The sequence below is a fragment of the Papio anubis genome, chromosome 18, assembly GCF_008728515.1.
Source record: "Papio anubis isolate 15944 chromosome 18, Panubis1.0, whole genome shotgun sequence".
NCBI classification, from domain to species: domain Eukaryota; kingdom Metazoa; phylum Chordata; class Mammalia; order Primates; family Cercopithecidae; genus Papio; species Papio anubis.
The window spans coordinates 32,001,409-32,119,959 of record NC_044993.1 but is presented as its reverse complement, the minus strand read 5'-3'; the positions used below and the strand labels follow the sequence as shown (position 1 = coordinate 32,119,959).

The following is a 118,551-nucleotide window of genomic DNA, read 5'->3' as shown; positions in this document are numbered from 1 at the left end:
GATTTAAAGAAAGACCAGCCAAGGGTAATGGCATGAGGAAATGGAGGCCCAGACAGGCCCAGCCACCTGCCCAACTAAGGTCACTTCATGGGCTGGGCTGAAACTAGGGCCAGGCCTCCCCAGGTTGCCCTCCTCGGTCCCTGAGTTTAAGGATTATCACCTGGTCCTTGGCTGGGCTTGGTGGCTCACACCTGTGGTCATAGCACTTTGGGAGGCCAAAGCAAGATTACTTGAGCCCAGGGGTTCAAGACCAGCTTGGGCAACACGATGAAACCCCATCTCTACTAAAATAAAAAAAAAAAAATTAGCCGGGCGTGGCAGCGTGTGCCTGTAGTCTCAGCTACTCGGGAGGCTGAGGCAGGAGAATTGCTTGAATCTGGGAGGCAGAGGTTGCAGTGAGCCAAGATTGCACCACTGCACTCCAGCCTGGCGACAGAGCAAGACTCCATCTCTTAAAAAACAAAACAAAACAAAACAAAAAACTTATCTAGGCATGGTAGCTCCTTGGAGGAGGAAGCAGGAAGACCACTCGAGCCCAGCAGTTCAGGACTGCAGTGAGCTATGATGACATAACTGCACTCCAGCCTGGATGACAAATTGAGACCATGTTTTTTAAAGAAAGGAGGAGGAGGAGGAGAAGGAAGGAGGAGGAGGAGGAGAGAAGAAGGAGGAGGAGAAAGAGGTGAAGGAGGAGGAGAGGAGAGGAGAAGAAGGAGGAGGGGAAGGAGGAGGAGGAGAGGAGAAGAAGGAGGAGGAGAGGAGAAGAAGGAGGAGGAGAAGGAGGTGAAGGAGGAGGAGAGGAGAGGAGAAGAAGGAGGAGGAGGAGGAGGAGAAGGAATAGAAAGAAGCAGGAGAAGGAGGAGGAGAGGAGAAGAAGGAGGAGGAGGGAAAAGGAGGAGGAGGGGGAGGAGGAGGAGGGGGAGGAGGAGGAGGGGGAGGAGGAGGAGAAAGAAGAAGAAGGAGGAGGAAGAAAAAAGAAGAATAACAATTATCACCTGGTCCCAATCCCCAGACTCAAGGGAAATTCTGGGTCGCAGAGTTTCCCAAACTGCTCAGTGAGATGTGGGACCAACAAGACCACAAGCCCCTGATGGCTGGGCTTCCTGGCTCAGATGGAGAGGGCAGTAAGGAGGTGTGACTAGCATTGGGGGCGCACTGCTTTTCTGGCTGGCTCTCCACCTGGGGCTAGGCAGGGGCCGAGGGGCTGGAGTTCCTCATCACCTGGGGTTCCTGCAAAAGCAGCTCCAAGTGCCAAGCTGAGCACCCATAAGGGCAAGGGGGCTATGGTGAAAATACACCCCAAAGCCCAGAGCGGATGGATGGAGTTCCTCCGTCATTGCACAGCAACAACAGCAACCTAGGAGATGGGCCGTCATCACAGGCGGGAGCACAGACCCTGACCTCAGTTCACCAGTTTCAAATCGGTCTTCGCAACTTCTCTTGGGCAAATTCTTCAACTACTGAGCCTGTAAAACAGAAATAGCAGCAGCTGCCCCACAGGGCTGATGAAGGAAATGAATAAATGCGACAGTGCCTGCAAGGACAGTGCCTGGCCTGCCTGGCCCAGGATGAGTGTGACGAAGTCAGAGCTTTGCCTTGGCCATCATCTCATCAGGTCCTGGGCACAGAGAGGGTCCCTTCTGCCATGGCTCCTGCCTGGTTCTCTGTTCTGCCCAAATCTCTTCATTCCTTGTCTTTTTTCAATACAGCATAGCAAATACACAGGAAACAAGAAGACTCTTTTGCTCTATGCTGTCAGATAGACAACACTAAAAGATATAAATCCTTCATCAATGAATGGATTCAATGCAATTACAATAAAGATCTTGGGGCAGGCACGGTGGCTCACATCTCTAATTTCAGCACTTCGGGAGGCTGAAGCAGGAGGATTGCTTGAGCCCAGGAGTTCCAGAACAGCCTGGGCAACATAGCGAGACCCTGTCTCTACAATAAAATAAAATAAAGGAAAAAAATAAATATTCTAATTGATTTTACTTTTTTGGATTCTCCGGAAACTTTTAAAATTGATATGGAGGCATATAGACCTCAAATAGTGAAGTCAATCTTAATGGAAGAGGGCATACAGGAGGCGGAGGTTGTAGTGAATAGAGATCGTGCCACTGCACTTTAGCCTGGGAGACAGACCTAGACCCTGTCTCAAAAAGGAAAAACAGAAAGAAGGCATAGAAGGAGGACTTAACGTCTAGACATAAAGATATTACAAGGCCAGTTTGGTAAATGTAACGTGGAGTCTGTGCAGGGATAGGAAAGAAGATCAGTGGAACAGCAAACAGTGCTCAGAGGCAGACCCACAGACACCTGGGGGATTTAATACATGACAAGGGTGGCATCGTCATTTTCAGAGGAGGAAATACCTAAAACTAACATATTAGTTCATGAAGACACATTTAAAATCATTAGTTATCAGAGAGCTGAGATTGAAATGACAATGAGACCTCATTGTATCCTTATTAAACTGATGAACTAGAAAGCTAGATAGTACCAACGGGAGGGATGATATGGGAGCCAGGGAGAGTCTAGACTGCTTCAGCTGCCTGGAGAAAAACATAGTGCTTCTACTGAGTCAGCAATCTTGCTACTGGTTGTTTATCTTAAAGAAACATTATTCCAGATCTAGACTCTTCTAGACCTGTGTAGCATTGTCTGTGATGGAAGGGAGTTGGCAGCAAATCTGAGTGGTCTGTCCAGTCCACCCAGCGTTTGCTGGGGAGTTCCCTCAATACTGCCCCAAACCGTCAAGAGATAGGGCCAGCTGGAATTCCAAAGAAATAAACACTAAAAGCAGGGGTGATCTGTATCCGTCCAAAGCATTGATTAGGGAAACGTACATAGGGAAGGCTGTGGTATTCTCATGATGGACAGCAAGAAGGGAGATGTGTCTGTTCATAACGAGCAGGTGGGTTTATGGAGTTTATATGAGGGTTTAAAGAATTTGGTTCAGGGCTGGGGCACGTTTAGCATTTGTTTGATCTTTCCATGTTTCCAGCAACAACCTAAACCACTATCAGTGCCTGGGGACGTTGAAAGCTCCCTCTAGAACACTTGGACACCGAATGCCCGTCACTGGAAGGACAAAGAGGTAATAAGTGTGGATCCACACAGTAACATGGAGAGATCTTAAAAACACAGCCCTTCATGAAAATATAAGAACCAGAAGGATATATTCATTCAGTCTTATATTAAACATATATTTAAAATACCAGCATGCAAAATAATACTCATTTTGGGAAAAAAAATACGCATCAGAACTCTTGCTTTATAGAGATGGGAAATGAAAGTGGGTATGGAGAGAAAAAGGAATGAATAAATATGTAAAAGGAATAAAATATTGCATGGGGTTGAAAAAAGAAAATGAAGCCTATGCTGCATCCCACCAGCATAACACATCACCTGTTTTCCTTTCTCCTCCCTCCTCACTTCCCTCCCTCAGCCCAGCCAGTTTCCCACAGAGGTAATTATGAGTTGCTTAGCACCAAGTCTGAAATCCACACACCCTCTGGTGAGCTCTCCACAGTGCAATTGATCCTTTACAGCTTATTTTTATGGCTGCATGATATTCAAACCGGGAGGGGGGAAATCATTCTCTATTCATGAGAACTGAGGCAATTCCTAAGTTTTTAGCAGTAACACTAACTGTGCAACCTTGTCAGCACAGTGACAGTCTGGATTCCCTCCTGGCAGCCCTATCCCCTGACCAAAAAAGGCCTGGGCACCCCTCCCTCCAAAAATAAAACAGTAAAGATTATATTTTAGGACTATATTAGTACAAACATAAATATAATTCAGGGCAGATTCATAGTTATATAGTCATTATTATTCTTATTTTTTTCTTCTGAATTTAAAAGAAATTAAACATTTTCACGAGCCACTAGCCTAATGGATAGGTTTTCCCCGTACTTCGAAGTAATGTTCTACACCAGAGCCCCGGCCTGGACTAGAACCCAGGACTCAGTCAAGGCAACGTGGCTCTGTCCACCACAGCTGGCAGCTACTCCAGGCCTCACACTGGTTTCTGTCCGTCTGGATCACGGCCACATTCGGCATGCCGTGTGGCAGGGGCTGCGGTGTGCTGGTAGATGTTTAACAACTGGCTTGCTCAGGGGAAAAACCCTGGTCTTGGCATTTGCTAATTTTTGTGGTGTAAATAACCCCATGGCCTTTTTTTTTTTTTTTTTTTTTTTTTTTAAAGAGAGGGTCTCACTATATATTGCCCTGGCTGATTTTGAACTCCTGGGCTCAAAGGATTCTCCTGCCTCGGCTTCCCAAAGTGCTGGGATTACAAGTGTGAGCCACCGTGCCCAGCCCTTTTAATTTTTAATAATGGCTGTGTTTCACAAACATTTTGAAAAGGTTAACAACTAGCACGCTGATGTCCCGCTATACCAGCGCACCGCTGGCCCAAGGACCCACGCAACCTGGGAAGACTACATTTCCCAGAAGCCTCCTCTCCAAGGACCGGCCTTCAGCGTCCCAGGCTGTTACCATGGAGACGGCTAACTGCTAGCGCAGGCTGTCCTCGGAGGGGTGAGGAGGGAGCAAGGGACTTGGGGTGGTTGGACCCTGTCTGACAGGGAGAGGGCAAGGGTGGTGGCCTCCTTCTGCCTGGGGGCCTCCAGCCCTGATCTTTCTGGGGAAGTTGTTGGGGTGTGTGTGTGTGTGTTTATGTGTGTTGGGAGGAGGAAGTTGCTGGTGGAAAGGGGGTACAGGAAAGGGCCTGTGGGTTGGGGCCCAATCTAGGGAACCTTGAGATAAGACTGCCTTCCCCACACTGGGCTATAGCTGAAGAGGCCACCTGTGTAGGGAATAAAGTGCTGTGGGTTCTTCTCCCCAGCTCTGCCTCTGATGGTGTTCTGGGACTGACACATTGGCTTTCTCTTCATCCTACTTCTTTCCTTGCCCACCACTCCCCCACCATCCCTTCTAGCACTTCCCCATCTCACATCTCTTCTAGCCTGAGATGCACAAGTTTCACAACCAGAAATACTTGGGCTCAAATCCCAGACCTGCTACTTACTAGCTGTGACCTTAAGCAGTGCACTCAACCTCTCTGGGCCCCAGTCTTCTCATCTGCAAAGTGGGTGTCCTAAGTGTCTGCCTCACAGAGTCAGTAGAGGATAAGTGAGATGATCTCCGTACAACCCTAAGCACAGGGCCTGGCACACAGTAGGCGTTCAGCAAACTGTAAGTGCCTTGTAATGGTGATGACTGCCCTCCCTGTGCTCATTCTCTCTGGGACCAAGAGGCCGATAAATGGATCTGATGACTGGGAAGTGCTGCTTGGCTAGAGGTTCTCCCCTGAGGATCTGGGGTCCTGAATGCTGTTGGCCCACCTGGGCTTGGGTGGGCTCCAGCCAGATGAGCATTCGTCCTCTCCTGAGTCCCAGAACACAGAATGTCAGAATTGGACAGAAAATATCTGCCCTCCCTTCCTATTGTAAAGAGAAACTGAGGCACAGAAAGGCGCAGACAGTGACCCAAGGGTCCAGCAGGAGCTATTGGCAAAGCCAGGGTTTCCCCAACCGGGCTCGGTCCTGGCTGGTGGCCAGTGACTCACCTCCCTAAGAGGCCGAGGCGGCCCGCGTGAGTGTGGCGTGGGGAATGGGGCCAGCCTTTATCTGCTGCTCCCTTCTGCCCTCTTGTTCCTGGCTTCACCCAGGAAAGTGGGGGATGATTACCAAGTCAAGGGGATTCTGCTTTTTTCTCCTCACTACTCGCGCCCTTTGTCCTGTGGGTTTCCTTTGTTTTCCTCCTCTCTGGACCCCTGTTTACTGTAAGGAAAACAGATGTTGGAGGAGAGAAATAGAAAGACCCCAGCTGGGAGGCTGCATCAGCTGGGGTGGCGTTGGGCGGTGTGGATCAGGGACCCCCATAGAGGCTGACATTTCTTATATAAGGAAAGGCTGGAGGTGGCACTCCAGTCCTCTGTGGCACCACAGCTCCCCGGTCTCTTGGCCCTGCCATCCTTAGCAGGCTACTTCAGCCCTCATGTATGGTCACCTCATGGTCTCACCTGGGCTGCCCCACCTCCCACTTTATCTCCACATTCCAGGTGGGAGGAGGAGAAGGGCAGAGGGCGCCCCGATAACTTCTGCCCACATCTCATTGGCCAGAACCAGGTCACATCACAGGGCCACCTCTAGCTACAAGAGGATCTGGGAAGCTGAGCAATTCAAACCAGGCACACTGCTGACCCCACACAACTGGGGTTCTGCCGTATAGAAGAGGAGACTGGATCTTTGGGTAGGTGACTAGCAGTACCCGCTCAGTGAGGCTCTGCTCTGTGGTCGCAGGACATATGGTGAGCACATGTGGCGTCTCTGCGTGGATCACAGAATGAAGCCTGTTCTCTGGGCGGACACAGGCCTTGGCCAAGAGAGAGCAGGCTCTGTTACCCCCACCCCCCACTTCCTGTTTGTGTGCCCTGGTGCAGGCACCTTCACTCTCTGTGCCTTGGTTGCCAATTTGGTCAGGTGAGATATCATTCACCTGCCGTCTTCATTTTTGGGTGGGTTGTAGTCCATATTACCTTACTGTTAGGATTTTCTTTAAACCAATTTATTTATTTATGTATTTATTTATTTATTATTTATTTGAGATGGAGTCTCACTCTGTTGCCCAGGCTAGAGTGCAGTGGTGTGATCTCGACTTACTGCAACCTCCGCCTCCCAGGTTCAAGTGATTCTTCTGCCTCAGACTCCTGAATAGCTGGGATTACAGGCGTGCACCACCATGCCTGGCTAATTTTTTGTATTTTTAGTAGAGACGGGGTTTCGCCATATTGGCCAGGCTGGTCTCGAACTCCTGACCTCAAGTGATCCACGTGCCTCAGCCTCCCAAAGTACTGGGACTACAGGCATGAGCCACCGCACACAGCCAATTCATTTATTTAAATAGGAAACGTGACAATACTATAGTAATCCCCACAGCATTAGCAGTACTTATCATTGATAACTGTCAGCTGGCACAATGGCTCATGCCTGTAATCCCAGCACTTTGGGAGGCCAAAGCAGGAAGATCACTTGAGGCCAGGAGTTTGAGCCTGGGCAACATAGCCAGACCCTGTCTGTACCAAAAAAAAAAAAAAAAAAATAGCCAGGTGTGGTGGTGCATGCCTGTAGTCTCAGCTACTGGGGAGGCTGAGGTGGGAGGATTGCTTGAGCCTGGGGGTTTGAAGCTGCAGTGAGCCATGTTTGCGCTACTGCACTCCAAACCTGGGTGACAGAGTGAGACCCTGTCTCAAAAAAATAAAAAATTTAAAAAAGGATAACTGTCAAATATACTAAAAGCAAATTGACATGTGTCCTGCCCTGTGCTGTCCTGATGATGGCTTCCAACCGGAGGCCTGCTTTGTCTTTGTTGTAAAGGAATATTTGCCAGGATTAGAAAGGTGTTACAGATGGGGTAGCACCAAACAGAGACCTTCTCCATGTTTGAAAGGAAGTCAAAGAGGGAATCACTGCCTTCCTATGTGCTCTACACCTCCCCAAAACCATCTCCCAGGCCTCCCAGGGATGCCCCGGTGGTGTTGGTGGCTCCTGCCTGGTCTGACAGTCAGCCATGGCGTATACTTCCCCTTCCCCACAGAGACATTCTGTCTCCAGACAGCCAGAGACGCTCCAGAATGGAGGTCCTGAGGGAGAAGGTGGAGGAGGAGGAGGAGGCAGAGCGGGAGGAGGCGGCCGAGCGGGCTGAATGGGCGAGGACCGAGAAAATGATGAGGCCAGTCGAGGTGCGGAAGGAGGAAACCACCTTGACACAGGAGATGCTCAGAGACCTGGAGAAGAAGCTGTCGGAGATCCAGATCCCCATCTCAGCGGAGCTCCCGTGAGTGTGGCAGGGTGGGGGCCCTGGCAAGGGCAGACCGGGGCTGGGCACAGGGAGACCCAGGCAGAGTGGTGGCGACTGGTCTGGCAGGGTGACCAGTTAAGAGTGAAGGCTTTCTGCTTTCAAATGGCCTGGGCCGAGTGTCCACGCTCCCCCCACTAGCTGTGTGACCTTGGGCAAGTCACTCAGCCTCTCGGTGCCTCAGTGCCTTTATCTGTCTAAAAGTGCAGGTGCTGGCCGGGCGCTGTGGCTCACATCTGTAGTCCCAGCACTTTAGAAGGAACAGGTGGGAGGATCGCTTGAGACCAGGAGTTCGAGACCAGCCCGGGCAACATAGCGAGACCCCCATCTATCTCGACAAAAAATACAAAAATTAGCCAGGCGTGGTGGTGCCTCTAGTCCCAGCTACTTGGGAGGCTGAGGTGGGAGGGTCACTTAAGCCCAGGAGTTCAAGGCTGCAGTGAGCTATGACTGTGCTACCGCACTCCAGCCTGGGCAACAGAGCAAGACCTGTCTCTTAAATATAAATAAATAAATAAATAAGTAAATAAATAAATAAATAAATAAGCAGATGTTAATGATACCTGCTTTCTCAGTAGCTGTGAGGATTAAATGAGGAAGGGATAGAGCCAATGGCAACTCAGTGGAACCAGGGCTCCTGAGTACCAGGCATGGCTTCCCTAATGCCATCCCTCTTGTGGCACAGGGCCTTTACCAAGGACACTATTGACATCTCCAAGCTGCCTGTTTCCTACAAAACCAACACACCCAAGGAGGAACACCTGCTGCAGGTGGCAGACAACTTTTCCCGCCAGTACAGCCATCTGTGCCCGGATCGCGTGCCCCTCTTCCTGCACCCCCTGAACGAGTGTGAAGTGCCTGTAAGGCTGGCATGTTGAGGGCAGGGCCAGGGAGCCTGGGGCTGGAGAGCAGAGGGCACAGGGAAGTGGGGTGGGTTCTCCAAGGGCACTGGGCCAAATCACAGACCTCCTGTGGACTGGAGTGCTTCTAGTCTGGGGGAAACATAAACTCCAATGCCAGCAGGCCTCAGCAGGCTCAGTGCAGAGTACCCTGGAGGGTGGTGGTGGCCTGGAGACCCCATGCCTCACCTAAAGAGGCAGCTGCTGATTGCTGCAGGGAAACTACAGGTGTGGGGCTACCTGATCAAGAGGAAACTGGGGATTTGTGTGGGAGTCTCTGATTTTTAAATGCTGGCAGCTGACATAAATGCTAAACATCGTCACATGGGCCAAATAAAGCGGGTCTGTGTGTCCCTGTCAGCCAATGGGCAGCTGTTTCCCACCCCCTGGATGAATCCCATGTCATTCCATCAACAGATGGAGAAACTGAGGCCCAGAAAGGCTCAGACACATGCTCTGGGTCAGAGGGCTGGAAGGAAGAAGGCAGAGCTTAGGTTCTTATGCCTGTTCTGGTCCAGTTTGTCTTATTTCTCTGTCCTTCGCTGGACAGGCTGACCTCTGAGGCTTCAGACTGTACTGGCCACCAGCTGGCCCCAGCCCAGAACCTCTGTAGGCCCCAGGGAGAGCATCGCTCTTGGGAGGAGAGCACAGCGCTCCCAGGAACCCCAGGAAACAGACCTGATCTTCTCATTCAGCCCTGACTTGCTGGGTCACCTCAGGCAGCTCTCAAGCCTGCTCTGGGCCTCAGGTGTCTCCATGATGCCCTAGGGGTTGAGGGCGGCAAAACTTCAAAGCTCTTCAAAGTCCAGATCCAGAATATGCTTGTGCTGTCTCCAGGTGCTGGCAACGTGATGGGGGGCCTCCTAGTCATTGCCACTGCGCCACTGATGGCTGCCATGCACCAGATCTGGGCGTCACCTTCCCAGCCAAGGGCTGCTCTGCCACCCCAGGGCATGTGGGCCTGGCCTCCTGCATTTGCTCGGGCCTCTAGGGTCCCCCTGTGGATTCGGAGAAGGCCCCAACACTGGATCTCAGAGGTTTTTACTGCCATGACCCCACTGGCACCATCTCTTTCCTTGCAGAAGTTCGTGAGCACAACCCTCCGGCCCACACTGATGCCCTACCCTGAGCTCTACAACTGGGACAGCTGTGCCCAGTTTGTCTCTGACTTCCTCACCATGGTGCCCCTGCCTGACCCCCTCAAGCCGGTAAGCGCCACTCACAGGCTGCATGCCTGAGCCCACTAGGACTAAGATGGTGTGAGAAAAAAACTCACCCATCCAAACCCAAAGAATGGAGTTAGAGGCCGGGCGCGGCAAGGTGGGTGGATCACAAGGTCAGGAGTTCGAGACCAGCCTGACCAACATGGTGAAACCTCGTCTCTATTACAAATACAAAAATTAGCGGGGTGTGGTGGCGTGTGCCTGTAATCCTAGCTACTGGGGAGGCTGAGGCAGGATAATCACTTGAACCTGGGAAGCGGAGGTTTCAGTGAGCCGAGATGGCGCCATTGCACTCCAGCCTGAGTGACAAGAGCAAAACTCCCATCTCAAAAAAAAAAAAAAAAAAAAAAATGGACATAGAGACCTGGAGAACAGTGAAAGTGAGACTTTGAATGATGGTCTCGCAAGATTGGGTGTCTGATAGGCAGACACACCCAGCACAGTTTTAACAAGCAATTTATCCCCTAGTGCGCAGGTCCCTCCCCTGGTTCTTCACAGGCTAAGTACTATGGGGCTACAATCTTCCCAGACATTGCCTATTGATTGTTAGGCAGGGGCTTTAGGTGTTTTTTCTAGGGTTGTTTTGCGGCATTTTGTTGCAACCCACAATGCATTGCAATCCTAGTTAGCTCAGGGGCTCTTTAAGTATTTGACTTACGACCTAGGTAACTGGGCAAGCTGATAAGAACAGCTACTCGGGAGGCTGAGGCAGGAGAATGGCGTAAACCCAGGAGGCGGAGCTTGCAGTGAGCTGAGATCCGGCCACTGCACTCCAGCCTGGGCGACAGAGCGAGACTCCGACAGAGTGAGACAAAGCCAGCTATTTAGCAGACTAGTAAACTTTTATCTTAGGCTAAACTTTTTTGGTTTGAGTGAGGGCAGCTAAGGCGGTAGGTAAGGCAGAGGAAGGAGGAGGCTGACAAACAGGCATTGGCTATTGAAGCAGGGGCCTAGTATATCCTGGGTTTTAATTTTTGGTAGTTTGCTGACCTAAGCAGATTCAAGGCACTTTTCCTTGGAAACTGATCACTGTGTACATTATTTCCTTCAATGGGATGCCAGGCATGGTCTGGGAAAAGGAAGTTCAGCCAGACTCAGGGCACAGCCTCTCAGGGCCCTAAGGGCAAACAGGTCCAGAGAGAGACAGCCACTTGCCTGAGGACACACAGCAAGCCTGGGCTTCTGGTTCCCACCTCTTTTCTCCTTTGTGTTCAGAGCTTCCCTGCCATGGCTTCAAGAGGTGCAGGAAAGAGAAGGGAGGCCCGGCTACCCATGACCCTAACCCCATCTTTGGGCTTCTGATCAACTCCATCAGCTTCTCCTTCAGAATAGAGGGAGGGAGGAAGAAAGGGCGAGGTCAACAGTGGAGAACTGATAAAGGGAGGAGGAGGAAAGGTAGGGATCAAAGGAAAGGGAAACATTGGAGTGAAACAGTAAACTTACCAATCAGAGGGCATTAGATCAGACACTTTTACAGTCCAAAAGGTTTTCTCTATCAGGAAGTCCATAGCCCCTTCAAATGACAGGCAAATGTGAATGGCATGGTGTCTGGTTTTCATTCCATTCTTAGCAGGCTCCCTGACCCCACAAGGGTTAGGGGCCCAAAGCAGGTCCAGCCTGTGCATTGGTCCTGGCTCCCCGCCCTGACAGGTGGTGGGCTGTGACCGGTGGGGAGGACAGGCTGGGGCAGTGGAGCCCCAGCTGTGCTGACCGTCCGTCCCACTATGACCAGCCCTCGCACCTGTACTCCTCGACCACTGTGCTCAACTACCAGAAGGGGAACTGCTTTGACTTCAGCACGCTGCTCTGCTCCATGCTCATTGGCTCTGGCTATGATGCTTACTGCGTCAACGGCTACGGCTCGCTGGACCTGTGCCACATGGACCTGACGCGGGAGGTGTGCCCACTCACTGTGAAGCCCAAGGAGGTATGGTCGGGCTCGAGCTGCCTGGGTTTCCCAAAGGATGCACATTCCCGGTGCTGTCGTGCCATTCTTAGAGACATCTGTCCCTGCCGCCTCATCCCTGCCCCTGGCCACGTGGACAGAGATCCCTCACCACCAGCCCTTCTGCTGCCCTGGAGTTCATATTTCAAACCACCAGTGATTTATGTCCTCAATGTCTTAACACATCCAGCCCAGTTTTCCAAGCTGGCTGTTCTTCTCTGTCTGTTGTAACTCAGTTTTCAGTTACTATGCTCCCTGCTTGGTAAATTTTATGAATGCCACATAGCTTATATCTTAAGTCAAATGATTCCAAATTTACCCTATGCATTTGATAAAAATCCAGCCAGCCATTTTTATATAAGAAAATAGGCCGGGTGTGGTGGCTCACGCCTGTAATCCCAGCACTTTGGGAGTCCGAGGCGAGTGAATCACTTGAGGTCAGGAGTTCGAGACCAGCCTGGCCAATATGGCGAAACCCCGTCTCTACCAAAAATACAAAAAATGTAGCCAGGCGTGGTGGCATGTGCCTGTAGTCCCAGTTACTCAGGAGGCTGAGACAGGAGAATCACTTGAACCTGGGAGGTAAAGGCTGCGGTAAACTGAGATTGTGTCACTGCATTCCAGCCTGGTGACAGAGCAAGACTCCATCTCAAATAATAAATAAAAAATAACAGACAAGTGGACAGACATTTGGTTCTCAGTCCCACACTCCCGAGGTAAAAAGCCCCCCACCACCCTGCTTTTTTTTTGAGATGGGGTCTCTCCTACTCTGTCACCCAAAGCTAGAGTGCAGTGGCATGATCTCAGACCACTGCAACCTCAGCCTCCCAAGTGGCTGAGACTACAGGCATGTACCACGATGGCCAGCTAATTTTGTTTGTTTTTTGTAGGTTCTCACTATGTTGTCCAGGCTTGTTGTGAACTCCTGGACTCAAGCAATCGTCCCGCCTCAGCCTTCCAAAGTGCTGGGATTATAGGCATGAGCCACGGTGCCTGGCCTTCAGGCCCCTTTTTAATAGCAAAAAGAAAAAAAAGAAAATCACCAACCCTTCAGTGGCTGGTGGCTCTGCTTTTAGATTTGCTCATTAAGAATTCCATAAGGACCAGAGGCTGCTACAGACACAAGAAACACTCTGAAATGAATATCAGAATCACAAATGCATCTCTTTACATTTAGACAACAGTCATACTACAGACAGAAAATGCTCTACATGAGGTGGATTAATTCCAGGACTCCGGGATCAGGATCAGGCTCCCGTGGGTGTCTGCAACTGGGGGATGGGGATCCAGGGGCCTGAGGCACCCAGCAGGATCACTGTGTAGCTGTGTTATACTTGGGTGAGCACCCAGGGACCCCAGGGTGGGTGCTCTGGTGGGAGAAGGGCGAGATAGAAGGGGAGGCACAAGAAGAGCCTTGCTCTCTGAGGCCCGCCTCCGCAAGAGAAGATGGAGCATGAGCTCCACCATGGCTTTTGGCTTCAAAAGCCTCGGGCTGGGCGCGGTGGCTCATACCTGTAATCTCAGCATTTTGGGAGGCTGAGGCAGGTGGACCACTTGAGCCCAGGAGTTCCAGACCAGCCTGGCCAACATGGCAAAACCCCATCTCTACTAAAATATAAAAATTAGCTGGGCATGGTGGTACATGCCTGTAAACCCAGCTACTCCGGATGCTGAGTCAGGAGAATCACTTGAACCTGGGAGGTGGAGGTTGCAGTGAGCTGAGATTGCACCATTACACTCCAGCCTGGGCAACAGAGGGATACTCTGGCTCCAAAAAAAAAAAAAAAAAAAGGAGCCTCTGAGCTCCCACCTGGGCATCTCAGCCCTCTCAGCTCAGCCAAAAGCTTAATGATTAACGTTATATCAATAACAAACAGATGCAGAGAATTTTGGGGTTTAAAATCCACTTTTATGTCCATTGCGCTCGTTGCTCCCCATGATGGCCCAGTGTGGTAGGTATTGTCACTTTTATTTTACAGATGAGTATGTTGATGAAATCAAAAGGTAACATAATGTGGCCAAAGTCACATAGCGGGAAAATGGAGGCTCAGGAACTGAAGCCCGGGTCAGGTGAACTTGAAACCCTGGAGATTCACTATTTCTCCTTCATAACTATCACAGGCCCACTTCTGCAGCCTCTGCAGTGCACTTTCCTGGGAACACTTCTTACCACCTAGCACGTATTTGTACACACGCAAGTGTACACGTGTACACACACACACACACACTCTCACACACACAGAGTTTATTCTCCTTCCTGGCCCAACAAATTCTTAAAGTCAACATATGAGGCCCTCTGATGACAAGATCTGAAAAATCCAACTCCTGACAATTCTCCCCACTTCTGGATCAGACCCAGGTCATGGCTAGGATGGGTGGTGAGGATTGAAGAGGAGAAAGCCACACCTCCTGAGCTCCTGGCCCTGATGGGTACCTCCCTCGCGTATTTTTTCTGTCTTCACTTCTCAGAAAGAGGCTGGGGAGAAAGTTCCTATTATTCTCACACCATGAACCTGAGATTCAGAGAGGTGAGAGGACCTCCCAAGGTCAGGGAGCTGGAGCTGGGGCTCCCTCTGCATTTAGGGCCAGAAAGGCCACAGGCTACAGGAGTAGCTGCCATCCCCTGGTCTGAGGGACTGGCTGGGCAAGTCTCACCTCTTGGAGTTGCATGTGTGAAGGGGGGATGCAGGGCCACTGACCCTTCCTCTTCTTTTGGGTGACAGACCGTCCAGAAGGAGGAAAAGGTTCTGCCTAAGAAATACACCATCAGACCCCCCAGGGACCTGTGCAGCAGGTTTGAGCAGGAGCAAGAGGTAAAGAAGCAGCAGGAGATCAGAGCCCAGGAGAAGAAGCAGCTGAGGGAGGAGGAGGAGCGCCTCATGGTGGGTCCTCAGCCTCAAACCCCTGGGCTCAGCTATCGAGAAATGACTGCTAGGGATGGGAAAAGACGTACAAGTCATGGAAGGGATATGTGTATGGACCCCCCCAACTAGGTCCACCTCACAATCACCCCCGACCTCTACCCGGCCCTGCAGGAATCTCCCACTGGTGGTCAGCCAGCTTCTCATGATGGACTCCTAACATCAGGGCACTGTACTGCCTGGGGTAGCCCATTCTATGCTAGGCAGCTCTGTTGTCCTCTTTGCTTTAGACTCTTACCGGGGATATACCTGCATACACTCTCCCATCTATTCATCCTCCTATCTCTCTTCCCATCCATCCTCCCATCCATCTTCCCATCTGCCCATCCATCCATCCATCCATCCTCCCATTCATCCTCTGATCTCTCCTCCCATCCATCCTCCCATCCATCCATCCATGTCCTTCCATTTCCTCCTCCATCTTCCTTCTCCATCCATCCTCATCCATCCTCCTCCATCCTTCCATCCATCCCTCCACCATCCTCCATCCCTCCATTCCATCCATCCATCCATCCTCCATCTATCCCTCCTACCCACCTATTCTCCCATCCATCCGTTGTCCCACTCCATCCTCCCATCCATTCTCCCATCCATCCTCATCCATTCCTCCATCCATCCTCCATTCATCCATCCTCCACCATCCATCTTCTCACCCATCCTTCCCATCCTTCCTCCACCCATCCTCCATCCACCCATCCTCCCACTCATCCATCCTCCCACCCATCCATCCTCCCAACCATCCGTCCTCCATCCATCCATCCTCCCATCCATCCTTCCATCCATTCATCCTCCCACCATCCTCCCATCCCTCTATCTTCCCATTTCTCCTGCCATCCATCCGTCCATCCATCCGTCCTCTCACCCATCCTTCCATCCTTCCATCCATCCATCCTCCCATCCACCCATCCTCCCATCCATCCATCCTCCCATTTCTCCCATTCATCCTCCCCTCCGTCCATCCTCCCATCCATCCATCCTCTCACCCATCCTCCCATCCATCCATCATCACCGTCATCCCGTCCGTCCGCCGTCTGTCCCGTCATCCCCGTCCGTCCGTCATCGTCTGTCCGTATTCCGTCCGGCCGTCATCCGTCCATCATCCCGTGCGTCATTCCGTCACTTGCGTCCGTCATCCGTCATCACGTCCGTCCGTCATCCGTTTCATCCCATCCGTCATCACCATCCGTCCGTCATCGTTTCTTCATCACGTCCGTCATGCAGTGCGTAAATGCGTCAGTGCATATCTCCGGCCCCGTCCGTCAGGTGTCGCTCACTTGATGTCATCACGTCCGTCAGTTAACACCTCCATCCATCCATCCATCCATCTCCACCATATTCCTTCCCTTCCTTCCATCCACCCTTCCTTCCTTCTTTCCTCCACTCTCCATCCTCCATCCACCATCTCCATCCATCATCCCATCCATCCATCATCCCATCCATCCATCATCCCATCCATCCATCCTCCTATCATCCATCCTCCCATCCATCCATCCTCCTATCCATCTATGCCACCATCAGTCACTCTCGTCCTACCAGCTGTCCTTCACCCATCTCCCACATCTGCTTCTTTCAACTCCCTTCTCCACTTCTCCATCTCACCCTCCCTTCTTTCTTTCCTTCCATAGAGTATTCCTTGAGCTTCTCTTCTGGTCCAGACCTATTTATACATAACAATGAACAGTCACAGTTCTCTCAGAGGGAGGCAGATAAGGAAGCTGCTTGGTCTCCCATTTCCTTTCTGTGGATGAAACCTCACCCAAAGTCACGACATATAAAGCCGGTAACCCCCAGATGCCCAGTGCCCCAAAGAGTCCAATTTGTAAACCACAGATCTAGTCAGACTCTCCCATTGTTTTGATTTTACAAATGGGCTCAGTGGTTGGGTGATGGGAGATGAGGTGGGCCGTCACACTCCAGTTGATGGTGCCGTCTGCATCAGAGCCCAGCCCAGGGAGATGTCTGGGCCCCTGACACTCCTCTTCCAGCCATCTGACTCATAGTCACCCACCTTTCATTGGCAGGAGGCGGAGAAGGCAAAGCCGGATGCCCTGCATGGCCTGCGGGTGCACTCCTGGGTCCTTGTGCTATCGGGGAAGCGCGAGGTGCCTGAGAACTTCTTCATTGACGCATTCACAGGACATAGCTACAGCACCCAGGACGAGCGCTTCCTGGGCATCGAAAGCCTCTGGAACCACAAGAACTACTGGATCAACATGCAGGATTGCTGGAACTGCTGCAAGGTGCCTGGGGAAGGGGAGCTGGGTGGGCGTGGCAGGCACAATGCAGGTGACAGGAATAGAGGGAAGCGATGGCAGCCAGACCTTGGGGAGAGCGGGACACCAGGCCATGAGGGCTTTGAACCTTCTCCATAGCTGAGTCTCCATGGCCCACTCCCTTGCCCATGAGTAACCATTCTGATACGATTATTGTCTCTCCTGATTTGTGTATCCTTCTAAAATGTGGATTGTTTGCATTTTTAAAAACCTCTATTTTGAAGTGTAACCTACATGCAGAAAAGTGCACTCATCCCACGCATACATACAGTTCAACGAAATTCCACAAATTGAACACACCTTGGTTTCCTACACCCAGATCAAGAAATAGAACATTGGCCGAACCCCAGAAAGTCCCTTTGTATAATTACTATCTTCCCCCAAATGTATTTTTAACTTACGTATGTGGCACTGGTACACACACGCACCTACAAGAGGATACAGAGGAGGTCACGATCCTAAATGTACATGTCATTGAATTATCACACACTGAACACACATATGTAGCCAGGACCAGCATAAGCCCCCTCATGTCCCCTCCTGGCCACCAACCCCGCCATCGTCCCCAGAGTTAAGCACTACCTTGACTTCTAACAACATCCATTAGTTTCATCTGTTTTGGGAGTTTACATCAGTTGAATCACACAGTGATTCAATACTCTTATGCCTGGATTCCTTCACTCATGGTTATGTTTATGAAATTCATTATGGTTTTTTGTGTGGTTTGTTCGTTTTCATTTTTTATTACTTTTCCATTATTTGAATACACCAGAACTTATTTGTCCTTTCTACAGTTGCACATTGAGACTGTGTCCAGTTTGGGACTATTTTGAATAGTGCCGCCATGAACATTTGTATACATGTATTTCAGTGAACACATATACACATTTCTGTTGGGTAACTACTGAGGGGTGGAATTGCTGGGTCACAGGGTGGGCACGTGCTCAATTTTAGTAGATACTGCCCGATTTCTCAAGTGATTGCATCCATTTACACTCCCACCAGCAATGTATGAGGGTTCTCGGAGCTCCATCCACATCCTTGCCAATACTGCATACTTTTTTTTCCATTTTAGCTGTTGTAGCGGACATGTAATGGTATTGCACTGTGGTTTTATTTAATGCAATTGATTTTTGGCTGGGTGCGGGGGCTCACACCTGTAATGCCAGCACTTTATGAAGCCGAGAAGGGTAGATCACTTGAAGTTAGGAGTTCGAGACCAGCCTGGCCAACATGGTAAAACCCTGTCTCTACTAAAAATAAAAAAAATAACCCAGTGTGGTGGTGGGCACCTGTAATCCCAGCTACTTGGGAGGCTGAGGCAGGAGAATTGTTTGAACCTGGGAAGCGGAGGTTGTAGTGAGCCTGTATCGCACCACTGCACTCCAGCCTGGGAGACAGAGTGAGACTCTGTCTCCCAGGCTGGAGTGCAGTGGCCAGATCTCAGCTCACTGCAAGCTCCGCCTCCCGGGTTCACGCCATTCTCCTGCCTCAGCCTCCCGAGTAGCTGGGACTACAGGCGCCCGCCATCTCGCCCGGCTAGTTTTTTGTATTTTTTAGTAGAGACGGGGTTTCACCGTGTTCGCCAGGATGGTCTTGATCTCCTGACCTCGTGATCCACCCGTCTCGGCCTCCCAAAGTGCTGGGATTACAGGCTTGAGCCACCGCGCCCGGCCATATCCAGTAAGTTTTAAACCTACTTATTCATTTTAAAATTTAATCTGTAAAGACTTTGGGATTTTCTGCATACACAATCAGTCCTACAGCTGAATGACGGCCGTTTTATTTCTTTATTTTTAATCCTTATACTTTTTCATTTCTTTTTCTTGTTTTATTTCTCTGGTTAGTACATCCAGTATAATGTCAAATTGAAGTGGGGATTCTGAATATCCTGTCTCAGTCCTGATTCACAAGTAAAGCCTTAGTATCATAACATTTCACTATTTTTATGATGTTTATCTTGACTGTACGGTTTTTATAGCTAGCTACCCTTTAACTAAGGGATTTCTTTCGGTTTGCTAGCAGTTTTTAATCAAACAAAATTTGTTTATATCATTTTTTTTCATCTATTAAATGATCATAATCTTTTCTTCTATTAACTGGTAAATTAGACTGTGTTCCCCCCCTTTTTTAAGTTGAGGCATAATTGACATAGCATAAATCTACTAAAGTGCACAAGTTAGTGGCTTTTGGTATATTTACAAGACCGTGCAACTATCACCACTATCTAATTCCAGAATTTTTTCATCACCCCAAAAGATTTTTATTTTTTGAGACAGGGTCTTCCTTTGTTGACCAGGCTGGAGTGCAGTGATGCGATCATGGCTCACTTCAACCTCAACCTGGGCTCAAGCAATTCTTCCACCTCAGCCTCCCAAGTAGGTGGGACTACAGGCATGTGCCACTATGCCCAGCTAATTTTTATATTTTTTATAGAGACAAAAAATGGGTTTTGCCATGTTGCCCAGGTTGGTCTCAAGCAATCCACCCATCTTGGCCTCCCAAAGTGCTGGGATCACACGTTTGAACCACCGTCCCATACTCTGAAAAGAAGATTGTGATTGAGATTATACTGGATCCATAGATCAATTGAGAGAGAACTGTTTTATCAACAATATTGAATTTTTCACCCATGAACATGGTATCTCTCTTCAGTTATTTAAGTCTTTTAAAATTTCTGTCAGCAACATTTTGTAGGTTTCAGTGTACAGTTCTTGCACATCTTTTGTCAGATTTATTCCTAAATATTTCACTTTTTGATGCTATGATTTTTTTTTAAATTTCAACTTCTGACTATTCTTTGCTAGTGAATAGAAATGCAATCGATTTTTACATACTGATTTTCTATCCTGAAATCTTCCCAAATTAACTTATTTGTCCTAATAGCCTTTGTGTGGATTCCATCAATTTTTATATAGATAATTATGTTATCTGAGAATAAAAACAGTTTTACTTCTTTTCCAATCTGGATGCTTTTCTTGCCTTATCACACTGGCTAGAATCACCAGTAAATATTAAATAGAAGTGATGAAAGCACACCTGTTTATTCCTAATCTTAGGGAGAGCATTTAGTCTCATACCATTAAGTATAGTATTAGCCACAGGTTTCTCTTATTGGTTCCCTTTGTGAAATAAAGGAAGTTTTTCTCTAGTCCTAGTTTGCTGAGACTTTTTCAGAAATAGGTGCTAGATTTTTGTCAAATACTTTTTCTGAATCTATTGATATTATTATGATTTTTCTTTTTTAGTCTATCTACATGGTAAGTTACTTGGATTGATTTTTGAATGTTAGACTAACCATGCATTCCTGGGATAAACCTCATTTCATTAGGATGGTTTAATCGTTTAAATATTACTGGTTTTGAACTGAAAATTTTGCTTAGAATTTCTGCATCTTTGTTGAAGAGAGATATTGTTCTGTAGTTTTCTTAGAGTATCTTTGCCAGGTTTCGGTATCACAGTAATGCTGGTCTCGTGGAATGAGTTGAGAAGTTTCCCTTTTCTTCAGTTTTCTGGATGAGTTTCTGTAGTATTGGCATGATTTCTTTTGTATGTTTGCTGGATTCTCAAGTGAAGCCATCTGTGGCTGGAATTTTCTTTGTGGAAGGGTTTTAAGGTACAAATTCAATAGGGATATTCAGGTTATTTCTTTTTGAATGAGCTTTGGTGTTTGTATCTCTCAAGAAATTTGTGCATTTGTTTTCAAATTTGTTGTTATAAAGTGTTCAAAATAGCTCCTTATTTTCCTTCTAATATGTTAGAGTCCTTAGTGACATTACCCCATTCATTCTTAATATTGGTAATGTGTGTGTCTCTCTTTTTCTCCTGTCAGTCTGGTTAGAGGTTTGTCAGTTTTGTCGGTCTTGACATAGGGGCAGGACTCAAAATCAGGGCTTTGCCAGTGAGGATTCGTGGCTTTTTCCAGGAAATAATTCAAGGGCAAGCTGGTGGTGTTACAGGCAATTTTTTTTGAAGTGGCAGCATACGGCAGCAGCAGACGGACTGCTCCTTATGGAGCAGGGCTACCTCATAGGCAGTGTGCCCAGATTGTAACCACCCAAGGGACTCACCTTGCCCGCTGCCTAGACAAAGCTGATTCAAGACTGGGGAATTGCAATAGAGAAAGAGTAATTCATGCAGAGCTGGCTGTGTGGGAGACCAGAGTTTTATTATTACTCAAATCAGTCTCCCATAGCATTCTTGCATTCAGGGAGCAGAGTTTTTAGGGACAACTTGGTGGGTTGGGGGAGGCCAGTGAACCAGGAGTGCTGATTGGTCAGAGATGAAACAATAGAAAATCAAAGCTGTCTTCTTGCACCAAATCCGTTCCTGGGTAGGGGTCACAAGATCAGATAAGCCAGTTTATCCATCTGGTGGTGCCAGCTGAGCCATCAAGTGCAGGCTCTGCAAAATATCTCAAGCACTGATCTTAGGAGCAGTTTAGGGAAGGTCAGAATCTCGTAGCCTCCAGCTGCATGACTCCTAAACCATAATTTCTAATCTTGTGGCTAATGTTAGTCCTACAAAGTCAATCTAGTTCCCTAGGCAAGAAGGCAGTCTGCTTTGGGAAAGGGCTATTATCGTCTTTGTTTTAAACTATAATAAACTAAGTTTCTCCCAAAGTTAGTTCAACCTGCACCTAGGAATGAACAAGGACAGCTTGGAGGTTAGAAGCAAGATGGAGTCAATTAAGTGAGATCTCTTTCAATGTCTCAGTCACAATTGTGCAAAGGTGGTTTCAAGAGTAGCAGCTCAGAGGCACTTCCCCAGTCATATTTATATCCACTTTAATCATATGCAAATGAAGGGGCAGATTATGCAGAAATTTCTAGAAATAGGGTGGTAACCTCTGGTTCACTGGGTCTTTGCCATGGAAAGGTGTAATATCTGGGTGTTGCCCTGGCCCCGTTTTAGCTAGTCCTCAATTTGGTCCAGTGTCTGAGTCCCCCACTTGGAAGTCAAGTCCCACCTTCTGAGTTGAGTCCCACCTCCTACCTCATTGTCAATAAACCAGTTTTTGGTTTTGTGGTTTTTCTCCATTGTTTTTGTTTTCTATCTCATTGATGTCCACTCTGATCTTTATTATTTTATACCTTTTGCTTACTTTGAGCTTCATTTACTGTCTTCTAGTTTCTTAACGTGGAAGCTGAGATAATTCATCTAAGACTGTTCTTTTTTTTTGAGATGGAGTTTCGCTCTTGTTGCCCACGCTGGAGTGCAATGGCGCAATCTTGGATCACTGCAACCTCTACCTCCTGGGTTCAAGTGATTCTCCTGGCTCAGCCTCCCAAGTTGCTGAGATTACAGGCATGCAACACCATGCCCGGCTAAGCCTGTTCTTTTCTAACATAAGCCTTCTTTCTCTCGGAAGTACTACTTTAGTGACATCCCACACATTTTACTCTATCGTGTTCATTTTCCTTCCATTCAATATGCTCTTCAATTTCCATTTTAATTTCTGCTTTAATTCATGGACCATTTGAAAATGTGTTTAGTTCACAGATATTTAGAAACCCTCTAGAGATCTTTCTACTGTTGATTTCTAATTTAATTCTGTAGTGATTAGAGAATATAACTTGGTATGACTTCTATTATTTTACACGTGCTATAGTTTGTTTTATGGACCAAATATGGTCTGTCTAGGAAATTCACCAAATTCTTAATATGGTGAATTTTCTGTGTGTACTTGACAAGAATGTGTATTTTGCTGTTGGGTAGAATGTTCTATAAATGTCAATAATCTCAAGTTGATTGATAGTGTTATTCAAATATTGTATATCTTTGCAGATTTTCTGCCTACATTTCTTTCAATTATTGACAACATTATTGAAATCTTAGGGCTACAGTTTTGGATTTCTCTATTTCTTCTTTCATTTCTATCAGTATTTGCTTCATGTATTTTGAAGTCCTGCTATTAGATGAGTAAATGTTTGAGATTGTTATGTCCTCATGACGAATTGACCTATCAGCATGAAATAATCAGCTTTTTCCCTAGTAATAGTTTTCATTCTGACATCTATTTTGTCTGATATTAATAGAGCCACTGGAGCTTTGATTTGTATTAGCATTGGTTGTCCTCTTTGTGGAACTGTGAGTCCATTAAACCTCTTTTTTCTTTGCACATTACCCAGTCTTGAGTATGTCTATCAGTGCTCTTTCATTGTCTTGAAGGCACTCTGTTTCTGACCAGGCCAGTTTCCCTTGGGTCCTTTTTAAGGAGACCCTGAGGAATGGCTTTCTCGTTTGCTTGGTGGCTTGGTCTGTCTGTCCATCTGCATGGCGGACGCAGCCAATCTGGTGCTCCTGAGCTCCTGTCTCACCATCCTGTCCCAGCTGCTCTCATGGGGTATGAGCCTCTTCCTGCAACAGCAGGTCAGAATACTTTGGGGCAGCAAGTAGGTCAGCTTCCTGGTCCCTTTAGTTATACTCAGTACATTGCCAGCATTGATGGGAGGTGCAGGTTGTTCACACACTTAACTCCAAAACTGCTTGGGAATCCACGGTCAGATTTTGCAGTAGTTAGGACCTGAAAATGTACAGAAAGCTGTCTCATCTTCCTTTGACCGAGTTATCATGGAGATAAGTCGAGAGATAATCACTCGTTCTGCTGCTACCCCCATCGCACATCCCTTCTGCATGATTACTGAGATTTATGGTACAATTCATTGACAGAGAGTCCAAGTACTGTGAACTTTGTGACTCCATAGCAAACATCTACTGGGAAGAAGGCATCCTAGGATTTCTCATCTGTCTTGTTCCTCACCTCCTCCTAGGCAACATCATTTCTTTATGGCTCTGTAACTCGCTGGCCTACCTCATCAATACCTATGCACTCTGGTGGGGCATGGCGGCTTACGCCTGTAATCCTGATACTTTGGGAGGATGAGGTAAGAGGATCGCTTGAGCTCAGGAGTTTGAGACCAGCCTGGGCAACAAAGTGAGACCTCATCTCTATAAAATAATTTCAAAAACCTTAGCCAGGCATGATGGCATGCACCTGTAGTCCCAGCTACTAGGGAGGCTGAGGTGGGACAATTGCTTGAGCCTGGGAGGTCAAGGCTGCAGTGAGCCGTGATTGTGCCACTGCACTCCAGCCTGGGCAACAGAGAGAGAGTCTCTCTCTCTCTTTCTCACACACACACACACACACGCGCGCACGCATGCACGCACTGGGCAGTGAGGTTTCTATCAGGAATGAAATGAAGAGTATGAAGAGTTATTCTCAAGCTGTCACAGCACTACTTGCCAGTATGTTGACCTATCCCTTTGTGCTTGTCTCTAATCTTATGGCTGTCAACAGCCATGGGCTTGCTGGTGGACCCCCTTCTTCCTTCCCAGTATATACTACTTGCATAAATTGCCGGCGCATGCTACAAAAACAGGGAAATATGAGCCGAGGAAATAGCTTGTTTTTCTCAAAGGATCCCTTTGGAAGACTTGTTTTGACCTGAGAATGTGAATTTGAAGATGTAGGGTGAGACAGTGACATTTCTATAGTCCCAGATGCACCAGACTATGGGAGACAATGTTGATTTCTATATAGTGTTCCACACTTTTATTTTATTTTATTTTTGAGACAGACTCTCACTCTGTCACCCACGCTGGAGCGCAGTGGCGCGATCTTGGCTCACTGCAATCCCCGCCTCCTGGGTTCAAATGATCTTCTCACCTCAGCCTGAGTAGCTGGGATTACAGGCAGGCACCACCACAGCTGGCTAATTTTTTTGTATTTTTAGTAGAGACAGCGTTTCACCATTTTGGCCAGGCTGGTCTCGAACTCCTGACCTCAAGTGATCTGCCCACCTTGGCCTCCCAAAGTGTTGGGATTACAGGCCTGAGCCACTGTACCTGATGACCTTTTTAAATGGTCATTTAGTCTTGGGGAATGAATAAATAAGTAAATAAGTGTCAGAGGGACGACTGCCGGCCCCTGCAGGAGACAGGCAGAGTTGATGCATGATTGCTCTGCTGGTTGCTCTGTCTCTGTGAAGAAGTCAGAAGCTCCAAGAGAGAGAAACTTCTGCCTTCAGCAAAGGAGACGCCTCTCGTCACTCTGCCTCCCTTAGACACTGATTTCGGGGTTGTGGGAAGTAACACTCAGTAGGTGCTCAAAATAGTCTCTAGCTGTTCAATACATGTTAACTATTGTTGCTCCCATTTTACAGGTAAGGAAACTGAGGCCGAGTGAAGTGAGATCGCTTCTCCCACACCACACAGAGGGAGAAGAGCCGACACTGCCCTCCCCCAGGGCCTGGGCTCATAAGCACCATGGTGGTCGGTGTCCTCTGAAGGAGGATGCTACAGTCCCTTCAGAGGATGCTACAGTCCTCCTTCAGCCCTTCTTCCAGCCTGAATGTCCCCATCCCATCCATCAGGCTCCAAGGTGAAGGTGGAAGTGAGGCCAGAGGGGCAGTACTGTACCAAGTGAGGGCATGAGGAAGAGATGATGACATAGGCTGTCACTGTTACCACCACACCAACATTGGAGCAGCTGCTTTGTTTCTTCAAAGAACTTTGAAATAGCGAGGGGTTGGAGGAGGATGGTAAGGCATCCACAGAGTGACTGCCTGGTGCTAACATACCCTGGACACATGGATGTGGCCGTTGTCCATTCAATTACGCTTTTTCTAAAGAAATACAACTTAAAGTAACAAAGCATAATGTCTAACTACTGCTTACACTGGTTCACAAAAGTAACAAAATGTAGGCCAAGAGTGAAAGTAGCTTGGCCAGGCACGGTGGCTCACGCCTTTAATCCCAGGACTTTGAGAGGTCAAGGTGGGTGGATCACTTGAGGCCAGGAGTTCAAGACCAGCCTGACCAATATGGTGAAACCCCATCTCTACTAAAAATATAAAAATTAGCCGGGTGTGGTGGCAGGCGCCTGTAATCCCAGCTAACTGGGAAGCTGAGGCGTGAGAATTGCTTGAACCCAGGAGGCAGAGATTGCCGTGAGCCGAGATTGCGCCAGTGCACTCCAGCCTGGGCAACAGAGCAAGACTCCATCTCATAAAAAAAAAAAAAAAAAGTGTGAAAGGCGGCAAATACCTATACAGTTGGGTTCCTATCCACTAAGCCCACTAAGCTTTGTCCGCAGTCGCTGTGACATCTACCAGCAGTTCTCTCCCCTACTCTCCTCTGTGGCGCCCCCTACTTCTCTCCCCTCCACCCACCAGCTAGGGCAGAGAAATACTCAGGAGCCCTCCCAGGACTCATACACGACAGTGAGTACTAGGCTTAGCGTTGGCTTCAGGACAGCTTAATATTAACACCCCTCCAGGCAGCTGTTCTGCAGCCTTTGATTTCCCCTGGAACATGATTTAGGGTGGGGAGAACACCTTGCTCTAGGAAGGTGTTGATTAGAATGTGAGGTGCTCCCCACCTTCTAGGAATTATCTGACAGATGAGCCACTTTTATTGAGGGGACCGAGGCTTCAGGTGGGCTGGGTGAAAAGAGGTCAGGAGTTTGAGACCAGCCTGACCAACATAATGAAACCCGTCTCTACTAAAAATGCAAAAATTAGCTGGGCTATGGTGGCATGCGCTTGCAGTCCCAGCTAGTCAGGAGGCTGAGGTATGAGAATCACTTGAACCCAGGAGGTGGAGGTTGCAGTGAGCCGAGATCGTGCCACTGCACTCCAGCCTGGGCAACAGAGGGAGACCTTGTCTCAAAAAACAAAAACAAAAACAAAAAAACCAAAAAAAAAAAAAAAAAAGAGAAAAGAAAGAAAAGAGGTGGCAGACCCACTCCATAGACGAGAAATTCCCACCCACCTGCCGTTTTTTTTGGTTTTGTTTTGGAGAGACAGGGTCTTACTCTGTTTCCCAGGCTGGAGTACAGTGGTGTGTTCACAGCTCGCTGCAGCCTTAACTTCCTGGGATCAAGTGATCCTCCTGCCTCAGCCTCCCAAGTAGCCAGGACTACAGGTGCGTGCCACGATGCACTGGCAAAAAAAAAAGAGCCAGGCACAGTGGCTTATGCCTGTAATCCCAGTACTTTGGGAGGCCAAGGCAGGCATATCACTTGAGGTCAGGAGTTCGAAACCAGCCTGGCCAAAATGGTGAAACTCCATCTCTACTAAAAACATAAAAATGAGCCAGGCATGGTGGCATGTGCCTGTAATCCCAGCTACTCAGGAGGCTGAGGCAGGAAAATCACTTGAGCCTGGGAGGCAGAGGTTGCAGTGAGCCGAGATCACGCCATTGCACTCCAGCCTGGGCAACAGAGTGAGACTCTGTCTCAAAAAAAAATAAACAAAATAATAACAAAAAACTGTAGAGGTGGGATCTCCCTTTGCTACCCAGGCTGGTCTTGAGCTCCTGGGTTCAAGTGATCCTTCTGTGTCAGTCTCCCAAAGTGCTGGAACTACAGGCACGAGCCACCATGCCCGGCTGTCCACCTGCTTCTTATGTATAACCTCCACGTGTGCCTGCCTAGTTCCCTTGTTCCTGGCATGGGTAAAATAAACAGGAGGAAGCCTTTTGTAAAAACCTTCCGCTTTCTGGGAGGTGCTAGACCCTTCTACCATCAAATCTTGCTGGTTTGTTTTCATTGGCTCTAAGCACTGCCCCGCTGATGCGGAAAGACCTACACATCCAGGTCTAGCCCAGGCCAGAGAGCCTCGTGGTCTCTCAGACAGGCCAGCACGAGATGTCCTCACAGGGAAGCTGAATGATGGGCAGGGAGTTCTGCTTCCCCTCGGGGCCTCAGTTTCCCTGTTGGGATGAGGAGGGTGGGCGTGGTCTCTCAGAGCCACCTGGGACTGACGTTCTGCTTCTCTAAGCCCTGGGCCCAGGTCCCTTCTCTGCCCTGGAGTAGCCGTCTCCCAACTCCTCATGGAGCAGATGGGGACATGGTGGCCGTGGGGTGCACTCAGTTGACTGTCCTCATCCCCAACAGGACTTGATCTTTGACCTGGGTGACCCTGTGAGGTGGGAGTACATGCTCCTGGGGACTGATAAGTCTCAGCTGTCCCTGACTGAAGAAGATGACAGTGGGATAAACGATGAGGATGATGTGGAAAATCTGGTGAGTCTCAGCAGCTCAAGAACCGAGGGAATGTGTGTGAAGGCTTCAGGGAGCCTGACAAGTGTCCCCAGCAGCATGTGTGTGGCAGTGGGGGATGGCTCAAGTAGACCAATGATCCATTCCTCAAAGCAGGAAGGCTTGGGCAATTCCCTTATTTTACAGATGGGCATATTGAGGCCCAGAAAGGCCAGTAACCTACCCAGGACCTCCCAGTGGGTTAGGCAAGGGACAGGACTTGAAGTCAGGTCTTCTTCCCCCCATACCATCCACCTTGTTCAGGAGTTGCCCTGCTCCTTTGGAAAGATGCCCCTTGCCAGCCTGGGCAACATAGTGGGACCCTGTCTCTACAAGAAAATTTAAAAATTAGCTGACTGTGGTGGCATGCACCTGTAGTCCCAGCTACTTGGGAGGCTGAGGCAGGAGGATCACTTGAGACTGGGAGGTGGAGGCTGCAGTAAGCTGTGTTCCTGCCACTGCATTCCAGCCTGGGCAACCCCACCCCACCACAAAAAAATAAAAATAAAAATAAATGTAGAAAAACAAAGTTGCAGAGCAGGGTCATAAGACCCCTGGGAGTCCCAGAGCTGGCTGTTCTCAGTTCCATCCCAAGTAGCCATCATGAGCCCCACACGCTGCCGGGCCTTTCTTGTCTGTTCTGTCAGTTCCTCTGAAAGTCGTTGGCCAGGGCCTTACCCACATCACCAGCCTCCCTTCTCTGAATTCAGTTTCCGCCTTTATGTGAAATAGAGGCAGAAGGGTCATAGTTGTATTCACAGTAATTCTAATAGGTGCATTCGTCTGGCATCACAAAGCACCACAGATGGGGTGCTTAAATGACAGAAATTAATTTTCTTACAGTTCTGGAGGCTGGAAGTCTGAGATCAAGGTGTAGACAGCGTTGGTTCCTTCTGAGCCCCCTGTCCTTGGCTTGTAGACGGCTGTCTTCTCCCTGTCTTCACACTGTCTTCCCTCTGTACAAATCTATGTCCCAATCTGTTCTTATAAGGACATCAGTCATATTTTTTTTTTTAATTTTTTTAAGGCAAGGTCTTCTCTGTTGCTCAGGCTAGAGTGCAGTGGCACGATCATAGCTCACTGCAGCCTCGAACTCCTGGGCCCAAATGATCCTTCCACCTTGGCCTCTTGAGTAGCTGGGACTACAGACACACACCACCACACCTGGCTAAGTTTTGTTTTTCAGAAAGACGTGGTCTTGCTATGTTACCCAGGCTGGTCTCGAACTCCTGGGCTCAAGAGATCCCTTTGCCTTGGCCTCCCAAAGTGTTGGTATTACAGGCATGAGCCACCATGCCCAACCAACACAGTCCTATTGGATTAGGGCCCACTCTAATTGAACTCATTTGACCTTAATCACCTCTCTAAAGACCCTGTCTCTACAATCATTCAAACAGTAAGTGATCAAGACAACAACAACAACAACAAAGATAACAAAGAAAAATAAATAAAACAAATATAGTCACTTTCAGGGCTTAAAACTTCAACCTATGAATTTTAGGGGGACGCCATTCAGCCCGAAGTAAAAGGTAGCACTCATATAGTCCTTACTAAGCATTGGGATCCGTTGTATCTATTTAACCTGAAGTAACTCGTTAAAATCCCCACAGCCACCTGGTGAGGTGGGCACTGGTATTACCACCTGTGATTAATATGATCCCATTTTACTGATGGGAAGACTCACACACAGAGAGGTTAAGTCACTTACCCAAAGCAACACAGCTGGTAAGTGACAGAGCTGGGATTTGAACCTACACAGTCTGGGTTCTCATTGGTAACTCTGTTCTACCTCCTGGGGCTGCTTGATGTGATGTGCTTGGCACAGCAGTGTAGACCGCCTGAAAAGGGTGCTGAATGTTCTCAGCGTCCTCATCTCCAGAGACTGGGGACATCTCGTGTGCAGTAAATCCGGGCATAGGCGCCCCCTGCTGGCCATGGGGCATGGACCAGCCAGGGCCTGAGAGCCCAGCCCTGCAGGCAGCTGGCTTAGTGCCAGCATGGCTAATAATCAAACAGTTCCAGTCACAGAGTCCTGGTCCACCCTGGCCCAAGAGCCCTCGTTACAGCAAAGATGGACAGAGGGCAACCCAAAGAGTCAGAGCCCAGTCATGGACCCCCAGGAAAAAACAGACCCCCGGTGACAGCCCACCCACCTGGCTGTCTTGGAGATTTTTGACAATACTAACTGCTGACTGCTCACCCATTTTTGTCCCCTGCAAAATGTCACAATTAGATAAGCAGGTGTCAGACGTATGAGCAATGTTTGTGGAAAAAAGGTTTTAAGTTGAGAAAGTCTTATCCAAGTTTCTGTGATTATCTAGTTTGAGGACCATTTATCTAGATCAGGCCTTATTTCACAAATGGGGAAATTAAGGCTCAGAGAGGAAACAATAATAGGCCGGGCACGGTGGCTCATGCCTGTAATCCCAGCACTATGGGAGGCCAAGATGGGCGTATCATTTGAGGTCAGGAGTTCGAGACCAGCCTGGGCAACATGGTGAGACCCGCCCCCCCATCTCTACTAAAAATACAAAAATCAACTGGGTGTGGTGGCGCATGCCTGTAATCCCAGCTCCTCAGGAGGCTGAGGCAGGAGAATCACTTGAACCTGGGAAGTGGAGGTTGCAGTGAGCCAAGATCATGCCACTGCACTCCAGCCTGGGCAACAGAACAAGACTCCATCTCTAATAATAATAATAATAATAATAATAATAATAATATCAGCCAGACAGAGTCCCAAGGCCTTTACAGACATTATATCATTTAATCCTCCTAAAAGATCCGGTTTACAGTTAAGAAAACTAAGGCTTAGAGCAGTTAACAGACTTGCCCAGGACCCCTTAGCTGGTCTTGGAGAGAGGGTGGGGCTTGGGCGCCCTGACTCCAGAAACACCTCTCTAATCACGAAGGGCCTGCAGCCAGGGCAGGGGGTGCTGCTGTCCTAAGCCAGGCAGGTATAGGGAAGAGCTCCCTGCCCAGAGTAGACTCCTCCTCTTCCACATCATGAGTCGTGCTCATGACCTCCAGTTCCCCTGGGGAAGCCAACGGACCACCTTGGCTTGGCTCTGCAGGCAGAGACAGAGCTTTGACCATAACTTCTGCTTCCAGGCCCTGACCAACACCACCTCCCCCACCCGCTTCTCTCCCATCAGGGCAAGGAGGATGAGGATAAGAGCTTCGACATGCCCCACTCGTGGGTGGAACAGATTGAGATCTCCCCGGAAGGTATTTTCTATTTGTGTGTTCACTTACCCTCTCCAGATCCAGTTCCTGGGCCTCCAGAGAGGTCTGCAGCAGCAGTGAGGCGGGGGGACACAGCAGGGAATGCTGTGCTCCACATTTCCACCCTTCCCACCTTCAGCTGCACCCTCTCTCCCTCCCTCCTCCCTTCCTGCCACAAGCACTCAGCTCTGACCCCGAGGCCCTGACACCAGTCAGGCACACAGGGCGATGCAGCTTAGTGAGCATGTGTGGGATGATGGCGTGTGGGCAGCAGCAAGGCCTGGGAACCCAGCCCATTCCCCTCTCACACTCTTCTACGCAGAGGAGGCTACGGGCAGTGCCCAGATGGTGCGGGGGGTCTCAGGACCAGAGAGGGGCAGGTAGAGAAGGCAGGAGGGCAGGGACTATCATGCTCCATGTCAATATCTGCTGGTGCCCACCTAGGGAGCACCCAGGCCTATGGGGAGAGCATGGGCTATTTCATCAGGGTGGGAAGTGCCAGAGAGGGTGTCATGGGAACCCAGAGGAGGGGCACCCAGCCCAGCACTGGGGGTAGGGCCTGGGGATGGGTGAGCAGAAAGGGGTACCAGAAGTAGGCTAGAGGTCACCTGGGCAAAGTTTTGAAGGATCTGAAGGAGTCAGTCCAACAAGAGGAGGAGGGGATGATGGTGTTTCTGGCAGAGACCTGTACAAGCAAAGGCCTGGCAGTGGAATAGTGTGGTTGGCTGCGGGGCAGACCCTCTGATGGGGCTCAAATCCCATTCTTGGGTGGATTTGTGCTTCTGTCTGGCCTGAGAACCCCTCTAGGGCTGGGGCCACCCCGGTGATTATTCTCCTCGGCCTCCCTGGATCGGGCTTGGGGCCAGAGGAGTTCAGTACACAGAGAACGGGCAGTGGATGGATGAGTGGCTGGGCAGGGCTGGCCCTCCCTTCCCCCAAACTAGGAAGGATAGACCCCAGCTGACTGTGTCCACAGCATTTGAGACCCGCTGCCCGAACGGGAAGAAGGTGATTCAGTACAAGAGGGCAAAGCTGGAGAAGTGGGCCCCGTACCTCAACAGCAACGGCCTTGTGAGCCGCCTCACCACCTACGAGGACCTGGAGTGTAAGGGGGATTGCTCTGGCCATGGTTCCAGGCCTGCCCAGGGGCGGGGGTGGCTTCTACTCTCTCTGGGGGCATTGCTGGCCTCTGTGTGCCTGGAGTAAGTAGGGGTTGAAGACTAGGGGATCTGGCCTGGCTGCAGCAAACGTCCATCGGCCCCACAGGTACCAATATTTTGGAGATAAAGGAGTGGTACCAGAACCGGGAGGACATGCTGGAGCTGAAACACATAAACAAGACCACAGACCTGAAGACAGACTACTTCAAACCTGGCCACCCCCAGGCTCTGCGCGGTATGTGGCTCCCCTTTCCTGGGCCGGCCAGGAGCCTGGGGTAGAGGCCTCACACACCCTGTGGCAGGTGGTATGTGGTGGGAGGAACCAGCATACATATTACACAGGGGTTCTTGGGCAGCAAGCAGTAGAAGCTGCCCTGCCTCCCTCAGCAAACCCGATGTGTGGGAGGTCAGGGAAAGCTCAGAAAATCTAAGGAAACGTGACAAATGCTCCTCCAGGAAAGCTAAAGGGGGCACCACATGCCCGTTCAGTGGTTGGAATCAGGCCAGAACCTCACCATGAGGTCACACGGCGGCGGCCATATTTAAAGGAGGCAGTGCCGGGCACAGGGTCTCACACCTGTAATCCCAGTACTTTGGGAGGCCAACGTGGGCAGTTGAGCTCAGCGGTTCAAGACCAGCCTGAGCTATATGGTGAAACCCCATCTCTACAAAAAATACAAAAATTAGCCAGGAGTGGTGGCACATGCTTGTAATCCCAACTACTCAGGAGACTGAGGCAGGAGAATCACTTGAACCCAGGAGGTCGAGGCTGCAGTGAGCCGAGATTATGCCACTTCACTCCAGCCTGGGTGACAGAGAGAGATCCTGTCTCAAGGAAAAAAAAAAATCCTGACCAAGAAATTTACAAAAGAAAAGTATGGGGTAATATACATTTTTAAAAATGATCAACCTCATTGGAGGTTGATATTGAAAAAAAGAAACTAATAAGGTCCCTAACCAATAAAGGATCCATCTTATAACCCCCATGTTGGCAAAGATGAAAAAAATGGTACTACTGGGTATGAACAAGTGTGGCAGCAACAGTCACTCTGTGTCACTGTTGATGGGACAGCAAATTGGAACTTTTATGGAGGACAGTTGGGCAAAATATTGATAATGACCACAAAACGTGTACGCTTTTGACTGGGCACAGTGGCTTACACCAATAATCCCAGCACTTTGGGTGGATCACCTGAGGTCAGGAGTTTGAGACCAGCCTGGCCAATATGGTGAAACCCTGCTACTACTAAAAATACAAAAATTAGCCAGGTGTGGTGGCAGGTGCCTGTAGTCCCAGTTACTCGGGAGGCTGAGACAGGATAATCACTTGAACCCAGGTGGCGGAGATTGCAGTGAGCTGAGATCGCGTCACTGCACTCCAGCCTGGGTGACAGAGCGAGGCTCCATCTCAAAAATTTTGTACACTTTTGGACCCAGCAACTCCATTGCTGATAATTTATTATTAGCAAATAATGGACAAGAATGAAAAATGCACGATGCAGATGTTCATCATGGTGTTGGTAATAATCAGAAAAAGTTGTACACAACCTAAACACCCAGCAATAGGGGACTGGTTCCATAGCTAACCTCATCCATAATGTGGGGCTGTCTTCTCCCTGGGCCTGGGGTTGGGCGATCAAGCCAGCAGCCATACTTCCTAGTGCTCATGTAGCTGTCTCCTCCCACCTCCCGCTCCCCACCCAGTGCACTCGTACAAGTCCATGCAACCTGAGATGGACCGTGTCATTGAGTTTTATGAAATGGCCCGTGTGGATGGCCTGATAAAGCGGGAGGAGACAGCCAGGACAATGACAGAGTACTATCAAGGACGCCCAGACTTCCTTTCCTACCGCCATGCCAACTTCCGACCCCGAGTCAAGAAGCTCGCTCTGAGCAGTGCAGAGTCAAACCCCCGGCCCATTGTGGTAAGAGCTCGCCGGGGCTGGGAACAGGTCGCCCTCCTTCTCTGGCAGCTGATGTCACCTCTGAATGGTGAGAGCCCTGGCTCTGGGGTGGCATTAAGGCCTGAGACATATCCAAGGGCACCAATGATGAATGAAGCATTTTACCAAATGTATTAGTCTGTTCTCATGCTGCTATTAAGAAATACCTGAGACTGGGTAATTTATAAAGAAAAGAAGCTTCATTGACTCAGTTTCGCATGGCTGGGGAGCCCTTAGGAAACTTAGCATCATGGCAGAAGAGTCCTTTTCACCGGGCAGCAGGAGCGTGAATAAGTGCGGAGCAAAGGGGGAAACCGCTTATAAAAACCATCAGATCTCAGGAGAACTCACTCACTATCATGAGAATAGCATGGGGGAAACCACCGCCATGATTCAACTATCTCCACCTGGTCCCGCCCTTGACCTATGGGGATTATTACAATTCAAGGTGAGATTTGGGTGGGAGAACACGAAGCCAAATCGTATCACCAAATGCACCATCCTGGGGTTGTCTGGTGCCAGACTGTGCCCTCAACCATGGGGCCAAGGATGTGTTATTTCCTTATTGTTATGCAAAAATACACACTCATGACTAAACATTTGGAAAACATGTAAGAATGTAGAGAAAAGCAAAAATATCTCAGAATGGCATCTCTCATATATTACCATGGATTATAAGTTTGGTTTTGAGAGTTTTTTCTAATGTAATTGAGATAGGGACCTGGGAATTATAGTCCCTGTATTACCCACTTAACATGAAATTGTGCATTTTCCCCTCCATGTCATTACAATTTAGTTGGCAACTGTGTGTAATGGCAGCATGCAAAGAAGCTCTTTCTAGCAGTAAGGGATGTCTAGGGGTCTAGCAATGGAGTAGGCTGCCTGCAGAGGTAGTGAGCTCCCCATCTCTTGAGGTAGGCAAGCAGAGTCTTGAAGGAGCTGAGGAGGGGCCCACCACCATACGGGACTGGAGTGGCCTGTCCCTGAGAACCCACGAAATCCATTGTCTGCTTAAGAGGGGCTATTCCACGTGAATCTCCAAACAACCCCAGACTCCAGGGTCCTGAAGATCCATTGCTCCTGCCTTCGGGCATGCAGAGAAATCTGTCACACCCTCATCCTTTGCTTGTTCTCGCCTCCCAGAAAATCACAGAGCAGTTCTTCCGCAACCCAGCGAAGCCCGCGGAGGAGGACGTGGCAGAGCGCGTGTTTCTGCTGGCCGAGGAGCGCATCCAGCTGCGCTACCACTGCCGCGACGACCACATCACAGCCTCCAAGCGCGAGTTCCTGCGGCGCACCGAGGTGGACAGCAAAGGCAACAAGATCATCATGACGCCCGACATGTGCATCAGCTTCGAGGTGGGCATGGGGACCACGGCGGGCAGGGGTCGGGTGTAGGAGGAACCGGAGCTCTTTGTCTTATTCCAGCAACGTGGGAGAACCTGGATGGGCACTGGTGAATCCTGGCCCCGAAATTCATCTTTGTCCCTTGGGAAAACCAAAAGTTCCCATCTGGGGACCCTTCTCTTTGCAGCTCCTCTGAAAATCTTCCCTTTTCTACCAAAAAAAGAAAATTCAGCAGGCTAAGACGACTCCTCATGTTCCCCACTCCTGGTCAGGGCAAACCTCAGATCCTAGGGAGGCTCTGGGGGAGGGGAAGATTCTCACCACCTCTGAGGGGCTAGCCTTCCTAGTCAAACCCTCACTCTCCTGGCACAGTCCCCAGCTTTTCTGAGTCTTCAGTTTCTCTTTTATTATTATCTGTGTTTTTATAAGTGAGAAAATTAAGGCTCAGAGAGGTTTAGCAACTTGCCCGAGGTGACACAGCTAGAAAGTGGCAGGGGTAGATTTGAACCCAGGTGATCCTATGCGCCGATCATGGCAGCCTCTCTGTGTTACCGAGGTGGTTGTTGTCCCAGGTGGAGCCCATGGAGCACACCAAGAAGCTGCTCTACCAGTACGAGGCCATGATGCACCTGAAGAGGGAGGAGAAGCTGTCCAGACATCAGGTCTGGGAGTCAGAGCTGGAGGTAGGGTCCTATGGGAGAGTGAGCAGGTGGGCGGTATCTTTATTTTTGAGATAGGGTCTCGCTCTGTAACCCAGGCTGGAATGCAGTGGTGCAATGATGGCTGTACATCCCGGGCTCAGGTGATCCTCCCACCTCATCCTCCCAGGTAACTGGGACTACTAGCACACACCACTATGCCTGGCTAATTTCTTGTTTTTGTTTTTGTTTTTTAACAGACAGGGTTTTTCCATTTTGCCCAGGCTGGTCTCACACTCCTGAACTCATGCGATCTGCCCTCCTTGACTTCCCAAAGTGCTGGGGTTACAGGAGTGGGGGGTGTCTTCATCACGCCCTCCAACACTTCTCATTTCAGGTGCTGGAGATCCTGAAGCTTCGAGAGGAAGAGGAGGCGGCGCACGCGCTGACCATCTCCATCTATGACACCAAGCGGAATGAGAAGAGCAAGGAATATCGGGAGGCCATGGTCAGTCCCAATCCCTTCTCCAGGCCCCAGCTTTTCCTAGACCCCCCTGGCCTCCAGGGTGATGGGGACCATGAGGGATTCTGCTGAGAAACCCTCTGTGGGGGATACGGTTATTGATACCATGCGGTCATCCTTGCTGCCGAGCTGACCGTTTCTATGGTTCATCCCAAAGAGTACCTGGGATTTGGGCAAGGTCTCCCCCCATCCCCAGGGGCTGTAGCCAAGCCAAGGCCTGTGGTTGGGAAAAGAATTAAAATTATGTGCCCACCTCTACTCAGGGCTCTGACTGAGGTTGCACCCTGGGTCAGTGGCACCAGTGAGCTACCTCTGGCTCCAGGCCTGAGCAATCCTGCTCTCCAGCACAGGGAGGGCATTTGGGTTACACCCTCAGGTTGCAAGGCCCCACCTGGTTTTCAGGGCTGGCTTCTGAATCCCTTTCACCAACCAAGTTGAGATTTCTAAAAATAGTTTGGGGATCATGAGGCAGGACGGTGCATCAGATGACCGTTCTCAGATCCCAGGGGAAGGTGTCTGCCCCCATGTCTCCAACTTCACCACCCCCTGTCTGCAGATGTAGGACACAGTCCCCAGGGTGGAAAAGAAACGTGAAGGGAGTTACTGGCAGTTTTTAACTAACATCATTAATAACCACTACCATTGACTGAATAAGCATCTGCTGTGGATTGTCAGGCATCAGGCTGCGTGCTTTACAGACATGATCCTGTCAGATCCTCAGAGAAGGAAACCAAAGCTCAGGTAGAGAGACACAAATTCATGTAAGAAAAAAAGAGTTGGCTGTCACCAGTAAACACAGGTCCAGAGGCCGGACACAGTGGCTCACGCTTGCAATCTCAGCACTTTGGGAGGCTGAGGCAGGCTTATTATAAGGTCAGGAGATCGAGACCATCCTGGCTAACACGGTGAAACCCCATCTTTACTAAAAATACAAAAAATTAGCCAGGCGTGGTGGCAGGTGCCTGTAATCCCAGCTACTCGGGAGGCTGAGGCAGGAGAATGGTGTGAACCCCAGAGATGGAGCTGGCAGTGAGCCAAGATCACACCACTGCACTACAGCCTGGGCAACAGAGCAAGACTCTGTCTCAAAAAAAAAAAAAAAAACCCACAAAAACCCACAGGTCCAGAGACCAGCATGCAAGCCCTTCTAAGGCCTGTCTTGGAGGCGCCATGCACCGGGACCTGGCTGTGAGGTCCGGCTTTGTGCTGGCACACTGCTGATGCAGAGCTGGAGAGGTCTCTGCAGTTCCTGCTGATCCAGCTGACTGCCCCTCACCCTTACAGGAGCGCGTGATGCATGAAGAGCACCTGCGGCAGGTGGAGACCCAGCTGGACTACCTGGCCCCATTCCTGGCCCAGCTCCCGCCAGGAGAGAAACTAACACGCTGGCAGGCGGTGCGCCTCAAGGATGAGTGCCTCAGCGACTTCAAGCAGCGGCTCATCAACAAGGCCAACCTCATCCAGGCCCGCTTTGAGAAGGTGCCTCCAGCGCCTTTGTTGGGGAAGGGATCTCAGCATCTGCATCCAGAAAATGGGCCCAGGGCTGTCTGCCCACCACCTCACAGGCTTATGAGGGCCTGATGAGGGGGATGAATATGTCAACGCTTGGAGTTTCCAAATGACTGAGTTGTTCCTCCTCACACTTGTTTATCAGATAGACAAATGGATAGGGAGATGGATGGGTGTATGTATGGATAGGTGGGTGGGTGGGTGGGTGGAGGGAGGGTGGGAGGGTGGGTGGATGGATGGGTAGACGAATGGATGGGTAGATAGATGGATGAATAGGTAGATAGATGGGTTGGTGGATTGATAGGTGGATAGATGGATGGATGGTGGAATGGAATGGTGGTGGATGGTGGAATGGATGGATGGATGGATGAATGGATAGATAGGTGGTATGGATAGTAGGGAAGGATGGTGGATGGATGAATGGAATGGATGGATGGAATGGATGGAGTGGTGGATGGATGGGTGGATAGATGGATGGTGGATGGAGTGGGGTGATGGATGGGTGGATGGATGAGTGGGCACGGATGGATGAAACGGATGGATGGGTAGATAGGATGGATGGATGACGGGGATGAGGGTGGGGTGGAATGGATGAGGGTGGTAGATGGATGGATGGATGGAAGGATGGTTGGGTGAGTGCGTGGGTGGATGGATGAGTGGGTGGATGGGTGAGTGGGTGGGTGGATGGATGAATGGATGGATGGATGGATGGATGCGGAGTGAGAGGGTGGTGGATGGATGGATGGAATGGATGGTGGGTTGGTGGATGGATGGATAAATGGATGGTGGATGAGTGGTGGTGGATGGATGGATGGATGGATGGATGGATGGATGGATGGGTGGAGGGTGGTGGATGGATGGATGAATGGATGGGTGGGTGGATGGATGAATGAATGGATGGGTAGATGGATGGATGAATGGATGGGTGGATGAGTGAGTGAGTGGGTGGGTGGATGGATGAGTGGATGGATGGATGGGCGAGTGGATAGATGGGCAATTGGATGGATGACTGGATGGACGCATGGATGGATGGATGGATGGATGAATGGATGGGCAGGGATGAGTGGAGGGATGGGCAGAGGAATAGATGGGCAGATGGCTGGGTAGACAGAGAGATGGTACATTATAACAACTCCTAGTCCTTGACCCATTTTTGTTGGTCAGGCACACACCATGTAGTTCCCATGCACTACTAAGATTATGTCACTTAATCTTCACAAGGAGCTCTACAAGGGGAGGGGGTAGTACAATGACCCTCATTTTGTAGACAAGAAATTGCAGGTTCTGAAAATGCCAGTAACTTGTCCAGAGCTACATGGCTCTCTCAGTCTTGACCCCTGCTCTGACTTCATAGACATGACATCCCTATAAACATGACCCCACTGGCTCCCACCCAAGATATTTTGTGGCCCCTGCCTCTGTGGCAGCTATGGATAGGTGGCTTGTGTGGGTGGGGACAGTGGGGCCAACTGTCATGGGGCTGTCTAGTGACCAATGGGATTGCAGCCTGCAGCCTGGGTGAAGGTCAGCCTTGTCAGCCCTCCTTCTCTGTCCTCCCTATGACCACAGGAGACCCAGGAGCTGCAAAAGAAGCAGCAGTGGTACCAGGAGAACCAGGTGACGCTGACACCTGAGGATGAAGACCTGTACCTGAGTTACTGCTCTCAGGCCATGTTCCGCATTCGCATCCTGGAGCAGCGCCTCAATCGGTGAGCAGGGAGGGCAGGCAGAGAGAACCCAGTGGGAGGGTGGACCACCAGCTTTGTTACCCCTTACCCTCTTTTCTTGCCCCTCTGACTTCAGACACAAGGAACTGGCCCCACTGAAGTACCTGGCTCTGGAGGAAAAGCTCTACAAGGACCCACGCCTGGGGGAGCTCCAGAAAATATTCGCTTGATGTCTCTCCTGGGGCCTCAGCCAGAACTGCCAGAGAAAGGAAACCTCTTCCCTGGAGCCTGGCTCCTGTGTTCCCTCTACCCAGCCAATGCCTGTTTACACAGACACCTGGCCTCACTGCCAGCCCACCTCTCCTACAGCCCTGTTTGTTCCTGCTTCTCTTGATTTTCCTGTAAATAGACACACTCTTAATTGGCCATTTGTGCCTCGCACTTCACAAGCTCCAGCAGCAGGCTTTCTCTTCTTACGTTATCTATAGCCTGGGACCACCTGCTTCCTCCCCTTGGCCCTGTCATTTACTTCCTGTCCTTCTCTCCGTTGGAATGTCAGGTCTTCACAGCACCTCTGCAGATGGTCCTGCAGCCATCTGCAAACAACTGGTTAGATCTCAGTGTGACTAGGGTGACCCACCTCACCAGGTGGGATGGGGAAAGCTAAGATGCATGCCCCAGGATTTGAGGGCTGAATCCCAGATCCTCTTCTTACCAGATACCACTTACCAATCTGTAGAATGGGGTAGCATTGTTGCATTAAATAAGACTTATGGCCAGGTGTGGGGCTTACACCTGTAATCTCAACATATAGGGAGGCTGAGGTAGGAGGATCGCTTGAGCCCAGGAGTTTGAGACCCGCCTGGGCAACATAGTAAGAAAGACCCCATCTCAAAAAAAAAAAAAAAAAAAAAAAGAGCCAGGCATGGTGGCATGAGTCTGCAGTCCCAGCTACTCAGGAGGCTGAGGTAGGAAGATCACTTTCACCTACGAAGTCAAGGCTGCAGTGAGCCATGATTGTACCACTGCACTTCAGCCTGAGCAACAGATTAAAATCCTGTCTCAGAAAAAAAAAAAAAAAAAAGAAAAGAAAAGACATAAAGCAGGGAGGCTGGGAATGGCACATAGAAAGCAGTCATTAAGTGTTAGCTTAAAAAATAGCCAAAAAACACATGAAATGGTTGTCAAATTCATGAGTCATCTGGGAAATGAAATGTCACAACACCCTCCAGTGTGAAAAAAATAAAAAGTACTGGTGATGATGAGAAACAGCTGGAACTCCTAAATAACCTTCCTAGTGAAAGTATAAATCAGTACAACCATTTTGGAAAACTGCTTGGCATTATCTATTAAAGCTAAACTAAAGCCCAACAATTCTACCCTTAGATTCTACTCCAATCCATCATTCATCAAGTAAGAATGATGAACAACTCAACAGAAATGTAGATAGATATCTATCTGCCAAAAGGCATGTGCTAGAATGTTCATAGCAGCATTACTGATAATAGCACCATACTTGGAAGTTACCCAAATGTCCATCAAGAGCAGAATGGATACATAAATTGTGGTCTTCAGATATTTTGGGTTGTGTTTAACTGCTTAGGGAGAATGCTACTGGCATCTAGTGCATACAGGCCAGGGATGCTGCTAAACATTCTACAATGCCCAGAACAGCTCTCCACAGCAAATAATGATCTAGCTCCAAATGCCAATAATATTGAGGTTATGGAGTGTATTAGTCTGTTTTCACACTACTGGTAAAGACATACTCAAGACTGGGTAATTTGTAAAGAAAAAAAGGTTTAATGGACTCACAGTTCCACATGGCTGGGGAGCCCTCACAATCATGGCAGAAGGCGAAAGGCACTTCTTACATGGTGGCAGACGAGAGAACGAGAACCAAGCTAAAGGGAAAATCCCTTATAAAATTATCAGATCTCATGAGACTAATTCGCTACCATGAGAACAGTACAGGGGAAACCGCTTCCATGATTCAATTATCTCCCACTGGGTTCCTCCCATATGTGGGAATTATGGGAGCTACAATTAACAAGATGAGATTTGGGTGGGGACACAGCCAAACCATATCATAGAGCGAGCGATGAAAATGAATGAACTTGCAACACAACTATACGGAATGATATGGTCGAACTGCCTAAGTATAATGTCAAAAGATTCAAGACACAAAAGTACATACTGAATGATTCCATTTATGTAAAGAACAAAAATAAGCAAAATTAATTGGTGATATTAGAAGTCAGGACAACCGTCACTCTTGGAGTGTGAGGGTTAGTGAATAGATGTGAGCATGGAGCCCTGGGAGGGGATTCTGGTTTCTGGTCATGTTCTGCTTTTTGACCTGGATGTGTTCAGTTTGTAAAAATTCATCAATCTTGTACACTTACAATGTGTCCTCTGGAGTGTTTTTAAGTGCTTGTTGTCATGAATCTAATCAAGCCTTTAGCCGTAACTTAAGAAATTCAAGGGAAGAAATGCATTTAAGAAGAACTTCCATCGAACAAGAACTTCGGGAAATTCAGGTAAATGACACTAAAAGGAAACATTCCTAACGTGGGACAATCTACTAGGTAAATGGCCTGATCTCTTCAAAAGATCGATGTCATACAAATAAGAAGTTGGGGACAGAAATGGAAAGAATTTAAAAGAGTCAAGTGTGCTGAATACTGATTGGTTCCTAGTTAGAAAAAAAAGTCATAAAAGGTTTTTGGGATGACTGGGGACATGTGAAAATGGACTGGCTGTTAGAGAATTAAATTTTCTTAGCAGTGGTGATACAATGGTTATGTAGAATAAGGTCATTATTTTTATTTTATTTTATTTTTTTGAGACGGAGTCTCGCTCTGTCGCCTAGGCTGGAGTGCAGTGGCAGGATCTCAGCTCACTGCAAGCTCAGCCTCCTGGGTTCACACCATTCTTCTGACTCAGCCTCCCGAGTAGCTGGGACTACAGGCGCCCGCCACCACGCCCGGCTAATTTTTTGTATTTTTAGTAGAGACAGGGTTTCACAGTGTTAACCAGATGGTCTCGATCTCTTGACCTCGTGATTTGCCCACCTCGGGCTCCCAAAGTGCTGGGATTACAGGCGTGAGCTACCGCGCCCGGCCTTTATTTTTATTTTTTGAAATGGATCTCAGTCTGTTGCCCAGGCTGGAGTACAGTGGCCCCATCTCAGCTCACTGCAACCTCTGCTTCCCAGGTTCAAGCAACTGCGCCTGGCCAAGAGCCTTATTTTTAAGAGCTACATGCTCAGTATTTGGTGTTGGGGTGAAATGTCGTATCTACAATTTTCAAATGGTTCAGAAAAAGACACACAGACGAAGCAAATATGGCAAACTGTTAACAAGTGCTGGAATCTACGTGGTATCATGATACTGTGTTTTCAAGTTTTCTCTATTTAGTTTTTTTTATAATACAAAAGTTAAGAGGAACTACAGACTAGACAGTTTTGATCCGATGTTATTCCAATCGTTTAAAGGTGCCTTGTGGTGACTCACGCCTGTAATCCCAGCACTTTGGGAGGCTGAGGCGGGTGTATCACCTAAGGTCAGGAGTTCAAGAACAGCCTGGCCAACATGGAGAAACCCCGTCTCTACTAAAAATACAAAAACTAGCCTTAGCCAGGCATGGTGGCGGGCGCCTGTGGTTCCAGTTACTCGGGAGGCTGAACCAGGAGAATCGTTTGAACCCAGAAGGCAGAGTGGGGACTCCCCCACGCTTCGGCTTTCAGAACAAGGGTTCGAATTCTGGGGCTATTACTTTCTGACCGTGTGGTTTTTTGCAAGCATCTTAACCCGGAACTCAGTTTCCTCATCTGTAAATGGGAACAGGAATTCCTACCCCGTAGGGTTGTAGTGAGCGTTATGTGAACCCGAGGAGCCCTGATCTGAGGTGAGAGGCTGGAGGCCGAATGGCGAGGTTCGAGGAGCTCTGGGTGCCCGGGCCAACCTCTGGGCAACAGAAAGAGGCGGCTGCGGGGCCGAGTCCCTCCTAAGCGGCCACGCGAGAGGCCCTGAGTCGAGAAGGGTTACGGCGCTTCCCTGAGCCCACCCCGCCCAACGTGTCACAAATAAAGCCGGCCTTTCTCCGATTCCCTGATTGCGGCCCCTCAGGGAGCAGCCCCTTGCCCACGCATCCATTAGCCGAGGCGGTGGCTGCGTGGTCAATGCTCCAGGGCTCAGCGCCTGCCTCGGCTCCGGAATCAGGCTGTTTCCTTCTAGACCTTCCGTAGGGGATTCATGCCGGCGTCCGGGTCAAAGAACAGGGACAAAGTCCTCCTGCCACGGGGTACCATCTGCAGGCAAAGGGAAGAATGAGGAGCTTCGGCAAAATGCCGACTAAGGCCTCCCTAGGTTTTGCCCCACTCCAAGATGGAAGGCCTGCGGCTTCAGACCGCCCCAGAAGTCTCCTTCCCATTGGCTATCTTGTAAGTGGTTTTCCAATAATGCGGGCTCTTATTGGTCAATCCAGGACGGTTGCTCAAGCCATTGGTGCAGCCGCCATTGGAGGGCGGCGCTCAAAAGTTTTCAGACACAAATTAGGTTCGAGGAAGGAAACGGAGAGGAAAGGGAAACTTGAGACGGAGGCGGGACTAAGGAAAAGGCATCTTGCATTGGTTTATCAGAGGCCAAGGGGCGGCCCTTGAACGCTCCTTCCTCTTGATTAGCCTGATTTAGGAAAAGGGGGCGGGTACTTAGGAAAAGCGGCAGAAGCGCCTGCTTCCATTGGTCAGTCCTGGCAGGAGGCGGAGCGCCTGCGGCAGCTGATTGGTGCGGGAGGCGAGGTGGGCGGGGCTCTGAGCCGGAGGTTTTGTTGTGAGGGTCGGTTGTCAAGCAGCGGCCAATCAGGGCAGGGGATGGAGGCAAGTGGGGGTCGCGCCTGGAGCAGAGCCTCGGCCTCCGGAGCCGCAGCTGCAGGTGGAGTGGGCAAGGGGACGAGGTGGCGAGGGGACGGTGGGCCCTGGGCTGGGCCGAGCCAGGCGGGGCTGGCCGGGCTTGCGGGCAGAGAGCTCTGGGCGTGGGGAGGCTAGAGCCCATACTCCGCAAGCAGAGGGCTGAGAGGATCAGCTGAGGCCGAGGTACCTGCCCCCGCCCCCGGACCAGAGGGGTCGGGGTGGAGGCCGGAGGGGGCAAAACCAGGGAGGCCGGAAGCAGAGCTGGGGGTCTGCAGAAGGACGGGTAATGAATAGGGAGAAGAGAAGCAGGAGAATGAATGAATGGGAGACCCCGGGAACATATGGGAAAGGGCAGTAACGGGAGTCTGGCGAGGCAGGGGCCACGTGAGGGAGCTCGGGAGGCAGGATGTGCATGAGTGGGAGACTCAGGGGGCAGGGAGAAAAGGGGGTGTGAACGGAGGACTAGAGAGGCAGACCCGGGGACCCAGGAGAAAGGTGACGGAGGGGAGCGGGCTCATGGGAAAGAGGTGAAGTGGCTGTGGGAAGGAGGTGGGAGGCTCCATGAGGTGGCCTTTCAGAGTTGAGGAGTCATAGCCACTCACGCCCAGACCAGAGGCCTAGTTCCTAGCTCTGTCCTTGGGAATCTCAGGGAGCAGGAGCGGTTCCCTTGCCAGGAACTGGGGAGTTGGGCCATCAGGGTCGTCTTCGAGATTCTTTCCAGGGAGGACTAAAGTGGCCGTCTCTGGGATGCCTTTCCTAGGCCCATAAGCTTAGCTTCTGACTCCACTCCCCCACACCCCACACGTCAGACAAAAACAACCACTCCCGGGAAATCTATGTGAATTGCAGACACGTGGTCTTCTCCGCCCCACTGCGGCTGCTGCACTTTAGGCAGCCAGCATCCCGGAACAGAGCTGCATCTCATTATCCTGGCCTCTGGGAGGAGTTTCTTTTTCCTTGTGTTCCAAATCACCCTACCTGAGGTGCCCCCTCTGCAGATCCCCAAACCCAATTTGCTTCTGGCCCTTGTGGCTTTGGTGGGTGCCAGTCTTTATCAAGTGGCCTTGGTGATCCAGGTAGCAATAGCTCTTACCAAGCATTTTCTAACATGACATCACCTCTGTTTGTATTGCAGCCCGGTACTGAGCTGAGATGGCTCAAGCCTAACATCCCATGATCCAGGATCGTGACAGATGTACACAGGCTGCTGTTTTTGCTGCTGTGGGTGATTTGGAACCACGAGGCAGCCCACAGCCAGAAGACGAGGCATTCTCCCTGCTTGGATGTGTGGGAACTCTCTGCCAACTTGATTGGTGGATCTGGGGGGGATCCACCCCCACCCCACGAGGAAAGCACAGTTTATTTTGTGGGTGGGGCTTCAGGTGGCCAGCTAGCTGAAGGATGGCCACCCCTGTGGTCACCAAGACAGCCTGGAAGTTGCGTGAGTGGTTTTCATTTTTCTTTATCACCCCATTTATTCTGTTAGCTGCTTGTTGCTGGGAGGCCTGAACCCACAGCTTTGTTTCCTGTTCTTGGCACAGGAGGAGACTCCTAGACTTTGGAGTAAGATAGACCACGATGTAAATCATGACTGTGGCACTTCTTAGCTGGGTGACACTGGGCAGGTGACTTAACCTCTCTGAGGCTCAGTTTTCTTGTCTATACAATGAAATGATGCCTGCATTCTATGGTTGCTGTGAAATTCAAGTGACAAGATGAACATCCTAAAGCACTTAGCACAGCATTTCCAGTTAGGCTGACAGTGGGGTGAGAAATCCTGAAAGATGTTCGCAGCATTCTCAGACATCTCACAAGTCAAACTTCCCCAGTCAGATAAAAGCATCTTGGGCCCAGGATGGAGGAAGGAGTGGGAGCGAGAAGGGATAGGCAGAGGGTTGCAGACAGGGCTCGGACTGTAACTGATGGACACTGCCCTGAACAAGCGGTTCTAGACTCTTTCATCTAAAGACTTCATACTCTTAACAATTATTGAGGACCCCAGAGTGCTTTTGTTTGTTGGATTTATGTATCTGTCAATATTTACCATGTTAGAAGTTAATACTGAGACATTTTCAAACAAGAGTATATAATCACATAGGCCTCTAGTGATGTTCTGGGAAACTCCACCATATGCTTGTGAGCAAATGAGAGTGCAAAAGGCAGATGCCATCTTAGTGTTATTGTGAAAATCCTTTTGTCTTCTCAGACCCCCCGAAAGGATCTCGAGGATCCCAAGCATGCCCAGATCAGAGTTTGAGAATTCCTGTACACATTGGCACCTCTATCGTAACTGGTTGGCATAGCTTTTGTGTGCTCCACCTGGTCACTGTCTGCTGCCAGCTGTCCCTGGGCTGGTTTTCAGGAGCTGGGTTGAGACAGACTCTCACTGTCGCCCAGGCTGGAGTACAGTGGTGCAATCTCAGCTCACTGCAACCTCTGCCTCCCGGGTTCATGCGATTCTCGTGCCTCAGCCTCCCGAGTAGCTGGGATCACAGGCACCTGCCACCATGCCTGGCTAATTTTTGTATTTTTAGTAGAAACGGGGTTTCACCATGTTGGCCAGGCTGGTTTCAAACTCCTGACCTCAGGTGATCCACCTGCCTCGGCCTCCCGAAGTGCTAGGATGACAGGCATGAGCCACCATGCCTGGCCAAGACTACGCACTTTTTAACCATGAATTTAACCATAAGACTCGGGCAAAGTTCTTTGCAGGGCCTCTGTTTCCTTGTTTGTAAAGTGAGAGGTTTGGGCCATTTCCATGTTGTTCCCCAAAGCTCTAGGGCTCTGGGAGAACCCTTTTATGGTTCCCCAAGGAGGGCACACTTTGGTCAGAGTGACTTTGTCATTATTGGGCTTACATATTCATCCCTTCAACAGCTGGCTTTTCCCCAGAGCTAGGCACTGGGGAGCCAATGGGCGACAAAGTAGTCAAGGTCTCTGTACGGTGGGAGCGCAGAGCCTGGGGAGAGCAACAGGCAGGAACTGGATAACCGTATCCCTCTGTGTCTCCTCTAGTTGCAAGCTGAATTAGTTAACTCGGGGGTGGGGTGGGGGGTGGGGTGGGAATACTTCAGGTTGCATGAACAGCAAGCGCAAAGGCCCTGAGGCAGGAGGCTCGGTGTATTGGAAGGACTCAAGGGAGGCCATGGGCAGTGGCACAGCAGCAGGAGGAACGTGGGGCCGCACAGACCTAGTGAGTTCACAGGAGCGCGTGTCCACAGGACCCCAGCCCTACTGAGGCTGCCATAGCTTTATCTTAAAGGCAAGGCCAAGCTATCAGAGTGTACGAGCAGGAGGTAATGAGATCAAGCGTGTTGGGCATCTGCTGCTGCTGCTGATTTCACGTGCATGGTGGTGTCCATGGGAATCAACTCTGAAGAGCCCAGGGCCACATGACCTCTGGCTCCTTGTGGCTCCAGGGTCTGGTGAGGATCAGAGGTGCGTGGCCCACATGAGGTCGTTGAAACCTAGTACTTTGTATCTTGCATCTGGGATGTGGATCCTCAGCCCTTCTTGCCATGCCGCACCGTGTTCCCCAGCTTTGGCTGGATGTGGGGCCCAGGTTGTATATGCTCCCAGAGCTTGGCCTGCCAGTAGACACTGAGGATTTTTATTTTTCATTTTTTGTATGAAAATCAAGTATTCGGCCTGGGCTGTTGGTCGCTGTCCTTCAAGCCAGGATGAAGGAGGAGCTCTTGGGGTGGTGCCCCGTGCCTCCTTTGCAGGTGCCTGTGCTGTGTCCCTGCCCCTCTGCCCTCCCTCCTTGGGCTCCAGTCAGTCCCTGGTCAGGCTGCTTAGAGGGGAGTGATGTGGGATCCTCAAGAAGGGCCCAACTTCTAAATTCTTCTCACCCCAAAGTCTGTGGTTTTGCCAGCTCAGTCTCCCGCCCCCACCACCGTCTGATCACACTGGGGCGTATTTTGTGCAAGGCCTAGAGTGGGCACCCAGGAAATACTGATATTATGAATGAATGGCTGTCTCCAGGGGCAGCAGTCCTGAGGCCCAGTGAGGTGGGGCTCAGCCAGACACTTTCCCTGGGAGGAGTGAGGGCCAGGGGATAGACAGAGCCCTCCAGGTAGGCCAGGGGGAGTGGGCAGTGCCTCCATGGAGAGAATGCCAGGCTCGGGCACAGAATGCCAGGGAGAAGGTGCTTTGCCCTCTTTCCGGGTTGGGCGGAAACTCTTGAACAGACACATGTCTGTGGCTGGATTCCCCAGGTTTCTGTCCCCACAGTGTCCAGAGGACAGAAGGCTCTCGTTGAGATGGGACTAAAGTGGGGCCCAGCTCCCTGGGATTCCCCACGGCAAGCTCCCCGGTGCCCTGGCCCAGGTTTGGGCCCACAGGGAACCCTCGCCCTTGCTGGTGCTGCTGCCTCTGCCGGCTCTGCCATGGCCGGGCCAGGAGGCAGGGTGTCATCGGTGAGATTGAGCCTGCGACTTGTCCCCTGGGCATTCCTGGTGGCCCCTTGGAGCCCGGCTTTCCGGCAAGCAGCTTCCGTGGACCCAGTTTCCCAACCTCCTTGTGGTCTGAAGTCCGCAGCAGAGACACCCAGGAAGGGTGGAGTTGGAGCTGGGGTGCAGGAGGGGCCTCTGTGGAGCACCGTGGCTGCAACACCCTTTTCCTTGGCGTCACCCACGCTGGCCTCCCAGGTGCCTCGGGGCGTCAGCACCTTGGGGTTTTCCCCCGGCCTGTGTAGGGAGAACTGTCTTTTTTCTGCTTTCTTTCCAGAAGGAGCTTGCGCACGGATGGGCTCCGAGGCCCTGGCTGCCTCTTGGTTCCCTGCCTGTGCTTTGCTCCCTGTGGAGCCCTCCGAGGCTCATACCTGCCATCTCCACTGACCAGGCCAGGGGCCTTGGGCTGTCTTCATGGCTTCCTCCTCTGTGTGGTCAGCCCTCACCCCCACCCCGGCTGCTCAGTCTGTTGCCTCCTGCCCCCTCCTCATGAAGCTCACCCTCCGGTGCCCGCCGGGGCCCCCATGCCCACTCTCTCATGGTGACTAGCCCCGAGCCTGCCCAGCGTCACAGAGCCCTCACCTGCTACTAAGCAGCACACAGACACGCTCTCAGGGAGTCCTCAGCATCAGGTGTGAGCAGGCACCATGGGTATCCCCACTTTCCAGACGAGGAGCCAGGCCCTCAGAGGACAGGTGACCTAGTAGCCAAGGCCACGCAATAGCAGATTGCAGACCTCAGACCAGAACCTGATCCATGATTCTGAATCTGAGCCACAGCCCCGTGCAGGCTCACCTGGGGGCAACTTGTCTAGAGGTGACTTTGGTTGTTCTTAGAGTGTGTTCTCCAAAGCGGGGTTTGCGTGTCCACATAAACAGCAGCTGAGAGGTGCATAGGCAGTGCATGGGTCAATTTTTTTTTAATTTTAATAACTGTTTTTCTTTTTGTATCATAGAAAGAGTATCATGAGTATATCAAACTTGTAATTTCATGGATATGGCCTAAGACCAAGCTAATAAAAAATAGCAAGTCAATTTTAAAAATTGAGTATAACTAGTCAGTATTACCAAGTGATGTGCAGAAACAGGAAGAAAATCGTGAAGTCTAAAGGTAGGAAGGACAGGTATGATGAAAGTTGAGACACAGTGATTTCCGTCTCAGGCCCGTGCCCTGCCCCGTCTGCTGGTCCTACAGCTCATGGTGGGCACCAAAGCGGGAGCTGAAGGAGGCAGAGCCTTCCACTGGGTTTCAGGTTCTGGAGCGGGTGGCCGAACAGGGTCACCCCTCCTTCACAAGGCCACATCGGGCCCCCCTGATGGCCTCTCCCTCTCCTTCCCTGTGTAGAAGAGATCGTCGCACATGCCAGCAATGTGTCCTCACTGGTGCTGGGCAAAGCCTCCGGGCGGCTGCTGGCTACAGGCGGGGATGACTGCCGCGTCAACCTGTGGTCCATCAACAAGCCCAACTGCATCATGGTGAGCCCCGACAGCCAGCAGGGGGTCAGGACAAGGACCTGGGGAGGGGACAGGGATAGGGGTTGGAGGCTGAAGAGTGAGCAGCTTCTCAGGCTCTCTTGAGAAGAGAGGGCCCAGTCCAGGGGTGGAGGGGGCATGGTGCTTCCCCCAGCTGTCTGCTCAGTGAGGCCCAGGACAGCCCAGCATGGTTGGGACAGTGGCCAGCCCTCAGGAGCGAGGGAGTCACCTGCCTGTGGTACTATTAAGAACTCCAGGCAGGCTTCGTGAGAAGGTTAAAATAAGCCCCGGGCCTGTGGTTGAGCCAAAAGACTTATACCCCTCCCCTCCCACCTGCCCATCTGCCTGCCTGGCAGCAACATGTGGGCGTTTATTTTAATTCATTCCCAGCCTTCATTCCCCAACAAGGATTTGAGGGGACCTGGCTGGAGCTAGTTAGGGAGCTAGTTCTTAAATAGCATCTCCCCACTATTTATGCAGCTATGTTCAATGCTAGAAACTGTTTTCTAACTAGGAGCACATAAAGGAGAAAACACAAAATGAATTACATATAGTTCTTTTATCCAAAGGCCACCACAGTTGGTGTTTTGGTCTGAGTCCTTCTAGATGCTGAGACAGATACGTATACGTGTACATGCACATGTGTGCACACTTGTACATGCATGTACACATGTATACTCGCAAATACTCATACAAGCACACACACACAAATCAAAATACACTGCCACTCTTGTGCAGCCTGATTTTTAAAAATAACAATGTTGTAAGGATTTGCCTGTGTCAACAAGTATTCTTTTACAACATAATTTTGAATGGCTTAATGGTGTTCCATTGTAGGGATGAGCTGTAATTATCTTAGCCACACCCTGTTATCAGCATGGAGGTTGTTTCCAGCTTTTTTTTGGCTCCGCTAAACCACCCTGTGGTGAACATCCTCAGCCACCTAGATCCTTGAGCAGATCCGTGATCATTGCATTCAATCCAGGGGTGTGTGCTTTTGTTAAAGCTTTCAAAACAGATTGCCAAACTGCCCTCCAGAAATCATTTTACGTTCTCACCAGCAGCATCGGAACCTGCCCTGTCCTCCATGCCCCACCCCGCATCCCTTGCCAACCAGGGAAGTATCATTGTTTTGACTCCTGGTGAAATAGATAAAGAAAATTAGGACAGGCACAGCGGCTCACACCTGTAATCCCAGCATTTTGGGAGGCCGAGGCGGGTGGATCAACTGAGGTCAAGAGTTTGAGACCAGTCTGGCCAACATGGTGAAATCCCGTCTCTACTAAAAACACAAAAATTAGCCGGGCGTGGTGGTGGGCACCTGTAGTCCCAGCTACTCAGGAGGCTGAGACAGGAGAATTGCTTGAACCCGGGAGACGGAGGTTGCAGTGAGCCGAGATTGTGCCACCGCACTTCAGCCTGGGTGACAGAGCGAGATTTCATCTCAAAAAAAAAAAAGAGAGAGAATATGGCAAAGGATGAATTTCTTAGTAGAAACTTAATCACCTCTGTTTTTCTGAGATCCAGGGGTAGAACTGAGATCCACCCCTGCCTCAGCAAGGGTGCCAGGGGTCAGTAAAGATGAATTGAAATGTTTTGTTTTACTTTGTTTTTAGGGTTCAAATGTGTTTTCTACCCCCCCTGAAATGCCAAAGTAGTAGCATACACAAGCTGAAAAAGCAACACCAATGACTGACCAAAAATAGGACATGCCACGACCCCCAGAGAAACGGGGCCAACCGTCTGGGGCCTGGCTTGCAGGCTTGTCTTTGAATGCCAGGTACAGCTGTCAGGCCCCAGCCGGTCTCGCCCCCGGCTGCTGCCCTGGCTCACACACACCAGCCTCCCAGGCCTTACAGGGCCTCCAGGCTGCCGGGGTCATTCTCTCCTTGGGGTTTCTGTGCACACTCTCCCCCTGCAGGCCGTCCACTTGGATTTATTTTTGTTTATTTTTGAGTATGGGATACACTTATTCCTCTCAACATCCAAAAGATAGAGGGTCCACAGTGAAAAGTCTTCCGCCCTCCTCCAACCCCCACAGCCCTCTCCTTTCCGTGGGGATGGGCAGTCGGGGAGAGCCGGGGGTTCCAGAGGGGCAAGATTTGTGCCCGGGACCAGGCAGGCCTTGGTTCTGCTGTGGCTTTCCTCACTGAGGGGCTTGTGTGGGGCAGAGTGAAGAGGGGAATAGAGCAGGGGCGGGTTGCTTGACTTAGGGCCGAAGGGACAGCATCCCTTTATCTTGGCCAGTCACTCCCCTCCGAGAGGCCCAGGGCCATTTCTGCAGGTGACGCCCATGTCAGAAGCACAGTGAGGAAGAGGGAGGTGGTGGGGGAATGAGTGGGGTTTGTCCACTTTTAGCCCTGAGAGCTGAGGCCGAGAGGAGTAGCTGCTCAGAAAGGGCCTGCAGGAGGGCTCTGCTGTGGCCCCATGGGGCGCCCTCTCCTGCCTTAGCCACTTCTCGCTGAAGCGTTTCTGGGGGACCTGGAATTCAGGGCGGCAACTGCGGGGGTGTGTTCAGCAGTGTACTGCAGCTGCTGTCCTCTCTCCACAGAGCCTGACGGGGCACACGTCCCCAGTGGAGAGCGTCCGCCTCAACACCCCTGAGGAGCTCATCGTGGCTGGCTCCCAGTCGGGCTCCATCCGTGTCTGGGACCTGGAAGCTGCCAAAAGTAGGCCTCCGAGCTTGCCTTCTGTGCACGCGCACCTGCCTTAGTCTTCAGGCTCTGCAGTTGTGCCACTTCCTCCAGGAAGCCTGCCTGGACTAGGTTGGCTGCTTTGCTCCTGGAGCACTAACCGGGCAGTGTGGCACCCACTCCACCCCCATTAGCCTGGCATTGACATGCACTGCTGCCTCTAGCAGCTGGCACTGAGGGCCTGCTGGAAAATGTCTGCATGAACCATCGTGTGGGTTGGGGGATGCGCAGGGGTGTGTGTGTGTGTGTGTGTGTGTTTGGATGTGTGTGTCTGCATCTGTGTGTGTGTATTTAGAACCTAAAGGGACGTCACATGTGGCCAGGGGCCCTGCAGGTCACGTGAATGAGTGAGGTGGCTGTGTGGGACAGCCGTGAAGAACCGGGGAGCTTGTACCCCGACTCCAGGTGGTTCCCACTCTGTCTTGGCTCCCTGGTGCCATCAGGCAGCCTGGAATGGCCAGATCTGTTTGCTTGTGCTCTGTTTTAATTTAGTTTTCATCTGTATGGAAGCTGTACATAGCCTAAAATTTAAAACCTCAAATACCAGTAGTTCTGCAATTAATTCCAATGGAGAGAGGAAACTTCTGCCTCACTCCTTCCCATTCTCCAAGAGCCGAAACTTTCTGTGCTTTCATCTGTGCTTTGCTGATCGCCTCCACCTTTCTAGACCACATGGTTATACCACAGTTCTTTCTTTTCTTATTTAAAAAACATCGTGGCCAGGCGCAGTGGCTCACGCCTATAATCCCAGCACTTTGGGAAGCTGAGGCAGGCAGATCACCTGAGGTTGGGAGTTCAAGACCAACCTGACCAACATGGAGAAACCCCATCTCTACTAAAAATACAAAATTAGCTGGGTATGGTGGCACATGCCTATAATCCCAGCTACTTGGGAGGCTGAGGCAGGAGAATCACCTGAACCCAGGAGGTGGCAGGAGGTGGCAGGAGGTGGGGGTTGTGGTGAGCTGAGATCGCACCATTGCATTGTAGCCTGGGCAACAAGAGCAAAACCCCATCTCAAAAAAAAAAAAGTTAGCACATTATTCTCTTCCTACTGTAGAGGATGAAAATTTAGCTCTCTCGTGGCACCACCCCCAGCCCTATCGCTCGTGTTTCTCCTCCCACCCTCCCAGTAGCACCATTTCAATAGGCAGTGTTTATAACGTAAGGATGCGTAAGTGTCATTTACCACTGACTGTTTCTTTTTAATAACTTGGTTTCCCTAGAGTTAATAGTTGTTCTTTTTTCTTTTTTAATCTGTGTGTTTTCTATGTCTGTATTACTCATTTATCCCCAGATTCTCTGCCAGAAGAGTAAAGCTCCTCCTATTTCTTTGAAACCCATCCCATAATGCAGGCGCCTTTTCTCAGAGCCTCTCCTCTGGTCCTAGTGGCCTGCAGCCTGGCTGTCATCCTGGGCCTCCGTGTCTCTTCTCCGGGGAATTCTTTCCGTCTGCTGTTCCTGGTCCCACCCCATCACCTTTCTTGGTTTTCTCCCTCTTTTTGATGGAGCACATTCTTTTGTAGCTTACTGAGAAAGGGTGCTGGGAAGGCATAGTTTTGGAGACCTTCCATGGCTAAAAATGACTTTATGCTACCCCCATCATTTGCTTTTGTGTTTGTTTTATGAGTTTGAGTATAGAGTTCTATGTTGGCAATAAAATATCGCCCTCAGAATTTGGAAGGTGCAGCTCTTCTGCCTTTTAGGTTCTAGGGTTGCTATTGGGAGGGGCTGGTGCTGTTCTAATCCCAGATCCTTCACAGGGGACTGGCTTCATTCCACGTTCTCGCTCTTCTTTCCTCTCTCTCTCTGTCTTTTCTTTCCTCTCGCTCTGTCTCCGCAGGCTTTTAGGGTCTTTGTCCCAGTGTTGTGGTGTGATGAGCCTGGGGGCGGGTCTGTTTCCACCCTGTGCTAGGTCATCGCTGGTTTCTTGCGGTTGTGGTCTGGAAACTCATGCCCTCAGTTCTGGGCTGAGTGGAGAGTCTCGCCCACTGCTCCTGTGCTGTGCCTCGGTGCCTTGGCAGGTGGTGCCAGCTCTACGGATTTTTCAAGAGAGGCTGGAAATCTGGAAATTCATGTGGAATCCACCCATTTAAAAATGTTGACAGCTCACTCAACATTTGTTTCAGAACACTATGCAGGCCAGCATTGTGAGGTCCAAATGAGACCTGTTTGCCTGATGCTTTTCTTTTCTTTTCTTTTTTTTTTTTTTTTTGAGACAGAGTCTCACTCTGTCACCCAAGCTGGAGTGCAGTGGTGCAGTCTCAGCTCACTGCAACCTCTGTCTCCCAGGTTCAAGTGATTCTCCTGCCTCAGCCTCCTGAGGAGCTGGGACTACAGGCATGGACCACCATGCCCCACTAATTTTTGTATTTTTAGTAGAGATGGGGTTTCTCCATGTTGGCCAGGCTGGTCTTGAACTCCTGACCTCAGGTGATGTGCCCTCTTCAACCTCCCAAAGTGCTGGGATTACTGGCATAAGCCACCGTGCCTGGACTGATGCTTTTTGACAGCCTTGGTTGGATCACCCCACGTGCCAGGCAGGAGGCCACCTACCTGAAGCCCTGGAGAGGAAGCGGCAATGTGGATGTTGCCGAGGCTGCTTTTTCCAGAAGAGAGCCCCTCTGGCCCGGCTGAGACTTCAAGATTCTTCTGGGCCTCTCCTTGGTTTGTGCTCTATGTTGGCAGCAGGGCCGCAGCCATGAGCCGCGCATACACAGTGGCAAGGCTCCCTTTGCTCAGGAACAGCGGGCTTTCTGTGTAGGTGGTACTCAATAAAGATGCACCCAGGTCGCTTCAGTGATGCTTGCCTACTCAGTGATGGTCAGTTTAAGAACAAAAGAGCCCCAGGACCTCTTTGATAACAAACAGGACTGCAGGCTTTGCGTCTTGGCACGTGATCACACTGCCTGGTCACACCAGGGCATGCTGTGCTTGGGTGTCACTGAACTCAAGCAGGCCAGGGAGGAGCGAGTCCAGGATGGCTGGGCTCTAATGGAGAAGGTGGGAAGGCTCAGGCAGAAGGCGGGCAGCTCCCTGGACCTGAATCCCAGCGTGTGGGCACCAGCCATTCAGTATTCACTGAAGAACAAGAGACAGAAGGGAGAAACCGAGGGCGCCGTGCCCCCTGTCCAGGCTTTCTCAGCCACAATTGTTTTGCTCATAAGGGAAATGTGAGGAATTCCTTGAAGTGGCTGAGAAATGAAAAATGAAGACTGCTGGATTCCTGGGCCCTGGACAGCCAGGGCTGGCTCCTCCACAAGGAGCTTATTACAAACTCACGGCGCAGACTCCACCCTCGGAGAACCCGACTCAGTACTGGGGTGGGCCCAGGATCTGGATTTTAATAAGCTTCCAGGTGATTCTGATGGACAGCCAAGTTGACAGATGGGCAAACAGAGGCCCAGGGAGGGCACCGAGCTTAGGAAAGACCTGGTAGCTGCAGGCAGCAGAGCCTGGGACTTGAATCCTGGTGTCAGGAATCCCATCCCAGTGCTCTCTGTTGTGCCATTGAACGGAAGAGAAACTTGCCTTCAGCACAGCAGGTAGAGCTAAGACCTCCGGCCTCCTCCACCCCCACTTGCAAGAGCTCGGGTGACAGTGACAGACAGGCAAATTGAGGCCCCAGGTGTAGAAAGGTTCCAAAGAGAGCTGCTCCACTGGCATGGTGGCTCATACCTGTAATCTCAGCACTTTGGGAGGCCAAGGCAGGAGGATCACTTGAGGCCATGAGTTTAAGACTAACCTGGGCAACAAAAGGAGACCCCTGTCTCTATTTAAAAAAGAGAAAGAGAGAGAGCTGCCTCTCATATCGGTTGCCTTGGAAGGCCACCCATCACTGGAGGGCTCAGATGTAGGCTGAGGATGTGCTCAGCTGGGAGGCCTTGGGGGTTCCTGTGTGGGGCAGACAGACCCCGGAGGCCCCTCCAGTCTGCAGTTCCTAGATCCCATGATTGAATGTGGGCATCAGAGGCCTTCGTGGGATAGAAAAGCAAGGACAGGAGTCAGGCCAGAAGAATGTGGTCCTGCCTGCTTTCCACAGCGCAGCCAGAGGGCGAGGGTGGCTCAGCGCAGGGGATCCCACGGGATCCCACAGGAGGGCGGCCAGCACTTCATGCAGCCAGCCCACACAGGGTGGGACTCCTCCACATCCTCTCCGGGCAGGGCAGGATTTTGGAAGCCTTGCTGTGGGATCCAAGCTGAGTGGGCTGGGAGCGGGTGTGGACTGGAGCAGGAGCTAGCGTGGCCTCCTTGGCCAGGAGGCAATGCCCAGCCCCCAGCAGCAGCTGATAGCTACACGGAGCAAGGAGGGACAGCTGCAGAGATTCTGGTGCAGGTGAATTGGATATGCATTCGACAGACTCCAGAGGGATGTGAAAGTGTCCAGACCCAGCTCCAGCGCCAGACAGGGCCAGCTGCAGAGAGGCACTGAGGCCTGGGGAGGAGGAGAGAAGGCCCAGCTTGCAGGACAGCCAAGAGCAGAAGGCAGGCCTTGTGCAGGAAGACATGTGAATGGGACTAATTACGACTGGCATTTATTGAGCACTTACCACGTGCAGAGCCCATGCTAAGCACTTTATGTCTGTTTGTTTACTCCATTCTGTGACCCAACGTGAGGCCCAGAGACAGTATGTGATTGGCCAGGGTCACACCACCAGTGAGGATTGGAGCCAAGGCTGATCCCAGTACTGTCTGACACCACAGCCCACATCCTGACTTTGGGGGTAGAGAAGATCATACAGTAGAGTTCATTTAATTCACCCAGTGCTTGGATCTTGACTCTGCAGTAAAGTGTTATATATGGAATCTTGAATACCTCCTCTGACAGAGAGCTCATTACCTCACAAGGCACCCTATTGCACCTTGGTTCAAAACTAAGAATGGCTGGACTCCCGCATTTCCTGGCTCCGCCACTCAGGACGGTCAGTTTTGTTCAGATAGTGAATTATAAATCTTTCCAAAAGCAGGAAACATGAGACAAATTTGAGTGGTGCTGGAAGACACCCTGAAACACACAAGGTTTGCCTCCAGGCTGGGCCGCTCCTGGCCATGGAGATGCCTGCAAAACCTTCCAGGAAAGGATGGGAGATGTGGTTCCTAGGGCAGCGGGAGGCGATCAGGCCCCACCCCGGGAGTTCTTTGGTCCTCGCGTGTCCTCCCTGTATCCTCTCAGTTCTCACTGCTCCTCAGTGTGTCCTCACAACCATCCTCAAGATCCCATGGACAGGGGTTACCCAAGAAGACTGGTGTGTGCATCAGGGCCACCCCAGCCATGCCCTCCCCTTGCCTTCCTTAGGGACTTTGCCCATCACCTCCATCTACCTAACAGTGCATCCCTCATCCTCCACCCACTGACATCTACTCAAATACGACCTCCTCCATAAAGCCTTCCTGGATTTCTCTTTCCGACCGAGCTGTTTCTCTCCCAGCTTGAACCTCTCCTGGTCTCTCTCTCTCCTCATGCTGTCTTGGGTGGAGTTCAGCGCTCTGCAAACCATAAGCTGCATGCCCATAGGGCCTGAACTGAGTGTGGTGGTTCCCTGGCTCTGCTGCCGCTGGGGCACAGTGTGTGGGGAGAGTGTGGTACAATTTCTGCAGACTTGAGGTAACACAGGGCTGTCATCTCTCAAGAGAAATATAGGAAAATTAGTTATTGACTGGACGCAGTGGCTCATGCCTGTAATACCAGCACTTTGGGAGGCCAAGGCGGGTGGATCACTTGAGGTCAGGAGACCAGCCCAGCCAATGTGGTGAAACCCATCTCTACCAAAAATATAAAAAAATTAGCTGGGTGTGGTGGCACATGCTTGTAATCCCAGCTACTTGGGAGGCTGAGGCAGGAGAACTGCTTGAACCCGGGAGGCGGAGGTTGCAGTGAGCCGAGATTGCACCATTGCACTCCAGCCTGGGTGACAAAGCAAGACTCCTCAAAAAAAAATAAAAATAAAAAATAAAAAAAAGAAAGGAAAAGAAAATTCATTGTTAGGGTGGTGGGACCCTTGATTATTTCCTCCTGTTTTAAAAATACGTGTCATTGTTCTATTTTTCTGTTCTGTTTTCTGTGCAGTTAATCCAAAAGCGCACACACATCCCCACAGCAGCCCTTCCTCTGCCAGCCTTCTCATTTGCTCTTAGCCACTGTCTCTGCTTTCCTTCTCGTTAGTTCTTCGCACACTCATGGGACACAAAGCCAACATCTGCAGCCTGGATTTCCACCCGTACGGCGAGTTCGTAGCCTCCGGTTCCCAGGACACGAACATCAAGGTGAGAGGCCGGTCCATGCCCCGTGTCTCCCGCTGGGCCTGCGGCAGGACCGGCCCGGCCCTCAGTGCTGGATGCCCGCTGAGGGGACCTCTTCCCTTTCTGCAGCCACATCCGCACCATCCTAGGGAAAGTGGGTGGCAGGCATCTGCCAGACGTTTCTGCTCAGAATGCCAGCTTAGTGAGCAGTTTCTGTCCTTGTTACTGTGGGGAGTAACAACCTAGAGAAGCCTGCGTCCCGCCCTCTGCTCACAGCCACACACCTTCCTCCAGTCGTGGCTCTGGGCCTCAGTCATGACCTCTCCTGACTCTGCCCCTTTGCTTCTCTCACCCCCACAGCTCTGGGACATCAGGAGGAAAGGCTGTGTCTTCCGATACAGGGTAAGGATGCGCTCTGTCAGTGACTCCATGAGCACCTTGCAGGCATTGAGTGTGGCGTGGTGCCCAGACCCCGGCAGGGGATGGAGGGGACAGCTGTCCCACATGGGTGAGAACATAAAACATGGATCTGGAGCCAAGCAGGAGTGCCATGGGTGGCCCACCTGGATCCCCTGGCTCTTCATGAATCCCCTAGAGCCACGTTCATCAAACTGCTCCCTACAGAACCAGGTGGATAACCGGTGTCGTTACATAGAAGGGGTCCCATAGGAGTGAGGAGGCAGGGAGAGGTCTGTTGGGCCCAGGATCCCAGGGTGAGCTCATGCTGTGTCCTCCCTCAGGGGCACAGCCAGGCCGTGCGGTGTCTCCGGTTCAGCCCCGATGGGAAGTGGTTGGCATCGGCCGCAGATGACCACACTGTGAAGGTAGCTCCCAGCCTGACCTGGGCCCGGGGGCTGGGGGCTGGGGGCTGGGGGCTGCTGATCACACCAGGCTGAGTCCTCACCTCCCTCCTGATCCGGCATGTCCCAAGCCCATCCCGAGTGGAAGGTAGCTTGTAGATAAAAAGCTTGGCCTGGATTAGAGAGGGTGGGTAGCCAAGATGCCTGGTCGCCCTGACCTCCTCCCTGCATTGCCTCCAGCTCTGGGATCTCACTGCTGGCAAGATGATGTCTGAGTTCCCTGGTCACACGGGGCCTGTCAACGTGGTCGAGTTTCACCCCAACGAGTACCTCCTGGCCTCCGGCAGCTCTGACAGGTGAGGAGGAGCGGGCGAGTTGCTCGTGACTGCCGTCCTTCACTACCTTGTCCTCTGCGCGTCTCTACTCTCGGTCTGTCACTGTCTGGGGTTTATACGCCTGATGATCCTGTGTGGACTGAATTGGATTTCAGCCCAGCCAGGACTGGACCCTGGTCCATCTCCCCTGGCTCTGGTTCCCTGGCCTCAGTGTCCCAGGTCTATGGCTTCATGGGCAGGTTGGGACCCAAGGCACCTAGCGGGACCCCATAGGGCAGGGAGGCTCATGGCTGTTGGGGCCAACCCCGGGGCCAGGGCCATCGGGCCCAGCCTCCCCCTTGCAAAGTCAGGGCCAGCTCTGCCCCAGACGTTGCTCCTGGTGGCCCTGCCCTGGGGGAGAGGTTTCTGGAGAGAAGCTGGCTTCCCAGGGGCATTTGGAGGCCAGGATGAGAGATAGGCTTGGCAGCACAGCCTGGCTACCTTTGCAGGACAATCCGTTTCTGGGACCTGGAGAAGTTCCAGGTGGTGAGCTGCATCGAAGGGGAGCCTGGGCCTGTCAGGTACGCAGGCTGTGGGGTGGGCGGCCCAGCGCTTCTCCCGGGCAGCGGGGCGTGGCTGTGGGTGGGCCTTTCCTATCTCCACTGCAGTGCCCTCCTTGCCCTGGGCTCTCTGGGTTCCTCGGGGTGGGGACCAGGCTGGGTGCCACAGGACCCACAGCCATCTCTTGCCTGGCCCAGGAGCGTCCTGTTCAACCCCGACGGCTGCTGCCTGTATAGCGGCTGCCAGGACTCACTGCGTGTCTACGGCTGGGAACCTGAGCGGTGCTTTGATGTGGTCCTCGTCAACTGGGGCAAGGTGGCCGACCTGGCCATCTGCAATGACCAGTTGGTGAGACAGCTATGGCACCCACCGCCCCCCACTCCCACGGGGCCACCTGCCTCCCTCCAGCCCAGGCCCTTCCTCCTACCCCCACACTGGGGCTGGGATTTTGCCCCCTCAGCTCACAGGCCCAGCCCCACCTCTCTGCTTCCTGCAGATAGGTGTGGCCTTCTCCCAGAGCAACGTCTCCTCCTACGTAGTGGATCTGACACGTGTCACCAGGACTGGCACGGTGGCCCGGGACCCTGTGCAGGACCACCGGCCCCTGGCACAGCCACCACCCAACCCCAGTGCCCCGCTCCGGCGCATCTACGAGCGGCCCAGCACCACCTGCAGCAAGCCTCAGAGGTGGGGGCGTGGGGGGCCTTAGGGGGCACAGGAGAGGGCCTGTCATAGGGGAAGCCTCAGAGTTCCAGCCCTGGGCCTTACAGGGCACCTGCCTCCTTTGGGCTTGGCCTCATGCCCCCAGGGTGAAGCAGAACTCAGAGAGCGAGCGCCGCAGCCCCAGCAGCGAGGATGACCGGGACGAGCGCGAGTCCCGCGCGGAGATCCAGAACGCCGAGGACTACAACGAGATCTTTCAGCCCAAGAACAGCATCAGTGAGGCCGGGCTCCCGCCCCAAGCCCAGCGTCCCCGTCGGTGAAAGGGAGGCTGGGGGTCCTTCCAGGATGGCCTGCTGTGGCTCTACGTCCCTTTAGCTTCTTCTTAACCCATCCTGGGTTCCACACCCTGTCCTCACGTTCCCTGGGCCTTGCCAGCCTGTGCTCTGATGGAACTGAGAGGGGGCCCTGGGCACTCCTCAGCAGCAGCCCAGCAGCTGCTCAGGGTCTCAGTCCCTGCCCTGCCAGGGACAAGTGGGCTGGGAGGGGCAGGACTGAGGGTTCCTGGGACCAAGAGCAGGGTCCACAGTCTGCAGCCGCATGCCTGGGAGCTACCCTCTGTCCCCCGCACTCTGACAGGGCCCTGGGTCCCAGGTGGCCTGGCCAGGAGCGCTCACAGCCAGGGGCCTCTTTCCTCTGCAGGTCGGACACCACCCCGGAGAAGTGAGCCCTTCCCTGCACCCCCAGAGGACGGTGAGTTGGGTTAGCCTGGTTTCTTAAGGTCTCTGATGCCCCCCGTCCCTCATCTTCTCTCCCTGTGAGCCCTCCTGACAAGCCCCTTCCCTGGAACCTCCCCTCTCAGGACACGACCCACAGCCTCTCCCGCTGGGTCTCTGTCCTCCACCTGTTATGTGCCGGGTCCCTGCAAGACTGACAGTGCCTCCCAAGGAGCCTGTGCCCTGGTGTGTGGGGGACAGACATAGACACCACCACACGGGCGGACCTGCCAGGGGCACTCGGGCTGTGGAGGATGGAGAGGAGTCACTGGGGGCCCACCTTAGATGGGGTCTGCTGTAGATGGGATGATTGGGAGGCTCTCAGGAGGCCCAACAACTGCTGAGGCCTGGGGGCCGGCAAGAAGAGGGAGAGGGGAGCGCTTCCGGCAGGAAGGGAGCTGAGAGGTGGGGAGCTGGGGTGAGTCCCAGCAAGAGGTCAGGCCCACAAGGCCTCAGCTGGGGGTTTGGATTAAGAAGGGAGAAAACATGATCTGCGTTGTGGTTGGAGAAGGGGCAGGTGTGGGGCCCCCTGTCCTACAGAGTACCCCTGCCCTCCACCTGGCCTTCCCTCAGGGACCGTCCTTGCTGTCTTCTGAAGGCTGGGTTTCCTAGGAGGCTCTACTTCCATCTTGCCAGTCACTTATCCCAGCCCCCTCCACACACATGCCAGTGAAGGGACAGGACAGCCACATCCTAGAGCCCCCTGGGTCCCACCCACAGGTAGACTTAAGATTGAGTTCGGGGAGAGGGAGGAGGCAGGTCCAGGCCTGCCCCCAGGTCCTCTGGAGCCCCCATGCTAGTGGCCTGCCGCCTCCCCACGCTCCTGCTCCGTCCCCATTGCGATGCTGCCCAGAGCTCCGCCCTGAGGGCCTTCCGGCCGAACCCAGTTATCTTTTCCTTTTGCCTCCAGATGCAGCCACAGCAAAGGAGGCAGCAAAGCCCAGCTCTGCCATGGATGTGCAGTTCCCAGTGCCAAACGTACGTCCATGGAGGGAGCATGGTGTGGGGCCTAGAGAGGGTCCTGAGCCAGGGTTGGGGGTCCCTCGTGTTGGGAGGCAGAGAGGGAGGCCCCAGGCTGGCACGCACTGAGCTTCACACCTGTTTCAGCTGGAGGTCCTGCCCCGGCCCCCGGTGGTTGCTTCCACACCTGCACCCAAGGCTGAGCCTGCCATCATCCCTGCCACCCGGAATGAGCCCATCGGGCTGAAGGCCTCCGACTTCCTGCCCGTGAGTGGGAGCCCAGTGTGAGGCGTGGGTGGAGATCTGTGGGTGGAGAGCAGAGCTTTGCTGCCGGCTCTTCCCGTGCCAGCATCTGGGTGCCCATCCCACACAGGCCGTGAAGATCCCCCAGCAGGCTGAGCTGGTGGACGAGGATGCCATGTCACAGATCCGCAAAGGCCACGACACCATGTGTGTGGTGCTCACCAGCCGCCACAAGAACCTGGACACCGTGCGGGCTGTGTGGACCACAGGCGACATCAAGGCAAGCGCCCACCCTCGCCCAGGGCCTCATCTCGCCCCCTGCCCCTGCCACCTGCCTGCCCAGGCGTGGGGCAGAACAAGAAGAGGCCACCCATGTGGGATAGGCCGTCCTGTCGTCATTATCACGGCTGCTGTTTAGTGAGCACCTGTTTAATGCCTGGCCTTACACTCACTGCGTTAGGTGCAGTGCTGTAAACACCCACAGCCCCTCCAGCACACCCACATTCACATTCGTGCCCCCACCCTCACCCTCACAGGGCCACACCGTCCCCCACTGCCCCTCCCCTGACGGTGCTCTGTTTGCACAGACGTCGGTGGACTCCGCTGTGGCCATCAACGACCTGTCAGTGGTGGTGGACCTCCTGAACATCGTCAACCAGAAAGCGTAAGTGGCTGCCGAGGGGGAGTGGGTGGAGGGGCAGGGCTGGGCTGACGGCAGCATGTCCTGGCCTCTCCTAGCTCCCTGTGGAAGCTGGACCTGTGCACCACGGTCCTGCCACAGATCGAGAAGCTTCTGCAGAGCAAGTATGAGAGGTGCGTGTGGGGAAGCCATGCCTGCCTCAGGCAGGGGGAGGGGAGAGGTAGGAAGCCTCCTCCTGGACCATGGGAAGCCCCCCAAGAGCCTGGGTGTTCCTGTGAGCTGGCTGTGAAGCATTGCTGCCCCTCAATGGTCCAGAGGTGGGAGTGGAAACAGGCGTGTGTGTGTCTGTGTCTGCCCCTCTCCTCCTTTGTTCCTCGCTGTTTCTCTTTCTGTCTGTGGCCCTGAGTCCATCTGTGACTTCATCCATCTCCCCCTGAAGCTACGTCCAGACGGGCTGCACCTCCCTGAAGCTGATCCTGCAGCGGTTTCTGCCCCTCATCACGGACATGCTGGCAGCCCCGCCCTCCGTGGGTGTGGATATCAGTAGGGAGGAGAGGTGAGGGCCAGGCGGCACGTGTGTTGGGGGCAGGGGTGCCACAACAGGTGAGGGGACAAAGGCCTGGAGGCCCTGGCCCCTCTTACTGACAGTCCTGTTGGGACAGAGTACAGAGGGTGTGTTGGTCTGGGGCCATGGCTCAGGGCGTGGGTGGGCTTAGCCAGAGCTGGGTTCCTCCATGGCCTGGCTGTGCCCACAATCCCTGGCAGGGCCTGGGTAGTTCCCCTCTGGGCCTCCACCTTCCCTTGGGAGGAGGGGCTGGAGCAGTTAGGACAGCAAAGGCCCTGGGGTTGGGGTGGTGGTGGTGCCAGCTGGCCCCTCAGGCACTGCCCTCTCTACAGGCTGCACAAGTGCCGGCTCTGCTACAAGCAGCTCAAGAGCATCAGCGGCCTGGTCAAGAGCAAGTCGGGCCTGAGCGGCCGCCACGGCAGTACCTTCCGCGAGCTGCACCTGCTCATGGCCAGTCTGGACTGAGGAACGCAGTGGGCAGGGGTGCTTGGCTGCCCTCAAGGCCTGGCCTCAGCCCCCACTCCTGTTCCTTTTGTGCCTAGTGGCCCATGAGCCTCTGCCTGGCCCCTGCCGCTGTCCTGTGGCCGTCCTGGAGGAGGTAACGCTGGTCCCTGGCCACCTCTACAGCCCTGAACTCTGAGACAACTCCAGCAATAGCTGCCCAGCTTTGCCCAACTGTTGCTTCTTGGGGCAGCGAACTGAGCCCTGGGGCTGCTGCTGTAATTTATAAGGCAAATTTTATTAAATTTGTAACTATTCCCAGGTTTCCTTGCGGGGAATGTTTTCTGCTGGCCACAGGGCTCCCCACGTCCCAGAAGTGCCTGCCCCGTCGTTTCTGAGATGAGGCCACACCTCCTCCAAGCCCTGAGATGGGGCTCTGAGCCGTGTGGCCAGCAGGGGGCAGCAGAGAGTCAGGCTTGTGGGACATGAGTTCAGCCAGTTCAGACTGGGAAGGAAAGGGAGGCGGCAACCACCCTTCCACCACTGGGTGTTGAGGTTAGGTAGGGGTGGGCCCCACCAGCCGGTCCTCCCCACCTCAGCCACACACAAGTTGTCTTATGGACACCCCCAGGATGCCTCCAGGGGCAGGACTGGAAGGCACCTGCCCCTTTTTCTGAGCAGGGCTCTGATCAGCTGTCATTCCCTGCTGGAGCCCCCAGCACTGGCTGGCGGGAAAGGGCCCACCGCTCTGTGGTCACTGCGACAGGTGGGCCCCCTCCTGCTCCCAAGGCAGGGACCAGGTACAGCCCTGTCCCGGGGTGGTCAGGGTCCTCGGCACTGGAGGAAGGTGGCTCGGACCTCTGGCCAGTTCACTGAAGAGGGAAAAGGCCAGGGCAAAGGGTGGGCAGTGGGTGGTGCCCAGCAGTAACCCGGAAGGCCAGCATGGTTTGGGCAAGGCTTTAATGAGCTTTCGAAGCTCTCTCCAGCCTTAGTTTCCTTCCCATCAGTAACATGGAGGGATGCCCCTGTTGGGAGGTCGGTCAGTTATTGTGGGCACACGGTAGGCACTGCATGAGGTGACTGTGACCACAAACAACAAAGTGACCCAGGGTGGGACAGCGCGGGCTCCCCCCAGTTGTTAAGGATGCATGTCCCTAACTGACCTAGAGGACAGCTCCTGGAGGGCTGTGGGGTGACCAGCCAGCGCGGGAGTCCACAGGACCTGCCAGTGCCCCATCCCCCTTAGCAGACCAAGAGGGGCTCACAGGCCAACGTTTTCAGACCATACTTGTGTAAAAAGGCTTTTATTTTAATAAGTAAAAATGGCTAAGCTTCCAAAAGTTCTTAAATAGGATTTCAGAGGGAAGAAAATTCAAGAGACCAGTAAGCCAGGCAGGTGAGGGAGCAGCAGAATCCCCCACCCACTGGCTGCCTCTGTCAGCCATAAATACGGCACGGCCCCGTGGCAGGAGGCCGTGCGCCTCTGTACACACCCCGGCTGCGGGACCCTCCTTGAAGGAGAGGGGCGGGGAGGGCTGCCCTTGGTGCCACCAACCCACCCCAGTCCGCATGGTTCTTGAGCCTGCCAGGAGGCTCCTTGCCCACCCATGAAGGAGGGGGCTGGCCAGTCCTGCAAGCTGAGGAGAGGAGCTGGGGCAGCCTGGGTGAGAGGCCCGCCCTCCTCCACTCTCCTGCCCTCCTCACGGGGCCCAGCTCACTGACAGCCCAGGCCCGCCAGGAAGAGCAGCCACCCCCGCTTTTCCGCCCATGCAATTTGCACCCAGAGCCACAGCCGAGAGACACCGTTTCCTTCTGAACATGTTTCTCATCTCTGAGGGGAGACGGGGCAGAAGAGGAGCCTTCACTCTTGCCTCCACCTCCGGGGGTCCTGGCGCTGCAGCAGGAACAGGCCAGTGAGGCCTTGGGGCCCAGCTCCAGGCCCAGCGGGGTCACATCCGTCACACGGGCAGTGGCCGCGACTTCCCTGCAGGGGCACCGGGATCATCAGCCTCTTGTCCACTCGCCCACCGGCAGCCCACAACAGGTGCCACCAAGAGCAGGAGGGAACCCAGCAGAAGCACACAGACAAACACCAGCGGAGGCTAGACCCAGCCCTGAGCAGCAGAACGCCCCAGCGCAGCCCTGCAACCCACGGGGCCGGCCAGGCGGGTAGCCCTGGGCCACTGGCCCCACACTCACCTAGAGGCTGCAGCCCCAGCCGTCAGGCTGAAATCAAAGTGACAGGCGTCTCACTGGTGGGCCTGCCTCAGGCCAGTACCCCACAGGACCCTGCTGCTTCTACCCCTTTGGACTCAAGGACAGGCCAGGCCTTCCCATGATCTGGGCTAAACAGGGGCTGGAGTCCTGGATCCCAGTCCTGTGGTGGGGCTCACTCCTCACCTAGGACGTAGGCAAGCCCTGCCCTTTCTATCCCCAGGGCAGCTGAGGTGCAGGGAGGGGGATGCAGGGACTGCTCTGGAGGGGGCTTACTGCACAGGCCCAGCCAGCCCACCCTCAGAGAGCAGGGTCCCAGGGTAGAGTCAGCACCCCAAGCTGGGAGGCTGGGGTCTCCTTACACTACCCCTCCCCACGGACCTTCCATTTCCCACCTGCAGACTGAACACAGCACTGTCTGCCCTGACGACTGCCTGGGGGCAGGGGAGGTTGTAAAACAGGTTCTGGAGAAGTTGTAAGAACTTTTTAAAAAGGAAAGAAAATAGAAAGCCAATCCAGGTAAGGGCAGCCTGGTGACTATTATCCTGGGGAGACTCCCCCACCCACACTTCCACCCCAGGCTCACCCGAGGGCTGCAGCTTCCTCCGGATGGATCCAGGGCGGCTACTGGTCCCAGAGCTGGGGGCTGAGTGGGCCCGTGCTGAGGGCTGTGGCGTCTGACAAGCCGGCTCCCACTGTCAGCAGGGAAGGGCGGGTGGGCGTGGGCCACGGCTGCCCTGGCTCCCCACCCTGCTGTGCTGCTCTCTACTCCCCTGCGCTGCCTCCTAACCTCCTAACACCCAGTTTCCTCATCTGCAAAATGGGCATGATGCTCGTGCCCCAGCCTCACAGTTATGGTAAGAATTAAACGAGATAATACATGTAAAGAAGTCAACTAGTTACCACTGTGTGCTAGGTACAACTAGTACCTACTGTGTGCCACCCCCACGGCCAGCTGGTCACCCCACAGGAACCTCTGAGGCCAAGAAGAATTACCTGTACTGAAGAGGCTCCTGGCTGTGGGTTCCAGCTGTAGCTCCACCCACCTCCGGCAGCTTCCCAGTCCCCACTGCTTCAGGACGTCCCCGCTCAGTTCCCCACTCCTGCCATGACCCAAAGTCTCTGACCCAGGGCCACCTGAGCCAGGCCTGTGACAGTCCCCGTACCTCTAGATGCTCTTGGCTCGACCAGGACCCAAGCTCTGCCCTGCGTAGCCCAGGCCCCAGCTCCACAGAGCGCACCCGCTCAGCAAACTTGAGGGAATAGAGCGTCTCGCTAGTGTTCTTCTCCACAGGGGACACCTACGGGACACAAGAGCTCACTGCCCAACCAGGCCAGCTGGAGGGACAGCAGGGTCACCAGAGGGAGCTCACAGCTGGGGATGTCAGAAGGCTTCCTGGAGAGGACTGAGAGATGGGGTGGGAGGGCAGGCAAGGTGGCAGAGGTAGCGTGGTCAAAGGTGGAGAGGAGGGACTGGGAGTCACACAGGGTGTGTGTGGCCAGGTCTGGGGCTGGGGGCTGTTGCTGACTATGGAGCTGCTGAGACAAGGGTCCCTTTGCACAGCCTGGGGTGACTGGGTCTCGCTGCTAGCGCAGCCCCTCCACTCTAGGGACTGGCCCACCCTAACCCAAGGCACTCACCTGTACCACCATGAGAGTCTTGCTGTCACCACTAAGTGAATCCTGCAGCAGGTAGGTGAGCTTGGAGTTGCGGAAGGGCACGTGGCCCTGGCGGGAGCGCAGGGCAGCAATGACGTCCCCCAGAGCTGACAGCGACTTGTTGATGTGCTGTGCCTCCCGCAGGCGGCTGCCCTCAGCCCCCGACTTGCCCACGCGCTCGGAGCCAGCCAAGTCCACCAGGTTCAGCTTCCCTGCAGGGAGGGCACCCAGCAGATCAGGCCTGCCATGCCCCTTGTGGTTGTGGGGATCCTCAGGCCAGGCTGCCCGCCACTCTCACCCGTGGTGCGGAGGCCCGTGCTGCAGTCCATGCCTCGCACCGTCACGATGAGCAGCGCATGCGAGCGGGAGCTGTGCTCGTTGAGGTTGGTGAACTCCGTCGTGCGATTGGTGTGGCCAAACTCAAACACCTGGGGGATTGGGAGCGGGAGGGCAGAGGCACAGCATTGAGAATGGGGTCCTCAGAGTCACCTGGCTCCAAGTACCCATAAGGAGTGGCACCACCCTCTGCAGTTTAGATGAGGGAACTGAGGCTCAGAGAGGCGTGGGGACTTGCCCAAGGGTGCGTGCTTAGGACACAGCAGAGCCTACATTCAAACCCAGTTCTGTCCTCTAGAGCAGCGTGGCTGTGGTCAGGGGCTCCCTCCTCCACACCTTGTTGATGTCGTCCACGCTCTGCACCTGGAACTCAGTCAGCCCTGGTACATACAGCTGCCCACTGCCATCTGGGCATAGCCGGATCTCCAGTTTTTCCTGAGGCTCTTTCCCTAGCAGGTCCCTGGAGGGGTAGGTGAGACAGTCACGCCCTCCTCCCATTTCTGGCTGCTGTTTGCACTGCACCCAGCCCCCCAGCCAGGAATGTTCCCCCAACCCAGGAAGCCTTCTTCAGCCATCAGCTGAGCGCATCTCTCCTCCTCCAGCTCCTCCACCGCATTCAGCTGACGCAGAGCTCTCACTCCACAATGCAATGAGCCCTGTGGGCAGGGCCCCCAGCTGCCCACTCTCACCCACGGCCACCTGGTGTAGCCCACAGGTAGGGGCAAGGATTGCCTGGGTCTGGGCTGGGGCAGGCTGAGAGCGAGCCCCTCCTCCCCACAGGACCACCCAAACCGATGGGCTGAGTCAGGAGTTGCAGCCAGGTCCCTTGATGGCCTCATCTGTTCCCTGTACTCCCTTCAGGAAGACCCCACTTCCTATCCCCCATTGCTCCAGCACCACTCCAGAGGACCCCAAAACTGCCCCTGAGGCCTGCTCCCCACATGCTGGGGCTCCCACCTGAGGACCTCGTTCCAGCACCACCCCGGAGGACCCCAAAGCTGCCCCTGAGGCCTGCTCTGCACACCCTGGGGCTCCCACCTGAGGACCTCGTTATAGATCTCCGCGGCGCTGACGGTGATGGTGTACTCCCAGTCAGACGCCTTCTCCTGCACCTCGGAGAAGAGCAGCTGCAGGGCCCGCTGGTTGATACCTGGGTTTTCGGGGGTCCCCTGGGGGCAGAAGGAAAGGCCCCAGTGAGCCAGGCCTGTTCCCAAAGATGCTCGTGTGGCGTCTGTCCCCCAAGCCCCTTGGCTACTCCTCACAGGCAAGCCTCCTTGCCCAAACCTCCTACCTACCTGCCACTGTCCCCCAAAATGCCCTCCACCAGCTGCAGGCAACTGCACCTCTATTTCCCCACCATTAAAATGGTATCGCCCTGCCAGGACTACCCTGAGACTCATTGTCCAGCACTGGGGTGAGGGGCCTGGCCCAGACCCCACATAGGCCAGCTGACGGCCAGATGCATGCCTGGCCCTGCGGGGCCACCTGGGAGGGGTGCTGGGAATGAATGACCCCACCACTGCCCAGAAAGGGGCTCAATCTCAGGGAGGCTGAGGCTTGGGCTCTGTGGGTGGTGGAGAGGAGGCACAGGGAGGAGTGGACCAGTGTCCTGGGGCAGGAGGGGTGGGCCGGCCTTTCTAGAAGGAAACCTGGAGTCCCTACCTGGGCCCTCGAGGCCCTGGGAGCCTGGCCCTCGCCCTTCTTCTGACTATCTCTCACCCTCTCTCTATTCCTGCCGCAGGGGCCTCCTGGTCGGGCCTCAGGTGCCCCTGGCATGCTCTGGCCTCTTGGCCTTGGCCCTGCAGCTCCCTCTGCCCTGGGTGCTCCTCTGACCTCCCCGTGGTCGGCTCTGTCATCTCCCTCAGGGAGGCTGCTCCTTCGCCCAGCACCCCCAAATGCCCTGTCCCTCCCCCTAGTCAGTTCCACATCCCTGGCTTTATTTTTCTCCCTGGCCTGACAGGACACTTGCTGATTTATGTGGACTGTGTTGCCTCCCCACAGTCAGGTTGGCCCTGTGGGGAGGGCCCCCTGTGGAGGCAGGGACTGTTTGGGTCAAAGCTGTACCTGGCACAATGCCCGATATGCCTCAGGCATCAGCAGATACGCTTGAGGACGAACGCTGATGTTTCTGGTGGTCAACTCAACTCTAAGCAATCCCAAAGCAGAACAGGGAGCCCAGGGGATGCTGCACACACCCCCTTCCTCCTCCCACCTGGCCTGGCCTGCCCCCACTAACTAGTCTCACTAGTTCCAGAATTGAGGGAACAGCAGAGTCCAGATGGGAAATAGAGGGCCGCCATGACAGGCTCCCTGCCCAGCAGGCCTGGCCAGCCCTTTCCCCTGCCCAGATGCCGTACCACCTGGCCTCCTTCTGACCTAGGGAATCCCACAGCACCCCTCAAGAGTCAGGGCTAGCTTTCCACTGCCCTCTGCCCACAGTCAAGATCCTTCCTCATCTCAACGCCCCCCTCCCTGGCCAGCCACCTGCTCCACCACACCTGGGAGGGCGCCGGTGACGGGCAGGGAGAGGAAGCCTTGGCCTGGCCCCAGGGGCCACCAGCAAGAGCTGGGCTCCCCCACCACAGCCTTCGCATGCCAGTCTTGCCCTGGGATCTCCTTGAGGACTGAGACCAACCACTCATCCCAGATCCCCCAGGCCCGGCCAAGGCAGCCGTAAAGCAGGAGCGTGCAGTGCACAGTCAAGGTGAAATGCAGCCCCGGTCCTGAGAGAGGTGGGTGGCCTGCCCTGGACTCTGTCCCCAGGCCAAGATCCCTGTGATGACAGACCCCCCTTGCCTCTTCCCCAGTCCTGCTGGGCCCATTGTGGGTACCGTTGGGCAAGGGGGCCCCCTCTTAAGGCCTGGTGCCTTGGGGCTAACACAGATAACTACAGCCTCTGCTCCTGGGTTGTGAGGACCAAATGAGGCAAAACACACACTGCACAAAACCCCAAGACCAATGAAGGAGCCCGCATTCCCTTCATACTTCACTGTGAACCCCCACCCCGTGGGGCAGCACCCACCTCCATCGTGTATGTCTTGCCGGCACCCGTCTGGCCGTACGCAAAGATGCAGACATTGAAGCCATCGATGCAAGAGGTGATCAGGGCCTGCACCTCCTGGAACACCTGGGAAGATGGTGGGAGGGAGGCTGGTGGGGGGCTTCCAGGGCCACTGGGACCACCAGCTGCAAGTCCAGCCACCTCCCCAACCATGCTGCCCTTCAGCAACACCACAGCACGTGTTACTGCAGTCACTCAGCTCACAATGATTCGTGATTCGTGAGTCATACATTAGACATCAGTGGGCAACTGGGCCGCCCAAAGACTGCAGGGAAGACAGGCCGGTGCCTGCTGCCCTTCCCCCAGCTCCTCCTGCTCTCTCTCAAAGAGCACTCAGCACAAGGAAGGCAGAGGCCAGCACATGCCTGGGGCCTCTCTGGCCTGGGCCTGCCTGCCAGCCATCAGCGGATGGGGGCAAAGACAGAACCAGACATGAGAACAGGAGGGCACAGGCCTTGGTAGGGCTGGCAGGTTGGTCTGGGCAGAGACAAGGGAAGAGTGGACACTGAGAACACATGGTTCTCATACAGCCTCAGGGGGTCGGGGGATTCCTAGGAAGGCCCAGGGGACTGATACAGGAGGGTACTCCCAGATGGAGAAGATGGGCAGGGTCATGAAGATGGATGGGGCCATGTGGGTGGGCAGTCACAGCCATGAGGGTGGGAGGGGCTGTGATGGTGGGAGGGGCCTGAAGGTGGGTGAGGCTGGAGGGTGGGAGGGGCCTGTGTGGGTGGGGCCATGCAGATGGGAGGGGCCACAGCATGAGGGTAGGATGGGCTATGATGGAAGGAGGGGCCTTGAGAGTAGGCAGGGCCATGCAGTAGAAGGAGCCACGTGGATGGGAGGACCCAAAGCCATGGTGGTGGCAGGGGCTGTGGGTGGGGCCATGTGGTGGAAGGGACTGGATATAGGAGGGGCCACATGGTGGGAGGAGCCATAGCTGAGAGAATGGAATGGGTTATGATAGTGGGATGGGCCTTAAGGGTGGGCGGGGCCACATGGTAGAAGGGGCCTTGGGGATGGAAGGAACCACAGCCATGGGAGGGGATGGGCTGTTTCTGGATCTCTCCTTCCAAAGGAGGCTTCTAAGGCCTTCAGTCTTAACTTCCCACCCTCTTCTGTCCTCCAGAGGAAGGTGCGGGACCCTGGCTCCCCACTTCTGATTCCTGTACCCCCCACTCTTATGCTTCTTCCTGCCCAGCCCCTCTCCCTCCCTGTGAGTCCATCTTTCCCTCTCTCCATTGCTTTCCCTTTCCCGCATGGGGCCACACTCACGTCCTGCTGCGAGGCCTGTGGGGAGAACACCTTGTCCAGCTCGAAGGACACAGGCTTTCCCTTGTGCAGCAGGTGGATGATGGAGTCGTCGTCGGCATCGAAAGTCACAGCATTGGTGGCCTCAGGTCCTTCCCCATCCTCTTTGGTGACTGGCCGGACACGAGCAATCACTCGGATGTTCCCTGGGTTGGTTGGGGATGGGGAAATGGGCCCAGGCCATGTCAAGACCAGTCTCCACTCTGGTCCACTGGTGTCCCAGGCAGACCAGTTGGCCTAGGAGTCCCCTGACTTTTAAGCACAGCCCCCTAGGGGAAGGGGGCCCACAAAGCTGTTATCCATCATTCACACTATAGTATGAATTCACTTAGTACATTTCTTCTTGAACAGACCAGCTGACTGGGGTGGAGCTCTGCCTTGGGGATGGGGAGGAAAGGTCAGTTGTGGGGCTCAGGCACTGCACCCAGTCAGGATGAGACGCCAGAACGGATACTCTCTTTTCCTCCCTGGACTTCAGTTTCTTCATCTAGACAGTGAGGGGCTTGGGCCCCAGTGAGCAAAGAGCCTTCTCCTGAATGGCAGGACAGGGCTTAGGAATCAGATGGGCATATAGGCCTGGCAGCAGGTGATGACTGATGGTGTATCTGAGGGCCCAGATAGTGGGGCAGCCACAAGGGTATCTGGCAGCATGAGCTGGTCATGCCACCATCTACTTCCAGCCTTCGTTGGGATTCCTGTGCTCTTGTAATGAAGAGGAAACATCCCCCACTTCCAGCATGGCCCACCTGCCCTCCCTTTTCACCCATCTGTTCCAGCTCACCATCCAGGTCTCAGCTCTAACTTTGCCTTCTCTGGGAAGCCCCTCAACACATTTGCCTGTCCCATACCCAGGAGAGCCTGTCTCAGCCCTGGAAAGGGGCAGGGTTGGGGTTCCCTGACAATCACCATTGTCCATTCTCATACTAAAGTGAGCACCGGGAGGCAGTCTGTGGGGCCATGACCATAGCCTCGGGCTGGAACGGCACCTGGCACAGAGCAGGCACTCTAGAGCTCCATGCAGTGCATGGTGGAGTCTCAAGCTTGACCAGGCCCCAGGTCAGAACAAGTGGCTTTCCAGCTGCCAACAACCCAGTGCTGCAGTACCACACCCCTCGGCCATCCAGGGCCTGGGGAGTCACCTGCCCCAGCACTGGGGCCAGGGCTTCTGAGCTGGACAGACTCAAGTTCAAATCCAAGGTGGACCATTTAATATCCCTGTGGCTTTGAGCAAGTTCCCTGCCTTCTCTGTGCCTCTGTTTCCTTATCTACAGAGATGGGATTAGAATAGCGCCTCAACGGTGGGGTGAGCTCCAGGCATGACTGCCAAGCCAGGTCGAGGCCCCGAGGCTGGTGTCCACCCCCAGCCCTCCTGCAGTCACCTTTCAGCCGCACCAGCTCGTTGTGGCACTTCTTGCGCAGCTGCAGCTCACGGCGGTACTTGCGCAGCAGCTCCTGGTTGTTGCTGTTGACCTCCTCGATGGCCTGGCCTATCTGGTGGGGGGTGCACACCACTGTCAGGGGGTCAGCTCCATCAGCCTTGCTGGCCCAACTGCCCACCCCTGAGGGCTGCTCACTGCCTCCTGCCCCTGGCTGAGTACCTGACACACACTATCACATGTCAGACTATCGCAATCACCCCTCTGGGTAGGTACTGCTGCCATCCCCATTTTACAGATGATGAAACTGAGCCCCAGAGACTCTAAGCTGACAGCTCAAGGCTGCTCTGCTAATAAGCATAGAGCCAGGACTCAACCTCCACACCATAGCACGAGTGCTTGACTATGTGATTCAACCAGACTCAAATTCCAGCTCTGCCCCTGAGTAGCTGGGGACCTGAGACTGCTGACTCAATGTCTTTAAGCCGCAATTTTCACATCTGGAAAACAGGGACAATACCATCTAACTCATGAATCTATAAAGATCTCCCAGTTACATTTCACAGGGGGAAAGAAGATGCAAAATCACACATACAGTATCCCGCTGTATACAGAATCACACGTCCCCTTTCTGGGGTAGAAGGAAAGTGTATACAGTGTATACAATCGTCCCTTGGTAACCATGGAGGATATAAAACTCCACAGATGCTCAAGCCCCAGATATAAAATGATATAGTGTTTGCCTGTAACCTACACACATCCTCCCATATACTTTACTTTTTTGAGACAGGGTCTTGCTCTGTTGCCCAGGCTGGAGTGCAATCAGAGCTCCGTGGACGTGGTGGAAACTCATCATGAATGGTGTTATCTTGGCTCACTGTAGCCTCGACCTCGCAGGCCCAAGCGATCCTCCCACCTCAGCCTCCAGAGTAGCTGGGACTACAGGTGCAGGACACTGCACTCAGCTAGTTTTTTTATTTTTGTAGAGATGGGGTCCCACTATGTTGCCCAGACTTGTCTTGAACTCCTGGGCTCAAGTGCTCCTCCTGCCTCAGCCTCCCGAAGTGTTATGATTACAGGCATGAGCCACTGTGCCCAGCCCCGCCCATGTACTTTAAATCATCTCCAGGTTACTTACAATACCTAATACAATGAAAATGCCAGGTAGGGGCTGGGCGCGGTGGCTCATGCCTGCAATCCCAGCACTTTGGGAGGTCAAGGTGAGCAGATCGCCTGAGGTCAGGAGTTCAAAACCAGCCTGGCCAACATGGTGAAGTCCTGCCTCTATTAAAAATACAAATCAACAACTACAAAAAAAAAAACCTAGCTGGGCATGGTGGCATGTGCCTGTAATCCCAGCTACTGAGGAGGCTGAGGCAGTAGAGTCACTTGAACCCGGGAGGTGGAGGTTGCAGTAAGCTGAGATCCCGCCATTGCACTCCAGCCTGGGCAACAAGAGCAAAACACTGTCTCAAAAAAAAAAAAAAAGCTGTGTAAATAGTTGTTATATGTTATTTTTATTTCTATTATTTTTAAATGTTGTACTGTTATTTTTAATCTTCTTCAAATATTTTTGATCTGTGGTTGTTTGAATCTGGGAGCGCAGAACCTGTGAGTGGGGGAAGGGCCTACCATATATTCACATACACACATATCAATTGGCTTAAGCATGCTCAGAATGGTCAGGGGGAAATGCTGAGAGGCCACACTGGGGGAGTTGGGTGGGTGGCAGAGAGGCCTTTCCTATTCACCTGATGCCCTGCTATGGAGTTTGACTTTTCACCATGTCCACGTATTACTGACATACTCTTTTAAAGGAGAAGAACTATATTCTGTTCCCAAAATATATTAGTCTCTGCAAAGCTATCATACAAATTCAAGGAGCTAACCGCTATAAACAGCTCGACATGTAGGAGGCACTTAAGAGGTGCTGGCTATTCTCATATGTACAAGTACAGCTTGAAAGAATTAAGTTAAACCTAACAGAGATAAGACTGTATCGGCCAGTCATGGTGGCTCACACCAATAATCTCAGCACTGTGGGAGGCCAAGGCAGGAGGACTGCTTGAAGCCAGGAGTTCAAGACCAGCCTGGGCAACATAATGAACCCTGTCTCTAATAAATAATTTTTTAAAAAATATGTATGTAGCATGTTTTTTGTTTTTGAGATAGAGTCTCACTGTCACCCAGGCTGGAGTGCAGTGGCACGATCTTGGTTCACTGCAACCTCCAACTCCCGGGTTCAAGTGATTCTCTTGCCTCAGCCTCCTGAGTAACTGGAATTAACAGGCACCTGCCACCATGCCCAGCTAATTTTTGTGATTTTAGTAGAGATGGAGTTTCACCATGTTGGCCAGACTGGTCTCAAACTCCTGACCTTGTGATCCGCCCGCCTTGTCCTCCCAAAGTGTTGGAATTACAGGTGTGAGCCAACGCGCCTGGCCTGCATGTTTGAAATATGAAGTTATCTGTAACATGTTTGGCTTAAAGAATCATAGTAAGACAAATAGCCGAATGCCTGCCCTAAGCAGTCTAGTTTCAAACAGGGCCTATAAGGGCAGCAGTAAGTGTCATGGTGGGTGGGGCAGGGGCTGCTGTCTGAGGGGCTTTGTCTGAGTTTTGGAGGGAAGCCCTGGGTGGATGTCGTGCCTCTCCCAGTGTGCTCCCTCACCCTGGACCCTCCCACCCACTGCCCTCGCTCACCTCGGCCTTGACACTCCTGAGGGCTTCCTGCAGCAGCAGCGGGAAGCCACGCACCTGCCGCTTGAGCCCGTTGTAGTCGTTGGTGAGGGTCCGCAGTGCTGGCTGCAGGGTCAGCAGGTTGGTCCGGACGCCTATGGGGACACTTGGGCTGTGAGGCGGGAGGGGATGAGAGGCCGCGGTGTGGGGCAGACAGGGCCCCAGTCAGCTCACCTGCTAGATTCTCGTGCACAGCCTTCATCTCCACCTGGGCTCTGGCAAAGGCCTCCTCAATGGCCCGGTTCTTGTCCTCTTCCAGGGACTGCATCTCCTCCAGCATCTGCCCATGGGCCCGCTCCAGCTCTGACTCGTACATGGCAATCTGGCAGCCAGACCAGGAAAAGGCTCAGTACCTCAAGGTGTGGGAGGGAGAGGGGCAGGTGCCATACCGAGAAAGAAGCCCCACTGGTCACCTCCCATGCCCATGAACACACATGCACACACACGTGTGCACACACGGAGGGGGAGAATGGCCTTGTCTCTCTCCCCGTAAAGGGCCGTGAGCTCTGTACATTGGCCCCCAACACCAACCCAGTACTAAGCACACATCAGGTGCCCACGTCACGTGCCCTCAGGAAGGTAGGAGAGGGCCTCTGTGATGACAGTGACGAGTACCACTGTAGAACTTACTGAGCAAGCCTGTGTGCTAGGCCCTGGGCAAAAAGCTTCCTGGGATCACGTTCCTGAGTCCCCACTGTGAGGTGGGTTCTGGGACCAGATCGTGTTATAATAGATGAGGAAATGGACACCGGACAAAACTTGCCCTGGGTCCCATGGCCATCGGGGAGAGGAGGGACTGGACCCCATGTCTGTGGGGTGTCCGAGTGCTTAACCGGTGCATTGGCCCAAGGGCCTGCCTCTGGCTTCCTGGCTGGGCGTGTGCCCCCACACAGCCTGTGTACCTGCGCCCGGAGCCGCGCGGTCAGCTGGTGTGAGCTCTGCAGCTGCTGTTCCATCTCCTTCAGCACCTGCCTCTGCATAGCCACCTGCTCCTGCAGGTGCTGGTTGCGGGCCTGGGACTCGCTGAGGGCCTGCTTGGTCTTAGACGACTCCACCTCCACTGTCTTGATGACATACTGCGGGGCGAGGGAAGAATGGCGCATGGAGCCAGCAGGCACCAGACCTCACCCCAGACCCTGAGACGCAGCCGGCCAGGGGAAGGAACTCTCAGGAACATCCCACTCAGAAACCCGGAAAAAACTAGAGGAGCCTTGAGGTCCTGGCTTTCCAGAAAGCTGGGGGGTCTCCTGGAACCTTCTCTTCTTTTTTTTTTTTTTTTTTGAGACGGAGTCTCACTCTGTCGCCCAGGCTGGAGTGCAGTGGCCGGATCTCAGCTCACTGCAAGCTCCACCTCCCGAGTTTATGCCATTCTCCTGCCTCAGCCTCCTGAGTGGCTTGGACTACAGGTGCCCGCCACCTCGCCTGGCTAGTTTTTTATATTTTTTAGTAGAGATGGGGTTTCACCGTGTTGGCCAGGATGGTCTCATCTCGTGACCTCGTGATCCGCCCATCTCGGCCTCCCAAAGTGCTGGGATTACAGGCTTGAGCCACCGCGGCTGGCCTGGAACCTTCTCTTCTTAACAAGAGGCTACTATGATCCTGCCTGGGGCCCCATCCTGGGTACAAACAAGAAAGGCAAAGATGGGGGCAGAATCCAGAGGCTGCGCTGCATCTGTGCCTGGCACCTCAGTTGTTGGATGCCTACTCGGTGCCTGGCTCTGGATACAGGAAGGGAAAGGGGCAGGATCAAGCACAGAATTGGAATGATTCCTCCACCCACATGCACCTACCTATTGACCAGGTCAAGCTCCTCTTATGGGCTGGCCCTGCCCCAGGCACCGAGGGGCATTGGGCTGAGGCACAGATCAGGTGGGCCAGGGCTCACCTTGACAGGTGGGGACTGGGCCCGCAGGCTGGCAATGGTCTCGTGGCTGTCACGCAGGCGCCGGCTGAGTCGCTCCTCCTCCTGTGCCTTCTCAGCCAGGCAGTCCTTGAGCCGCAGCTCCACCTCAGCCAGCCGGTCAGTCTTCTGCTGCACCTCCAGGTTCAGCTCTGACAGCATGCCTTTACTCTCCGCCATCTCCAGCTGCAGTTGGGACAGCTTGTCACGGAGCTGGGCACTCTCCTGCAGCCAGTGGGAGGCACTAGATGAGTGCAAGGGACAGGCTCACTCTGAGGAGCCGGGGTGGCCCTCCAGGACCAGCATGGGGGCTGCGGCCATTCTGCTCACCTGGCTGTGCTCACAACCCGGGCAGGGACCTGCCGGCTTTGCACGTAGCTCTTGCAGCTCGGCCTCGCAGCGCCGCATCTCCTGTCTCAGTCGCTCATTCTCCACCATCAGCAGGTCCCGGTGCTTCTCCAAGTCGGTGCCCCCCTGCAGAAAGCCAGGGCCGAGGGGGCGCATGTGGTGAGGGCAGATGGCAGGGGAAGGAAGAGAGGCCAGCGGAGACGGCACAAGGGCAGGGGAGAGAGGGGAGGTGAGGAGAAAGGCAGAGGGAAGGAGAAAAAGAAAAAGGCAAGTGCAAGAGAGGAGGGAACGAGCTCAAGAGAGAAACCAAGAGAAAGACAGTGGAGGGCAGAGTCGAGAAGGGTGGCAACCCAGGGCCTGCTCGCCCTGCTGCCCCTATTCTGAGTGTGAAAGTCACAAGGAGAGACATATTTCTACCAGGGTTCACACTCCTGTTTAATGTCAGCAACCGGGAAGGAATCTCCCACCCCTTGGAGCCACAAGGCCTCTGAGGGTACCAGGACGTGGGGATAAGGCTCTCGGTGTGTTTCTGAGACAGGGTGGGATGGATGTGTGGGCTCAGCAGAGAGAGGGTTGCACCCCTGCCCCTGGCAGGGCCCATCTACACAGGGCCAGGCCAGCCCCCTGTGCTGCCCCAGGACAGCCTTGTGGCCTCACCAGCTCAGATCGCAGTCGGCTCACTTCCTGGGCCTGGCTAATGAGCTTCTCCTTCAGGTGTTCCACCTATGGGCACAGAGTCAGGAGCAAGGTGAGACTCAGTCCTCAGCTCCAGCCCACACCCAGGCCTCCTGCCCAGCACCAGGGATGACTGATGTGGCCGTGGCTTCTTCTAAGGCTGTGGCCTTAGGTTCCCCTATGTTCAAGCATCCCATCACACCTGGGACTTCAGGTGAGCGAAACCTAGGCTGGTACTGACAGCCTCCCGTGCCCTCTCCCTCCACAGGACAGAGCCAGCCCCAGCTCTTCAGGAAAGCCCAGAGAGCAAGTGCAACCAAAGCCACCCCAACACCACCTGGGACCACCCAACGGCAGCCCACCCTTGGGACCCCTCACTTCACGAGCCCCTTCCGAAGCCCTGTCCCTGCCTGTGTCTATGTAATGTCATGTTCTCTCTCTTTCCTGTCCCTGCCTGTATCTATGTAATGTCATGTTCTCTTTCCTCTACCTGCCTGTGTCTATGTAATGTCATGTTCTCTCTTCTCTACCTGCCTGTGTCTATGTAATGTCATGTTCTCTCTCTCCTCTACCTGCCTGTGTCTATGTAATGTCATGTTCTCTCTCTTTAAAGGGGCCCCCAGATTATACATACTCCAGGTCCTCTGAGCCCTGGATTCACCCTGGCCCAGCCCCTAGAATTTTCCACTTGGGGTGGTCTCTGGCAAGTCGACCTGTGGAGATGGGTCTTCCAGTAGCCAGAGCACACTTAGAACCTGTGTCCACCCCTGCTCCCAATCTGCCTTGCAGGAGAGCTGTGGCGGCCAAGACTATTAGAGAGGGAAGAGGGTGTGCACCCCATGAGGAAGCCATGGTTACCTGGCTTATCCCGACCCCAGAAGAGGGGACACCATCACGGTGCCAGTCCCATGAGGGCAGATCCCAGGGAAGCAACCCTTCCCCGGAGCTGTCCTCCAGCCAGCCATCCCCTCCCACGGCCCAGACCCTGGTCTCACATCAGCCCACCCCCAGAAACCTCTCCTCAGGAAACAATCTGCAGACACAGACTTTGGCTCCAGCTTCCGTCAGGGCATGTTTAGGACTTTTCTTGCAGAACGTCCTGTAGTGAGCATCCCTCACCTCAGGAAAGGTATGTTAAGAGCCAGATTCCTATGTGGTAGTTTAGGAGGTTTACACAGCTGGGTTCTCATTACTAAATGACAGGCAGCAACGTCCACTGACTACAGGGGAAAGCCAGGTAAGGCGGGTGAGGGGCTGTGCAGGGCTGGACTCCCAAGAACCCCCTAAGAAGGCGGCCACCATTTTTTCCCCTCAGACCACGGGAGGTGAAAACGTACACCCAGCATCGCGAAAATTCTCATCTTTCAAGAAAGGCCTAGGCCAGCCTGAGCAACATAGCAAGACCCCATCTCTACAAAAAGTTTCAAAACTCAGCCAAGTGTGCCAGTGCACGCTTATAATCCCAGCTGTAATCCGGAGGGTTAGGGTCACCTGAGCCCAGGAGTCTGAAGCTGCAGTAAGCTATGATAGCACCACTGCACCCCAGGGTGACAGAGCGAGGCTGTCTCAAAAAAAAAAAAAAAAAAGAGGTTTAGAGTCTGCCCCCTTAGCACAGCCAGCAGCATGCATCAGCTATGGTTAAGACAGGCCAGACATCTGGATTTTGCGGGGTGTGTGTAAAATCTCCCTACTTTACATGGTTGAGATGTCATCAAGCTAGTCCCTGTCATCAAACAAGGTAGTGTTCGGCCTCGGAGGTCCCTGTCTCCCAGGGCTGGAGAGAGCGCTGACTCACAACAGTTAGGCCTGCTCTGAGTGGTCAGGGGTGGACCAAGGGATCCACCCCCACCTCTGAGAAAAAGGCCAGGGAGCTGGCTTTGCCTACTGGGAAGTGGGGCAGGGGGATTCCAAAATGCAAGACCCAGGTGAAAGGCTGGGGACCCAGCCAGGCCTCCTGGGGGACAAGCAGGTGACCCAAAGGCCAGGCCCCAGGAGGTCAGCTCTGCTGCCACCTGGACAAGCACATTCCTTCCTAGCAACACGCTGGGTCACAGGCCAGGCAGGGAGGCAGAGCTTGCACCACTTCTCTGCCCACTCAGTGCCCGACGAGAGGACGGCTCAAGTCCTTTGGCCCCAGGTGGGAGTAGGGACAGTTTGCATGAGGCAGCCTTTCTGCTAATTTAGTCCTAAAATTGAGAATACCCTGAATACCCACGCTTAGAGGAGTGGGCAGCTGAATTACAATGTGTATATACATTACATGGACATTCAGTCATTACATCCATGTTTATCAAGAGTTTTAAATATCATGGGGAAAGGCTCAACATATTAAGTCCAAGAAACATCTGAAAAACCATTGAATATACAGTACTAAAAAGCGGAGATCTCTGGGTTGTGGAATTATAGTTGACAAAATCTTTATGCTTTTCAGTAATTTTTTTTTTCTTTTTGAGACAGGGTCTCACTCTGTCACCCAGGCTGGAGTGCAGTGCCGCGATCTAGGCTCCCTGCAGCCTAGACCTCCTGGACTCAAGCCATCCTCCCACCTCAACCTCCTGAATAGCTGGGACTACAGGCACATACCACCACGCCCAGCTGATTTTTTTTTTTAATATATAGACAGGGCCTTGCCATTTTGCCCAAGCTGGCCTTGAATTCCTGGCCTCAAACAATCTTCCCGCCTCAGCCTCCCAAAGTGCTGGGATTACTGTTGCGAGCCACTGTGCCCAGCCAGTAATTTTTCAGTCTCAAAGAATATGTATTCCTACTCTTCCTACCCTGACATAAGTGAATCGACTTCCTTTTCAAAAGGTTGGAGTCTCCTTCCACCCCACCTCCCTCCCCCAGACAGGCTGCTGCCTCAGCATGGGGCTGGGCGTGCTGACCTTGATCGTCTCCACTGTTGCCACTGCCAGGCACTCCGACCCCGATGCAAGGAGAGCGGGGTTTGCCAGTGTTTGCTGGGGGTGGGAGGTGGGATAGCCACTGGCCACCTGCCTGTGGCCCGGGGTTCTGTTCTGTCCTTGCATCACAATGGGAACCTGGGGGCTCCTGGGTTCTGTCTGGAATCTCAGAGGGGTGCCCAGAAGGAGGTGGCTGCAATGTGGGGGGATCAGGCTCGGGGAGCATGGGGGATGGTGAGGGAGTTGAGGAAGGGGCTGTAAAAGGCCCCTTTACTCAGAGATGTCAGACACTAGGTCATCTCTGGCTTGTTGCGGGCAGCAGAGCAGGGGGACTGTGGTTGAGACGCAGCAGACTGGCACCACGAGCACTCTGGCCCAGGCACCAGTGACCTGCTCCATGGCAGGTGGTTGACCAGCTCTACTGGGTGTAGGTCTCGGGCTTGAGGGGAAGATGTCCGCTTTCTCCTGCACTTGAAGGCAGGCAATCTCTCAGAATTAGGGAAAACAGGCAAGAAGTCAGAGAGAAGTGGAGGCACCTGGGGAAGGCCGATGGGAGACGGCCTGGGAGCAGTGAAAGCCAAGAGCAGGCAGAGCCAGAAGGCAGGGCCTTCCTCAGGGGAGACCGAGGGCCCTTCACACACTCACCGCAGCTCCCAGCCAGCAAGGGCCGTCCGTGTCTCTAAGCCCACCAGGGGAGGGTCCCAAGCACCACCATGGGCTCGATACATACTTGTGGCCGCAAAGGGGCAGTGGGCACATGCCTGAGCCCAAGACACAGGATGGAGGAGAAAGCAGGTTCCCCACTAGGCCGCTGAGACGATTCCAGGACAGCATGGACGTCAATCCAGGGCTGAGGACGGACCAGGCTGGGGCTGTGCGACACTCCTCCCAGGCCCAAGCTCTTCATCAGCCAGAGCAACTAAATCACGGGCCTGCTGCAGGGGGCCTCGGCCCTGCCTGCTCAAGGGGAAGAGGGAGCTGGGCCTGTCTGCCAACTTGACACCACCTGCATTTACACTTCACAGGCAGAAGCTGCTCGACCGAGGGCGGGGCCGGCCAGCCCAGGTCTGTGTTTTCTCAGCTGTCTGCTTCCAAGGCGGCCTCTTACTATCACAGAGAGAAAACCTGCTGGTTACCTCTTTACCTCCCACCAAGCCCAGCAATGATCATCAGCTGTCTGCTAAGGAAAAACGGCCTCTCCCAGGCCGAAACTGCTGAGCTGGGAAGGCCAGAGGGCCTGGAATCCAGACAACCTCAAGGAAACTCAGCCCAGAGGCCAGCCAGGCGGCCCTAGCAGCACACCCTGTGGAGCCCACAGAAGGCCTGATCCTGGCTCTATGACCACTGGCCAGGCCTGTCTGTCCCCTGTCCATGCCACCCTGCCTCTGTTGCCAAGTCTTCACCTCTGGGTCCTTCTGCCACTGACGGGCAAGTAATAGCAGCTGACAATTTGAATTCTTAAGCCAGGCTGCCCAGGTTCTAATCCAGACATTCCCTTACCCGCTGGGTAACCTTGGACAAGTCTCTTAAGTTCTCTATGTCTCTTAGTTTCCTTATTTCTATAATGAGGCCACCTCTTGGAGGCTGTCTCGAGGATTACATGAGTGATATATGCGAAGGAAAGGTCTGTGAAGGCAGGGATTTTTGTCTGTTGTGTTCAGCACTGTACTCCCAGTGTCTGGTACACAGTAGGTGTTCAGTAAGTACATGTAGGAAGAATGCTGAATGCATGAGGGGCCAGCCAGAGCAGAGCTTGTGGATGAGGTTGGTAAGCAGAGACAGAAAGGGTCGGGGGACTGGAGTGTGCTGAAGGATGCTCATCTCCACCAAAGGCAGGAGCTGCCACTCAACCTCAAGCGGTGGGTGCCATGTGGGAATGTCAGCTCAGAGGTGCCACATCTTCCAATATTTCATGACAAAAAGGAAGTCTAGAGTTTTATATGAATTTAATTAAGATTTAAATGTTGGAATTAATTTGATTTTAAAAGCAGGGCAATTAGAACTAATAAATTCAGCAAAGTTGAAGGATACAAAATGAACACACAAAAATCGGTTACATTTCTACAAGTAACAATAAACAATCCAAAAAGGAAATTAAGAAAATAATTCCATTTACAATAGCATCAAAAAGAATAAGGTACTGAGGAATAAACTTAACAAAGGTTAAGTATTGTATGCTAAAAACTACAAAATACTGGTGAAAGAAATTAAAAATGACGGCCGGGCGCGGTGGCTCAAGCCTGTAATCCCAGCACTTTGGGAGGCCGAGACGGGCGGATCACAAGGTCAGGAGATCGAGACCATCCTGGCTAACATGGTGAAACCCCGTCTCTACTAAAAAATACAAAAAACTAGCCGGGCGAGGTGGCGGGCGCCTGTAGTCCCAGCTACTCGGGAGGCTGAGGCAGGAGAATGGCGTGAACCCGGGAGGCGGAGCTTGCAGTGAGCTGAGATCTGGCCACTGCACTCCAGCCTGGGCGACAGAGTGAGACTCCGTCTCAAAAAAAAAAAAAAAAAAAAAAAAAAAAGAAATTAAAAATGACACCAATAAATGGAAAGACATTCCATGTTCATGGATTAGAAGATTTAATATTGTTAAGGTGTCGATACTACCCAAAGTGATCTACAGATTCAATGCAATGCCTAACAAAATCCCAATGACATTTTCTGAAGAAATAGAAAAATCCTTATCAGGGGACACCATATAGCTAAAACAGTCTTGAAAGACTGAAGGTCTCACACTTCCTGGTTCCAAAACTCACTAAAAAGCTACAGCAATTGGCTACAGCAATTACTGGCTCATGCCTGTAATCCCAGCACTTTGGAAGGTCGAGGCAGGCGGATCACCTGAGGTCAGGAGTTCGAGGCCAGCCTGGCCAACATGGCGAAACCCCATCTCTACTAAAAATACAAAAATTAGCCAGGCCTCATGGCAGGCACCTGTAGTCCCAGCTACTCAGGAGGCTGAGGCAGGAGAATCACTTGAACCCGAGAGACAGAAGTTGCAGTGAGCTGAGATCGCGCCTCTGTGCTACAGCCTGGGCGGCAGAGTGAGACTCCATCTCAAATGAAAAAAAAAAGCTACAGCAATCAAAGCAGTGTGGTACTGGCATTAAAACAGACATAAATACCAATGGAATGGAATACAGAGTCCAGAAATAAACCCTGACATACATGGTTAAATGATTTTTGACAAGGTTGCCAAGACCATTTAATGTGGGAAAGGATAATCTTTTCAACAAATGGTGCTGAGAAAACTGGATATCCACAGGCAAAAGAATGGAGTTGGATTCTTACCTTATACCATATACAAAAATTCACTCAAAATAGATCAAAGAGGGCCAGGCATGGTATAATCCCAGCACTTTGGGACGCCAAGGTTGGAGGACTGCTTGAGCCCAGGAGTTCTAGACCAGCCTGGGCAACATAGGGAGACCCTGTCTCTACAACAAGTAAACAAAATTAGCTGGGCATGGTGGCACATGCCTGTGGTCCCAGCTACTAGGGAGGCTGAGGCGGGAGGATCACTTGAGCCCAGGAGGCCAAGGCCGCAGTGAGCCATAATCACACCACCACACTGCAGCCTGGGCAACAGAGCAAGATCTTGTGTCAAAATGAAAAAAAAAAAAGCCCCAAAGACCTAAATGTGAGAGCTAAAACTATAAAACTCTCAGAAGAAAATAGAGGAGAAAATGTCATGACATTAAATTTGGCAATGATTTCTTGGATATACACCAAAAGCAGAGGCAATAAAAGAAAAAATAGGTAAGTCGGACTTCATCAAAATTAAACACTTTTGTACAACAAAGGACACTATCAACAGAGTGAAAAGGCAACATGTGGAAAATATTCACAAATCATTAATCTGATAAGGAGCTATTATTCTGGATATATAAAGAACTACAACTCAACAACAACAAACCCAATTAAAGAATGAGCAAAGAACTTGAACAGAAATTTCTCCAGGGAAGACATACAAATAGCTAAAACAGACATGAAAAGATATTTAATATCACTGGCATTAGGGAAATGCAACTCAAAACCACTATGAGATACCACTGCACACCTATTAGGATGGCTGTTACAAAAATAAAAATAAGCAGGAGCAAGTCCCAGCTACTCCAGGAGGCTGAGGCATGAAGATTGCCTGAGGCCAGGAGTTCAGAGGCTGCAGTGAGCTACGACCATGGATGGCTGCTGCACTCTAGCCTGGGCAACATAGCGAGACCTCATTTCTACAAATAAATAAAGAAAACGAAAAACCAAGTGCTCATAAGGATATGGAGAAACTGGAACCTCTGTGCACTGTTGGTGGGAATGTAAAATGGTGCAGCCACTATGGAAAACAGTATAATGGTTCCTCAAAAAATTAAAAATAGAACTATCATATGATCCAGCAATTCCATTTCAGGGTATCTACCCAAAAGAATTTAAAGGAGGGACTCAAAGAGATACTTGTACACTCACTTTTATAGCAGCATTATTCACAGTAACCAAAAGGTAGAAGCAACCCATGGATGGATGAATGGAAAAACAAAACAAACAAAATATGGTATATCCATACAATGAAATATTATCCAGCCTTAAAAAGGAAGAAAATTCTGCTGCATGCTACATGGATGAACTTTGAGGACATTATACTAAGTGAAATAAGCCAGTCACAGAAGGACAAATATTGGATGATTCCACTTACATGAGTAGTCAAACCCACGGAGATAGATAGAGAATGAGGAGTTACTGTTTAATGGGGCCCAAATTTCAGTAGGAGAAGATGAAAAGAGTTCCGGAGATGGATGGTGTATTAGTGAGTTTTCACACTGCTATAAAGAAATACCTAAGACTGGGTAATTTATAAAGAAAAGAGGTTTCATCAGGCATAGTGTCTCACACCGGTAATCCCAGCACTCTGGGAGGCCGAGGCAGGTGGATCATTTGAGGTCAGGAGTCTAAGACCAGCCTGGCCAACATGGTGAAACCCTGTCTCTACTAAAAATACAAAAGCCGGGCATGGTGGTGTACACCTGTAGTCCCAGTTTACGCAGGAGCCTGAGGCAGGAGAATCACTTGAATCCAGGAAGTGGAAGTTGCAGTGAGCTGAGATTGTGCCACTGTATTCCAGCCTGGGAGACAGAGACTCCGTCTCAAAAAATAAAAATAAGTAAGTAAATAAATAAATAAACAGATAAATAAGAGAAAAGAGGTTTAATTGACTCACAGTTCCACATGGCTGGGGAGGCCTCAGGAAACTTATAATGCTGGCAGAAGGAGAAGGAGACACAAGGCATGTCTTCCATGGTAGCAGGAGAGAGAAAGTGAGCACACAAAGGGCAAACTGCCACTTTTAAACCATCAGACCTCATGAGAACTCGCTATCACAAGAACTGCATGGAGGAAACCACCCCATGATCCGTTCACCTCTCACCAGGTCCCTCCCTTGACATGTGGGGATTATAATTCGAGATGAAATTTGGGTGGGGACACAGAGCCAAACCATATCAGATGGTGATGGTTGTTGCACAACGAGAATGTACTGCTACTGAACTTAACTCTCAAAAATGCTTCAGATCAGCCAGGCGCGGTGGCTCACGCCTGTAATCCCAGCACTGTGAGAGGCTGAAGCAGGTGGATCACCTGAGGTCAGGAATTTAAGACCAGCCTGGCCAACATGGTGAAACCCTATCTCTACTAAAAATACAAAAATTAGCCAGGTGTGGTGGTGCGCACCTGTAGTCCCAGTTACTCAGGAGGCTGAAGTGGGAGAATTCCTTGAACCCAGGAGGCAGAGGTTGCAGTGAGCTGAGATCGTGCCACTTCACTCCAGCCTGGGTGACAGAGCAAGACTCTCTCAAACAAACAAACAAAAAATGCTTAAGATGGTAAATTTTATGTGACATCTATTTTTAAAATGATAAAAAAAATGAAGAAGAAGAAGAAGAAGAAGACGGCAGCCAAACAAGACACATTTGAGGGCAAGAGCTAGTTTTCCAGCCTGTGGCAACTCTGACACCCGGCTAATTCTTATATTTTTAGTAGAAACGGGGTTTCACCATGTTGGCCAGGCTGGTCTCGAACTCCTGACCTCAGATGATCTGCCCACCTCGGCCTCCCAAAGTTCTGGGATTATAGGTGTGAGCCACTGTGCCCGGCCTGAAGACAGTTTTTTAAGGTTCACTCTTGAGGTGCAGGGGCCAGGAAGGGAGTGCGGTGAGTGTCGGGCACAGTGGCTCACGCCTGTAATCCCAGCACTTTGGGAGGCTGAGGCAGGCAGATCTCTTGGGTCCAGGAGTTTGAGACCTGCATAGGCAATATAGCAAGACTCCGTCTGGACAGAAAATACAAAAGTGGGCCAGGTGTGGTGGACACCTGTGGTCCCAGTTATTCAGGAGGCTTAGGTGGGAGGATGGCTTGAGCCTGGTAGGCAGGGGCTATAGTGACCTGTGATCACGCCCCTGCACTCCAGCCTGGGTGACAGAGTGAGACCGTCTCAAAAAAGGAGTGTAGTGAGGTCTGGGCAGCATGTCACATTGTTGGGAACTTCAGGAACCTTGAGGCCATGGCTCTAGGGACATCCACAAGAGGACAGGGGAACTCAAGGCCAGCAGGACGTGGCCTGGAACTGTTGTTAACAACACTGGGGAGGGTCATCCCAACAGCCACAGCCTTCTGTGGTCACCAGACCGAGATGAGCAGCCTCTGTGGCCTGGGTCAGCTGGGTGCTCAAGGACTATGGACCTTTGGCCCAATTGCTCTCAGTATATACGAACACCTCCTCCACCTGGCACAGCCGTGGGGAGGCCTGAAAAGACCACTGCAGCCCCCACAAGCCCAGATCCCAACAGTGATAATGGAGCCCCGTTAACTGAGTCAGCTTTGCCAGTAGGGCAGGGGGATTTCATAAGATCATTTTTCATCCCCTATTCCCCTGAGGTAGGAACTATTATTATCCCCATTTTACAGGAAGAAAAACTGAGCTCCTAAGAGGTTAAGCCTTGGTTAGGCAACTTACTTGAGGTCACCTGACCAGTAAGTGGTGGACCTAGCACTAGAACTCGCATCTGACTGACCCTTGCAGAACCCTCACCCTTAACCATGGGGCCACACAGCCTTGCAGGAACAGCAGTGTGAGAAAGCAGCCGATCAGAAGCCAGTGTGCACAGGGCTGGGAACATAGCACCACGGAAAACAAGGCACAGTGTATCCCCTGGCGGGCTTTGCTTAGAGAGGCAACGTTCAGAATTCCAGGGAAGTCCAAGTCTGTGTCAAACCACAGTGAGGCTAGCAGGAGACCAGGGCACACGGGAGTGATAGCTCACGACGCACCACACATTACAGTTGACCATCCTTTTTTCTGTCCACTCTTACAACAGATCCACCCCTAAACTGCAATGGAACATTTGTAAGCCCCAGTTTAGAGACTGGGAAGTGAAGGCTCAGAGAGAAGGTGACTTCCTACACCTGCCCAGCTGGCACGTGGCATAGCCAGAATAGAATCCTGCTCACGGGATTCCAAATCCAAAACTCTCCCAGTAACAACAATGGTGTGGCCACAGCAACACCAATGACTCACTAAGGATCATCTCACCACATCCTATTATTACATCCATTTCACAGATGAGGAAACTGACCTGCAGAGTGGTAATTAAGTGTCCCAAGGTCACATAGCTAATGAGTAGTGCCAAAGTCAGGGTTTGAACCCAGCTCTAGACCCATGTGGTTGGCCACATCTCCACAAGGTTGGGCCCCCCAGAGAGTATCTCAGAGACCTGGAGCTTCAGATACATCCCCTGAGAAATTTCCAGAAAAGAGCTGCAGTCAGAAAGTTCAAGGATAGGCCGGGTGCCGTGGCTCATGCCTGTAATCCCAGCACCTTGGGAGGCCGAGGCAGGTGGATCACCTGAGGTCAGGAGTTCGAGACCAGCCTGAACAACATGGTGAAACCCCATCTCTACTAAAAATACAAATTAGCCAGGCATGGTGATGGATACCTGTAATCCTAGCTACTCAGGAGGCTGATGCAGGACAATCGATTGAACCTGGGAGGTGGAGATTGCAGTGAGCCGAGATCGCGCCATTGCATTCCAGCCTGGGCAACAAGAACAAAACTCCATCTCAAAAAAAAGGAAAAGAAAAAGAAAAACAACGTTCAAGGACAAAATGAGAACAAAGACCAGGAACCATTCTGAATTCCCAAGTCACTTGCGGGAGTGGGATAGGCTCAGGGTTTCTCCTAAGAGTGGCTGGAGAGCTGGGGGTCAAAGAACTAAAAAGGCTGGGATGTTTCCTCCTCAGTTTCCCTTCTTAAAACGTAAGTTGATTTTGTTAATTAAAGGAAAAATGTTTTCAAAAACCTCTTTAAAGTCACAAAAGGTTAGATACTATGATTTCACTTCTATGAAATGTTCAGAAAAGACAAATCCATAAAAACAGAAAGCAGATTAAAGGTTGCCAGGGGCCGTGGGGCAAGGAGCATGGGGAGTGACCGTCAGTAGGCCCGGTGGAGTGATGAAGATGTTTGGCAATGAGACACTGGTGATGGGTGCATTGCCATCTTAATATACTTACCACCGACTACCGAACTGTACACCTTCAAGGGGTGAATTTTATGGCATGTGAATTATATCTCCACAAAGTCCTTTTCTTTTCTTTTCTTTTTTTTTTTTTTTTTGACGGAGTTTTGCTCTTGTTGCCCAGGCTGGAGTGCAGTGGCGTGGATCTTGGCTCACTGCAACCTTCCCTTCCCAGGTTCAAGTGATTCTCCTGCCTCAGCCTGCCGAGTAGTTAGGATTACAGGTGCCCGCCACCACACCCAGCTAATTTTTGTAATTTTAGTAGAGACGTGGTTTCACTATGTTGGCCAGGCTGGTCTTGAACTCCTGACCTCAAGCGATCCACTTGCCTTGGCTTCCCAAAATGCTGGGATTATAGGCATGAGTTACTGTGCCCAGCCCACGAAGCCCTTTAAAAAAACACTTATTTGCAAAATGAAGTGTCTGAAGAGCGTAACTGGGGAAGGTCAGGGAAGGAAGAGGGGCTGCTCAGCCTTTGCCTGAGGCCAGATGCGTGTCCTGCAGGGTGGGCCCTGGACCCCCTGCAACCCCCAAGGCGCTTGAGCCACGCCCCTCCTACCACAAGTCCCTTTGCACTGGATGGGCCCCAGCTCAGAGTGTACTTCCCTCTGCTCTGTCCTAGAGCTTAGCTCAAGATGCCCAGGGACAAGACCTCGAGGCCATGCGTGTGCCCATCCCATCAAGCCCTTCCCACTTTACGTGGGTGTGTGAAGCAAATGTCCATTTTCCCACAGGCAGAGCCTCCACCGGGTGGGAGCCTACTGTCCACTGGGGTATCCCCCATGCCCAGCTCAGTGCGAGTACAAAAGGGGCATGCACAAATACCCAAGGAAGCAGGTGGGCATGCAGCAGGCAAGAGGATACAGGGCTGGCCTAGAGGAGCCCCCAGTTAGTGGGGAAGGCAGGCCCAGATAGTCAAGCTGTGGGGTAAGTGTGTAAGAAGAAGACACAGAGCATGAGGGGCACCCCAAGGAGGCCCACCCGAGTCAGCAAGGGGCATGGGGGCAGGCCAGGCCATTCTTGAGAAGAGAACACACCTGTAAGCTGGAAGAAATGCTGCATTTCAAAAGCATGCACAATATGCTGCCCCCAGAACTGAGAGAACAAGTCACAGCACATATGAGGCACAATAGGCAGACATCGGCATGTCCAGGCCATCTCTTTGCTGGCTCATGGGACACACAAAGAACTTAGCTCTACCTGAAGGCCAGTCTGTCAACACAGAGTCCTGGGCCCAGAGCTCAAAGGCCCAACAGCCAGGCCAGGGCACTGAATCAGAAGGGGAGATGATGTGGCAGATGGGCTTGGAGATCTTGGGGAAGTGGGCAAGGCTGAGATACAACCACAGAGACAGCCACTGAGGAGAAGAGCGGGGAAGGAGGGCTGGGAGCTGAGTGGAGATCCAGAAGGAGAAGAAAGTGACGCAGCCACACATACACAAGAGGGCCGGTGGTCAGCCCCACAGGACACGCAGCTTATCAGCCAATGGTACCCAAATGTTCTGCCCAGTCAACGAAGGAGACAACGCTGACCTGCATGAACCCTGGCTCTCCCTGGCTTCCAGAGGTTTGAGAGATCCCTTCCCCAACACGCACTCAAACTAGCGTCCACCTTTAACGAGAAATCAAAAGCATGAGAAATGTCATGCCAACCCCCTGTGGGGTGACCATCTGATGAGTTTTGTCCACTCGGGCTGCCCAGTGCAGGGCACCACGGAAGATGGGGTGGACTCAGGGTGGGAAGCACCCCGCACCTTCCTGTTCCACTCACATCTACATCACCTCCTAGGGAGGCAGGTCCTGGCCCCCTGTAACCCAAGGAGATGGGGCACAAGAAGGATCAGGATGGGAGGCCCCTGTAAGCTGAAAGAAATGCTGCATCTCAAAAGTGCATCCTCCAGGATGGGAGGCCTCTGACTCTTACCACCCTACCCTCCAGCATATTCCAGGAGACGAGACCCCAGCTGTCTCCTCTTACACCAGTAGCCTGGTGGGGTCAGGTGCCCCAGGTGGTGTCCTCTGACCTGCTCCATAGTGGGCAGTGGCCTCTGCCCATCCCAGCCTCCCCAGGTACCTGGTTCTGCAGCTGGGTGGATGTGACCTGCTGGTCACTGTCGCGGAGGACCAGCCTCTCCCGTAGGACCACCAGCTCCTCCTGTAGCTGGGCCTTCTCCTCCTGGAGCTGGGACATGGCCTCCACCATCCTATGCACCACGGGGGCTGCACCTGGTGGCCCTGACAGGCTCAAGCACCTCCTGCTGCCAAAGAGACGCCCACCTACAAGCAAAGTAGTGGCTGATGAGAGGGCAGCAGAGGTCCCACGCTGGCAGAGGAGAGGGTCCATCACAACAGGGCAGACCACCAGGGACGATAGGGGTGCAAGCAGAGGGGGTGGGCAACCAGGTGAAGCTGGGGCAGCAGCGGCATAGGTTAGCTGGGGCCTCCAGGGCCTGTCCCAGAAAAAGACACTTCCCCAGGCAGCATCTGGGGGATTAAATTGCCTGGATCAGGACTTAAGAAAGCAACTTCCACTGAATACGGCTCTCAAAGCACATGTTCTAGGTCTGATGGGCCAGCCTCTCTCCATGGCCAGGCTGCAAGGAATCGCAGCTGGGAAAGACAAGGGATTCTCACCCTAGAAAATTCTATTCTTGTAGGAACGTTATTTCTTTAAGTCTCAAACCCTCTCAAGAGTACAGAAGAGAAGAGTGGGGCTCCCCAGCCTCCCCATGTGGCAAGTGGTCAACTGTGCAGAGAGAGGGGAGCCAGGGGAGCCGCGTGCATGTGGGAGGGACAGACAGACCAGGACACAAAGCCCACCCTGCACATGGGGCAAGAACTCAGCCAGCCAGCACCTAGCAAGGATGGAGCGCAGGGACCTCCCAGGCAAGACAGAGGGAGTCCTCCTCCTCCAAAGGCCTGCCACTGTCCTGTCACCAGGAATGAGAGAGATGGACAGATGGATGAAGGACAAGAACACAGAATCGGGGCCCATGACCTGTGCACAGGGCCTGGGATGCTTGTTATAGCTTGCTTCCAGGGCGCCAAGAATGCCCATTGTCTCTGCAGGTAGGGAGCAAAGAGTTTGGGGGAGAGAGAGAAGAATGGGGGGCTGGGGAGGAAGGGTGGGGGATTTGCCTCCTCCCCTCAGGGAGCACAAATGGGACATGACAGAGTGTGGCAGAGTGAAGGGTGAAGAGGGGCATCTGCTGGCCAGAGAGCGCTGCTCTCTACCTTGGAGCCTGGGGCTCTAGGCATTCCCACATTAGTCCCCAGGAATCCCAGCCCTCAGCAGGCTGGGGTTGGGGGCTCCTAGACCCTGGGAAGGAAGCCACTTGCACCTGAAGTCACACACCCCTCTGACAGCCTGGCCTGAGAGAAGCCAAACAGACTCAGATGGACAGGGAAGTGGGGAGGGTACAGCTTGCAGCTGGGCGGGGACATCTTGGCACAGCCCCAGGAGGAGGGGCAGATGGGTAGAGGCCCCCCGACCCGCTCTAGGAGAGCAGGAGGGGCACACACAGGTTGGCTCTTCCCTCCTCCACCCGAGCACTCCGGAGAGCTGGAGCTGGGCATCCCCGGTTGGGTGGTGACCCTGGCCGTGTGGCCTGCACGTGACGCAGCATGCATGTCACACAGAGCTGGCCAAGCTCCTGTGATCTGTTCTAGAGCGAGTGAGGTCAGACGGATGCTTCCAGGCCTGCACACGCGGCAGCATGAGCGGCATGTGACCAGCGTAGCCCTCAGCCCTTTGCAGGCTGCTGCAGTGAGGCAGGGAACGCACTGGACTCCTGGCCCGGGAGCTGGTTCTGCCACTCGAGAGACGTGTGGGAGGGGCCCGGCAGGAGCTTCCTAGGAGAAATGGGGACAAGGGGCCTTGCCTGAAAGGAGCCCAGCACCGTGGAGATGCACAGGCGTGGGTGGCTGTTACACAACAGGCCATGGGGCAGAAATGAGGCCTCGGAGGGCCCAGTTCATCCGGAACACTGCTCACCTCCTGGGATGTCACCCCCAGAGGGGCTCGCCGGGTCTCGGCACCGCGGCAGGGCAGTGGGACAGGGGCCAGGAGAGTGCTTGTGGAGAAAAGATCTCCAAGAAGCTCAGGGAGGTCCCAGAAAGGGGAGGATGGGAGGACGAGGTGAGATCAAAGGGGCCCTTGTGCTGGAGAGGTTGCATTCAGGGTTCAAAGATGCGATGCAGGCACGGCCTGGCCCCACTGACCGGGTCACCCTTGCTGTTCCCTGGAATCGGCCTTCCTCTTCTCAATGCACAATCAGCAAGATGATGTCCCCTGCCTGAGGCTGGCCTGCTCACACTCAGCCAGACCCCAACCCCTGCCGCTCGCTGCAGAAGAGTGCCTGGGCCCAGACAGGCCAGAACGCCAGAACGGGGCTCTGGACAGCCTCAGAGAAGGGAGTGGCTCCTTCCACCACATGGCAAGTTCAGACACACAAGTTAACCTTTTGGCGATGGAGGAGGAAGATGACAGAAAGGCCAGCTCCTCTTTCCTTCACATGCTCTCGGCCTTCCCCTGGGATCCTGGAGGATGCTGCTTCCCCATTATCACCGGGCTCTCACTTACTGCCAGGGATCCCCGGCATGGACCCATAAGACTACAAGGGGGGCCTGTAGAATCTTCCAGAACCAGCCAGCCCTGGACACCATGGCAGACCTTGCCAGAGAATAGCTGAGCCACCGGCTCCTTTATCTCAGCCTGTGACCAGGAGAATCAAAGTCCTGTTCTAGGAGCCTCCAGACCCTGGGAGCCCATGGATAGGAGGGAGAAGGCCGAGTCTCTCTCTGCAGGCAGTGGCGTCTGTGAGGCTGCCACCCTCGCCCTGCTTTAGACAGGCACTGGGAAAAGACAAAAAGCAGAGAAATTCAACCCCAGCCCACGCTGGCCAAGGCCTCTTATCACTGGGTAGGGCCTGGATGCTGTGGGAGGCAGGTCGAGAAGAAGGTTCCATACACACCACTGTCCCTGAATCCGGGAGAGGCAGGCTGGGGGCTTGGAGCTGTGGGTCAGGCAGCTGGAGTCTGTCTAGGCCACCTCCAGCCAGGGAGGACAGAGCATAGGGATAGCACCAACTGCACAAGAGCCTCCCTCCTGTGCTGGCTTCACTGGGGAGTGCCGGGTCGGCGGGCAGGCCTGCTTTACCTGTATTCTCTACATTCATGGTGCCACCAGCTTCCTGGGCCTCCCGGGCCCGCCTGGGGGCCGGTGCCTGTCTCTTCCAAAGCTTCTCTTCTTTCGTCCCCTGACTCTGGCTCTTGCACCCCTTGTCCTGTAGGGCCTGCTGCCAAGACACAACCAGAATCCTCACATGAAGGAGACTGCGCCAGGGAAGGACCCTCGAGCCAAAGGATGGTGCACTCCCAGAGCTGGCCAGGATCCCAGGGCCCAGGGGGTCCAGTCCCTCCCTGTGTGGGTGGGTGGGGACACTGAGGCCCAGGATCTGGAAGAGGATGTGCCAGGTCCCACAGCAAGACAGTGGCAGTGCCTTATCCTGGCCTCCCTCAGCAGCTGGTCTTCTGCCCCAGCAAAGAAGGTTCTTAGGTACTTCAAGTCCTCAGGCGAAGCTCATGCCATCTCTGCAGAGTCTGAGAGTCACCAGCACAGAGGCCGGCTCACTTCCAGTGCACACGCCCCACAGGCAACCGTCCAGCCCCACCACACACATATCAACCTCAGGGCAACTGCTCCCATGCTGATGCTGCCACCCCAGGCACACAGCCCTACATCTCCAGATGGAACCCCCAGGACTGCCAACGAGGCTGCCCATGAGTCTGTCTGAGCAGAAGGGCCACAGCCCTGCCTCCTTCACTTTCCCCGCCCCACAGGGCTATCGAGAGGCCATGAGAAGCCATCTCCTCTTCCAGGGCGAACACGGGCAAAGGACTCGGGACAGAGAGGGCCAGTGCACAGGCACAGGGAGAGAGAGGGGAGGCACGAAGAGGTGTTTCATCCAGAGAACGTCACCTACTGCTCACACATAAAGATGCCCAAGGCAGGCGGCAGGGCCACATGCAAAGAGTGAGCCCATTTGAGGATCATGAAAATAAAACAGGCATAGAGACAAATCTAGAGAACTATATAGACAGTGATCCTCTCTGGAAGGTTGGGGAAATGGTGTAGTGGCTGAGAGTAGAAACAAGCATCATTTCAATTTGGGGGGAATAAAAAGAAAGTTCACAACAGAGAGAATGTGAGAAGAGGGGAAAGGAGGTGGCCTTACATTTCATTTTGAACCTCTTTGGCATTTGAATTGTTAACCTTATAAACAATGACTGTGTGTTTTTTTGGTTTTTTTTTCTTTTCTTTTTTTAAACAGAGTCTCACTGTGTCATCCAGGCTGGAGTGCAGTGGTGCCATCTCGGCTCACTGCAACCTCCGCCTCCCAGGTTCAAGCAATTCTCCTGCCTCAGCCTCCCAAGTAGCTGGGATGACAGGTGTGTGCCACCACACCTGGCTAATTTTTGTATTTTTAGTAGAGACGGGGTTTCACCATGTTGGCCATGCTGGTCTCAAACTCCTGACTTCAAGTGATCCACCCGCTTCGACCTCTTGAAGTGCTGGGATTACAGGAATGAGCCACTGCGCCTGGCCATTTTTTTTCTTTCTTTTTTTCTTTCTTTCTTTTTTTTTTTTAAGACAGAGTCTCACTCTGTGGCCCCGGCTGGAGTGCAATAGCACAATCACAGCTCACTGCAACCTTGACTTCCTGGGCTCAAGCAATCCCCCTACCTCAGCCTCCCGAGTAGCTGGGACTACAGGTACACACCACCATGACTAGCTGATTTTTGTATTTTTTGTGTAGAGATAGGGTTTTGCCATGTTTCCCAGGCTGGTCTCAAACTCCTGGGCTCAAGCGATCCTCCTGCCTCAGCCTCCCAACGTGTTAGGACTACAAGCATGAGCCACCACACCCAGCTTTTTTTTTTTTTCCCATATCAACAGAGGTTATCTTGGAAGAGAGACAGCAGACAATTTGTGTGTCTTTGTGACCTTTAAATTCAAAACAAAAAAATAAGTTACTCTTTTAAAAGTGCTCACTCTAAAAAATAAACGCGTAGTCTAGAGGCGGCAAGGCCTGTGTGTGAAGACTGGCTCTTCCTCGGCTAAGCTGGGTGACGTTGGGCAAGTTACTTACCTTCTTGAAGCTGCGTTCTCCTCATTCTTAAAATAAAAATGGGACTTTTTATTTTAAGTCCCATTTAAAATGGGACCTGTTATTCTTAAATAATAACAGGACTGCCTCACTGAGCTTGTGTGAAGAGTAACAGACAATTGCAGCCAAGTCCTCAGAAGGCGCCTGGCACATAGTAAGGGCTTGATATGAGGTAAGTATTATCAGGACATGATTCCTGTAATCTTCACATCTTTTTACTTTGACATTCAAAAAGCCAATACAGATAATTGAAAAGACAAGAAAAGTGACATCAGCAGGCTCCTTAGCCCAAAATTCACCCCCTCCTTCTCTCGACCCCGAGCTCCACTTGAGAAGGGCGGGTGGGGGACACACCTCTTATATTTAGGAATATTCGTGCTGGGCGCAGTGGCTCACACCTGTAATCCCAGCACTTTGAGAGGCTGAGGTGGGTGGATCACCTGAAGTCAGGAGTTGGAGACTAGCATGGCCAGCATGGCGAAACCCTGTCTCTACTAAAAACAGAAAAAAAATTAGCCAGGCGTGGTGGCAGGCACCTGTAATCGCAGATACTCGGGAAGCTGAGGCAGGAGAATCGCTGAACCCAGGAGGTGGAGGTTGCAGTGAGCTGAGATTGCACCACTGCAATCTAGCCTGGGTGACAGCTCAAGACTGTCTCAAAAAGAAAATAGAAAATTCCCTCCGACTTAATTTTGTCCCCACCCTGTGACCAACTGCCACACCATCGCTAGCAGGCTTGTGATCCATGGCGGCAAGGACAGCAGCTGGAAGTTTCCATTTGCCAGCCAGGGCAAAGGTTACACTATTTCTGGCCTGTTGGCCAAGCCACAGGAAGGACAGACGGGGCCCTGGAGGGTTGGGAATTTCTGCAGCGCCTCTGTGGGGTGCATCTCAGGTTTTAACTGCTGGACAGAGCCTAGGGAGGGGGTGTCACTAAGGCCACCAGGTCGCCGCACTGTGCTTGGGACCCACCCTGGCCCCACATCTTCAATCCTGAAGCACCTACCGCATAATGGAGCTTTGTGGGGGCCCACCAGGATGTGAACGTGGAAGCTAGTTGCTGGTGCCAGCATCCCAGAGATCTTCAGCAGATCTGCTGACCCCAGGACTCAGCAACCACAACTCAGCACCCCATAATCAAAGCTCAAGAACAGAGCCACCACCCAACTCGAGGCTGTGGGTTTCTGACTGCCGCCTTCCAATTTAACTATGGATGGCTCAAGACAGAGCAAAGAGCGGGTCCTCCGGTTTCTTTAACTGTTCTCTCACCAGACCTGCTTTCTAGCAGATTTGAACAGATAAAAGAAGAAACTTTTGGTTCAGTTTTCAGATGAATCACATGAGAAGAGACAAGAAACACCTCGAAACACAAGACTGTCCCTGAAGCAACATCAACCCCTGCATCCATGTTCAGATCAGGGGCTGGGAAAACAAGCTACCCGGGCCAGGACATCGGTTTGCAGCAGGGAGGATATGTCCCTTTGAATGGTATGTGTTTTCCACACTCCATCCTGCCCACCATTTGTACACGTTCCTTCAAGACTCTGTGAAAATGTAGCTTCCAGAAAGGGCAGAATCAGTGTGTGTGGATGGTCAGGAGAACGTGGGGGAGTGGTGGGCCCTCTAGTGCAATGGTTTTCTTGGGGGGGTGATGACTCTGGTGTCGATCCTCTGCCACTGCCTTCTTGGCCTCTGCCTGGTTTGCCTTCATCCCTTCATGATTATTTGGTCACTCTCTGGTGCCTCTGCTAGACTCTCTTGTCTCTTTCTGCACTGCACCTCTGACCCTAGCACAGACTGGCACATTCTAAATAATCTGTTGAATGAATGCATTAATTAAAAATGGGCAGAGCTTGTACTGCCCTGAAAATACTCAAAGCTATTGCTGCATGAACACAGCACAGATATTTGTTTAAGGAGCTCACTGCAATCAGAAACAATACAGAGGATCTGTTATAAATAACTTATGGTAAGTCCTGGAGTAGACTATTATGCAGCAGTGTAAAAGAAAGAGGTAGGGCTGGGCGTGATGGCTCACACCTGTAATCCCAGCACTTTGGGAAGCCAAAGTAGAGCCCACAAGTTCAGGACCAGCCTGGGCAACATGATGAAACCTCCATCTCTACAAAAATTACAAAAATTAGCCGGGCGCGGTGGCACATGCCTATAGTCCCAGCTACTCAGGAGGCTGAGGTGAGATGACATGCCTGGTGGTTGCAGTGAGATTGTACCACTGCATTTCAGCCTGGGCAATAGAACCAGACCTTGCTCAAAAAAAAAAAAAAGGTAGTTCTCTATGTGTTGATGAGCATGAAGAGATTACGAGGAGTTACTTGAGGGAAAGAGCTAGTCACAGAATAACATGTAAAATAAATAATAAAAATCATATAAATATGCACTGGGCACTGTGGGTCATGCCTGTAATCCCAGAACTTTGGGAGGCCCAGGTGGGCAGATCACTTGAGGTCAGGAGTTCAAGACCAGCCTGGCCAACATGGTGAAACCCCATCTCTACTAAAAATACAAAAATTAGCCAGGTGTAGTGGCGCATGCCTGTAGTCCCAGCTACTCAGGAGGCTGAGGCATGAGAATCACTTGAACCTGAGAGGTGAAAGTTGCAGTGGGCTGAGATCATGCCACTGCACTCCAACCTGGGCAATAGAGTGAGACTCTGTCTCAAAAAAAAAAAAAAAAAATCATATAAATATGGCTGGGTGGCTCACACCTATAATCCCAGCACTTTGGGAAGCTGAGGTGGGCAGATCACTTGAGGTTAGGAGTTCATGGCCAGTCTGGCCAACATGATGAAACCCTGTCTCTACTAAAAATACAAACATTAGCTGGGCATGGTGGCGCACGCCTGTAATTCCAGCTACTCGCAAGGCTGAGACAGGAGAATCACTTGAATCCGAGAGGCAGAGGTTGCAGTGAGCTGAGATCACGCCATTGCACTCCAGAGCGAGACTCCGTCTCAAAAAAAAAAAAAAAAAGGGTTCAAGACCAGCCTGGCCAACATGGTGAAATGGTGAAACCTTATCTCTACTAAAAATACAAAAATTATTTTTGTATTTTTACAAAAATACACATTTTTTGTATTTTTACAAATGCACACCTGTAATCCCAGCTACTCAGGAGGCTGAGGTAGGAGAATCACTTGAACCTGGGAAGTGGATGTTGCAGTCAAGATCACGCCACTGCACTCCAGCCTGGGCAACAGAGTGAAAGAGACTCCATCTCAAAAATAAAAATCATATAAATATAATTAAGTGGTTCGATATAGGAAAGATAAATAAATAAACCCCAAATACTTAATAGTGGATTTCTCAAAGATAGAGGACTATGAGAGGCAGTTTCTGGGTAATTGTATCTCTGCCCTGTTACAAGGCTAGTTGTGTTGAATGGTCAAATATGTGACCAGCAGCCAGTAACTTAACCTCTCTAAGCCTCCACATCCTCATCTATAAAGCTCAGATCAAATACTGTATCCTGAGACTGTTATGAATATCATGAGGACTGATATGAGACCTTTAATGCCTGGTACAAAGTCCGTGTTTGATAAATAGTAGCTCTTATTACTACTATTATTATGTATTATTTCTATAGCCAAATATACCTATATATATAAAGTTTGTTTTTTTTTTTGAGACAAGGTCCCACTCCGTCACCCAGGCTGGAGTGCAGTGATGCAATCACAGCTCACTGCAGCCTCAACCTCCTGGGCTCAAGCGATCCTCCCACTCCAGCCTCCTGAGTAGCTGGGACTATAGGAACCACCATGCTCAGGTAATTTTTTATTTTTCTTTTTATAGAGATGGGGTCTCACTATATTGTCCAGGCTGGTCATGAACTCGTGGGCTCAAGCGATCTTCATACCTCAGCCTCCCAAAGTGGTGAGATTACAGGCCTGAGCCACTGCACCCAGCCTTACTTTGTCTTTTTAAAGTCACTTGGTGATAACTACAAGGGAGAAGACCCCAAGTTTTAGTGAATCCCCCATCTAGCTTTGAATTCTCACTTCAAACAAGGAAACATTCCCAAGGAAATACAAGGAAATACTCACATAACCATGTTTGAGAATAACCAACTACCCCAAACCTGCCTGTTTTCCCAATACCTTCTCCAAGCTCTGCCCATCTCAGCTAAGGCCCCATGCTTCCCACTTTAACACCTCAGCCAGGGCATGGCTGAAAAGTTCCTGTCAGCTCCTGTGAGATTTCCCCTGTCTGACTTAATGAAGCAGGCTCACAGGCAGAGGGGTCACCAGGGCCTAGCAGAGAGGTGCAAGGCGGGTCCCTGGCTCTCCCCTGGTGCTTCCTACCCCCAGGAACCTGGCAGGAACCCAGCCACTGGAGCTCAGAGAGCCAAGGCACATGCAGCCTGGAAGGCCCCAGTGCTTACCTGCAGGGTCAGGTAGAGCCCGTGGGGGCTTCCGGGGCCAGCCCAGTCCACGCTAAGGGCTCGGCACTGAGCTAGGGCTGGGCGAGCTGCACTTCGGGCACTGGAGTCCTCGTCACCGCAGACTGGGGTATCTTTTCCACGCCCTGTCCCAGGACAGAGAGATAGGTGAGACACTCCGACCGCTGGCCGAAGACTGCTAGCCATGGACCACTGGCCAGGGCCACAGCTGACCTCAGCTTTCACACACCCCTGGCTGGTCCAGATGAGGCCAGGAGGGGCTCACACACCCTTACATGCCTGCCCTGCACAGAGGGGAAGGCCTGGCTCGGGGCAGGGGCTACACTCCTTTCTTACCAAAAGCCACCCCAAGATTCTCTTCTGGAGGGGGCCCAATACCCCACTGGAGGCTCCCCTATCCTCACGGTGGCTTTTGCGGCAGGCACCTGCTCAGCAGGGCAACGGAAGGAAGCCGATGCCAGCCAGCCTGCACGAAGCTTTGAGGACTTGCACAGGGGCTATGGCTTTAGGCTTTATTACCCCAGCTGCCTCTAGGTGGCAATTTCTTCCCTGACTTCATTAAGACCAAATACACACCAGGTGGCCCAGCCTCCATTGCTTCCCCAAGTGTATTCAGAACCAGCTAACGTGTATCCCCTTGTGCCTCTGACACACTGCCTCCCTCACCCACGGGAGAGAGGGCGGGCTGTGGCAGCGATGCCCCAGCCACCCACCTCCACCTGCAGGGCTGAACAGGGTGGGATGGGGGCCAGCCTCACGAGTCATGAGGCACACTGCAGAGCCACTACCCTGGGGCATAACAATATCCCAAGTGCCAGCCACTGGGCCAAGTGCTTTTCAAGCCTTACACACATTTTTTTTTCTTTTCTTTTTCTTTTTTTTTTTTTTTTGAGACAGGGTCTCTCTCTGTTGCCCAGGCTGGAGTGCAGCGATGCGATCTTGGCTCACTGCAACCTCTGCCTCCCAGGTTCAAGCGATTCTTACACCTCAGCCTCCCGAGTAGCTGGGACTACAGGCGTGCACCACCAACCCAACTAATTTTTGTACTTTTAGTAGATATGGAGTTTCACCATGTTGGCCAGGCTGGTCTCGAACTCCTAACCTCAAGTGATCTGCCCGCCTTGGCTTCCCAAAGTGCTGGGATTACAGGCGTGAGCCACAGCGCCCAGCCTTTACACACCTTCTTGATCCTCAGTTTGCTTGTCAATAAAATGGGGACAACTTCACAGCCCTGTGGTGAGGATCAAATGGATGAGATACACGTGGTGCCCATGTAGTGCCAGGCACACAGAAAGGGCCCACAGTACAGGCCAATAGGACTACAGCTGCCATCAGCTCCTCACAACTCCCCAGGGAGGTGGGGGGCATTCTCCCAACCTGACAGGCAAAGAACCGGAAGCCCTGAAGGGTTAACAATGTGCCCAGGGTCACAGGAGCCAGGATTCAAATCTCATGTGCTAACCAATCCTCTGCCAGTCGACTCTCAGGGTGGCAATATGGGGGTTGGTTGGGGGGCTCAGAGGGGCCTGGGGCAGCTGAGCTGGCTGAGGTCCAGTGGCAGGCATGGTGCTTGCATTTCACACACAGGATTTCATCTGACCTTTGTCTTAAATTTTTTAAGTGGATAAAAGTCTGTATGGTCATATAATCTTCATAATACCCAATTTTTTCCTTCAGGTTAGAAAGCTGAGATAACACAATATTTCAAATACCTATATGCGCGCGCGCACACACACACACACACACACACACACACACACACATGACTAGAAGGCACTACATAAAATGTTCAGTGACTAGCTTGTGATTTTTATTTCCTTTTTGATATTTTTCTATGTGTTTTAAGTATTCGAAGGCAAAATGTTTTTGTTTTTACCAGAAAAGCAATACTCATTCATATTACATTTGTAATCCTTACGACAACCTTATGGGGTAGAGGCCATCCTCTGCCCCTTTCAGACAACTGGGCTACCTGGCCCAAAAGCCCAGGCTTTTCCCGAGGGCCCTGGGTCATCCCCAGCCTGGCTGTGCTGCTTGGGAGCAGCCAGCCCCAGACAACCATAGAAGCAGAGAGACCTCAGCAGGCATCAGTCTAGCTGCCACTGACAGCACAAATGTGGTGGGAGAGAGGGCTGAACAGGAGTTTGCTGTGTGCCCTCTCTGGGCCTCAGTTTCCCCTTCTGTGCACCAAGGGGCTTGGACCTGATGGCCCAGAGGGACTCTGCTAGCCCTCACAGGCTGGCAGTCTAGACCCTGTTCCTGTAAGTCACGGGGGACAGGGACCAGACCCCTGAAGGCACCTTGCCTGGAGAGCCCTCTCTCCCCCACACTACCAGGGCAACCTGCCCACGCCTCGGGAGAGGGTCATGGGCAGCTCCCCAGCCCCGTCAATCCAGTCCCCGCCCTGAATCAGAGAAGCCGCTCACTTCTTGACTTTCGCAGCACCGGGGGACATGACCCAGAAAGGCGAGCTGGCACTGACAGCTCCCCGGGGAGACACTAGGGGCCAAGACTCTGGGACCCCTGCCCACCTGCTGTCAGGGTCTCTACAGAAACACCTGAAATGAGCACATGGCCCCCAAGCCCCACCAGGCCACCTTCCGGAGCAGCCTCAGTCCACTCCCAACGCCGTCCAGGGGCCAGCCCAGGCAGGATCAAGTGTCAGCGGCGCTTGGTGCCCGGGCAGCCACTTCACCTACCTTGTTTACCAGCCTGGGCAAAGACCGGAGTGAGCCCACACGCTTTTGGCCAAGGACGGCAGCCCGCAGAGCTCTGACCAGCTTGGCCAGAGGGAACGCAGCTGATCCCCCTGCTCTGTGCCCGCCCCGTGTTAAAGTTTAACCCTGCTTCCAGGTCTCCTCTTTCCAGACAGGGGCGCAGGGAAGGAGCACCCAGTGAGACTGACGCTCCGGCTCCACGCCCGCCCGGCTCTGGGCTGTCGGTTACCCTGTAATTACCTGACAGCTCTGACTGGGCTTAGGAACCGGTGAGAAACCTCAGTCTCATCTCTGGTATCTGGAGGAAGGAAGGGAAATAAAGAGGCATTTTAAAAATGCGGACTCACCAGTTCTCAACCTCCCCGGGCCGGTGTGTGGGAAAGGGCGGGCAGCCGGGCTGGCTGGGGCTGGGGCGGGGCGAGCCATCCCCGGCTCGGGCTCCGGGGCCCGGCCCACTCTCCACAGGCCCCGCAGCGAGGGCGTGGCTCCCAGGTTCCACGTCCTGCGAGAGGGGACCATGGCCTGGGGCTCAGCAGCCTCCTCGGGGCACCGGGCAGCCTGCGGAGAGAACAAGGGGAGATGAGCTTGAAGATCACGGACCAGCACGACTGCACCTCGGGCACAGCCAGTCATCTGGAAGGGTCTACGCCCCACCGATCGCTGGTTACCCAGGGCAGCAGCTCCAACTGCACTGTCCCCCAAAGACCCCAGGGCTCGCAGGATGAAATGGGGCCTGCTGCCTTTTGGGGATATCTGTTTCCGAATACGGAGGCTCCGAAGTGGGAAAGGAGCATTTCAGCTGTGCCTGAGACCCCACACCTGAACCCTTCCGCGCTGAGCCTGGCAGCCTGAGGACAAGCCAGGTCCTAGCCCCACATAGAGGAGGCACCACGAGTCAGCAGCGTCTCCGTAAGTCTAATCCTTTTCCTCCAAGACATCTAATTTTCTAATTGCACTTAACCACGTTCTTAACCCTTAGGCTTCAGGCTCCTCTGCCTAAGGTCTGTCAGCAGAGCAGTGAATGCTCTGAATATTAACATTTCATTGAGGAGGGACTCAAAAGGGCCCTGACTGTGGTCAGTGACAAGTGAAGTCTATATACAGCAAGTTCTCATTCATGTATTCGACTAGCCTGCGCTCTGTGCCTAGCATGTGGCAGGCACTGTATGGGTGTTGAGATACAAAGATTCATTCAGTCTTCATTTAATAATGCCTACTGGGTGCCAGGCATCTGCCAGGGGTTCTTTTGGATCAGAAGAGATGAGGCCTGAAAGCTCCTGGTCAGAAGGGAGATAAACACTTCAAAAACCCTTAGTCTGAGCAGGCTGCTGGAGGCTGCAGGTGCGGGCCAGGCACCAGGTGGTATGGGGAATGGAGGGGGGTGGGGAGCATTGGTCAGGGATGGAAAGCTTCAGTCAGGGATAGTTCCCTCATGAACTGAACAAATGAACAGAGCTCGGATATTCCCTGCACAAGTCTTTATTGAGCACCTACTGTGTGCAAAGCAACCTTGAGGGCATTTAAGGTGATCATGCTACAATCCCAGACTCAGACAGTAATGTCATTTACAGAAGAAGCGAAGTCAGCTCGGAGAGGCAACATGGGGTTTTAAGATTGAGGTGGGGGTAACCAAAGGACTTCCTAGTGGAGCTTTCTGGGCTGTCAACTACTCTCCCCATCCCTCATTGCAGTGGCCACTTCCTGCCAAGAAGTGAAGATAGCTATTTGAAGGGTGTCCACCTCCCCTGACCCACGATGGGTCCCACAGCTCACACACATTCATGTTTGCAGCCCCATTGCACCCAGCCTGCAGCTGCACCCACACTAAGCACTCTGGGATGGCTTGTGGGGTGAACGTTCTGAAATGAACACACACAAGCTTGAAATGAAGCCTGGAAGAGAGGTCAGGGCTGGACACAGACTCAGAGCTAAACAGGGCCACCGATGCCACAGGTGAGGAGGCAATCATCAAAGCTTGAGCAAGAGGAGACAGCCATGTGATAATAGGGCTCACCGGGGGTGGAAAGCTGCAGAAAGAAGATGAGAGAGGGACAGGAGCTCCAGGCAAGTATAGAGTTTTCAGAAGTGACTGAAGTGTAAGTGGGAAGGAGACGTTGGTCAGTGCCCAGTGCATCATGTCACAGACGTGGAGGACTAGAAGCCCAGACAGGCAGAAAGCCTGAGCCTGTGGAGGGAGAAGGGCAGATGGCAAACTTGGGAGGGCTCAAAGAGTGGGGAGGGAGCTGAGGGAGGAAGAAGCCACTTCCTTCTCCTTGGGGCTGTTTGGCTAGCACGGGAAGGAGAGGATGTGGTGTCTAGAATAGGAGAGAGTTGAGCATGTTGGGGAGACAGAGGAACAGGAGTGACTAAAGCATTGAGAGGCAAAAAAAAAAAAAAAAAAAGTAAAGGGTTCAGGGGTTAGGGGCCCGAGGCTCTGGTGTCTGATGTTTGCAGAGCCCAACCCTGGAAGAATGCCAGGCACCTGGCGAGGGAGCCATAGTCTCTTCCTTCCTTGACTGAGAACAACTAGGAGGCTCCTGGGTGCAGTCTTACTGGGAAGGGGATGGGAATGTGGGCCAAAGGACAGGGCAGAGGCTGATCTAAATACATGGGCCAGCTCCACTGAGGAAACAGAGATGGACCAGTGTTGCGTGGAAGAAACCAAGGGGAGCAGCCAAATGTCCTCTTCTCCAGGCTGCTTGGCACAGAGCTGGGCACACAACCAACCCTGCAGACCAGCTGTCCAATGGGCAAAGGAAGGAGCAAGACAGGTCCATCTGCATGCTTGGCTGCTGGGAAGGTGAGATGGTGCAGGGCATTGGAGGCTGACTCCACAGTGGACAGAGAAGACTTTCAGGGAGATCAGTTCCGTCTGAGGGGCAGGGACAGGAGGAGATAGCGTTTCTGTGGTTATCAGGAAGGGAAGTGGAAGAGGCAGCCAGGAAGATACCAGGAAGAAAGAGGAAGGGTGTGTGCTAGATCCTGAAGAGGAAAAAGCAGCTGAATTTAGCAGCCTCAGGGGTGTGAAGGTCAAAAGTATCAAGGAATCTTAAGCCCAGGGTTCTGGGCCAAGAAAGCAGCACTCTCTCTCTCATTTTACATGGGCATCTAAGATGAAACGTGGTGTCCAGGGACTTCTACCAACCTAGAATTCGTGGGGGAGGGCAGTGGGACTGGTTCAGAACCTGGCTCCACTATTTACTAGATGTGTGACCTTGGGAGAATTACTTTGCCTCTCTATACCTCATTATTTCCATCTATGAAATGGGGAGAACTCCACCTTATAGGGTTGCTCTAAAGATTAGACAAGGCCAAGTGTTCAGAACAATACTGGCATATACAAAGAGCTCCAAAATTTTATTTTTCAGTGACTTCGCTCCAGTGGTGGGTGAATGCAGAGGGGCTGGCTGGGGAAGAGGGTCTCTGCCTCTCTGGGTTTAGACCAGGGCAGCAGAGCTGCAATACTCCCCCTGCCCTAGATCAGGGACATTGCAAAGATTGGGGGGACAGGCTGGACAGCTGCCCAGAGACTGCAGCCGGCAGGGCTTGGTCCCCCTGAGAGAGCAGGCAGAAGGTCAAGGAAGTTGCACAGGGAATGCCACCTCCCTGCACACCATCATTTATCCTGGGCTTTCCAGGGCAACCCAGATTTCAAACTCTCTGCTCCCCAGTGCCCCTATGAACAGCAGAACTCACCACCCTGTGCCCCTAAAGTCCAGTCACTGCAAACGCAGGGCCCCATTCTGAGGCTGCATTCCTAGCAAGTGACTCTCCCTGGTGAAGGAGACGGCTACTTTAACAAGGGCATGGGGAATACACGTCTGGGAAAGAATGGGTGCTCACCCTTTCCAGGCAGAGGAAAAGTCGGGGAAGGTGAAAGGGCCAGGGGTGGCCACAACCCGCAATCTTGAGACAGTGTTGGGCTATGGAGGTGGCGGGGGCGGGGGGTGGCAGTAAATGGTACTCCAGAATTTAAACACAGCTTCCTCTTTAATATCTCCCAGGACCAGGCCCTTCACTGCACCAGCCAGAGTTCTGCTCTAACTAGCAATGCGGGGCTTAAGGGGGTGGTCCTGGGATCGCCCTCCCTGCTGAGACCTTCACAACTGCTGTGGCTGTCATGGCCCGATTCCTCACTGCCCAGAGTGCGCCGGCCAAGGCCCTTCTTCCTAACCTCTGGGCTGGGGCACCCCGCCCCAGGCCCTGCCAGGGAAAAAAACGAACTCCCCAAGGGACGTGGTGGGAGGGACCCAACGGCAGCCTTCCAAGGAGCCCTGGGGGTGGGGGAGACCCCAAGAAGGGGAGGGGCGGCGCCGATTGACACGCCGATCCCGGGTAGGGTCTGCGCTCTCCTCGTTCAATGAAATCTAAACGGGGTCCCAAGGCTGCTCGGATCCCGGGAGACACGCCGCCCCCGTGCCTACTCCCAGCAAGGTCCTCGACTAGGGCTGAACGGCGCTGGAGGGGACCTCGCAGGGCTGGGTCTCCCGGGCCTTTTCCTCCCCGCGCCCCCAGCGGGTCGGGGCAGAGGGGTCCCGAGGGCAGGGCCGGCCCTGACGCGGCTCCCCGAACGGCGGGCTGGGCGGAGCCCCAGCGCCCCGCCCGCACCCAGCCCGCCCGGGCCCCCCACTCACCGGCCTGGCGGAGGCAGGATCCCGGCGTCGCCGCAGCGCCCGGGGCTCGGCCCGGCCCGGCCCGCCGGCAGGAGGCAGCTCCACGCCGCCGCCTCCTCTGCCCGCCCGCTCGCGCCCCTCCCGCACACTTTCCACAGGAAATGATTAACTCGGGCCGCGGCGCGTTCCCATGGCAACTGGCTCCGACCCCGGCGGGGGGCGGCGGCGCGCGCTCGCACTCACGCGCGCACTGGCGCGCACGCGTCAGCCCGGGCGCGCCCCCGCAGGTCTCCCGCCGGCACTCCCACTCCCACTCCCGCTTCTTCGCGGGGCCTCCCACTTGGGCTCTCCCGCCTCCCCGCGTCCCGCACTCGCACTGGCACACGTGCTCATGCGTTCTCTGAAGGCTCTCACAAAACATGCCTGCGCATGGGCTGGCTCACACGAGGCAGCCCACACAGCCGCACACCTGGTGAGCCATGCGTACTTCTGCACAGCCTCAAACCCGAGTGCAAAACTTCCACGCGAATACTCAGACATACACGTCTCATGCGGCCTCTCATACCAGTACGTGTCTTCCCATCCCAACACACACACAAGCTCTTATTCACGAGACAGTAGATGTACACCCCTTACCGTGTCCTTGCACACGCTGGCGCACATGCACTCACCCTGTTTTACAGCGCACACCCCCTCACTCGCTCCACCACCTACTCGCTGGCCAGGCAGCCTCCCAGCCACAGCACTTCCTACCTCTGCACCCCCAGCCCCACCCCAGCAAATGAATATCTTCCCAGCAAGAAAGCTGCCTGGGGTCTCTTAAGGTAAAACATTCCGTCAGGTTCCAGTGAAAACACACCAATGGTGCAGCAGTTCCCAGCCTGGCTGCAGAAGGCCCTGCTCCTGGGGGGCCTGGAGCCTCAGAAGAGGCCTGGGGGAGGCCAGGGGCCTGCCAGCCTGGAGAGACAGCTGACCCGGAGGAGCCACTCTGTTCTTTGTCTCCCAAACAGAGCCAGCATTTTATTCCAGAGCCAGCAGCAATATTCTCCCTCACCCTCCACACACACACCCCACACACACCCCCGGGTGCGGAAGAGGAGAAAGCAAGTCACTCTGAAGCCAGCCTGTGCAGGCTGATGGTTCTGCAGATAATCCCAGGAGGGTGGGTACTCTGCCCCTTCCTGCTTGTCAGGGGATTGCCCAAGAAGATCAAGGAGAGGACTGGAGGGGGTCGGGCAGCTCCAGGTGGGAGCTCCCACTGCTGCCCAGGCGCTGGGCTGCCAGTCAAGAATCTCAACCAGAGACGGAGCCAAGGGCCTGGGCCTCAGTTTGTTCTGGACACCAGAGCAGGACAGTCACAGTCCCCCAGCTGGAAGCAGCCTAGTGCATGCTTTATTTGCCAACTGAGATTCCTCAGTGAAGGCCTGATAGAGGGTGAATGTCATGCTCCTGGAATCATTCCCTAGAGAGTTGGATTTCCAGCTGAACACCACACCGAAGAACCCTCCCAATGGGAGAGAAAGCCTTATTTGGGGAGTTAAGCTCTCTGAATTCCCCTGCCTGCCCTCCAAACAGCAGTGATCCAGGGGACTGCAAGGGTGGATGAAGGCAAAATGTCTCTAGAATTCGGATTGAGTATCTAACTCCCTTGATTACAGTGAGTTGATGGGGGAGGGGGGAGGGCAGAAAGTTTGTCTTTAAAGTCCTGGTTCAAAACAGGAGGTTTTTTCTTACTCAGGGATTGAGTACATTGACATTAACTGTAGGTCCTTCCCACCAAAGCCAAAGCCAGATTTTTAAATTAATAATAACATTTGTTGTTCTTTTGCTTTGATTACAAAAGTAATAGATGTTCATTGTAACCATATCCCACCCACTGGAGATAAACGCTGCCAACACTTAGAAATCTTTTTTTTTTCCTGTGTACATAATAGATGCCATTATTGAAGCTAACACTGTGTCAGGCACGGCACTAAGCTCTTTATAAACAAAATCCCATTTAACCCTGAACACCCTATGAACACCAGTACCGTCGTATTCCCATGTTTCAGGAAGGGAAAGTGAGCCTCTGAAAGTCTGTTCACAAATGCAGTGTGTGATAGAGCTATGAGTACAATAGGTACTCACACAGTACTATCAGATGCATATGGGTATAACAACTTATTAAGATCAAAGCACCAGCGAAGGAAAAAGAAAATTGAAGTGTAAGGAAGTTGTATTTTTGGAATTCTAGCAAAACTCTGATTTGAAATGTAAAAACTACTTGTTTCATCGTTGTTGCATTTTTGAGACAAGATCTTGATCTGTTGCCCAGGCTGGAGTGCAGTAATGCATCATAGCTCACTATAGCCCCGAACTCCCGGGATCAAGTGATCCTCCCACCTTAGCCTCCTGAGTAGCTGGGACTACAGGCACACACCACTGTGCCTAGCTAATTTTTTTTTTTTTTTTTTTTTAAGTAGAGACGGGGATGTCTCACTACGTTGCCCAGGCTGGTCTCGAACTCCTGGGCTCAAGGGATCCTTCTACCTCGGCTTTCCAAAGTCCTGGGATTACAGATGTGAAGATGTGAATTACTGTGCCTGACTCAATTTTTTTTTTTTTTTTTTGAGACGGAGTCTCACTCTGTCATCCAAGCTGGAGTGCAGTGGGATTACAGGCACAGACCACCACACCCAGCTAATATTTTATATTTTTGGTAGAGACAGGGTTTCACCATGCTGGCCAGGCTGGTCTCAAACTGCTGACCTCAAGTGATCCACCCGCCTCGGCCTCCCAAAGTGTTGGGATCGAAGGCATGAGCCACCGTACCCGGCATGACTCAATTTTTAAAAAAAAATATTGTGTGGAGTCCGGGTCTAGCTCTGTCGCCCTGGCTGGTCTCAGAATCTTAGCCTCAAGCGATCATTCTGCTTCAGCCTCCCAAAGCGCTGGGATTATTTGCATGAGCCACCATACCATGCCCATCCCAGTTGTTGGAATTTAAGAATGTACAATGTCACCAGGAACTACATACCGACTCCAAGGTCATTTCTAACCCAGAAACTTCGCTGATGATTTACATAGGAGGCTGCCAACTTTCCTGGCCGCAGGGAAGGTGGAAATTTTGCTGAAACCTAGCCATCCCAACACTGAAGTCCTAAACCCTTGAGGGAGGACTCTTGGGTTCAGCCTCAGCCTTAACCCTTCCTGCCTACCTCTGGCAGAGGCACAGCTGTCTCAGGGAAGGCCAGACAAAAGACAGTATCCAGAACACTGTAATTCCACACCCACATCCACCCCATCCCCAGGCAGGGCCTAGCAGTGCCATCTTTGTGTTCAGACAAGATCAGGTGCGTTCACGGTGGTATGTCCATAGACTTTTTTGTTGTTGTTGTTGTGGTTTGAAACAGAGTCTCTACTCTGTCACCCAGGCTGGAGTGCAGTGGCGCAATCTCAGCTTACTGAAATCTCTGCCTCCTGGGTTCAAGCGATTCTCCTGCCTCAGCCTCCTGAGTGGCTGGGATTACAGGCATGCGCCACCACGCTCGGCTGATTTTTGTATTTTTAGTAGAGACAGGGTTTTGCCATGTTGGCCAGGCTGATCTTGAACTCCTGACCTCAGGTGATCTGCCCACCTCAGCCTCCCAAAGTGCTCGGATTACAAGCGTGAGCCACCACACCTGGCCCGTCTTTGTGTTCAAAGGGCCCGAAACCCCTTACTGCTCAGGTATTCGTCAGAGAAGTGGCCAAGAGCCTGAGAGTTCTGCTCCCCAAAAGAAAGGAAAGAAGGGGAATGAAAAGCCAGATTGTGTTTAATCTGATTCTCATAGCAACCCAGAGTAAAGCACAGATAAGATTTACATGATTTTCCCATTTGAAATGATTTAACCTGAGATCAAGTCTTCTCCAAGCCTTTGCAAATGTCCTCGCTGCCTGGAAAGCCCCTCTCCTTCACCCCATTCTCATCTGCCTCCACTAACCCTTCCCTGGTCAATTTCATACCTGCTTGTCCCTCCGTCAAGCTTAGAGGTCACCTTCCTTGACCCTCCCAGGCACCAGCAGTTGGGCCCAACCCACCCCCTGCAGCATCCCTGACCCTGGATCATGATGGCGTTCCTGTCTATACCATCTGCTCCTTCAGGACAGGACCCTTTCCTGACTTGATCACAAGGAAAGCCTCAGCTGACCCCAGCTCAGGGCCTGGTATCACAGACGTGCTTATTGAATAAATCCATAGATCCTGTAGAATTCAGAAGGGAAGAACAGGTGCATGAAATGTACCCAAACAGACTTTCTTCCCATGTAAAGTAATGATAATTCCTACCAAAAGGAAGTAAGAGAAGGCTCCTTAGCAATTATTTCCATGTGGTCAGGAAGGAGTGCCCTGCAGCTATGAAAAGTGTGTCCTCTCATGCTTCTGGGTAACAGAACATTTATTGAAGTTGGAGAAACTCATTCTGGAGTGAGCCGCATATTAAGTAATCCTGACCCAATTAGCTGCTTTTTTGAATCCGCATCTTCCAATCTTCCAATACCTCTGAAATCATTCATCATGAGCATCTCAGAAAGAACTGCGGAGGAGGCTGGATGCGGTGGCTCATGCCTGTAATCCCAGCACTTTGGGAGGCTGAGGCGGGCGATCACCTGAGGTCAGGAGTTAGAGACCAGCCTGGCCAACATGGCGAAAACCCATCTCTATTAAAAACACAAAAATTACCCGGACGTGCTGGCCGGTGCCTGTAATCCCAGCTACTCAGGAGGCTGAGGCAGGAGAATTGCTTGAACCCAGGAGGTGGAGGTTGCAGTAGCCAAGATCATGCCACTGCACCCAGCCTGGGCAACAGAGCAAGACTCTGTCAAACACACACACACACACACAGACACACACACACACACCCTGTGGAGGAGCTCATGGAGGCGAAGAGCATGGCCCTGCACCCAGCCCCACAAGCATGAATTTGGTTTCCAGCTTTGCATGTCACCAACTGCAGGTCTTGGGCACGTGACTCAACCTGAGCACCTCAGGGGGTCTGGCACAAGGCTCACAGCTGCAAGCTCTCAGGAAGCCAGGCTCCTCAGTGGGCATGGAGAGGTGGTGGTCTTGGATGACCCTTGACTGGACTGTAAATTCCTCTCATCCTTGTCTACTCTAGACCCAGCTCAGCAGGCAGTAGGTGTTCAAGTGATACTTAAACAAATGGTACTTTTCTCACTCTTTTATCTCCTTCTCGCCTTCCTGCTCCCTGTGTTCCCTTCCTTTCTAGAAACTGTATTAACAGGGGAAAACAGTTCTCCCATTTTCAGAGAACCAAGGCAATCTTTCCCCCAAGAAAATCACCTTGCAGGCCAGGCACAATGGCTCATAAGACAGGAGGATTGCTTGAGGCCAGGAGTTCTAGACTAGCCTGAACAATATAGAGACCCTGTCTCTACAAAACAACTAGCCAGCCGCGGTGGCACCGGCCTGTGGTCCCAGCTACTCAGGAGGCTGAGGTGGGAGGATGGCTTGAGTTTGAGGCTGCAGTGAGCTATGATCATGTCACTGTACTCCAGCCTGGGCAACAGAGCAAGATCCTGTCTCAAAACAAGAAAGAAAAGAAAGAGAGAAAGAGAGAGGGAGGGAGGGGGAAAAAAAAACCTTCTAAGGGGACTAGAAAATAAAAAGAAAACCACCTTGCTTTAAAATATCCAAATGGTGGCTGCCTTTCTGCATTGGCCAAAATGACTGAACTCGACAGTGCTCCCCTAACTCTCAGTTTACGGGAACCTAAAACCTCTTTATGACTCAAGGAAGAATTTGGCGGAGATTCCCTCCCTCCTAGCACTCCAAGGCTAAAAGCAAACCGAGGCTTTGTGGGTTTTTTTCCCCTTTATCATTTCCTGTAGTCTAAAAAAAATGAGAGGAATGCAAACATTGAGGAGATAATGGACGTAAGCACCAGGTAATAAAAAGATTTAGCAATAACCGCCCTGAGAGTAGCACGGGCCAAATAAGCCCCGCCCCAGGCCCGCCTCCCAGCCCGAGGATCCTGTCACCATCCTCCAGAAGCCTCCGGGTTCCTCCTCACTAAGTGGTCTGCCGCTTTCCTTCTTGCTCCTAAATTGTTCTAGCTCCGGGTTCTAAGCCAGCACATGCGTTATTAACATCCTTCCCATTTTTCCCCACTTCCTCATTCACTTCTCCCCACCTGCTGCAAATTCTAGGTGGCAGTTTTTGGTTTTGAACTTAAATTTTTTTTTTCTGGACAAATCTAATGAAATCAAGAGAGAGAGGGAAAACACAAAAACCACCCTTCACTTATTGTCATTGGTCCAGATTTTTCCTTCTAGTATCTGACCATGAGCTGATGTCATTTCTGTGTTAAGGAGATGACAGTATAGAGGAGCGGCTAAAGGTGGTTCTGGGGCCAGGTAGACCTGGGTTTGAGCTCAGTCACTGGCTCAGTCACTTCCTCTGTGCCTCAGTTTCCCCCTGTGAAAATGAGAGTAGGGGTAGTGTCTAACCCATTGAGTTATGGTGAGATGTAAATTAGAGCAAGCACATAGCACCCTCAGCCCAGCATCTGGCACACAATTGGCGTTTCTGCAAACACAAGCTGCAGTTATAGTGGGAGGCAAAGACTGGATAGAATTTTTTACTCTGCCTTTTCTTACTTTG

At 52.6% G+C, this 118,551-nt stretch overlaps 3 protein-coding genes, 1 long non-coding RNA gene and 1 pseudogene across 20 annotated transcripts; 4 read left to right on the top strand and 1 right to left on the bottom strand.

Annotated features, from left to right (window-relative positions):
- The first annotated feature begins 4,476 nt into the window (after positions 1–4,476).
- DRC7 (dynein regulatory complex subunit 7) lies at positions 4,477–40,621 on the top strand. 4 transcript variants are annotated; one of them, XM_009196542.3, is made up of 19 exons: positions 4,477–4,545; positions 6,132–6,261; positions 7,606–7,845; positions 8,552–8,726; positions 9,848–9,973; positions 11,721–11,915; positions 14,657–14,815; positions 16,876–17,094; positions 28,028–28,156; positions 31,324–31,396; positions 32,370–32,498; positions 32,660–32,788; positions 34,258–34,478; positions 35,640–35,855; positions 36,416–36,526; positions 36,879–36,989; positions 38,289–38,483; positions 40,083–40,222; positions 40,317–40,621. In XM_009196542.3, exons 3-19 carry the CDS (start codon positions 7,643–7,645, stop codon positions 40,408–40,410), a joined length of 2,625 nt encoding a protein of 874 aa, XP_009194806.2. In that variant the 5' UTR covers positions 4,477–4,545; positions 6,132–6,261; positions 7,606–7,642; the 3' UTR covers positions 40,411–40,621. The 4 variants fall into 4 exon arrangements, with proteins under 4 accessions (XP_009194806.2, XP_017808888.2, XP_017808889.2 ...); XM_017953399.3 differs by having other exon boundaries at positions 4,491–4,545; positions 6,071–6,261; XM_017953400.3 differs by having other exon boundaries at positions 4,496–4,545; positions 6,071–6,261; positions 7,623–7,845.
- On the top strand, positions 22,800–24,066 carry LOC110742041 (annotated as a pseudogene).
- Positions 40,622–44,961: 4,340 nt separating the features above from the next.
- Positions 44,962–66,230, top strand: KATNB1 (katanin regulatory subunit B1). 3 transcript variants are annotated; one of them, XM_003916956.5, is made up of 20 exons: positions 44,962–45,114; positions 46,228–46,533; positions 50,888–51,018; positions 53,567–53,684; positions 59,872–59,972; positions 60,309–60,350; positions 60,689–60,772; positions 60,989–61,104; positions 61,572–61,643; positions 61,821–61,971; positions 62,120–62,310; positions 62,432–62,562; positions 62,986–63,036; positions 63,970–64,037; positions 64,167–64,286; positions 64,393–64,542; positions 64,850–64,926; positions 65,001–65,075; positions 65,342–65,458; positions 65,800–66,230. In XM_003916956.5, exons 2-20 carry the CDS (start codon positions 46,494–46,496, stop codon positions 65,930–65,932), a joined length of 1,968 nt encoding a protein of 655 aa, XP_003917005.1. In that variant the 5' UTR covers positions 44,962–45,114; positions 46,228–46,493; the 3' UTR covers positions 65,933–66,230. The 3 variants fall into 3 exon arrangements, with proteins under 3 accessions (XP_003917005.1, XP_021787731.1, XP_021787732.1); XM_021932039.2 differs by having other exon boundaries at positions 64,799–64,926; XM_021932040.2 differs by lacking the exon at positions 44,962–45,114 and adding an exon at positions 45,155–45,275 and having other exon boundaries at positions 64,799–64,926.
- A 966-nt stretch (positions 66,231–67,196) lies between these two features.
- Positions 67,197–112,089, bottom strand: KIFC3 (kinesin family member C3). 11 transcript variants are annotated; one of them, XR_004179756.1, is made up of 21 exons: positions 111,933–112,089; positions 107,646–107,856; positions 104,564–104,706; positions 98,155–98,293; positions 95,071–95,273; positions 81,510–81,575; positions 80,835–80,978; positions 80,490–80,729; positions 79,507–79,680; positions 78,779–78,926; positions 78,569–78,699; positions 75,869–75,980; positions 74,454–74,635; positions 73,140–73,244; positions 71,156–71,286; positions 70,454–70,577; positions 70,080–70,209; positions 69,764–69,993; positions 69,289–69,423; positions 68,108–68,817; positions 67,197–67,892 (listed from the first exon to the last, which is right to left on the bottom strand). XR_004179756.1 is itself a non-coding variant. In XM_031658192.1 (21 exons), the coding sequence occupies exons 1-20, from the start codon at positions 107,815–107,817 to the stop codon at positions 68,130–68,132; spliced, it is 2,823 nt and encodes a 940-aa protein (XP_031514052.1). In that variant the 5' UTR covers positions 107,818–107,855; the 3' UTR covers positions 67,197–67,892; positions 68,108–68,129. The 11 variants fall into 11 exon arrangements, 3 of the variants coding, with proteins under 3 accessions (XP_031514052.1, XP_031514051.1, XP_031514053.1); XM_031658192.1 differs by lacking the exon at positions 111,933–112,089 and having other exon boundaries at positions 68,108–68,134; positions 68,709–68,817; positions 107,646–107,855; XR_004179755.1 differs by lacking the exon at positions 111,933–112,089 and having other exon boundaries at positions 107,646–107,857.
- Positions 70,494–71,194, top strand: LOC116271281. Of its 2 annotated transcripts, none has more exons than XR_004179763.1 (3): positions 70,494–70,585; positions 70,720–70,832; positions 70,979–71,194. It is a non-coding gene; the product is annotated as an uncharacterized LOC116271281 (long non-coding RNA). The 2 variants fall into 2 exon arrangements; XR_004179764.1 differs by having other exon boundaries at positions 70,508–70,589.
- Positions 112,090–118,551: the final 6,462 nt, after the last annotated feature.

Excerpts from the sequence above, each read along its gene's own strand:
- KIFC3 (XM_031658191.1), bottom strand. The coding sequence starts at position 107,817 with ATGGTCCCCTCTCGCAGGACGTGGAACCTGGGAGCCACGCCCTCGCTG. Across the intron at positions 78,700-78,778 it reads TGTGCACGAGAATCTAGCAG|GCGTCCGGACCAACCTGCTG; the intron begins GTGAGCTGACTG and ends GTGTCCCCATAG. Across the intron at positions 71,287-73,139 it reads GCAAGACATACACGATGGAG|GGGACCCCCGAAAACCCAGG; the intron begins GTGGGTGCTGCC and ends TTCTGCCCCCAG.
- KATNB1 (XM_021932039.2), top strand. The coding sequence starts at position 46,494 with ATGGCCACCCCTGTGGTCACCAAGACAGCCTGGAAGTTGC. Across the intron at positions 60,773-60,988 it reads CAGATGACCACACTGTGAAG|CTCTGGGATCTCACTGCTGG; the intron begins GTAGCTCCCAGC and ends CATTGCCTCCAG. Across the intron at positions 65,076-65,341 it reads CTGCAGAGCAAGTATGAGAG|CTACGTCCAGACGGGCTGCA; the intron begins GTGCGTGTGGGG and ends CTCCCCCTGAAG.
- DRC7 (XM_009196541.4), top strand. The coding sequence starts at position 6,328 with ATGTGGCGTCTCTGCGTGGATCACAGAATGAAGCCTGTTCTCTGGGCG. Across the intron at positions 7,846-8,551 it reads CCCATCTCAGCGGAGCTCCC|GGCCTTTACCAAGGACACTA; the intron begins GTGAGTGTGGCA and ends CTTGTGGCACAG. Across the intron at positions 36,990-38,288 it reads AGGAATATCGGGAGGCCATG|GAGCGCGTGATGCATGAAGA; the intron begins GTCAGTCCCAAT and ends TCACCCTTACAG.